The 144,179-nt window shown below is 41.1% G+C and overlaps 1 protein-coding gene across 4 annotated transcripts; it reads left to right on the top strand.

The window, feature by feature from the left end:
- Nucleotides 1-78,413: 78,413 nt before the first annotated feature.
- LOC147609706 (vacuole membrane protein KMS1-like) lies at nucleotides 78,414-119,780 on the top strand. Of its 4 annotated transcripts, none has more exons than XM_086786711.1 (11): nucleotides 78,414-78,594; nucleotides 97,104-97,193; nucleotides 97,283-97,351; nucleotides 97,503-97,580; nucleotides 108,730-108,938; nucleotides 109,053-109,131; nucleotides 109,220-109,528; nucleotides 109,695-109,858; nucleotides 118,504-118,620; nucleotides 118,705-118,872; nucleotides 119,071-119,780. In XM_086786711.1, the coding sequence occupies exons 1-11, from the start codon at nucleotides 78,579-78,581 to the stop codon at nucleotides 119,224-119,226; spliced, it is 1,455 nt and encodes a 484-aa protein (XP_086642837.1). In that variant the 5' UTR covers nucleotides 78,414-78,578; the 3' UTR covers nucleotides 119,227-119,780. The 4 variants fall into 4 exon arrangements, with proteins under 4 accessions (XP_086642837.1, XP_086642836.1, XP_086642834.1 ...); XM_086786710.1 differs by having other exon boundaries at nucleotides 78,543-78,606; XM_086786708.1 differs by lacking the exon at nucleotides 78,414-78,594 and adding an exon at nucleotides 79,122-79,646.
- Nucleotides 119,781-144,179: the final 24,399 nt, after the last annotated feature.

The following is a 144,179-nucleotide window of genomic DNA, read 5'->3' as shown; positions in this document are numbered from 1 at the left end:
TTTTGCTAAAGAATTAGCCATAGGAATGGCTATTATTTTTTTTTAAGAGAGAGATATACATAAGAAAGCATTCTAATTAAGCATAAAGATTAACTTTTTCTTGATTACACATTAAAATTCTTAGGGAAAGCTTGATTTGAATTTAAAACAACCAATTAGAAAACTTCTCAAGCTTGAGAGGAGTTGAGAAGAGAAGTCATTTGAGAATATTAACAAAAAATCATAAAATTCATTCTTATCTCAAGGATTAGCTTGCTTCTTTTTCTAGAAGTGAAGCCCCCAACTAATCAATTGGTTTAGCAAGTAGATAATAGAAAATATGATTATTTTAATGTAATACTGGCATGGTATAGCTCACAGATGAGAATACAAAAGAATGAGGGTCTATTTATAGGTGAGGGAGACCACTAACTGAGTCCAATTGGGTTCTAGAATTTTCCAGCTTTAGTTTGACTGAATTTGGACCAGTTTGGCTCCCCTTTTGATCTAGGAGAGAGGAGAGATAAAAATATCACAATTTTTTTGAATTAAAAACCTTTCCACACATGTGAAGGAGGCGCCTACCTCAAAGGTCCTCCTCTCCTTATTACCAAGGTGTCAAAAATGCATCATTTCTCTAAAATATCTCATTTTTTTAGTAATATCTCTTAATTTAATAAACCTTGTACTTAGTCAACTCTTTATCTTATGTGAGCATTTACTCATTTTTGGGTATTTTCTTTTATTCATTGGATTTATCTCATCCCAACACATGGATTAATCCTATTGGCCCATAGGAATCTTAATTGGACCTTAATCCATAAATTTCTGAAAATCTAGACCCTTAGGCTAAGGTCCCTTATATCATTTTTAATTGATTCCTAATGCACATTGGAGAATTTATTTTGAACTTCTGTTTCAGGGAAATATATTTTAGATATTAGGAGAATTTTTGTATCTAAAAATATCTCAATATTGAATTATCTCTCTCTAGAATTTTTCTTCTCTCTAGGTAAAAACAAGAAAAAATAATATTTTCTTGTATTCAGAAATAGGAAATGATTACAGGGGATTGAGCTAAAAGCTTATTCATTATTCAGGCTGAGGAGAAATCTTATATCCTCTATCTCTCGAAGATGCCCTCGGAGTGGCGGCCTTTGGTAGTAGAATATCCTATCCTTGGGAGATGCCGTTGGGGTGTCAGTGCAATGTCTTCAATGCCGATGTGTGCCCCACTGCTTCTAGATGGTTTCTATGGGTTGGCCAAATGTGGTGGTGTTACAGTGTTATGGTGTGACACTGTTATACTGTTGCGATGCAGGCACCCTTGGTGGCTACAAGTCGCCTACCACTAGAGTGCTCACCGTCCTCAATGAGGAGAGGAAAAAGAAATGGCCTCAAAGAAGAAGCAAGCATACTGGTGGAATAATTTTTATTTTTTTTAAAGTAAAAATAATGGCAGTGATTCTGTCCCCTTTTCTCTTAATTGCAGGGACTCCAACAGCCTTCGAATTAGAAATGCACCACACCTAGATACACGAAAATTAAACTGGGCCCATTTGTGCATAAATTGGGAGGGGGAGCTAGAGTTAGTGGTCCCTAAAAGTGTTTCTTCTCTTCTTCTACAACAATTTCAGGCATCTAAGATTTTTTAGGCTTTTAAACTTCCTCTGATTTCCCTTAAGACAAAATGATATCTGTTGCTTGCTTAATCTCCGACTCGCCAACAACTATAGGAGGTAGACTAAGACATTTCCCCACATTCTGGCATTCTGCCTCTATCAATGGAGAGGGTTCAACCTTTGCTGTCTATGCCACAACAAAACAATAGAGGCTGCGGGTTTCTTATCTTTCTTGGCTACTACGAGCTTCTGCTCCTTTTGTAGACTACTTGTTCATCTTTCCTTTCAACTTCTTCTTCGAGCTGGCAGGGGCTTTGGTTGTACTATCTTGCTAATTTTAATCTATGTGAGGCATTGCCTTTCTCCTCTGCTTTTGGCAATACTATTATTGTGCCTCTCTCCCAAGAGTGCCACCCTTGCCACACCGTCCCAAGGTGCCTAGCTAAGGCTTGCAAGAGGGTATATGGGATAGAAGGAGGACATGAGATATATGGGTGAGATTCTAAGACAGTGGTTTCCCTATCTACCTATAGCTCTCACAACTACCAAATGTGTTTCTCCAAAATCAAAGAGGGAAAGAGATGGAAATACCCTTAACCATGTACTACTTCCTTGCTTTCCTTGGCTCTCCACGAATCGGATCTTTGATACTATAAAGAGAATTCGAGGGAGATGGAGAACTTGAGTTCCTTTTTGCAAGAAAACACACACACACAAGAGAGAGCAAGATGGCTGAATTTTCTTCTATATTTTTCTCTTCTCCATAACCATAAACTGAAGAGATAATAGTACATACTATATGGGAAAGTGCTCTCCTACTATAACCTACAATGGTTGGTCTATAGTGTAAAATTGACTATATGAGCTGGTGCTATAACTATGCTATACTCTTGTAACCCAAATCTGGCTCCAAATATGGCTATTACATAGCCTATCGTCCCTTAACCATAATCTCACCAACTGTGCCAGTGGCATAAATGTAGAAGCTATCACCCAGATGGCTCGCTTTGCTGGTGCACTTAATGAAGCTATGTATTTCCAGTTTCAGTTTACAAGTTAGTGTTACAGTGTGGTGGCACAAAGTCACCAATTGTTCCCTTGTTTTCACGACTATCCACACATTTGTGTAAATTTGTAGCTCCCAAGAGGCCCAAACAACACTCAGACCATTCCTTTGCTTATCTCTATCTTATCTCTTGACGCTTTGATACCATGAGAAAAATATAGGGGAGAAGGTGAGCTTGAGCTCTGTTGATGATGACGACTTGGAAAGCTTAAATTAGTAGAATGACATCAAAAGCGAGAAGTTTGCAAACAGCAACAAGGGAACTATGTATCTTCAAGCAAGAAAGCAGAAGATAGAAGTGAGTAGCTTTTCATGATACGTCATATGCTTAGTTCCATGACTGTAAATGCACAAAATCTAGGAGATGTATGGCATTACAAGGTCAACTAGTCATAAAGGAGCCAAGTCCTTCGTTTCAAGATTTGAAATTATACTAATTAGACCATCAAGGGGCTCTATATAAATCTCTTATATTCCCTCATTGATCCTAAAAATCATTCACTACTCACCTATTTCATGCATTAATAACTATCCCTTGTCACTGTCTATTTTATGCCATTTAGGTTCCTCTCTCAATAACGCATCACTTAAGAAGATCGTCATTTTTTTGGTTATCGCACAAATTCAAGAACAGTTTTATATTTTTTATATTTTATTACGTGAGTTGTGTATCAATCTAAATTTAATTCTCATGATATAAGTTTAAACTAAAATATGGTATATTTTGTGTTTTCTTACATGGTATCAATGCTGCTTAGGCTTTGAATTGCACTGCTCTCTAAGTTATACTTTAATGAATTCGAGGAAACCAATCCAAATTCATTGACTAATTCTCCATCCACTGCTATTATAAAATTGCATATTCCTATTTGGCATAAAAATGGGCTTAGCAAATCAAATTCTAAGCTATGGCAATTTAGCACTAGTCTTGCAAGGAAAAACTCATTTTGTGGCTTTTAAAGGCTTTTATTTTTTAAAAAATCTCTTTGAATTTATTATTTCAAAGAGATTTGTGTTATGGAAATAATCTCAATATAAGGCATTAGTTGAAAGAAAATATCATGTCACAATTGGTACCCTTAGGATTTACCCACATAGCCTTCTTTTTGGCCCGTGATTACAATTGGCATATCAACAAGCTTGTTGATCCACTCTGTTGGAATTAGGGTTAGGGTTGCAACAATGCACACACACATAAGATAGAGAATCTTGAGAGCACCCAAACTCACTAGATTAGAATGAAAAAATGCGTGCCAGATACAAAAGATAAATACACACCCCAAAATAAGTAGATAAGAGGGTGTACATATGCACGGGGGAAAAACCTCCTTGTAGTGAGGGAAAAAGTGACGCAACAGTCCTAAGTGTGTTCACACACATCACCACCATATAATTCTACAAATCCCCCCTGAAGTGATGATGTGAACATGTACAAGGTATAGCTGATCAATCCTGAAAAGGCAGTAAGCCCAAAGCTTTACGAAAATCTTCGATCTTTTCCTGAGGAAGAGCCTAATGAATAAATCTGCCATGTTGTCATGTGTAAGCACATAGACCAAGTTGATCTCTGCTGTGCAGAGATTCTTTCTCTGACATAGTGGTAATGCACCTCATTGTGCTTAGTTCGAGCATGAAACACTGGGTTCCTGGCAAACTATTAATGCGCTGTGGCTGTCAGCAAAAATCGTAGTGCTAGATGACTGTCAAACACCCAAACATTTGAGCCACATACACTCAAGTGTACTTGTAAAAGTTGCCATGTACTTAGCTTCACAGCTGGAAGTGGCCACTGTAGGCTACTTCTTGCTGAACCATGATATACATAAATCACCAAGGCGAAAGCGAAACCCACTAGTGGACACTCGTGTGTCATAACATCCAGCACAATGTGAATTACTGAAAGTATGCAGCTCTGACTCACCCCTTTGGATAAAATAATCCAAAATACTGAGTGCCCTATAAATAGCGAAAAACCTGCTTAACAGCCTACCAATGCTTTGTACCTAGGCTATGCATAAATCTGCTCAACTGTGAGATTGCATACTGTATATCTGGCCTCTGTTGCTGCACACATAAAGAAGGGATCCAATGGTCTGCTGATACAAACTAGCATCAAAAGAGTCTCCTGCATCTTGAAGACTAAGTCTAGTACCTGTCTCCATAGGTGTAACCACAAGTTTATAGTCTTCAAGATTAAACCTCTTCAATAGCTTTTATATATATTTAGACTGCAACATAACAATGTCATCATTGCGCTGCATAAATTGAATCCCCAAATAGTAATGCAAAATCCTGACATCTCAAATGATGACTACAAATTAACCTTAAAGGTTGAAATCTTATCTATATCGGGTCCCATGAGAGCAGCATGTCATCAACGTATAGAACGATGACAAAAAATGTGTCCTTACTTTTCTTCACATAGAGCATACTCTCTATGCAAAATGACTTGCAACCAAGTATGCATGAATCTTCTCATACCATGCTCTAGGAGCCTGCTTAAGGCCATAAAAGGACTTTTTCAACCTGCATACTTTAGACTCTTCTCCTTTCGCAACAAAACCAGGAGGCTACGATACATACACCTGCTCATGTAAATCACCAAAGTAATGAGACACCTAATGGTAGTCATACGAGATGTGGGTGCAAAGGTCTCATCATAATCAATCCCCTTTTGTTGGGCATACCCCTTTGCAACAAGTCTGGCCTTGTAGTGATTAATGCTACCATCTGCTTTGCATTTTAACTTGTAAACCCACTTAGTACCAATGGCCTTTTTGCCATGAAGTAGATCTATCAAATACCAAGTGTCATTCTTGAGTATAGAGTTATACTCATCCTGCAGCATAGCATGCATCCAATGATCATCATCCTGTGCTTCCTCAAAGAAAACAAGTTCCTCCTCATTACATAAAGTAGAAATGAGAACATGATCCACATGAGAATAATCTGCATGATGAGAACCTGCATGAGTTCTGCGTTATTCCTCAATGTCTGTACAAGCTATTTTGACATATGCCTAGATTCTTCAATGGCTTCTCTCTTCTCATCCACTACATCCTCAATAATTGCCTCATCAAAAGGCTAATTTTGCACCTGCAAAGGCTGAATTTCAGCACTTCAATTGCTCTACATATGGCTGCCTTATATTAAACAAAGGTAGAAGTGAATCAAACATGTCATGTGAGCATACATTCTGCTGTGTTTTGCATGAAAGCATGGGTTGAACTAAGTTTTCGACAAAAATAGCATCTCTACTTACCAAAATCCGCTTTGAGACCGGATGGTAGAGTCTATATCCCTTGCTTTCTGAACAATATCCCACAACAAATATGCATTTAACTGCCTTATCATCAAGCTTATTGCATTGTTGCTCAGGCACAAGAGCATAAGCAAGACAACCAAAAACATGCAAATGAGCCACAGAGGACTTCCTGCCATGCCCAGCTTCATAAAGAGTTTTAGACTACAAGGCCTTGGTAGGGCATTTGTTCAACACATAGTTGCCTCTAACTAAAAACCATGAGGTAAATATTGGGCTTTCACCATACATCGTGCCATCTCCATGAGATACATGTTCTTCCTCTCAGCCACACCATTTTATTGAGGTGTGTATGGCACTGTACATTGATGCCTTATGCCTTTTTTAGCCATATATGCATGAAATTCCTTGGATATATACTCCCTCCCTCGATCTGAACAAAGGGTGCTAACTTTACATTCACATGCATTTTCAGCCACCATAGATACAAAGTGCCAAATGCAAATAAAAACCTCCGACTTCTACTTTAATGGATACACCCAGCTATATCTGGAGTAATCATCAATAAAAGTTACAAAGTAGAGATATCTCCCAATATATGATGTCCTCATAGGACCACATACATCACTATGTATAAGCTGTAATTTCTTAATAGCTCTCACAGATCCATCCTTTGGAAATGATGCCCAATGCATTTTACCATGAATACACCCCACATACATGTCTAGCAGGGGTCTCAAGAGTTGGCAACTCAGAAACCATATCATACCTTTGAAGGCGTAACAAATTGCCATAATTCAAATGACCAAATTGTGCATGCCATAATTCTGCATCACTCCATAACACGAGTCATAGAGAGACTAAGCAAGCATCATGCTGCAACTTCTCAAATACATCCATCTTATATAGGCCATGAAACAAGGTACCTAAGGCAATGATAGAATAACCATCATTTCTATCCTAAACTGTACATCTGTCATTCACAAATTTTACTATCAAGCCTGACAAGGCTAAGGCTGAAACTAATAGCAAGTTCTTCTTAATGCCTGGCACATATAAAACGTTAGAAAGAGTAAATGCACCCCCATTTGCAGTAGTGATGAGCACAACTCTACCAACTCCTTTAATAGGATATGAGGAACCATTTGCACATGTGACGGTTCTTGCACTTGGAACAGATTCCAGAGATGAGAATAAATTTTTTTATGAAGTAATTTGCTTACTAGCACCACTGTCAAAGTACCAAGCATCTGATTCTGCCACAAACATGCATACATCATCATGAACAAAAGGGTCATAAACTGCAATGTACAGTCCATGTCCAATCATCTTGAGCAAAACTTGCAGTTTCCTTCTTCTCTACACTTGGTGCATATGCATCAGCCCAACCCGATTCTTTCTTTTTCTTCTTCTCAAACCTTTTCTTGCAATCATTTATGTAGTGACCTAGTTTTTTGCAATAGTGACACTTGCCCTTCCTTTTAGGCTTATCACCTTCTTTCTCTACATCCTTACTTGAGGATTCTAATTTTGGCTTATATCCACCATGCGAAGAAGCTTTACCTTTGCCTTTCTGACTGGCAATAAAAGCTTGGTCACCAACTCGCATAACAGATCTGTTTTGCCTAGACTGCTCTTCTTGCAAGAGTACTAAAACTAGATCATCAAATGTAAGGGCATTTGGATTTCCCTTCATCATGAGTCTAAGGGTAGAGGCAAAACTCTGTGAGATAAGAATCTGGCAATGCATTGAGAACTATGGGCACCAATGTACTATTAGGATATATCTCATCCACACTAGTGAGCTGCTTATTAAAATCTTTAATCTTGGTTAAGAAGCTATCCATTGAGTCTCCCTCATTCATGTGCTCAGAATCCAACTGTTTGTGCAAATATGCAACACGTGCTTCATTACGCACTTGGTATAATGCAGTAAGTGCATCACATGCCTATTTTGAAGTCTTACATGACCAAATATGAGGAATAATGCTTCGTTTCACAGAAAGTGCAAGCAATGCATGTGCCTGTGCATCTCTTCCGTCCCATCTTGTTTGAGCAACAGTGGGAGGTACTAATGTGGAGGAGCCACATCTGTATTAGATTTTATTTCAAATGTACCTACAGCACCTGGTTGCACTGGTAGTTGTGAAACAGGATGAGTTTCACTACAACTGACCACATTCCAAAGACCTTTAGCAACCAGTACATGACTCATCATATAGGACCACAATGGGTAGTTAGTCCCATCAAGTTTGTCCTCCAGACATGTTGAATACATCACTACTGCCAGCCATGACTGTCTATCAAATGAAAAATCTTTTAACACACTCAGTATTCACTAAATGCAACCTTGGATGGCTATTGCCAACTGATTGAATGACTTGCAAAGTGTATGAAAAATAACACAGAGTAGAGAATAGAGTGTTACTGGCAAAAGTATGATGGTCGATGTTGAAGACACTATAGATTTTGTTGCACACCAAATCTTTGCAATTGCACAGCCCAAAAACCCAAAATCGAGTAGAACCAATCCAAAATGACACCTCTCCAGAACATTTACAGAAATCTTGCAGTGCCCACCCAAAACGTGCCCGAATTGCACCGCGGACCCCGAAAATGGTGTATACTTTACTTTGTATACAACACACTACAATATATACCTTCTTCTCCTCCTAAGAGGGTATCTCAATCAGAGACAAAAAACAAGGTCGTGTGAGGAGAGAGGCAGACTACTAGATCAAGTGAAAGATCCCTGCTCCCACTGTGCATCGAATTCGGGGGTGCTAGAGCAGCGGAAGCAACACTTCTTGCACAGGGCAGAGTCTCCCATCAGGGCCTTACCCACCACGCCCGGACAAGAGACTAATCCCTCGGTTCTTCCAAAACCAAACTCGGAAAACTTTCCTCGCCTGGGAGACACAGGCGATTCCTCCAGGAAAATTTATTCTAACGTAGTCCAAGAGCCTTAATTTACCCATTGAAATTTCGACCAACCCATAGGTCACATGGCCGGGTCAAGGGAGGAACTTGCACTTGGATCATTGAGACCAATGCTTTTTTCCTCATCAAAAGGCACAATCGTTGATTCTTTTCTATAGAACAAGGATTATTCGTGATTTACTTCAACTATTGTAACTTAACAGAATTTAGTCTTATTTTAGGGATCCATTAGTCCAGCCTAACCCCATCCAATCCCATGGGTTACCCAACCACCCAACCACTGTATTGATAGGATCTATTTAGAAATTTGGTTATGTTTTGTCCCAAGTACTGAGGAAAAGAGTTCCCAGGCCCCCTAGCCAGTGCTTCATTCAAGCAAAATTAAAATAGTCACACCACTTACACACCCAATATGAAATTTCCTTTTTCACAGATTCAGCTGTCTTTAAAACAATCTTTTAATGAAATCGTAGTATCACTGATCATAATCCTCCAAAATATCTACCTTGAATTCCAATTTCCAATCATTCCTTCATCAATGTACCTATGCCATCATTGGCAACCAGAACACTCACCACCTGCTCACTCAAGGGCTTGTTTAATAGTTCCTGGCTCATAGTACCCGAAAATATGATCGCATAAGAAAAATCCAAATGGACTCTCATTTAAAGATCAGCAAGATCAACCAATAGATCCATATAAAAAGAGCCTTGGACTCATCCGTTGAGGACTAGCAAGGCCAATCAACTAGATCCATGCCCGTGTTCAGAAAACAACTCCAACTCATTGTTCCATTTTCTTCCTCGATGCACGCGTGGTTATCTTTGGTGACCCAGAGCCTGAGCACCATATGGTCAGCACCCTCTATGCTCCTTCACAAGTCACCTAGCGCTTCACTCATAGGCCGCCTCCTTGGTCCCTCATCCACCATACCGGAAGCTCACCATTTAAATCGAACAGAGGCTGGTCAAGACCTCGGCCGACCTTGCCACGAAAAGACATCCTTCATTGACTCTCCATCAGCTGTTGCAACTTTCACTTAGGTCGTTCTCATGACCATAATCGACAAGATAGTCAAAACGCTTCCCACCAGCATTCTTGACATAAAACAGGTTTCATAAATACAATTTCTAACGAACTCTCATCTTTCCACATCATTTCTCGTTATTCCATATTCTTCTACATAAATTCACATTGCTTATTCCACATCCATTCATATCTATTCCCATCCATTCTCATCCATTCACATCATATTACATCTTATCACATCTATCCACATCTATCTACATTACATCATATTCTTCCACATCACATCTCATCACATCCATTTACATCCCATCACATCCATGTGCATTCATTCAGATCCACATCACTTCTCATCACATCCATCTACATCCATTCAGATCCACATCACATCCATCTACATCCATTCAGATCCACATCACATCCATCTACATCCATTCAGATCCACATCACATCTCATCACATCCATCTACATCCATTCAGATCCACGTCACATCCATCTACATCCATTCAGATCCACATCACATCTCATCACATCCATCTACATCCATTCAGATCCACGTCACATCTCGATTCATGGGATTTACCAAATATCAATTCTACCCATATTTCTCAATAAAATGATAATATTTAGAATTCGACTTTTGATAAATACTCATTTTTTTAATTATGCCAAAAATTCCTCTTTTAACATTTAATTGTTTGGATCTCGAATATCATGGGAATTTCTCTTTTTGCATAAATTTTTTTAATAAAAAATTACTCTTTTCTCTTAATTAAACATTTATGCATAAATACTAAAAAAACATTTCCCATGAATATGATGAAAATCATTCTTTTTGCATAAGATGTCTAATCCTAGAATATGGTAGGAATTCCTCTTTTTGTATTATGCATAAAGATAAGATATGTATTATTTTCTAAAAAATTTACCATAGCTTCACTGCTATTACTGATAATTCTCACTTTTTCTAAAAGAATAAAAGCTTGTAATGAAAATATGATAGAAGTTCTTCTTTTAAGTTTAAAATCAAACTATGTATACATATTTAAAATCAAACTATGTATACATATCATAATTTTAACCATAATCATAAGCATAATTATGATTATTCTCCTTGATTAGGCTAATTTAAACATTCCTCCTTCCCCAAATTATTAGGATAATCCTTTTCTCATTTAGAATGATTAAAGAAATTCTTTTCTACTCATAAACAATCTAAAAAGGATTAACCATATTTTTACTAACTCAAAATCATGAAAATATCAATTCTTATTCTCTAGCTCATCAAGCCTAGAGTTTAGATTTGAAATAAGAGACTATCATTGAGAAGCATCCATTTCCAAAAGATTTAGCCATAAAGAAAGATGACTACTCTTTTTAAGAGAGAGATTTACTTAAGGAAAGCATTACAACTAAGCATAAAAATTAACTTATTTTTAATTGGACATTAAGAATCATAGAAAAACCTTGATTTGAATAAAAACCATCATTTTAAAAGCTTCTCAAGCTTGAGAGGGGTTGAAAAGAAGAAATTCATTGAGATAATTAAAAAAACCATAAAATTTTATTTTACCTCCAAGTTTGGCCCATTGGAACCTTAATTGGACCATAATCCAAAAATTTCTGAAAATGCAGACCCTTAGGCTAAGGTCCCTTATACACATTTTCAATTAATTCCTAATGCACATTGGAAAGTTCATTTTAAACTTCTAATTCAGGGGAATCCATTTTAGACATTAGGAGAATTTTTGTATCCAAAGATATCTCAATTTTGAATTACCTCTCTCTAGATATTTTCTCTCTCTAAGCCAAAACAGGGTAAAAACTCGATCTTCCATTTCAGAGAGGGGATAATTACAAGAACAGAAGGGGAGGTTCTTACACTTTTACATCTCAAAAGCTGGAGGGAGGAATCTTACATTCTACCCCACTTAAAAAACGTGAGATGTCCTTATCTCGCAACTGGAGGATAATCTCTTTCTTCTTCTTCTTCTTCAATCACTTCTAGCGTTACTGCCTTGGAAGTGGATGGCCGATCTAGGAACATCTCTCTTTGACTTCCCCTATTCTGTGGTGAAGATCTTGCATTAATTTACATTGAAGCTAAGGGTTGGTTAGAGGGTCTTCCTCTGGGATTTCCTTGATTTTGACGGAAAGGAACCTGATTACTCTGGAAGGAAGGAGCTGGAGTCTGGAATCTTGGTCCCTAACTTCCCTGCCCCGAAAACCTTGATCTAAAAGGAGTTGGGAAATCCATACTGCGATGTTCGAATCCTTGACAGTTATAACATTTAACTTCTTTGTTCAAGGGTGGAATTTTTTAAGTTGAATTCCAAGGGATTGAGTTTCGGGAAAAGGACCTTTCTTCAATTCTGAAACTTCCCATATCCTGAGATTGACCTTGTTGTCTCTTAGGCAGTGGAAAGTTGGAATCACTTTTCCAGAGCTAGAAATCTTTTGAAAGATGATGGTGCTGCCTTCGGCGGGACCTTGACAACAAAGGCCTTGGCGAAATCCTTCGCCACCTTTTTTTTCCAATTTAACCAAGACGCTCAGGTGAAAAGACCACTTTATTTATAATTCAAATCTGACTTTTGATCCAACTGCTTCTGGAGTTCTTTATAGATTGGTCAGCCCCCCACAGAATCCTGGGATAAAGATCCCTTCTACAAGAAGAACATACAGAACTCATTATAGAGAATAATTCATTCATATTCTTAACACAATAATGGTCCACTAGACCGAAAGTTCCATCTAAACATTCCCCACACGAGAATTTTGGTTATGTAGGTTCTCAATTTGTCATTCCTTAATTAGGTCCACAGGGTCAAAGGTCAAACAGCAACAATCTGTCAGTACAATCCACTAATCTCATAGTGATCTGTTTGTTAAAATTACAGCAATGTGATGAGCTATGGTGGATCAACAAATGCTAGAATCAACATCATTAACAAAGAGATTAGATGATAATTAATACATGATTAGTGAGTAATTAATTGATAGCTTAATGTAGGCATGGATAATAAAAAACCAGCAAATTCTCATTAGGCCAATGCCTCAATTTATAGAGTTTACATCCAAGCATCTAATCCCACTGATTTCCCCTTGATTCACTCCACCTCTTTTGCTTGATTCTCTCCACCTCTCCCAGAATATCTCCACACCTCTTAAATCTTCTCATGCTACCCTTTATTCTCTCCCAATAGATTATTCTCACCTTTTCACAGGTTCTCTCACATTTACAGATTCTCTTTTACAGCCTCTAGCCAAGGGGGGCTTGTTCCCGCACACACCCTATTCACTTGTATATTTCAACACCTCCTCTCAAGTGAATACTCCTAGCACACCTGGACCCTGTACCAAGTTTCCCTCTTACTTGATAGTCCGCGACCAGTGCCTCAAGTCCCTAAACTCATAGTCCTTGACACTCTCTCTCTCTATGTGTCCAAGGCTACTACAAGTGCCCGTGACCTTAACTAAAGTGGTCACACATACATCTACCACATGGCCTACATCATCGGTGGCTCAGAGGTGGTTTTACTTTGTTGGGGTAGGTTACATTGGGTTGTGGGGTCTCTCTCTCTCTCTCTCTCTCTCTCTCTCTCTCTCTCTCTCAAAAGATGATCCGGCTCCACTTCCTTAGGAGCCTCCATGAAGTTTGCCAATGTCGTTCCTTCTCCACTGGGTTTGCTATAGCAGTCTCTTGCCATGTGTCCTGGCTTTCCACAGCTGTGGCAAGTGAAGGTCCTTCCTCCTACTCTGCTTCTTCCTCATCCTCGTCCTCCTCGAAAGAATCCTCCTCGGGTGAAGAATGCTTTTTTTTCTCCTGCTGTTGAGTCGAGCCATTTCTTCTCTTTGCCTCTGCTTTCTTGCTCTAGTAGAGCTCCTTCTATCTCGTGTAGCTTCAATTTAGGTACATTCTTTAGTGTTGCTACAATATTTTCATATTCACCTTTGTCCACACTCTTTAGAAGCACTGCTAGTGCCTCATCATCTTCTACCTTTTTGCCAATAGTAGCTGCCAGTTGTTGCTTAATGCTTTTATATCTGTTCAAGTGTGTGATTAAAGGTTCACTTTCCTTCATATCCAATTTGTAGAATTGCATTAAAAGATTTATCTTTGAATTTTTAGCTTGTGTGCCAAATAATTTATTGAGTTCAACCCATGCATTGTATCCCTGTGATGTGATGAATGATTTCATCATTTATCCCTGTGATGTGATGATTCATATTCACCTTTGTCCACACTCTTCAGAAGCACTGCTAGTGCCTCATCATCTTCTACCTTTTTGCCAATAGCTGCCAGTTGTTGCTTAATGCTTTTATATCTGTTCAAGTGTGTGATTAAAGGTTCACTTTCCTTCATATCCAATTTGTAGAATTGCATTAACAGATTTATCTTTGAATTTTTAGCTTATGTGCCAAATAATTTATTGAGTTCATCCCATGCATCTTTTGCCCATTGTATCCCTGTGATGTGATGAATGATTTCATCATTTATCCCTGTGATGTGATGAATGATTTCATCATTTAAACTGAGTGCAATAAGTCCCAATGCTTTTTCATTCTTGCTCTTCCACTCATTTTCCCCTCTCACCTCTGGGCATTCATCTCTTCTCTCAACTAGCCCCTACAGATTTTTCCTCATGAGCAGATACATGGTTTTTGTCTGCCATGTGTAAAACTGCTTCCCATTAAATTTGGCTATTTCTTCTGCGCTGTACTCATGATAATATGAAGGGGGTCTTACCTCTTGATCCAATGTCAAGATTCAAGGGCAGTGTCTACCCTTTTACAACTCAATCTGGTGTTTAGGAGATGATTAAACATAAAATCACCAGAAATTACATTAAATCAAGGGTAACCAATTTGTATGGAATGGTTGGAGTATCAAACCATCTCCGAATTGTAATCTGAAGTTATAGGGATCTGTATCAGATACCTAATGGTTAATGTGAACCCTCAATTGCACCAAAATATAGTGATTAGTATTGATTAATCATTGATTAGCAAATTAATCCTTTGTTTTGTGTGCAAAAAACAGAGTATGCGGGGAGCCCAGATTTGAGGCCTTAGAGTTCAAATGAGCTCAAATGCTTTTAAGGCCATCAATAGCAATTAGTCTAGTAGAGCATTAAGCCAAGAAACACAAGATTTGACCAAACATTGAATGCTTAATCTCTATTTTACCAAAGTCACCTGCAGATTTGAAGTGCTTGGATCTCACTGTAGACTTGATCAAATCAAATTCTAACTTCACCAGCTTGTAGAGCATGCTTGAAAACCCCTAGCTCCAAGAGGAATTAGACCCATTTGATGTGGAGCAGCAGAGATATCAAATTCTCCTCAGAAAAATGGCGCCTCCTAATTCGCCTTGCATTGGGGGTTTGCAGGTTTGTCTTGATGGGCTGAAGCACAACTGAGTTAGCTATGTTGGGCTAGAAGCATTTGGGCTAATTTGATGTATTTAAGGAGATAGAGCTCCTCCACCAGCTGGGGATACAGAGGGTTAGTTGAAAAAGAGGAAAAAATATTAATTATCTACTAATCCTAATTAGCTTGGTGATTAGCAAGATAATGGGCTCATAAATTGATGGATTCTAGGCTAGGCTCTGATACCATGTTAAAATTACAGCAATGTGATGAGCTATGGTGGATCAAATGCTAGAATCAACATCATTAACAAAGAGATTAGATGATAATTAATATGTGATTAGTGAGAAATAATTTGATAGCTTAATGTAGGCATGGATAGTCAAAAACCAGCAAATTCTCATTAGGCCAATGCCTCAATTTATAGAGTTTACATCCAAGCATCTAATCCCACTGATTTCTCCTTGATTCACTCCAACTCTTTTGTTTGATTCTCTCCACCTCTCCCAGAATATCTCCACAACACCTCCTAAATCTTCTCATGCTACCCTTTATTCTCTCCCAGTAGATTCTTCTCACCTTTTCATAGGTTCTCTCACATTTATAGATTCTCTTTTACAGCCTTTAGCCAAGGGCTTGTTTCCACACACACCCTATTCTCCCTCACAGGCATGCATGCTTGATGCTTTGATCGATCTGCCCAACATGGCCAACTGCAGGGTGCTTTCTAACATTGGAGGTCGAAGAGAGAGGAGAGCTGGCATGGCGATGCTACAAAGTGTTCGTCATTCCTTATTTGATTTTTTGTGTCCTAATCATCTCTCTTGCTTACCTCACCAGGTTGCTATTATGGTCCACATTAGCTACTATCAACATGCAGAGGCCCATATAGATGGGATAGCGAGTACCCCAAGGCCTGTGTCATTATTCGAGAGTATCATTTCTATATCAGTGATGATCGTTCACATGATGCACATTTTGTGCAACACTGTTTTCGTCTCCATGATGATTTTTTTACGAGATTGTGGGATCACACGTGGCCAACGATGGGTTTGGTCAGATGGTTGTGGTGCATAGTTCAAGTCGTCACTCACGACAATTATATTGGGTCTACAGGTAGTACTTATGGTTCTTTTATATTCGCAATTAAACTAAATTCACTATAACATCTTTAAGAAAACAATAACTAAGACTTTGTTTTATGGATTTATAGGTGGCATGTGCAGTCTAGCATCTCTAATGATTTGGTCATTCTTTAAGACTGGTCGCGGGAAGGGAGAGCATGATGGTGCGGGCGCGTGTGTGAAACGTGCCCTGAGGCGTCATCAGCTGCGCAGGATGCTGAGCGGTTTAGAGATGCGAGCCATGTAGTCGAGTGGTGCTCCCAACATTTGTGTGGGAGTGTAGCATCATCGTATCCTAAAGTGATGCTCAAATTGTCAGGAGATTTTTTTGGCATGTGGAAGGTGGCATGATTGACCATAGAGCCTCCCATGATTGTGACACAGTACCTGGCACCTTGGGCTTACATTCCATCAGGAGTAGGTGCATGGCGGCCCCCATGATTTACACACGATGGTTTCCATGCTTCTATGGAGCATGTATGGATGGTGATTGGTCACATTATGCTTCAAGGAGAGGATGGGCAGATGCATGGATACAGACATTCCTCTCCCCCGAGCATCCTTCACATCCAGTGTTGTCCGATGAGCGCTCAGGTCTTGCGTTCATGGTGGCCAGCTATGATGACCTGACAGATTTGCTACAGGAGGGTGATGTATTTGTTGTTATTGTCGATGAGGGAAATAGCGAGGGAGTAGACTACTATCTGATGAGTTGCACTAGGCCAAAGTGCATCCTTGACCAGGATACAGTGGATGATCATGGGTTTTCTTTTGATGCCCATAGCATGAGATTGTGGCAGGCCGGTTCTACCAGCAGATTCAACTTCATCGGCGGGGGAGTCTTGAGTTCCAGCAGTGGAAGTGGGAGTTAGAGACATTTCAGTTCTCTCATCTAGTGGTTGCTACCAGGCTCACTCTTAATTGAGTACAGAGCCGAAAACACAATTCTCGCCCTCATTTTCGGCTTCGAGTAGATGACCATGAGAGCATTCTAGAGCAGTTGAGGGCTAGAGCAGTTGAGAGCTAGAGATGACTAGATCTCTATCTTGATAGTCACTAAACTCAGACTAATTGGGTTAGCTCACTTACATTGTACTTAGATTTATTAGGAGTGACTAACCTTAGAATAGCTGGGGTAGCCCATTTTCATCATGCCTTGATCTTTTGAGTTAGTGGTGGCTAAACCCAAAGTGGCTGTGTTAGCTCACATTCTGCTGTACTTAGTTGATGTTTTTATCATTATTATGAGTTTTTTCATTATTGAGAATCATTGCATTTTAGTTGATGTTCATGGTTTTTGATTTTTTAACACTTTGGCTATATTGTTTGTTGAAAATCACCATCACCATATTGTTTTCCATGGCCTCTTAAGCACCAAGAGACTTGCAAAATCCGCACGCCACACGGGTGCTAACTACTAACCCAAACATGCTCCAATCATGACCAAACTTTGCAAAGCATGTATGGGTGGGTCCCCCCACATGCTTGCAAAGTTTGATCCCCATACGAGCATGTTTAGGTATGATGGTATGGGGAAGACCCGGATTTTCCATGGCCTCTTAAGCACCAAGAGACCTGAAAAATCCGCACTGGGTGCTAATTACTAACTCAAACATGCTCCGATCATGACTAAACTTTGCAAGCATGTGGGGGTGGGCCCCCCCCACATGCTTGCAAAGTTTGGTCCCCATGGGTACGATGGTATGGGGAAGACTCGAATTTTCCATGGCCTCTTAAGCACCAAGAGACTTGAAAAATCCGCACCGGGCACTAATTACTAACCCAAACATGCTCCGATCGTGAGACCAAACTTCGCAAGCATCCCCACATTCTTGCAAAGCTTGGTCCCCATCAGAGCATGTTTGGGTACAATGGTATGGGAAAGACTCGGATTTTCCATGGCCTCTTAAGCACCAAGAGACTTGAAAATCCCGCACCGGGCGCTAATTACTAACCTAAACATGCTTTGATCATTCGTGACCAAACTTTGCAAGCATGTGGGGGTGGGCCGTCCCCCCACATGCTTGCAAAGTTTGGTCCCCATCAGAGCATGTTTGGGTACGATGGTATGGGGAAGACCAGATTTTCCATGGCCTCTTAAGCACCAAGCGACTTGAAAAATCCACACCGTGCGCTAATTACTAACCCAAACATGCTTCGATCGTGACCAAACTTTTTGCAAGCATGTGGGGGTGGGCCCCCCCCACATTCTTGCAAAGTTTGGTCCCCATCGGAGCATGTTTGGAGACCCGGATTTTCCATGGCCTCTTAAGCACCAAGAGACTTGAGAAATCCGCAACAACTGGGCACTAATTACTAACCCAAACATGCTGCGATTGTTGTGACCAAACTTTGCAAGCATGTGGGGGGGTGGGCCCCCCCACATGCTTGCAAAGTTTGGTCCCCATCGGAGCATGTTTGGGTACGATGGTATGGGGAAGACTTGGATTTTCCATGTCCTCTTAAGCACCAAGAGACTTGAAAAATCCACACTGGGCACTAAGTACTAACCCAAATATACTCTGATCATGTCCAAACTTTGCAAGCATGTGGGGGTGGGGCCCCCACATGCTTGCAAAGTTTGGTCCCCCCATCAGAGCATGTTTGGGTATGATGGTATGGGGAAGACCCAGATTTTCCATGGCCTCTTAAGCACCAAGAGACTTGAAAAATCCGCAGCGGGCGCTAATTACTAACCCAAACATGCTTCGATTGTGACCAAACTTTGCAAGCATGTGGGGGGGCCCTTTGCAAGCATATGGGGGTGGGCTCCCACATGCTTGCAAAGTTTTATCCCCATCGGAGTATGTTTGGGTACGATGGTATGGGGAAGACCCGGATTTTCCATGACCTCTTAAGCACCAAGAGACTTAAAAAAGCCTAAAAAATTCACACCGAGCGCTAATTACTAACCCAAACATACTTTGATTATGACCAAACTTTGCAAGCATGTGGGAGTGGGTCCCCCCCACATGCTTGCAAAGTTTGGTCCCCATTGGAGCATGTTTGGGTATGATGGTATGGGGAAGACCCAGATTTTCCATGGCCTCTTAAGCACCAAGAGACTTGAAAAATCCTCACTGGGCTCTAAGTACTAACCCAAACATGCTTTGATCATGACCAAACTTTGCAAGCATGTGGGGGTGGACCCCCCCCACATGCTTGCAAAGTTTGGTCCCCATCGGAGCATGTTTGGTTATTACGATCGTATGGGGAAGACCTGAATTTTCCATGGCCTCTTAAGCACCAAGAGACTTGAAAAATCCGCACCGGGTGCTAAGTACTAACCCAAACATGCTCCGATCATGACCAAACTTGGGGGTGGGTCCCCCCACATGCTTGCAAATTTTGGTCACCATCGGAGCATGTGGGGTACGATGGCATGGGGATTAAAAAAACCATGAACATCAACTAAAATGTAATGATACTCAATAATGAAAAAAACTCATAATGATATAAACATCAAATAGTACATCAAAATGTGAGCTAACCTAGGTACTCTGGGTTAGCTCACATCAAAATGTGAGCTAACCCAGGTACTCTGGGTTTAGCCACTAACTCAAAAGATCAAGGTATAATGAAAATGAGCTACCCCAGTTAGTCTTAGGTTAGTCACTGCCCATAAATCTAAGTACAATGTACGTGAGCTAACCCAGCTAATCTGAGTTTAGTCACTGCTGTCAATGGTAACAAAATTGAAATCATCATCTCTAAACTTCTTCTTTGAGCTGGAAGGGGCTTTGGTTGTACTATCTTGCTACTTTTTTCATCTATGTGAGGCCTTGCCTTTCTCCTCTGCTTTTGGCAATACTATTATTATGCCTCCCAAGAAGGCCACCCTTGCCACACTGTCCAGGGTGCCTAGCCACAAGGCTTGCAAGAGGGTAGATGGGAGAGAAGGAGGACATGAGATATATGGGTAAGATTCTAAGACAGTGGCTTCCCTATCTACCTATAGCTCTCACAAATACCAAATGTGTTTCTCCAAAATCAAAGAGGGAAAGAGATGGAAATACCCTTAACCATGTACTGCTTCCTTGCTTGCCTTGGCTCTCACATGAATCAGAGCTTTGATACTATAAAGAGAATACAAGGGAGATGGAGAGATTGAGTTCCTTGCAAGACAACACACACACACACAAGAGAGAGCAAGATGGCTGAATTTTCTTCTATATTTTTCTCTTCTCCATAACCATAAACTAAAGAGATAATAGTACATACTATATGGGAAAGTGCTCTCCTACTATTACCTACAATGGTTGGTCTATAGTGTAAATTTGACTATATGAGCTGGTGCTATAACTATGCTCTACTCTTGTAACCCAAATCTGGCTCCAAATATGGCTATCACATAGCCTATCGTCCCTAAACCATAATCTCACCAACTGTGCCAGTGGCATAAATGCAGAAGCTATCACCCAGGTGGCTCGCTTTGCTGGTGCACTTAATGAAGCTATGTATTTCCAGTTTCATCTTATAAGTTAGTGTTAAGTGTGGTGGCACACACTGTCACCAATTGTTCCCTTGTTTTCACGACGACTATCCACACATTTGTACAAATTTGTAGCTCCCAAGAGGCCCAAACAACACTTAAACCATTCCTTTGCTTATCTCTATCTTACCTCTTGATTCTATGATACCATGAGAATAATATAGGGGAGAGGGTGATGAGCTTGAGCTCTGTTGATGATTATGACTTAGTGTCAGCAACAACTAAATTTACTAGGCCTGGCAAAGACTATGATCAGCTTCGGACATCTTGGGAAAAGTTTTCAAACTTTACGGACCTTATAGACCTTTTTTGATCACTGAGGAGATGAACATTGGGAGTAAGTCATCTTCAAAAAATATGCAGGAGTAGGCCTTTTACATGGACACAAGTAAAGGTAGAGGCATATCTTCATCTAGAGGATGAGATGTAGGATGTTTTAGAAATAGAACTCGTGGTATAAATATGTGGAATAGGCCACTCTAGAGGCAGGGGGATCCAAAGGCCAAACATGTTTGTGTATTACAAGAAGAACTTAATACATAAACATGTGAAACACTCTAGAGGCAGATGGAGCCAAAGAGGCTCAAGTAGATGACAAAGAAATCAAAGTAGAAATAGCATGAACTGGTATTACTGTGGCAAACTAGGTCATATAGCAAAGGACTACTATAAGTAGAATGACATCAAAAGCGAGAAGTTTGCAGAGCAAGGGAACTATGTATCTTCAAGCAAGAAAGCAGAAGATAGAAGTGAGTAGCTTTTTATGATACATCATATGCTTAGTTCCATGACTATAAATGCACAAAATCTAGGAGATGTATGGCATTCCAAGGTCAACTAGTCATAAAGGAGCCAAGTCCTTCATTTCAAGATTTGAAATTATACTAATTAGACCATCAAGGGGATCTATATAAATCTCTTGTATTCCCTCATTGATCCTAAAAATCATTCAGTACTACTCACCTTTTTCATGCATTAATAACTATCCCTTGTCACACTGTCTTTTTTATGCCAGTTAGGTTCCTCTCTCAATAATGCATCACTTAAGAAGACCGTCATTTTTTTTGTTATCGCACAAATTCAAGAACAGCTTTATATTTTTATATTTTTATATTTTATTACGTAAGTTGTGTATCAATCTAAACTTAATTCTCATGATATAAGGTTAAACTAAAATATGTCACATTTTGTGTTGACAAATGCTCCATCCAATGCTATTACAAAATTGCATATTCCTATTTGGCATAAAAATGGGCTTAGCAAATAATTCTAAGCTATGGCAATTTAGCACTAGTCATGCAAGGCCATAAAGAGCCTTTTTCAACCTGCATACTTTAGACTCTTCTCCTTTCATAACAAAACCAGGAGGCTACAGTACATACACCTCCTCATGTAAATCACCAAAGCAATGAGACACCTAATGGTATTCATACGAGATGTGGGTGCAAAGGTCTGATCATAATCAATGCCCTTTTGCTGGGCATACCCCTTTGCAACAAGTCTGGCCTTGCAGCGATCAATGCTACCATCTGCTTTGCATTTTAACTTGTAAACCCACTTACTACCAATGGCCTTTTTTCCATGAGGTAGATCTATCAAATACCAAGTGACATTCTTGAGTATAGAGTTATACTCATCCTGCATAACATGCATCCAATGATCATCATCCTGTGCTTCCTCAAAGGAAACAAGTTCCTCCTCATTACATAAAGTAGAAATGAGAACATGATCCATATGAGAATAATCTACATGATGAGAACTTGCATGCATTCTTCTAAGTAAAGGAGATGCCAACTTGCTGTCCCTCAATGTCTAAACAAGCCATTTTGGCATACGCCTAGATTCTTCTATGGCTTCTCTCTCCTCATCCACTACATCCTCAATAATTACCTCATCAAAAGGCTGATTTTGCACCTGCAAAGGCTGAATTTCAACACTTGGTTGAGCATTCAATTGCTATACATATGGCTGCCCTCAGTTAAACAAAGGTAGAAGCGAATCGAACATGTCACGTAAGCATACATTCCGCTATTTTTTGCATGAAAGCATGGGCTGAACTGAGTTTTTGACAATAGCAACATCTCTACTTACCAAAATCCGTTTGAGGCCAGATGGTAGAGTATATATCTCTTGCTTTCTGAACTATATCCCACAAATATGTATTTAACTTCCTTATCATAAAGCTTACTACATTGTTGCACAGGCACAAGAGCATAAGCAAGATAACCAAAAACATGCAAATGAGCCACAGAGGGCTTCCTACCATACCAAGCTTCATAAGGAGTTTTAGACTACAAGGCCTTGGTAGGGCATTTGTTCAAACACATAGTTGCCTCTAACCAAAAACCATGAGGTAAATCTTGGGCTTTCACCATACATCGTGCCATCTCCACCATGAGAAATGTTCTTCCTCTCAGCCACACTATTTTACTGAGGTGTGTATGGCACTCTACATTGATGCCTTATGCCTTATATGCATGAAATTCCTTGGACATATACTCCCCCCCTTGATTTGAACGAAGGGTGCCAACTTTACATTCACATGCATTTTCAGCCATGGATACAAAGTGCCTAAAGCACATAAAAACCTCTCACTTTTGCTTTAATGGATACACCCAGCCATATATGGAGTAATCATCAATAAAAGTGACAAAGTAGAGATATCCCCCAATAGATGGTGTCCTCATATAGCACCACATACATCACATTGTATAAGTTGTAATTTCTTAACAACTCTTACAGATCCATCCTTTGGAAATGATACCCGATGCATTTTACCATGAATACACCCCTCACATACATGTCTAGCACAGGGGTCTCAAGAGTTGGCAACTCAGACACCATATCATGCCTTTGAAGGCATAACAAACTGCCATAATTCAGATGGCCAAATTGTGCATGCCATAATTTTGCATCACTTCATAGCACGAGTCATAGAGAGACTAAGCAAGCATCATGCTACAACTTCTCAAATACATCCATCTTGTATAGGCCATGAAACAAGGTACCTGAGGCAATGATAGAATAACCATCATTTCTATCCTAAACTGTACATTTGTCATCCATAAATTTTACCATCAAGCCTAACAAGGCTAAGGCTGAAACTAATAACAAGTTCTTCTTAATGCTTGGCACATATAAAACATTAGAAAGAGTAAATGCGCCCCCACCATTTGCAGTAGGTGAGCACAACTCTACCAACTCCTTTAATAGGATATGAGGAACCATTTGCACATGTGACGGTTCCTACACTTGGAACAGATTCCAGAGATGAGAACAAACTTTTTTATAAAGTAATTTGCTTACTAGCACCACTGTCAAAGTACCAAGCATCTGATTCTGTCACTAACATGCATACATCACGAACAAAAGGGTCATAACTGCAATGTACAGTCCATGCCCAATCATCTTGAGTAAATCTTGCAAATTTCTTCTTCTCTACACTTGGTGCAGATGCATCAGCCCCGCCACCACAGCCGTGTGCCTGATTCTATCTTTTTCTCCTTCTCTAACCTTTTCTTGCAATCATTTATGTAGTGCCCTAGTTTCTTGCAATAGTGACACTTGCCCTTCCTTTTAGGCTTATCACCTTCTTTCTCTGCATCCTTACTTGAGGATTCTAATTTTGGCTTATAGCCACCACCATGCAAAGAAGCTTTACCTTTGCCTTTATGACTGGCAAACAAAATCTTGGTCACCAACTCGCATAACAAATCTGTTTTGCCTAGACTGCTCTTCTTGCAAGAATACTGAAACCAGCTCATCAAATGTAAGGGCATTTGGATTTCCCTTAATCATGAGTCTAAGGGTAAAGGCAAAACTCTCATAAGAATCTGGCAATGCATTGAGAACTGTGGGCAGGACCAATGTACTGTCAGGATATATCTCATACACACTAGTGAGCTGCTCCTTAAAATCTTTAATCTTGGGGGTCAAGAAGCTATCTATTGAGTCTCCTTCATTCATGTGCTCAGACTCCAACTATTTGCACAGATATGCAACATGTGCTTCATTGCGCACCTGGTATAATGGCATCCCATCCTTGAAGTATTTGAAGTATTACATGACCGAATATGTGGAATAATGCTTCGCTTCACAGAAAGTGCAAGCAATGCATGTGCCTATGCATCTCTTCCATCCCATCTCATTTGAGCAGCAGTGGGAGGTACTAGTGGTGCAAGTGGAGGAGCCACATCTATATATTAGATTTTACTTCAGATGTACCTGTAGTACCTGGTTGCATTGGCAGTTGTGAAACAGGACGAGTTTCACTACCACTCACCACATTCCAAAGGCCTTTAGCAACAACTAGTACATGACTCATCATATAGGACCACAATGGGTAGTTAGTCCCATCAAGTTTGTCCTCAGCATGTTGAATACATCACTACTACTAGCCATGACTATCTACCAAATGCAAAATCTTTCAACACACTGCAAGTACTCATTATTCACTAAATGCAACCCTGGATGGCTGCCAACTAACTAAATCACATGCAAAGTGTATGAAAAATAACACAGAGTAGAGAATACAGTGTTACTGGGGAAAGTATGATGGTCGGTGTTGTTGAAGACACTATAGATGTTGTTACATACCAAATCTTTGCCGCTGCACAGCCTAAACACCCAAAATCGAGCAAAACCAATCCAAAATGATGCCTCTCCAAAACATTTGCAGAAACCTTGCGGTGCCCAAAATGCGTCCGAATCGTGCCGCAGACCCCGAAAACATAGTATACTTTGTATACAGCAACTACAATATATAACTTCTTCTCCTAAGAGGGTATCTCAATCAGAGACAAAATAACAGGGTCGTGAGGAGAGAGACAGACTACTGGATCAAGTGTCAAGGAAGCTAGCTCTGATACTAATTGTTGGAATTAAAGAAAGGGTTGCAACAATGCACACATACAAGATAGAGAAGCTTGAGAGCACCCAAACTCACTAGATTAGAATGAAAAAATGTGTGCCAGATACAAAGATAAGTACACACCCCAAAATGAGTAGATAAGAGGGTGTACATACACACAGGGAAAAAAACCTCCTAGTGAGGGAAAAAGTGCCACGGTAGTCCTAAGTGTGCTCACACACATCACTACCATATAATGCTACACGCTCATACATGCATTCGTCCTTCATTTAGCTCTGTCATCTTGAGAGGAATCGGCAAGTCGACTAGCTCGGTTAACATCATCCCAACATGCCCTGCCTAGCTCTCATATAGTGTTAAAAATTGGGGGCCGCTTCCCAGGAGCTCACCGATCCCAGTAGTGTTCACACGCTTAACCTCCACCACTCTAATTCCTTCCAAGCCACGAAAATTGGTGTAGGAGGGATGAGAATGGCCCTAGTCTTTTATTACTTATCGATGATCCCATTGCTTAGGACTCTATGCATGTGGGATGTAGGCAGCTAGACCACGACCTTTCAACACATATGTGCCATATGTCAATATCTACAATGACATGAACCCATGCACAAACATGGCTCAAGTAGCACTGATTTTTGAAGTCTTTCATAAAGCACCCTTGAGATTTTAACCTCACTTTGAAGACCCTACTTAATCAATTATACAATAGAAACCAATTTTGTAATATTAGGAACATGAAATACATCTGCCCCACCACGTACTTCATTTTGTCATCTTGCATAGACAATGGCAATGTTACCAACATATTATCATCACCTGTTTTTACATATCCTTGTTTTTTCATTTTTTATATATCTCTCAATCACTCACCATGATTGGTCATGTGGTTAGAGGTGTTACAATCCATATACCAAATATCTCCTAATCGTGACACATGTCCTATAATGGAACTGAACATGTGCTGCATCACGAGACAGGCCATCAATGTGCATAGCACTAGTTAAGCTCGATATCTCAATAAAGGGTTAGCGAAGGTATGTCTTAGGTCTCTAATTACAGTTTTGTGGTTTTCATGATGAACGCTTTTGTATAGCTCCTCATTGGCTTAAGTTATAAGCTTGGTGCTTTTTGAAAGATCCCTGCTCCCTCCGCGCAACGAATTCTAGGGTGCTAGCAACGGAAGTAGCACTTCTTGCATAGGGCAAAGCCTCTCACTCAGGGCCTCACCCATGGATATCCAGACAAGAGACTAATCCCTAGTTTCTTCCAAAACCAAATTCGGAAAAACTTCCCTCGCCCAGCAGACATAGGCGATTCCTCCGGGATATTTTATTCTAACGTAGTCAAGGTCTTCACTAACCAAACTGATTCGATCGAACCCGTAAGTCTCATGGTCTAATCAAGGAAGAGACTTGCACTTGGATAGAGTCCAACGCTTTTTTCCTCATCGAGGCAGAGCCGTTGATTCTTTTCCATAGAACAAGGGTAATCCGGGATTTACTTCAACTATCATAATTCAACAGAATTGAGTCTCATTTTAGGGATCCATCAGTCCATCCAATCCCATGGGTTAGCCAACCGCCCAACCACTGTAGTGATAGGATCCATTTAGAAATTTGGTTATGTTTTGCCCCGGGTACCAGGGAAGAGAGTTCCCAGGCCCCCTAGCCGATGCTTCAAGCAAACTTCAAGATAGTCACACCACTTACACACCCAATATGAAATTGCCTGTTTCACAGATTCAGCTGTCTTTAAAAGAATCTTTTAATGAAACCATAGTATCACTAATCACAATCCTCCAAAATATCTAACTTGAATTCCAATTTATAATCATTCCTTCATCGGTGTACCTATGGCATCATTGGCAACCAGAACGCTCACCACCTATTCACTCACAGGGGCCTTTTCAATAGTTCCTAGCTCATAGTACCCAAAAATATAATCACATAAGAAAATCCAGATGGACTCTCCATTGAAGATCAGCAAGATCAACCAACAGATCCATATAAAAGAGCCATGGACTCATCCATTGAGGAACAGCAAGGCCAATCAACCAGATCCATGCCCGAGTTCAGAAAACAACTCTGACACCTTGTTCCATTTTCTTCCTCGATGCACGTGTGGGTATCTTCGGTGACCCAGAGCCTGAGCACCGTATGGTCAACACCCTCTAGGCTCCTTCGCAGGCCACCTAGCGCTTCACACATAGGCCGCTTCCTTGGTCCCTCATCCACCGAACCCAGAAGCTCACCATTTAAATCGAACCGACGCTGGTCAAGACCTCGGCCGACCTTGCTACGCGAGACGTCCTTCGTTGACTCTCCGTGTCAGCTGTTGCAACTTTATCACTTAGGTCTCCATGACCTCATTCACAAGACGGTCAAAATGCTTCCCTATCATTCTTGACATAAAACAGTCATTTAAAAACAGGTTTCATAAATACAGTTTCTAATGAACTCTCATATTTCCACATTGTTCCACATCATTTCTCATTCTTCCACATTCTTCTACATCAATTCACATTGCTTATTCCACATCCAGTCATATGTATTCCCATCGTCCTTCATCCATTCTCATCTAATTATATCATATTACATCTTATCACATCTATCCTCATCACATCACATCACATCACAACATATCCACATCACATCTCATCACATCTCATCCATTCATATCACATCACATCTCATCCATTCATATCACATCACATCCATCTACATTCATTTAGATCCACTTATCATCACATCACGTTCACATCTATTTACATCACTTCACATCCATTCACATCTACCCAAGTCCACATCACATCACATCTCATATATCCACATCTTATCTCATCCATTCATATCTAACCAAATCCACATCACATCACATCCATTCACATCTCATTACATCACATTCACATCTCACCACATCCACTCACATCCATTCACATCCATCACACCCATTCACATGCATATCTATCACATCACATCTCATTCTCATCCATTTACATCACATCATATCCTCTCACATATCATCACATCTTATTCACATCTCATCACATTCACATCCACATCCATTTACATCACATCGCATCTCATCCACATGTTATCACATCCACATCCACATCCATTTACATCACATCTCATCACATCCACATCTCATCTCATCCACATCCACATCCACATCCATTTACATCACATCCCATCACATCCACATCTCATCTCATCCACATCCACATCCACATCCATTTACATCACATCCCATCTCATCTACATCCACATCCATTTACATCACATCACATCTCATCACATCCACATCCACATCCACATCCATTTACATCACATCACATCTCATCCACATCTCATCCCATCGCATTCACATTTAGTACCGTTTTCTACTTATGATACCGATAGGACTTTTCTAAGTTTCTGCCAATTGTTTGGCCTAGTTAAGGGTACTTTTTCTCGATGGATATTTTCATATTCTTTCTCAAATTTCTCAAGTGAAATATATTCAATATTTTTCTTTTGAGTAAAAGATTCATGGGATTTACAAAAATCAATTCCACCCATATTTTCTAATAAAATTAATAATGCTCAAAATTTCACTTTTGATAAATACTCATAATTTGAATTATGCCAAAAATTCCTCTTTTACCATTTAATTACTTGGATCTCAAATACCATGGGAATTTCTCTTTTTGCATAAAAATAAATTTACCAAGAATTACTCTTTTCTCTTAATTAATTAATTAAGCATAATTATTAAAAAATTTATTTCTCATGAATATGACGAAAACCATTCTTTTTGCATAGGATGTCCAATCCTAGAATATGGTAGGAAGTCCTCTTTTAGCATTATGCATAAAAATAAGATATATATTATTTTTTAAAAATTTTACCATAGCTTCGCTGCTATTACTGTTGATAATTCTCAATTTTTTTCTAAAGAATAAAAGCTTGTAATGAAAATATGATAGTAGTTCCTCTTTTATGCTTAAAATCAAACTATGAATTTAAATCATAATTTTAACCATAATCATAAACTTAATTATGATTATCTCACTAGATTAAGCTAATTCCATTATTTCTCTTTTTCCAAATTGATAGGATAATCTATTTCTCATTTAGAATCAATCAAAGTAGTTTTTAACTACTTATAAATAATCTAAAAGAAATAACCATTATTTTTTTAACACAAAATCATAAAAATATCATTTTCTTAATCTCTAGCTTATCAAGCCTAGAGTTTAGCTTTGTTCCTCCCCAGCCTCTCAAGATGTCCAACATCTTCCCCTGTAATCAAATCCCTCTTCAGAAATATAAAAGATCTTGTTTCTACCTGTTTTGGCCTAGAGAGAGATTATTCAGATTTTGAATATTTTCGGATGAAAAAATATCTCTTCTTATTAAAATAAGTTTCCTTGAAACAAAAGTTCAAAAAGATTTCAGAAGAAGGTGCATTAGAAATCAAGTATACTCTATTCAAGAGGCCTTATCCTAGGGGTCCAGATTTTTTAAAAATTTTAAATTAAGGTTTTGAGGGGCCAATCAGATTCATCCAAATGTGTGGAGAAGATAAATAGAAGAAATAAAGAAAATCCCCCCAAAAATGAGTAAATACTCAAATAAGATGAAGAGTGGACTAAGGACCAAAGGAAATACTAAAAAAATGGATTTTTGACACCTCACAATGGGAATTCCCTCCTCATGAAGGAGGTGCCTATTTCACATGTGTGGTGGAGTTTTAAATTATCAAAAATTGAGATATTTCATCTCTCCTCTCTCCTAATTCAAGTCTAGTTCCAAAAAGTAAGCTAAAGTGACCTAAAAATGGTCAAAAATTGACCAAACTGATCTGGAAAATTCTAGATCAGTTTGCTTGGTTAGGAGCTCACTTTTTCCTATAAATAGAAGCCTCTCCCTTTGTTGAAGCGTAATAGTGTTTTATGCACTGTTACTCTACTCCTCCCAAGAGCCAAGAACTGTGAATTTCTTAATAATTCACTAGTTTTTGACCATTCCCTCTTCTAAAGATTTGGTGGCCACTCTTGTTGCAAACAAGATTAGATCCCTCAAACCATCAAGCCAAAGAAAAGCTCCCAGAATTCATGTAAGTTCAAAATCTTATATTTTTCTTTATTCTTTTAATGGTTTTCTAATTTTTGTTTTGTTTGAAATGATAAATGGATGCTATGCCTTGTTGGAAAGGCTTTCCCCCTCTCTCATTCTTAAAATCAGCCCTTCTTTATCCTAGTTAAGTGATCTAATAGTTGGAATTAAACTTTTCATATTGTTTCTTTTTTAAAAGTGAAATTTGATTAGTTAGAGTGCTTAAAACCATTTGGGGATAATTTTTAAGTAATTTTAAGATAGGAAAAATTGAAAAATGGTCAGCCATACAAAGGAGGTTATGGCAAAATTTTCTAAAATTTTGTGAAATAAGTTTCATCTTTTATTATTCTAAAAGAATAATCCCTATCGTTTGTGTATTCTAAAAGTGTCATTTTTATTCTATCCATAGAAAAATGCATAGTAGAAATATATTTATTCTAAAAGTGTTATTTCCATTAGATTTAAATTCTATGCATAGAAAGATGCATATTGGTTATTTTTTTAATTATAAAAGAGTGATTTTCATTAGACTTAAGTTCTATGCATAGAAAGATGCATATTGGTTTTTTTTTTATTACAAAAGTGTTACTTTCATCAATATGGATTTTATGCATAAATAGATGCATAAAAGAATATTTTTATTATAAAAGTGTTGCTTTCATCAAAATGGATTTTTACGCATAAATAGACGCATAAAAGAACTTTTATTATTATAAAAGTGTTACTTTCATCAAAATGGATTTTTATGCATAAATAGATGCATAAAAGAATATTTTTTATTATAAAAGCGTTACTTTCATCAAAATGGATTTTTATGCATAAATAGATGCATAAAAGAATATTTTTTTAATTATAAAAGTGTTACTTTCATCAAAATGGATTTTTATGCATAAATAGATGCATAAAAGAATATTTTTTTATTATAAAAGTGTTACTTTCATCAAAATGGATTTTTATGCATAAATAGATGCACAAAAGAATTTTTTTTTTTATAAAAGTGTTACTTTCATCAAAATGGATTTTTATGCATAAATAAATGCATAAAAGAATATTTTTTAATTATAAAAGTGTTACTTTTATCAAAATATATTTTTATGCATAAATAGATGCATAATGAATATTTTTATTATAAAATTATTACTTTCATCAAAATGGATTTTTATGCATAAATAGATGCATAAAGGAATATTTTTTTAATTATAAAAGTATTACTTTCATCAAAATGTATTTTTATGCATAAATAGATGCATAATGAATATTTTTATTATAAAATTGTTACTTTCATCGAAATGGATTTTTATGCATAAATAGATGCATAAAAGAATATTTTTATTATAAAAGTGTTACTTTCATCAAAATGGATTTTTATACATAAATAGATGCATAAAAGAATATTTTTTTAATTATAAAAGTGTTACTTTCATCAAAATGGATTTTTATGCACAAATAGATGCATAAAAGAATATTTTTTATTATAAAAGTGTTACTTTCATCAAAATGGATTTTTATGCATAAATGGATGCATAAAAGAATAATTTTTTATTATAAAAGTGTTACTTTCATCAAAATGGATTTTTATGCATAAAAGAAAATTTTTAATGTAAAAGTGTTACTTTCACTAATATTGATTTTTATGCATAAAACTTAAAAGGATTTTTCTTTTATATAAAAGTGTTATTTCTTTAGAAGTTGGATTTTATGCATAAATAGATGCATACAGAATTTTTATATCAAAACAAGAGTTCTCTTTAATCCTTTGTTTAAATCCCATGAATATTGGTAAATGAATAAGTAAATACTCTGTGAAAGAAAATTCTACCGTTTTATATTCTCTAGGATGGTAATGAGAAAATTTAGAAACCTATCGAAGTCGGAATTTTAGTTAAATGATTAATTTATCCCTCATAGGAATTCGTGTGATTAGTTTTGAATTCAGTTAAGCAATTCTAGCTTCTTTTCTCCTCTCCTTCTCTTGTCTTTCTATCAAGATCCCTCTTGCATGCATTTTGGCAAAATCAAATTCCTGCAAGGTCTGCATCCATCTTCTTTGGCTCATGTTGAGGTCCTTCTGAGTAAAGATCCACTTTAAGCTCTGATGATCTCTCATCAAAGTGAATCTTTTTCCCAGTAGGTAATGTCTCCACAACTTTAAGGCATAGACTACTGAAAGTAATTCCAGGTCATGGACAACATAATTCCTCTCATGCGTTTGGAGCTTTCGGGATTCATAGGCTAATGCATGACCTTCCTGCATGAGTGCACCTCCCAGGGCAAAACCACTTGCATCAGTTACTACCTCAAAGGGTAGAGAGAAATCTAGCAGCTTTAGAACGGGATTGGTTACCAAGGCGGTCTTCAGTTTATCCAAAGCACTCTGGCACTTGGCAGACCACTGAAACGGAATATTTTTCTTGAGAAGATTAGTCAGGGGGGAAGCTATGAGAGCATACTTTGGTATAAAAATCCTATACCAACCAGTTAATCCCAGGAATCCTCTGACTTCTTTCACTGTCTTTGGTTCTGACCAATCTATGACTGCTTGGACTTTTGCGGAATCTGGAGAAATTCCATCTTTGGATACCAGAAAGCCCAAGTATTTAATGTGGTTGGCAGAGAAAGTGCATTTGCTCTTTTTGGCAAAGAGTTGATGCTTCCTTAGAATCTCAAGAACTCTTCTGACTTGAGCCTCATGGTTAGCTGCATTCTTTGAGTAAATCAGAATGTCATCAAAGAAAACTAGAACAAAATCATCCAAGTATTCTCTGAGGATGTCTTGCATTAGGCGACTGAATGTAGCTGGGGCATTAGTCAATCCAAACGGCATGACAGTAAATTCATAATGCCCATAGCGAGTATTGATGGCTGTTTTTGGTATATCTTGATCACTGATCCTGATCTGGTAATACTCGGATTTGAGATCTATCTTTGTGAAGATCTGGGCTCCATTTAGCTTGTCCAAAAGCTCATCAATTCTTGGGATAGGATACTTATTCTTAACTGCAGCTGATTTAGACCTCTGTAGTCCACATAGAGTCTAAGCGTTCCATCTTTCTTTTTCTGAAAGAGAACTGGCGCACCCCAAGGTGAAACACTTGGTCTTACAAACCCTTGTTCTAATAGCTGCCTAAGCTGTTCCTTGAGTTCGATGGCTTTAGGAACTGGCATTTTGTACGTGCGAGCGCGCAGGGCTACTGGCTGAGCGGGGGGGTCAATTCAATCACATGATCGCATTTCAGTTAGCTCTGCTGGGAATAGATCATCAAATTCACTTAACCATTTTGGCTCTTTAGCCTTAAGCTTTGAGTCTACTGGGTTCATTTTGACAACATAAATTTGCTGCTTCTTCCTAAGTCCTTTCAGTAACCTGGAAGCTTTTACTAACTGAAGGTCTGGGGATCCGGAAACTCCAGTTCCTTGAACTTTGTTCCCGTGTGAAGGTCATGGAAGGAAATGGTTCCATTGTGACAGTGTATGTCAGCTTGATTTTTGTGGAGCCAATCCATTCCAAGGATCCGTCAAAAAATCCTAGAGGTAAGACTTTGAACTGATAGTCGGTCACTTTACCATCTAGATTGAATTGGATAAGATCTGTCTCATGGTGAGTGAAAAGAGTCTTCCCACTGGCCAATTCAACTTGTATAGGTTTCCCTGATTTCTGTTCTAAGACTAGCTTACGCAAGCATCCAGGGGAAATGAATGAATGAGAACTGCCTGAATCAATCAAAAGCTTAAAAGGCTTACCCTGATACTCTGCTGGAGTATGGATGACGGAGAACTGCTAGTTAGGCCCTTGATTTTAAATGGCAGCATAGATCTGCCCTCTTTCCTCTTCTACTACATCAAAAATTGTGACTGCTCTAGCTGCTGCAGTCTGAGGTGGAACTCTTTCTCTTTGGTTGCCCCAGTTCTGGGAAGGAGTTCTGAGGTTACTCTGGACAGAGGCAGATGGCTGAGCTAGAGTTCTTCTGGGGTTTCCCTGGCTTGGGCGAGACGGACCTTGATTAGACTGGTAGGAAGGGGTTGGTCTCTGAACTCGAGGTCCTTGACTTCCCTGTCCCCTTGACATGGCAGGAGTGAGGCAGTCTTTTAATTGGTGACCAAAACCCTGGCATCCAAAACATCAGTTTTCAGTTCTGAGCTCATCCCTCTGATTTCTTGAAAGAGGTGAGGCTCCTGAGAAAGTATTCTGGGGGAAGGGTCTTCCTTCACTTCGGAATATTCCTGCATCCTGATTTTGATTCGGGCCTTGCTGCCTCTTCGGGGGTGGAAAGTTTGAAGTACTTCCCTGGGCTTGGAATCTTTTAAAGTTGGAGGGTGCAGGCTTTGGCGGAACCTTTACTACAAAAGCTTTGGCAAAATCCTTTGCCATTCTTACTGCTTCAGCCATGGACACTGGTGGCTTGGCATTTTTGACCAATGTGTCCAAGGGTTCGTTCATTCCCCGAATGAACCTCGCCATGAGTTTCTCTTCATCTAGAGGTGGTGAATATTTGAGTAGAAGAGCAAAGGCCTGGTGATATTCTTCGATGGTTTTGCTCTCCTGCTTTAGCTCTAAAAAGTCGTTCATTTTGGTTTCCAAAAATCCAGGAGGACAAAATCTCTTTCTTAGATAGGTTTTTAGATCATTCCAGGACTGAGTATTTCTGTCCAGACGGTTGGTGTCACAGTGGTTCCTCCATGCTACCCTGGCTGTTTCCACTATTTTCAGCCGGGAAAGAGCCATTTTGCTCTGCTCATTGTAGCCTGTGACGTCGAAATACTCTTCCATGGCTTCCACCCATTTCTCCACAACCTCGCCCAGGTTCTCCCCTTCTCCTTTGAAGGGTCCTGGCTAGATAAATAGGGAATTTTCATCTATAAAAACAATTTCTTTGATTAAAAATTCTTCATTAAAGAAGCTTACAAAATGAAAATACATTATGAAAAATGCTTTTTCTGAGTTTTTTTTTTGATAAAAATTTGTTTATCCTTATTAGCTTTCAACTCGCTCTGATACCAATTGTGAGATCCCACTGCCCCCTCCGCGCACCAGACTCCCGACGATGCGGCAGCTGATAGTGGAAGCAGCCCCCTCATGCGCGGGGTAGGGTCTCTCACTCGGGGCCTCGCCCACGAATTCCCGGGCACGAGACTAGGCTGGTGGTCACTTCGAAAACCGAAACCGAGAAAATTTCCCATGCCCGGAAAGCGGGGACGATTCCACCTTTTTGATTTTTCTTAATCGAATTTTTCTAACGAGATCAATTCTAAACTATCCTCCACCTGAATAAACAGATAGAAGGAACTATCACTGATATAATTTGATCATTCTGAGTGATTTCAACGCTTTTTTCCTAATCAAGATCAGGCACAGCCATTGATCCACTCAATTGAGAATTTTATCAGGGAATTAACTACCTACTCGAAACCTAGCGTAATCCTAAGATTTTTCAGTTTGATTATTAAAACTCCATGATTCCAGCCTAACCCCATCCGGCCCATGGGTTAGCCACCACCCTACCACTGGAATCGGTGGAACCAAACAAGTACTCACCCTTCCATAATTGAAATGCCTTTCTTAACTTTAGCTTTAGAAAACAGATACGCACACACTCCTCTTTAGAACTTTAATAAAAACAATCCATTGACGAACAAATTACTGGTTACACATGTCATACTTCAAAATTTCCATTGAGTCTTTGTTTCTCACAAAACAGTATCACTCTGGACTCTCCGTTGTTGAGACCAGCGAGTCAACAACGAGATCCAGTGATAGATTACAATAACATTGGTCTGTCATACAATATCTTCCTCGATATACGTATGGGTGTCCTCGACACCGCGAGCCCGTGCATCGCCTGGTCAGAACCCTCCAGGATCCTCCTTAGGTGTCCTGGCACTTCACTCAGGGACCACTTCGTCGGCCCTCGTCCATCGTACCGAAAGCGCACCATTTTAACCATACCGAGGCTGGTCAAGACCTCGGCAGGCTTTGCCGTGTGAGCTATCCCTGGAACACTCCCCGCCAGCTGTTGCAACCGAACTTCCCTTAGATAAACATATATTCCAAATGCTCCCTCCAGCATTCTGGCGTAAGACAGTCTTTTAAGAAAACAAGGTTTCTATTCAAGTTTTCAGTTTTGATTTTTGTTTGAAAACCATGAATAATCTTAAATCCGTATCTCAATACTTCTAGATCCAGGTCTGAATTCCAAACAGAATTCCTCGAATTCTGTCAACTTGATCCTCAGATCAAAATCAAAAGTCTTAACTTAGTTTCAGATTCGGTGGGTGATTTGAGTACATTTTCCCTGAACTGATCACATCGTCATTGACGAAGGAATTAGGTCTTGGTCAATAGTCTGAATGAGAGTTTGGGTCTGGAAAGGTTCTTCCTAAACTATCTTTCTCGAAAGGTACTATTTCAATTTCTCTTTTTCTAAATTTCGTTCGACGAATATTTGCTTACAGATTTCTAAAACATGGATTTCTTAAGAGGAATAAAATAATCATTTATCTCGATCTCCGACTTCGATAGTTTTATCATTACCATCTTAGTGGAATATGCAGCGGTAGCATTTCTTCTCACAGATTATCTACTTATTCCTTTTTCTAATTTTTACGAAAATTAAATAGGGGATTTAAGGAGAACCCTTATTTAATTATAAAGATTCTATATGCATTATGCATAAAATCTGATTCTGTGATGAAAGTCACCCTTTTATCATCATAAAAAAATCATTTATGGTGAAAATCACTCTTTTAATAAAAATATCTTTTATGCACTCATTTATGCTTAACACTAGTTCTGTAATTGGACACTTAAGTGTCCTGAGACACTAAAGTGTCCTGAAAAGTTCTTGAGACACTAAAGTGTCCTGAGACACTTTAGTGTCCTGAGACACTAAAGTGTCCTGAGACACTAAAGTGTCCTGAAAAGTTCTTGAATTTTTGTGGGCAATCTATTAAGAGTTTTGAAATACTTAACATCCACAGATGTTCCTCAAGACCCAAAAAATCCTTGAGATTTTTTAAATTGCACTTTTCTTAGCTTTTGCAAGGCAATATTTTAATTTTCTTAGACACATACTGATAAAATGCATGATTTTTGTTGTTTTCAAAATAGTAGTAATTTGGACATAACTTTTAGAAGAGACATAGTTTGATCATGAAACTTGGCTTGATGGAAAGCCCATGATGTAAACTAAATCCTGGAATCATCAAACGACAATTATTGGATAAATTTTTGACTCGCTAATATTGAAATGACGTTTTTTATACAGGTGGAGCATGAATTTTTCTCCTTCCATATGCAAGCTAATAATGTAAAACTTGAGGTGCACCCATGTTATGTAGGATAAATACTACTTTGTTTTGAATTTTCCAAAACTTTAGAGCCACTTTTTGGACCTCTTCTCATACATGGCCTTTTGCGCAACTTGTTTTTAATACATAAAATGTCTAATTATGAGCCTAATTTTGATTTTCATCAAAGGAAAAAGCTGTGTAAGTGCATTATTTGTTGTAACTATAGGTGTAGACTACTTGTGCAAGCGTAGTTATGATTAGTTTTTGATAAAAGATGATCAAATTTTATATTTTTATTTTTTATAGTTTTTTTTAAAACTAGGCGATAAGAACCTACTTAAGTGGAGGCTAAGTTAGTGTCATACACATCAAATTATGACTTATTTATCTCATCTCAAGCATGAAAACCAATAATCAACATTCACATTGATAGAGCTACATTATTTTTTAGTGGTGTGATTGAGTTTTGATAATACGAGTTACTTTTGCTGATTTTATGCAACTTTTTTGGAAAAAATTCTAGGAAAGGAAAATGATTTTTTTAGTGAACTTAACTCCTTGGACTGATGTATGCTATCAAAATATCTTGGAAAAAATGCAATTGATATCATTGGATTTTTTTTGAGAGAATGATGCTTGCATATTTGAAAAAATCCTAAAAAATGTTCATTTTCAAGACATATGCTACTTTGTTGCTTATGTACTTCCAAATAAAAAGGCATTTTATATGTTTAGCATTTTTTACATAAGCATAGGGTTATGTTCTACATGCCCAATGAAGCAGTTTGGTTTTTAAAGCCTACATTAAGAGTTTGATTTTTTTCGGCAACCCCCAAAAAAGGACACTTAAGTGTCCTGTTTTGGTACCAAACTAGTGTTAAAAACCATTTATGATAAAAATCACACTTTTAATATACAAAAATATCTTTTATGCACCCATTTATGCACAAAAATTATTTATGATAAAAATCACACTTTTAATATAAAAAAATATCTTTTATGCACCCATTTATGCATAAAAATTATTTATGATGAAAGTAACACTTTCAATATAAAAAAAAATCTTTTATGCACCCATTTATGCATGAAAATTATTTATGATGAAAGTAAAACTTTTATAATTAAAAAAATAATCTTTTATGCATACTTCTATGCATGAAAATTAAATATGATAAAAGTAACACTTTTATAATTAAAAAAATAATCTTTTATTTATACTTCTATGCATGAAAATCAAATATGATAAAAGTAACACTTTTATAATAAAAAAATATCTTTTGTGCATACTTCTATGCATGAAAATCAATTATGATAAAAGTAACACTTTTATAATTAAAAAATATCTTTTATGCATACTTCTATGCATGAAAATCAATTATGATAAAAGTAACACTTTTATAATAAAAAAATAATCTTTTATGCATACTTCTATGCATGAAAATCAAATATGATAAAAGTAACACTTTTATAATAATAAAAAATATCTTTTATGCATACTTCTATGCATGAAAATCAATTATGATAAAAGTAACACTTTTATAATAAAAAAATAATCTTTTATGCATACTTCTATGCATTAAAATCAATTACGATAAAAGTAACACTTTTATAATTAAAAAAAATATCTTTTATGCATACTTCTATGCATGAAAATCAAATATGATAAAAGTAACACTTTTATAATAAAAACTAAATTTCTTTATACAAATAATCAAAATGCATCTTCTATGCATGAAAATGATATTTTAGAATATAGAAATCATAAGGATTACTCTTTTAGAATAATAAAAGATGAAATTTATTTCACTAATTTTCAAAAATTTCGCCATAACCTCCTTTGTATGGCTGACCATTTTTTAATTTTTTAAGTCTCTAAAATTAATTAAAATGCACCAAGAGTATTGAATTTATTCTAAAGTAAACATTTTTCTACTTATTTAAGACAAACATTATAAAAACTTGATTTTAATCATTAATCATTTACCTAGGATAGAGAATGGTTGGATTTACTAGAGAAGAGAGGGGAATGCCTTTTGCAATGAGGCATAACATCATTTGCAGTTTTTGAGAAAACATAAAGCATAAAAAACCATAAAATAAGTGGAAAGAGAAGAATCACCAACTTACTAATGACTTTGGCTTGATGGTTTAAGGGTTCAACTCTTGTTTGAGACAAGAGTTCTAGAAGAAGGAAGGTCAAAAACTAATGAATTATGAATACAATTCACTGTTTTTGGCACTTGGGAGAGACAGGGTAACAGTCCAAAAACACTATTGAGTTTCAACAAAGGGGATGGCTTCTATTTATAGGAAAAAGTAAGCTTCTAACCAAGCCAACTGATTCTAGAATTTTCCACATTAGTTTGGTCAATTTTTGACCATTTTTAGGTCAGTTTTGCTCACTTTTTGGATCTAGTTAAAACAGGAGAGAGGAGAGATAAAAATATCCCATTATTTGGGAGTTTAAAACTCATTCAAGCATGTGAAATAGGCGCCTCCTTCATGAGGGGAATTCCCCCATGCAGAGGTGTCAAAAATGCATCATTTCACCTAAATATCTCTCTTTTTTAACTATTAACCTTGTCCTTAGTCAACTCTTCATCTTATGTGAGTATTTACTTATTTTTGGGAGATTTTTCTTTTATTTCTTCATTTATCTCCTCCCTACATTTGGATGAATCTTATTGGTCCATAGGAACCTTAATTTAAAATTTCGAAAAAATCTTCACTCCCCGGTTAATACCTCTTGAACAGATTATACTTAATTTCTAATGCACCTTCTGAAAATCTTTTTGAACTTCTGTTTCAGGGAAACTTATTTTAATAAGATGAGAATTTTTTTCATCCAAAAATATTTAAAATCTGAATATTCTCTCTCTAAGATAATTTCTCTCTTTAGGCCAAAACTGGTAGAAACAAGATCTTTTATATTTCTGAAGAGGGATTTGATTACACGGGAAGATGCTGGACATCTTGAGAGGCTGGGGAGGAATCTTACAAAACCTAATTAATCAAGATTAATTAGATGATTAAGCTATTTATGCAAACTTAATAAATATTGAACAAAAATCAAAAATTGCATGAATCTCAAGGGAAAAATCAAGCACCTACTTGTGTTTTTCGCATTTGATGAAGACTTAGATACTCCAATGCTCCATTGATCTCCATAGCTCCATAATAAAAAAAATCAACAAACAAGTAAACAAGCTTATATAACATGCAACAACCGGTGGATTTGCACTCCAACAAGCTTGTGTTTTTCGCATTTGATGAAGACTTAGATACTCCAATGCTCCATTGATCTCCATAGCTCCATAATAATAAAAATCAACAAACAAGTAACAAGCTTATATAACATGCAACAACCGGTGGATTTGCACTCCAACTGGGCAAAGTGAAGACTCTAGCAAATGAAATGTGTGGAGGACCATAAGCTAAATGCTTATCCCCGGCAGCGACGCCAAAGATGTTAACTTAAACATACTATCTTGCACAAGAGAGGGAGAGACAAAGAGAAAGAAACCATCAAGTACTGCCCAGGCAAAGAAAATGTGGTAGCCGATGCCCTCAGCAGAAAAGCCTCCTTGCTTGCAATTACTGTAGTATCAAATCCTTTGATTATTGAAGCAAGAGAGAAGATCATGCAGGATAGATTCTTTGGCCCTATTGCTACCCTACTTATGCAGGAAAGCAAAACTCCTCAAGAGTTGAACAGAGTTCAAAGGTACAGCCTGGATGATGGCATTATGTATTATAATCGCAGGTTATGCATTCCCAATGCTGAGGGGACAAAGGACCAAATTCTGAATAGCAAGACATCCAGGTTTCATCAAAACCTACATGTCTGTAAAGAAAAGCTTCTTTTGGCCTGGTCTGAAAAAGGATGTACTGAATCATGTACGTCAATGTCTGACATGCCAGAAAGTCAAAGCTGAGAGAGTAAAAATGCCTGGGAAGTTACATCCATTGGACATCCCCCAGATGAAGTGGGAATGTATCAGTATGGACTTTATTACTGGATTACCTTCAGTGCAATCAGGTTACAACTCCATTTTCGTGGTAGTTGATAGACTAACCAAAGTTGCACATCTGATCCCAGTAAAAGAAACCTACACTGTAGTGGATGTGGCCAGAGTGTTCCTCAAAGAAATCTTCAGATTGCATGGCCTACCCAGGAGAATAGTAAGTGATCAAGATCCCAAGTTTACTTCAAGGTTCTGGACTGCATTTTTCGAAGCAGTGGGAACTTTCTTGGATCTCAGCACAGCTTATCACCCTGAGACCGATGGTCAAACTGAAAGGGTAAACCAAGTAATCAAAGATATACTTTGGTCATGCTGTGGCAGGGAACCCAAGAAATGGCTAAGCTATCTGCACCTAGTCAAGTTCGCCTACAATGCTTCTTATCACCGAAGTATCGGGATGAGCCCTTTTAAAGCTCTGTATGGACAAGATTGCTTAACTCCATTAACTTGGTCTGACCCATTGATTAGAGTTGAGATGTCCATACAGATGCTTGACGACATGGAGCAGCAAATGCAGGCAATTCGTAACAATATAAAAGCTGCCCAGGATAGTTAGACAGAAGCAATATGCAGATAAGAAGAGGAGAGACAGAGAATTCAAAGAAGCAAATATGGTCTTCATTTGAGTACGGCCCAAAAGAAGTTCTCTATCTCTTGGGAAGTACAAGAAGTTATCCCCCAGATATTGTGGGCCATATCTAATTACAAAGAAAGTAGGTGACTTAGCCTACGAGCTTCTTCTGCCTCCTCATCTCAAAGTTCATAATGTATTTCATGTAAGCCTTCTAAAGAAATATGTGCCAAGCCCAAATCATGTGCTTGATGATGAAATCCTAACCTCTTCAACCCAAGGGCAAATGGAACTCCAACCTGAAGAAATTCTTGAAAGTTTTAAAGAGGAGTGTGTGCGTATCTGTTTTCTAAAGCTAAAGTTAAGAAAGGCATTTCAATTATGGGTGGGTGAGTACTTGTTTGGTTCCACCGATTCCAGTGGTAGGGTGGTGGCTAACCCATGGGCCAGATGGGGTTAGGCTGGAATCATGGAGTTTTAATAATCAAACTGAAAAATCTTAGGATTACGCTAGGTTTCGAGTAGGTAGTTAATTTCCTAATAAAATTCTCAATTGAGTGGATCAACGGCTGTGCTTGATCTTGATTAGAAAAAAAGCATTGAAATCACTCAGAATGATCAAATTATATCAGTGATAGTTCCTTCTATCTGTTTATTCAGGTGGAGGATAGTTTAGAATTGATCTCGTTAGAAAAATTCGATTAAGAAAAATTAAAAAGGTGGAATCGTCCCCGCTTTTCGGGCATGGAAAATTTTCCCGGTTTCGGTTTTCGAAGTGACCACCAGCCTAGTCTCGTGTGCCTAGACATTCGTGGGTGAGGCCCCGAGTGAGAGACCCTGCCCCGCACATGAGGGGGCTGCTTCCGCCTGTCAGCTCTGCTGCCGGGAGTCCGGTGCACGGAGGGGGCAGTGGGATCTCACACGTTTCCTTATGCATTTTAGGTATAATTAGGTAGCTAAGGACTAGCTCTAGCCTCTCATAAAAATAAAAACTCCAAAAAACATTTTGGAAACACCTGAATCAGGCAAAACTCAAAGGAGAGTAGGCAAAATTTGCACTCTGGAAGAGTTTCTGAGAAGAATAAATTGCATTGATTGAGCATAAAGTGCATTAAACAGGGGATACAGCCGCACTGTAGGGAATATTTGTAGGTGGCTGTGTCAGAACCTGCACCATTAAAAATCTTTGCAAACTGGAAGTGTATGCCCATACCATTTAGATTGTACGCAAGCGCACGGCCGTTCCTTCTCTAGAGCGTACGCCTGTGGTAACTTGGCCATGCCTGTTCCCTCTATTTTGCCATGCCCATTCCTTCTTCCTTTGACACAAAAACTGTACGCCCATTTCAACTTTACCATGCTCGTACCATCAGCTCTGCCATGTCCGTGGCAACTTCACCACCCCCGTACCTTCTAGAGCATAGGTACGTTCCTTCATCTTTCACAAGCGCACATCTGTTCCTTCCTGTAGCCACATCCGTGTCTTCTAGGAAGCGTATGCCCGTGTCCTCAACAAAGCGTATGCTCATACCATCTTGAAAGTGTACGATCGTACCATTTTTTAAAAAAACAAAACACCAAAAAACAGACTATTTACATAGGGGGCCTAGCACTGCAATTCCACACATTTATACACCTACTGTGAGACCCTTCTACCCCCTCCGTGCACCGGATTCCCGGTTGCTAGTAGCGCAAGTAGCTTCCTCTTGATCTACTCATTGATCTACTCATTTGAGAAATTCTTCAGGTTTTTATTTAACTACTCGAATTCTAAGTGTATTCCTATTATTTTAATTTAATTATTAAAACTCCATTGATTCCAGCCTAGGCCCATGGGTTAGCCACCACCACCCAACCACTGGAATCGGTAGAACCAGACAATTACTCACCCATCCATAATTGAATGCCTTTCTTAACTTTTGCTTTCGAATATAGATACGCACACACTCCTCTTTAAAACTTTAACATATAAAATAATCCATTGACAACTAGTTATTGGTTACAGATGTCATAACTCAAAAATTCCATCCAGTCTCTTGTTTCTCAAAAATTCCATCGAGTCCCTTGTTTCTCAAAAAACAGTATCACTCTGGACTCTCCGTTGAGACCAACCAAACGAGATCCAACAGATTACAATAATAATTTCATCCATCATACATATCTTCCATAACATACGCATGGGTATCCTAGGCACTGCGAGCCTGTGCATCGCCTGGTCAGAATCCTCCACGATCCTCCTTAGGTGTCCAGGGACTGCTTCGTCGGCCCTCGCCCATCGTACCAGAAGCGCACCATTTTTCAACCATACCGAGGCTGGTCAAGGCTTTGCCGCATGAGCCATCCTTTGAACACTCCCCGCTAGCTGTTGCAACGGAACTTCCCTTAGAAAAATATATACCAAATGCTCCCTCTAGCATTCTAGCGTAAGACAGTCCTTTAACAAAACAAGGTTTCTATGCAAGTTTTCAGTTTGATTTTCTTTTGAATACAAGGAGTATTTCTTGAATCAGTATCCCCAAAACTTCTTGATCGGCATTCTAAATTTCATACCAAAATTCCTTGAATTCTATAATCTTGATCCACATATCAATTCGAAGAGTCTCAAACTTAGTTTCACATTTGGCGAGAGTTTTGAGTGTAATTTTCTAAACTGGTCACACCTTCTTTCGTCGAAACTGACGACGAAAGAGTTTGGTCTTGGTCATAGTCTGATTCAAGGTTCGAGTTGGCCCACAAGGGTTCCATAAATGCAATGGATCCAAAAAGACTTATTGCAAGCACAAGGATACTACCAAGACAATATAGCAATATGGGTACCCAAATGAAAAGATGCAGGGGAGAAGAGAGCTTGAGCTCTTGCAAGCACACACACACTCACAAAACCCTAAAACAGAACACGCAAGGTGAGAGGGTGAAAATCTTCTTCTTCTTCACACAAAACTCAACACACCATATACAAAGATAAGAGTACACACAATATGAAAAGGTACTCAACCAAATACATACTAGGGTTCTCTATAGTGTGAACCCAACTAAATGAGCTGGCACTATAACTATGCCAGTCTCTAGAATGGCTGTCACACAGCCTGTCATCCCACTAGCCGTATATCACCCATGATCTCACCAACCATGCCAGTGGTGTAAGTGTGGGGCCTATCCCCCAGGTGGGTCATTAGTGTCCACCGCCTCACTAGATGAGCTTGATATCTCAACACTCCCCCTCGAGCTCAACTCCATCTCATGTACACCAAGCAAAGCCCTGAATCTGCGGAGCTTCTGTGTACCCAATTCTTTGGTGAAGATGTCAGTGCCCTGATCCTGTGTGCTGACATAAACAAGGTCAACGTCTCCTGCCAAAACCTTCTCTCTGACAAAATGGTAGTAGACCTCTATATGCTTTGTGTGCGAGCATGAAAAACTGGGTTCCTGGCCAACTGTATACTGCTAATGTTGTCACATAAAAAATGACAACTTGTCTATCCACTGATAGACCCAAATTTGCAAGTAGCTTTCTCAACCAAGCTACCTCACATGCTGCCATAGCAGCACCTCTGTACTAGATAGAGCAACCATAGGCTGCTTCTTGTTGCTGCTCCAAGTCACTGCAGTACTCCCCAAAGAAAACATGAAGCCACTAGTAGATCTTATATCTGAGATACTACTAGCCCAATCAGCATCTGTGTACCCATGTACACATATCTCTGTCTCGATTTCATAAAATAGTCCACAATGCAAAGTAGACCTCACATACCTCAGTATGCATCTCAATGCATCCAAATGCGGCTTTCGAGAAACCTGCATAAACTGACTCACCAACCCAACAGCATAGCTCAAATCTGGCCTGGTGATCATCATGTAGATCAAGCTTCCTAGTATGTGCCTATACATAGTAGGATCCTCCAAAATCTCTCCTCAATCTGCACTCAACTTGCCATTCTGATCCAATGGCACTGAGATAGGCTTACAGCCTGTCATACCATACTTGGACAATATGTCCAAGCCATACTGTCTCTGCAGTAATCCAATGGTACCATGTGGTGACCTAATCACCTCAATGCCCAAGAAATGTCTGAGCTCCCCCAGATCCTTCATCTCAAACTTCTGTCTAAACAAGATCTTTACATCAAAGATCTCTACATCATGGTCCCCCATAATGATTAGTTCATCTACATAGATGACAACAAGCACAACCCCTCTATCACTGTGTCTCACATACAGCCATAAATCTGCATTGGCTACATGAAAGCCAATAGTGACAAGATATTTAGAAATCTTGTCAGACCATGCTCTTGGTGCTTGTTTTAAGCCATACAAGGCTTTCTTCAACCTGCAAATATGCTCGGGGTGACTCACATCCTCATAACCAGGTGGCTGCAACATATACACCTCTTTCCTGCAAATCCCCATGCAAGAATGCATTCTTTACATCCATCTGATGTAAAGACCATTGATTTGACGCAGCCACTACTATCATAACTCTCACTGTTGCCATCTTGGCAACAGTGAACTGGGCTGAAAGTTTCCTCATAATCAATGCCATATGTCTGCGCATATCCTTTGGCTACCAATCTAGCCTTGTATCTGCTTGAAGGAGAGGAGAGAGGACCTCTCCTCCTCTCTACCTCAAGAAGCGCAACGAGGGGGGGGGGGCACAAGGGCTTCGATGCAGGCCGTTGGGCGGAAAACGTCACCCCCCTAAAACGTTTTTTTTAGAAGGCTAAAAGCCAAAGCTTTTAAATATATATATATATATATATAATTTGATTTTTTTTTTAAACTAGTTTTTTTAAATTTTTAAAAAAACTTTTCAAAAAAACTTTTTTTTAGATAATATAAAATTTGAGAAAAAAAATCCTCTAAAATTTTTTGAATTTATTTTCTTGAAGCCTCTTGGCTTTTTGCATTCCCAGGAAACCTATTGGCTTTCCAAATTCCGGGAAATCTTTTGACCTTTCGAATTCCGGAAACTTTTGACCTTTCACGTTCCGATTTTTTTTGTCTTTTCATTTCCCGAAACTGTTGGCTTTCGGTATTCTGAGAAAACCATTGGGATTCTGAAATTTTTGACCATTCGTATTCTTATGCGTTCGGGGTAAATTTAAAAAAAATAAAATTCCTAGAAATTAGTGAAAAATTAGACAAAGGTTATTTTAAATTTCTGAAAAATGTGCGGTTGGTGATTGGCATGTGGTGTGTCCATTCGGGTGCCCGTTACCATTTAAATTCCTTTTAAAATCTATTTTTTGACTCAAAAAATTAAAAAATCCATTAAGATTGTAAATTTTCATTGGATTTAATAATTATCGGGCAGAATTGGAAATTTCGTGAACGATGGGATTCTCACGAGAAAATAAGGAATATTCTAGAAATTATTTTTAGAAATCCTAGAAATTGATATTTTTTAAAATATCAATGGAATTTTGGCAAATCTAATTGCTATTTTTTTTTGGAAAATATAGGTTGGAATGTCATAAGATAGGTTTGATGGAATTTAAAATTATTGTATTTTGAGGCCCTAGAAAATTAGAAAAAAATAGAAAAAATCATGATAATTCTTTTTTCTCGAGAATTTAATATTTTGGAGGGTTATATAGTGTTGAAGTAAGTTTTCACGTGCTGAGATTAGATAAATGCAGGTTATTCGCATATTATTAATGCGATTGTACATCATATTAGTAGTTATTTCTGTTTAGATTAATTCTAAACGATGTTTTCATGATTTTTTACCATTGTTTATCCTTCTTTTTGGACATGTTCCTTACTTTCGTCAATGATGGCTAGAATCTGCGTTCAAAGTGTGTCTCACCTTTGACCCTTGTCCATGATAATTTATTTTGCACTTATTTAAGTGTGGTCTATGCTTAATTACTTATACCTAAGACAAATTCTATCATGGGTTAGTTGATCTGTTTATTTTGGTGGATTTTATTAGATGTTTTCCAAGTTTTATTTGGACTCATCAGGTTCTGCCTAGATCACTTGTGTCTAGGGGTTTTTAATGAGTGAGCATACACACATGTGTTTCACTTTCTTACTTTGGTGTTTTGTTTGAACAACACCACGTTCATATACTCCGGATTGATAAGTTGGCCACCAATTTTAATGCTTCTTTTGGCCTGATTAATGACAATTAGATGGCATGCATTGATTTTTATGATCAACTATGGTTTTCATAGATTCGAGGAGATTTTATGCTTCTATCCATGGTTTGATAAGGATCTTTAGATCTTTTGGATAATTTCATGTGCTTTGAAGGTAGCATTCGCCTTCTTTTTTTGCACGTAATTTTGGAGTATATTCCTTGTACTCTTGTACATATTCCAATTTAGATACCTAGTTACTTATGTATCTAGGTGAATTGTTATTTTTCTACCCCAACTTTATTGTGTTTATTGGGTAGTTATCATTAGAAAGGCGCCAATAATTCAAATTCTTTTCTAATGATGTACTCGAAAAGAGTTATTCCTTGATGTAGTCTCAAGTATATAGAGACAGGTTTTAGTATGTGAAAGTCTCGGATAAGGCCATCTTATTCCTTTTATACAGGATTTTATTCATATTTCCTAGACAACATACTAGGGAGTTCCAAATTGGTAAGGTATGTATGGGTAGTATCATGGTGGTATGGGACGCTAGTGATCCCTCACATATATTATCTTATGGGATAATTTGGGCTCAAGATTGTTGCTTCGCTAACATCACTTGGCATGTTAACCTCAACATTCAAAGACAACCTCGTTTTTTTTACTTCACTTAAAGTTATAGTGTAGGCGTTCTCTAGATAAACTTCTTTTATCTATAGCCTGAAAGTTTTGGTGAGTGTAATCTCATCAGCATATTCACTTGTTGAAATCTCTTTCTTTAGAGTTCACTTGTTGAAATCTCTTTCTTTAGAGTTCAATAGTTCATCTTGTTGTGTTCAGATTAAGGAATTTTGGATTCTTCCTTTGTTGGCATTACTTCCGTCCTTTAGGTGATTTATACAGTCCACCTGATGGTTCACAGATATACATATGTGACTCATTGAGACATTGATGACTCTCTATGATGTTGATATGGGTAACTCGGGATGCCGATAATTCCATGTGCAGATGTGGGTACATCGGGCTGCCGATGGATCCCTGGTCCCTGCTGTTATTATAATGCCATGTCTTCCTACTTTATTCTAAATGGTTTACAACGAGGAAACTACTGTGAGTATGAGTTCCTCTGATCATCCGCAGTCTGATGGGTGAACAGAGCGTGTGAATTAGATTGTAGGAGGATATGGTTCGTGCATATGTCTCTGGAAAATCGTCATATTGGGAAAAATATCTTCCGATGATGGAATTTCCATATAACAATTTTAAACATACAGCTATTGGTTTTAGTCCATTCATGCTTATGTATAGGTATCAACCCAGGGCACCTATTTGAAAAGATGCAGGGGAGAAGAGAGCTTGAGCTCTTGCAGGCACACACACACTCACAAAACCCGTTCATGCTTATGTATAGGTATCAACCCAGGGCACCTATTTGAAAAGATGCAGGGGTGAAGAGAGCTTGAGCTCTTGCAGGCACACACACACTCACAAAACCCTGAAAGAGAGCACACAAGGTGAGAGTCTGAAAATCTTCTTCTTCTTCTTCACAACCCTCAACACACCATATACAAAGATAAGAGTACACACCATATGAAAAGGTACTCAACCAAATACATACTAGGGTTCTCTATAGTGTGAACCCAACTAAATGAGCTGGCGCTATAACTATGCCAGTCTCTAGAATGGTTGTCACATAGCCTGTCATCCCACTGGCCACATATCACACCCATGATCTCACCAACCATGCCAGTGGTGTAAGTGTGGGGCCTATCCCCCAGGCGGGTCATCAGTGTCCACCGTCTCACTAGATGAGCTCAATATCTCAACACTCCCCCTCGAGCTCAACTCCATCTCATGTACACCAAGCAAAGCCCTGAATATGTAGAGCTTCTCTGTAGTACCCAATGCTTTGGTGAAGATGTCAGCGACTTGATCCTGTGTGCTGACATAAACAAGGTCAATGTCTCCTGCCAAAAACTTCTCTCTGACAAAATGGTAGTGGACCTCTATATGCTTCATGCGAGCATGAAAAACTCGGTTCCTGGCCAACTGTATACTGCTAATGTTGTCACAGAAAATGACTTGTCTATCCACTGATAGACCCAAATCTGCAAGTAGCTTTCTCAACCAAGCTACCTCACATGCTGCCATAGCAGCACCTCTGTACTCGGCCTCTGTACTGGATAGAGCAACCGTAGGATGCTTCTTGCTGCTCCAAGTCACAGCAGCACTCCCCAAAGAAAACATGAAGCCACTAGTAAATCTTCTATCTGAGATACTACGAGCCCAATCAGCATCTGTGTACCCATGTACACATATCTCTGTCCTAGTTTCATAAAATAGTCCCCAATGCAAAGTAGATCTCACATACCTCAGTATGCGTCTCAATGCAACCAAATGCGGCTTCCGTGGAACCTGCATAAACTGACTCACCAACCCAATAACATAGCTCAAATCTGGCCTGGTGATCATCATGTAGATTAAGCTTCCTACTATGCGCTTCCTACATAGTAGAATCCTCCAAAATCTCTCCTGATCAACTTGCCATTTTGATCCAATGGCATTGAGATAGGCTTATAGCCTGTCATACCATACTTGGACAACATGTCCAAGCCATACTGTCTTTGCAGTAATCCAATACCATGTGGTGACCTAATCACCTCAATGCCCAAGAAATATCTGAGCTCCCCCCCAGATCCTTCATCTCAAAATTCTGTCTAACCAAGATCTTTACATCAAAGATCTCTGCATCATGGTCCCCCATAATGATCAGGTCATCTACATAGATGACAACAAGCATAACCCCTCTATCACTGTGTCTCACATACAGCAAGAAATTTGCATTGGCTACATGAAAGCGAATAGTAACAAGATATTTAGAAATCTCATCAGACCATGCTCTTGGTGCTTGTTTTAAGCCATACAAGGCTTTCTTTAACCTGCACACATGCTCAGGGTGACTCACATCCTCATAACCAGGTGGCTGCAACATATATAGCTCTTCCTGCAAATCCCCATGCAAGAATGCATTCTTTATATCCATCTGATGTAAAGACCATTGCTTTGACGCAGCCATTGCTATCACAACTCTCACTATTGCCATCTTGGCAACAACTGGGCTGAAAGTTTCCTCATAATCAATGCCATATGTCTGCGCATATCCTTTGGCTACCAATCTAGCCTTGTATCTGCTTATGCTTCCATCACTGTTATGTTTTACTTTGTACACCCACTTGCTTTCTTGCCTTCAAGCAATTGCACTAAATCCCAAGTCTCATTTCCATATAGTGCATCCATCTCCTCATCCATAGCTTTCTCCCAACACAGCCTCATCAATGCATGTGGGCTCTACAACCTGTACAACTTTTGCCATGTATGCATAGTGATGTGCCACATAACCATCATAGGTAAACCTCTGCACAGGATTCTTCACTCTCCCAGATCTTCGCAGCTTTGCATTCATGGCTTCCATAGCCTTCTTTACACCAGGTGTTCTCATAGCTGGTATCCCAAGCTCCTCATCAAGACTCATCTCTGAGCCACTAGACTCTCCATCAACATGAGAATGCCCTGCAGAAATGTCAGGCATACTAAGGGGCTCAACCACTTTCTCTTTGCCTTTATGTGATGTACTAATCACCATTTGCAGGACTAGTATTATGATGCAGCCTGCCACTCCATGGTCTATCAACTAAACCACTAGATGAGGACTCTCCTGGTCCACTCAAAGATTGTGATTGCTGACTTGTATTTTGTGCAACCACACTTCCACTCACATTAGCCCCAATAGCTTCTTTTTCAGTAGCATACCAGCTGCTCATCTCATCAAAAATAACATCCCAGCTTACTCTCAATTCACGTGTAGCAGGGTTATAACACCTGTATCCTTTTTGCTCAAGGGAATACCCAATAAACACACATTTTTCAGCTTTTGGATCTAGCTTAGTTCTCAACTCATTTGGCACATGCACATATGCAATGCATCCAAAGACTTTCAGATGAGACAAATCAGGTAAACCTCTCCTTTGGAGTTACATCATGTATGGCTGTAGTTGGAGTCCTGTTCATGATGTAAACTGCTGTAGAAACAGCCTCAGCCCAATAGCTATGCGGCATATTCTTCTCTTCCATCAATGCTCGTGCAATCTCAGCAACGTGCCTATTTTTTTGCTCAGCGATTCCATTTTGCTGCGGAGTGTATCTGCATGTAAATTGTCTCCGAATACTATTCTTATTCAAAAATTCAAAGAACTCATTGGAGAAGTACTCTCCCCCTCCATCTGACCTTAGGCACTTTACATATTTCCCTGTTTGCTTTTCAACCCTAACTCTGAAATTTTGAAAGTAAGTGAACACCTCACCCTTCTCCTTCATGAAGTATACCCACACTTTCCTTGTGTGGTCATCAATAAATGTCACATAATACCTACAACCTCCCACCATAGACATGGTCTTCATAGGACCCCATACATATGAATGCACAACATCTAGTGCATTTCTGCTCACATTTCTGTCACGTGGAAATACATGCTTTGTTTTCTTTCCAAATTGGCATGCTTCACATATTTTTTGCATACCTTCAACTTTAAACTTTGGGCAGCCCTGTCACAATTCCTTTAGTCTACATAGACTTCATTCTCTGCACATTCATATGTCCAATTCTATTATGCCAAATGTCTATGTCTGCAACAATTCTTGAACCATTTGCAAACATCGCAGCACTCACTTCAGGCATGTTTACATTCAACATAAACATTCTGCCCACTCTGTTACCTTTTGCAAAACAACCAATCTACACTTGTCTTTAAAGTCTTCAACATAACAACCATCAGGGTTAAATCGAACCTACAAACCCTACTCAATCATCTGGCCAACTGAAATCAGATTCTTTGTTATGTTCGGAACATGAAGTACATCTGCAAGGTACTTCACTTTGTCATCCTGCATAGACAATGGCACATCTCCAACATGGGCAATTAGATGAGCAGTGTCATCCCCTGTTTCCACAAAACTTGGTCTTTCAAGGTTTTTCATCTCCTTGAACCACTCCCCATGACTTGTCATGTGGTTCAAAGCACCTGAATCAACGTACCATACATCATCTTTATGTGCTGTTTCAACATTTTCAGACATGGCATTAACAACATGCTGTGCATAACAAACAACCTTTCATTATCCTCATTGATTCTGCTCGAGGATGCATAGTTGTTTTGCTGCAATTTCCCATTTTGCATGTCAGCCTGCTTCTTATACCAATCTGCCTGCACATGTCCAGGCTTACCATAATAAAAGCATCCACGTGTATCATTATACTACCTTTGCCAATTTTCACAACCTCTTTGACTCCCCCTGCCTCTGAATTGGCCTCTTCTACCTGCGCTCTGAATTGGCCTCTTCCACCTGCGTGTTGTTATTGTTATGAATTCTGGGACTGTTGTTGTTGTTGCTGCTGGCCATAATTCTGATTACATGTTCGGCCACCTCCTTGGCCACGTCCACGGCCTCCTCTACCTCGTCCTCTTCCTGAACTTGTGTAGAAGGCCGATAGGGAAATAGAGGATTCGACTTGGGAGTCGGTTGAGAATGTTCAGCGCAAATTTTGTTTCTTTTCATTGCAAGAGTGCAATGTTTTGAGAGAGGGGAAGTATGTTATGTGCACATATATGTGCATATACTAGGAAGCTAACCCACATTAGGCTTGTGAGCATGGGAGCATGGGAACAAGGTCTAGTGGAGCATGAGTTAGGACTAACCTTAAGGGTTAAGGTTAGGGTCAGGCATCCAAGGGTCATACATGGGAAATGGAGTCAAGTCACTTAAGGGCCCTCCTATATAATAGGGACATGGGACACACTCAAGGGATGTTATCTTGAGGCTAGGTTATGTTATGTCCTCTTGTGTAGAGGATTATATCTACTCACCTACCATTTCACACTACAACTACATGCTGCTGGATTGGAGTCATACCTCTTGGTGGTATGGAACATCAAGGTAAAGGCTAGGTTATGTTATGTCCTCTTGTGTAGAGGATTATATCTACTCACCTACCATTTCACACTACAGCTACATGCTGCTGGATTGGAGTCATACCTCTTGGTGGTATGGAACATCAAGGTAAAGGCTAGGTTATGTTATGTCCTCTTGTGTAGAGGATTATATCTACTCACCTACCATTTCACACTACAGCTACATGCTGCTGGATTGGAGTCATACCTCTTGGTGGTATGGAACATCAAGGTAAAGGTATGAGGTACTTCATTATAATTCATGTGTGCATCCCTTAGGGGTGGTTGGGTGGATGAGTTTATGCATGATTATGCATAACAATGATCTAGAGAGATCTTAGGGTTTTAACACTCTTCATCATCTAAGAGGTGAAAACCATGAAATTACATTACATTTCAATCATAGAATCTCAAAGATATGACGAATTCGATGATGCTACCATGAATGTCGATGATGACTTTCATGCTAATGGAGTCTTGGTGGATGATGACTTTCATGCTAATGGAGTCTTGGTGGATGATGACTTTCATGCTAATGTGAACATGCCGCATGGACAATAGAGCATGAGACTCTGCGCCCAACTCCCACCTCTCTCTTGCAGCTCTGCGGTGACGTGTCGCACTTTAAGCATCAAAGCGGTGAAGGTGCTCCTTCAAGCGGTGCTGGTCATGCAAGATGCGCTGTTGGAACTCTCTCTCTCTCTCTCAGAGTTTCATCACACTGATTGGAGATTGAGACTGGCAGAGCAGCACGGATCCCCCGAGAGGAGAGGGTATGCAGATTGTGCAGAGAGGAGGTGGAGAGTGAGGAGCATTATGTATGCAGATGCAGAGCATATACAGCCATCAGAGAGAGATATCCCATTTTATTCAGAGAGCCACATTCCCTATGCCAGATCTTTGAGACAGCAGACCAGCGCATACTAGGGAGATACATTCTAGACATACAGCGCCACACAGAGACATTATTACAGGCTCAGACAGCTCCAGAGGGGGGGCGACACACAGATTACTACATTTTTTCAGAGATCCATACCCCTCCCAGCCCCTACACGGTAGGGAATTACTCTCCAGAGAGCAGAGACACTTAGAGCCCGCAGGAGACAGAGGACACCTGGCTTTCGGACACCACGCCTATACCAGAGAGAGATGACAGAGATCAGAGCTCAGTTTCACAGAGAGGGTGCGGAGCGACTGGCTCGCTTCAGAGCACACCCAGGCATGTTCTTCAGGGAGCTGTGGACACCCCCTTCACTGATGTATACCATTTTATACCCCCAGTATGGTACAGGATGGAGCTAGCTAGGTTGCATATCATGATTGTATACTCCATGCATATAGCTTTGCATTCTCCTAGTAATAGAGCTCCATCCCCTGCACACCCAGATTCAGCTTTTTTATTCAGTACTTTTTCATTTTGTTGGGATGACAGAGGATACCCCATACAGGTACTCCGATTTGTCTCATAGGTCGAGTTCGGTCTTTTGGAAGACGTTAATAAAATCTTTCTTTCTCTCTCTCTCTCTCTCTCTCTCTCTCTCTCTCTCTCTCTCTCTCTCTCTCTCTCTCTCTCTCTCTCTCTCTCTCTCTCTCTCTCTCTCTCTCTCTCTCTCTCTCTCTCTCTCTCTCTTGTGTGGCATGTTTATTGCAGAGACGACTTAGATCGTAAGCGCTACTTGTACTTATGAGTAAGTTGAAGCTTGCTACTATAGGTTTATTGCTTGTCGCCTTGCTTGGTTCTCTTCTTGGCGATGGACAAAGTGCTTGCAGTCCTCTTTACTTTGGGTAAATGACTTTCTACTACTCACCGCTCAATGCTCGGGCTGTCTACTACACTCGAATGATTTAAGAAATGATTGAAATGAAAAGCCCAACTAGCTCTGATACCACTGTTGGTTTTAGTAGCTAGCCTTGCACTGAGATGAGATTCACAAAAGTAGCAATGGAAAGCTTACAAAAGATAGAAAGCGATTAATGCTAAGCTTAAATAAGATAAACCTACACTAATGAAAGCAAGTAGCAATTATGGACTACATCTTAACAAGCTTGAATACACGTAAAAGGACAAGATGCAATGATTCCATTAATTTGATGCCTCTTAAATAGGCTCTAAATATATGAGGTTAACAAGTGATGAGGCAAGTGATTAGGTACTAATCTTTCTCCATAATCCCCTCCTCTATTGACTCCTTGATTTTCTCCACCTCTTTCCTCCAAGAATCTCTCCAAGGATGGTGGATGAAGGCATGTTGATTTCATGAGTAAAAGGAGCCAATGCTAATACCTTGATAACCTTTGAGTTTGAACTTGACCAAGAGGATCTTCATGTGTGCATGTGATGGAGCATATCCAATAGAGAAGGGATGTCCAATGAAGGTGAGGGATGAAGGATGTCGTTCAATAAGATGGGTGAGGGAAGAAGGATGTCCTTCAAGAAGATGAGTGAGAAATGAAGGATGGATGTCGAATGACCTTTAGGATGAGTCAAGGGACCATATATGCCTGAGGTTGAGTCAGTGGCATCCTCTATCTCTGGAAGATGCCCTTGGAGTGGCGGTCTTTGGTAGAATATCCTATCCTGGGAGATGTCGTTGGGGTGTCAGTGCAATGCCTTCAATGCCAATGTGTGCACCACTACTTCTGGATGGTTTCTATGGGTTGACCAACTATGGTGGTGTTACAATGTTACAGTGTGACAATGTTGCAGTGTTGTGATGTGGGCACCCTTGGTGTGGCTACAGGTCGCCCACCACTAGAGTGCTCACTGTCCTCCATGAGGAGAGAAAAAAGAAATGGCCTCAAAGAAGCGAGCATGCTAGTGGAATAACTTGTATTGTTTTTTTAAAAGTAAAAATAATGGCAGTCATTCTACCCCCTTTGCTCTTAATTGCACGACTCCAACAGCCTTCAAATTAGGAATGCACCACACATGGATGCACGAAAATTAAAGTGGTCCCATTTGTGCATAAATTGGGAGGGGGGCTAGAGTTAGAGTCCAAATGTCTCCCTAATGATTCCCCCACTTCTTGGTTGTTTCAATAGCATCAACACTATGGCATACCAATAGGCACTCAAAAGTCCCAGCATTACACTTGTCAACATACTGCTTATGAAGATCCTGGCTTTAAGGAGCTTAGGGAAGAACTAAAATCTTGTCTTATCGAGTTCCTTCTCTTTTTCTACTACAATTTCAAGGATCTAAGATTTTTTAAGCTTTTCAACTTCGTCTGATTTCCCTTCAGACTTTGTGATATCTGCTGCTTGCTTAGTCTCCGCCTCGCCAACTGTAGTAGGAGGTAGACCAAGACATTCCCTCACATTTTGGCATTCTACCTCTGTCAATGGAGAGGGTCCAGCCTTTGCTATCTATGCCACAACAAAATAGTACAGGCTACGGGTTTCTTATCTTTCTTGGCTACGAGCTTCTGCTCCTTTTATAGACTACTTGTTCATCTTTCCTTTCAACTTCTTCTTCGAGCTAGCAGGGGCTTTGGTTGTACTATCTTACTACTTTTCATTTATGTGAAGCATTGCCTTTCTCTTCTGCTTGGCAATACTAGTATTGTGCCTCCCAAGATTGCCACAATGTCCAGGGTGCCTAGCCAAGGCTTGCAAGAGGGTAAATGGGAGAGGAGGAGGACATGAGATATGTGGGTGAGATTCTAAGATCGTGGCTTCCTTGTCTACCTATAGCTCTCACAACTACCAAATGTGTTGCTCCAAAATGAAAGAGGGAAAGAGATGGAAGTACCCTTACCCATGTACGGCTTCCTTGCTTGCCTTGGCTCTCACACAAACCAGAGCTCTGATACTATAAAGAGAATACGAAGGAGAGGGAAAGCTTGAGTTCCTTGCAAAAGCAAACACACACACACACACAAGAGAGAGCAAGATGGCTGAATTTTCTTCTATCTTTTTCTCTTCTCTATAGCCATAAACTAAAGAGATAATAGTACATACTATATGGAAAAGTACTCTCCTACTATAACCTACAATGGTTGGTCTATAGTGTAAAATTGACTATATGAGCGGTGCTATAACTATGTTGTACTCTTGTAACCCAAATCTGGCTCCAAATATGGCTATCACATAGCCTATCGTCCCTAAACCATAATCTCACCAACTGTGCCAGTGGCATAAGTGCAGAAGCTATCACCCAGGTGGCTCACTTTTGCTCTGGTGTACTTAGTGAAGCTATGTATTTCCAGTTTTAGTTTACAAGTTAGTGTTGCAGTGTGGTGGCACACACAGTCACTAATTGTTCCCTTGTTTTCATGAACTGTCCACACGTTTATGCAAATCTGTAGCTCCCAACTGGCCCAAACAACACTTAGACCATTCCTTTGCTTATCTTTATCTTACCTCTTGATGCTCTGATACCATGAGAATAATATAGGGGAGAGGGTGATCTTGAGCTCTGTTGATGATGACAACTTAATGTTATCCAAATTTAATAGGCTTGGCAAAGACTATGAATCAGTTTCAGACATATTGGGAAAAGTTTCCAAACTTTAAGGACCTTATAGCCCTTTTCTAATCATTGAGGAGATGAACATTGGGAGTAAGTAATCTTCAAAAAATATGCAGGAGTACGCTTTTACATGGACATAGGTAAAGGTAGAGGCATATCTTCATCTAGAGGACATAGGTAAAGGTAGAGGCATATCTTCATCTAGAGGATGAGATGTAGGATGTTTTAGAAATAGAACTCATGGTATAAATATGTGGAATAGGCCACTCTAGAGGCAGGGGGATCCAAAGGCCAAACATGTTTGTGTATTACAATAAGAATTTAATGCACAAACATGTGGAAGAGGCCACTCTACACACAAAGGGAGCCAAAGAGGCTCAAGTAGATGACAAAGAAATCATAGTAGAAATAGCATGAACTGGTATTACTGTGGCAAACTAGGTCATATAACAAAGGACTACTATAAGTAGAATGACATCAAAAGCGAGAAGTTTGCAGCAAGGGGATTGTGTATCTTCAAGCAAGTAAGCAAAAGATAGAAGTGAGTAGCTTTTTATGATGCATAATATGCTTAGTTCCATGACTATAAATGCACAAATCTGGCATTCCAAGGTCAACTAGTCATAAAGGAGCCAAGTCCTTCGTTTCAAGATTTGAAATTATACTAATTAGACCATCAAGGGCTTTATATAAAGCGCTTGTATTCCCTCATTGATCCTAAAAATCATTCATGCATCAATAACTATCCCTTGTCATCACTATCTTTTTTATGCCATTTAGGTTTCTCTCTCAATAATGCATCACTTAAGAAGATCGTCATTTTTTGTGATTGCACAAATTCAAGAACAGCTTTATATTTTTTCCTTTTATTATGTAAGTTGTGTATCAATCTAAACTTAATTCTCATGATATAAGTTTAAACTACAATATGTCACATACTGTGTTTTCTTACATGGTATCATGCTTAGGCTTTGAATTGCACTACTCTCTAAGTTATACTTTAATGAATTTGAGGAAACCAATCCAAATTCATTGACAAATTCTCCATCCAATGCTATTATACCAAATTTCATATTCCTATTTGGCATAAAAATGGGCTTAGCAAATCAAATTCTAAGCTATGGCAGTCGCACTAGTCTTGTATAAAGAAAAACTTATTTTGTGGCTTTTAAAGACTTTTATTAAAAAAAAATATTTTTCTTTGCATTTATTATTCCAAAGAGATTCCTATTATGGAAATAATCTCAATATAAGGCATTAGTTGAAAGAAAATATCAAATCTTAAAAAAGTTTAAAAACATAGCCTTTCATTTTTCATCATCTACGCATCTAACTTATTGCCTTAAACAAATTTTTTTAACAATATTATATATATCTAGGCCATTGGCATGTTTCTTCTATCCAGCTATAAAGGCACTTATTTATATAAGGCTATAGCATTTTTATGGCTTTATTACCCTAAAGTATATTGAGCTCCAACTCTTTGAAGCATATCATCTTTCCCACTTCCTGTTAACCACTCTGGTTAACATGACCTTTCGCGCGGCTACCTCACTTCCTTTGTAATCCATCTTTTTGTAACCACGCTAAGCGCCAATTATAAATGAGATAAGGAATGACTGAGCTTACGGCTTGTGTAATGCTGGTCTCATAAGGAATTGATGTACATAGAGCTAGTTAAACTAGGAAGACTAGTTTTGGGCCCCCAATTGTAATTGGGTGACCAGCCATTGTAAAATGTAAGCTCATGTATATAAAAAAATTTATGGAATATGAAAAGGGACAATCCCATTTGTCTCAATTGATTCTTCCCTTCTCTCCCTCTCTCTCTCTTGAATTTATGGTAGTTTACTTGCTTGTGATGCACCATATCTACATTCAGAGAGAAAAGATCTTACCTTCAAGATCAATCTACGCACATGGAAAGTGCACCCCATGAGTGGCAGACCATTTGCACAGGACTCTATCACAACTACACGAACTACTGAAGTCCATTTATGCCAGACATGCCATAAAACACTAGAAGATGAAAAGGAAATTAAGGATTGTGCACCACTCCAAGAGCCGAAAGACTCTAAGAATTGGATGCATATCCTCACTACACTAGACATCTTGCTTAGAAAAACTGGTACAAGATTTGCCACCACAGCAGATGGGCAAGAGCTTACATCATTTTATATGCTTAGTTCAGCATATCTGCCCAATATAGCAATGCAAGAGCTGGATCAGATTGTTCAAGCTAAGCCATCAAGGAGTGCATGCTCCCATAAAACTCACAAGCCTTATGGATTCCCTGGGCCAAAGCGGTACATCTTCCCAGACAACTCTGAAACCCATTGGTTGAAGTACGTGGGAGTCATGAAAGCCCATGAGCATTTCAATGAATTATGGCAAAGAGAGTTTACAAACAACTCTCTTTTGGTCCACAGTAGTGTCCCAAAGCCAGTTGAACCCATTCAACCAGAAACCCGCCCCTGAAAAGCTTTGTTTCTCTACACGCAAAGCACGTAACAAAAAGCTAGCACTCGCAGGAAAAAGAAGCCAAAAGGCTAATTGACGAGAAAAGTGCTAAAGACGAAGAAACACGGTAGGTGCCCAAGAACTTTAAGACCTTTCAAATGGCTGACCGCTTTGTTCATTATGATTCGGCTCAAAGGTCTAATAGTGGGCAACTTGGGACCTCATATGACGATATAGCCAAGGTTAAGGGAGTAAACTTGGTAGGCCCGAGTGAAGACCTAAGGCCCGTATTCATTGCAGAAGACCTTTCAAAGGAAGAAGAAGCAGAGCTCATTACTCTCTTAACTTCACTTGGAAGTACACGGATATGAAGGGTGTACCTCCAAAAGTGGTACAGCACACCATTCCCATGGTTGATGGAGCTAGGCCAGTCAAGAAACGAGCTTACCCAATGAACCCCAAATATTCCAAGATGGTCTGTGAAGAGATTGAAAGACTTATCGACGCTGGATTCATCTACGAAATTGAACATACGGAGTGGGTATCACCGATCATGATAGCGCCTAAGAAAAATGGAAAAGTCTGGGTGTGCGTCGACCTCAAAAATGTCAATGCTGCCACCATAAGGGACCACTATCCGTTACCATTCACTGAACACGTGTTAGAAAGAGTAGTAGGAAAGGAAGCCTACAGCTTCCTAGATGGTAGGATACAACCAGGTGTGCTGATCGACCCTAAAGACCAGCACAAAACTGCTTTTGCCTACTGAATGGGGTGCTTACACATATAAAGTCATGCCCTTTAGGTTGACCAATGCCCCCGAAACCTTCTAACGCTTAATGTGTACAGCTTATAAGGAATATCTTCAAAAATTCCTAGAAGTCTTCATGGATAACCTATGTGTCAATTCTTCTTGGAAGGAGCACCTCGCATGTTTACGCAAGGTGTTAGAGATGCAGACTATACCGCATCTCACTGAACCCTCTTAAATGCTAATTCTGGGTTTACGGAGTGATCCTAGGACACATCATCTCCAGGAAAGGAATATCGACTGACGATAGCAAAGTGTGGCTCATTCTCGAGCTACCGCCACCTACCAACTTCAAGGGCATCTAGCGCTTCATGGGACATGTCGGCTATTATCGACGATTCATTTTTATGTACGCTGATATTACTAGACCCCTTTATAGACTCCTTATAGTTTTCGAGTGGACAAAAGAATGCCACAGAGCTTACACTACACTTAAAAAAGCCTTGGCAAGCACTCCAATCCTTAGATCCCCCAACTGGGATCTCTTCTTCCATGTCCATATTGACGCCTACTATAGGATGCATGCTGGCCCAACCCGGCGAACACAAGATGGACTTCCCCATCAATTTTGCCAGTCGCCAACTCAACGAAGCTGAGAGGAATTACACCACAACTGAGAGAAAAGGATTAGCTATGGTTTACATGGTTAAGAAGTTTCTCCATTATCTTTTAGGCGACCAAGTTTATCTTCTTCGTAGACCATTAAGCCCTCTTGTACCTAGTTAATAAGCCATGTATGACATGTAGAATCACCAGGTGGCTGCTTATCTTACTAGAGTTCAACTTCACTGTTATGGTGAGAAAAAGCTCTCAACATGTTTTAGCAGACCACATGTCAAGGATCCCCAATTGGCAAATAGCCAGAGGGAGTAGACAATGATTTACCAGATGCCGCCCTATTCCAACTTTGCTTAATTCCTGAATGGGGTGAAGAAGTGGCTCACTTTTTACCCACTGGCTTAATAGTTTATCCTCTCCTCAACAAGGATCGCGCCCATCACTTAATCAAAAAAGTAGCTCCATTACCAATTGATCCAGGTCAACTTTACAAGTAGGGCAAGAACAAAATCCTAAGACGTTGTGTTCAGGAAAAGAAGAATGTCTTCCTCCTTGAACAGGCTCACTCTGCCTGTGCTAGGGCAGGCACTTTGCTGCGTAGACATCACTGCTCGTAAAGTTCTCATGGTGGCAAGGTTATGGTGGCCCACCTTAATGGCTGACATTGCTGAGTATGTCAAACAATGTGATGAATACCAGCGCGTAGCAATCCCTTTCAAGGATCACATGCCCTTGAACCCCAACGTGTCCTTACAACCATTTAAAAAATGGGGCATAGACTTCATAGGACCCATCAGTCCAGAACCCAAATACACTCAAACTAGATATATAATTACTACCACGGACTACTGCACCAAGTGGATAAAAGCTCGCGCAACCCGCAAAGTTGATGCTCGATCGACGGCCAAATTTATCTATGAGTCTGTAATCACACGCTTTGGGGGTGTCCTCTTAGTCACCCACCACAGGAAGTCCTCCCCTTACTATCCTCAAGTGAATGGCGAAGCCAATAGTACAAACAAAATCCTATGCGCCATTCTAACCAAAACAGTGGAGGCCAGCTACAACGATTGGGAACAAAAATTGACAGCTGCACTTTGGGCTTATAGAACTTCATATAAGGGAGCAACTAACACTACCCCCTTCAATTTAACGTATGGCACTGAAGCAGTCATGCCCGTGGAGTTCTTAGTCCCAAGCCTACATGTCGTAGTGCACAAAAAACTCATTGAAAATGATTGAAGCTGCCATACCACATCATACTAACCAAACTAACACTGCTAACCATACTAACAAATCTTCACAGGGTTTGATATCTCACCACTGGGTGCCCAAACAACTTCTTGCAGGACAAGGCTACTATGAGGGAGCATCTCCATTGTGGATCCCCAAAAGGTCCCACCATCCCCCTTGCCAATGGGCATCTAGAGTTTCTTGTCCCTAGTGTAGGCCCCCCATTTGCCAACCTCAACAAGCCTACAAGGTACAGGATCAACACAAACCTATGTGCCCTCCTAGGTGTTCTGACCCTCGGCCGAACCCTAAACCCACGCACTCAACCCTTCGGTGGATCCCAAAATCTCTTCTCCTCACTCAACATTACTATGAAGGCAATCATACCCTATGGATCCCCAAACCTCTCTCCAACCCAATCTCCTACCTCATGTCACACCTCAGTCACCTACCCTTCAAGGGGAACCCAAGGTAAAATCTACAGTCAAGATTGCTCAAGACAAAGGGCAGCAAAAAGTCCTATGTGACACAGTCACCCCCCAGCTACTGCTAACAAAAACTTCATTACACATATACCTTCAATGTGAGAAATTCCTCCGCCTATCATTTAGAGGCTCGACATGACCACAAAACTCCCTTCAACTCCCTCAGCCCCCCAGCTACTTCTTTCCACCCACATTGGAATCTCTTCACAAGAAGTGCTACCCCCTACTTTGTCATTACCTAATTGGCATAAACTCCTTTCTTTGGCAAACTTGGCATGCGGTCAGTACAAAACCCACAATGACACTTATAGTCGCACACCCATTCCCTAAACTTGCCACGGCCATGTCTTCTACATATAGCTATAAATATGGGCCCCTCCTTCCATTTTCTCACTTTTCACTCTCAACCTAGCCAAAGTCTTGCAAATTTTTCCCACAAACCCTTACCCTCATAGCCAGCCTTCATGATGTCAGAAGCTTCCGACTCCTCCCTGGAGGTTCTCCACCATACTTCTCTTTCTGAGGAGAAAGAAACCTACCAGCAGACACTTCGGGGAGTACTTGAAGCACCCCACCCAGCTCTCCCACCTGGGCGAAGCACTAATGAAGTAGGTCAATGGACACAGTGTCCATTCCTTGATGATGTAAAGTTGAGCACAAGCTCCTTTACTACACAGGGCCATGCTATAGAGCTGTTGTAGCTGACCCAATAGTGGTGCAGAAGTTGAAGCTGCTCGGATTAGGCCAACTACCCACATTGGAGCCTTGGGGTCCGGACTTGTATAATGCAATACATTTCACAGACCCCCACCCCCACCACTGCCCTCAAGCACCTCCACTCTTCCACTTTTTGGTGCCCCAACTTCTTCTCCCCTCCTTCACTTTCCCACTCCATCCCCATCACCCACACCCCCCTTGCCACCTTCACTATCCCTTAACTTAGGAATGCACACAGCATTCAGGGATATCTCCTCCACCTCCGCTAGACCCCCGCCTATTCTTGACACGAGCCTCACCACCCGACCTTCATCAACACCCCCTCCACCCTCGTCACCAGCTCCACCACCCACAAATCCACCACTCGAAGAAGGGGAGATCTCACCACCCACCACCACCATCTGAGCATGAGGAAGTCGACCCTTCACCAAACCCTTTGAATTGGCGCGATCCCTTGGACCACACGGAGTTTGAGAAAGCCATCGCCACACATCCTGCTCAGTCCAATGCTCCAACATCACCCCATCACCGACCACCTTGATCTCCATGTCCTCCGCCCATACCTTGATGCTAAGCATACGACATGGCGGCGTGATCACCCACCCCAAACCCCCGCCCGCAAGCGGCTACCACCAACCACCCGCCTGCTGTTCGTCCCATCACCTTCGATCTCATGGGCGAGCAGTCGGCCTACCGATGGCCCTTCCTTGGCAAACCCTTTATCTGGGAAGTCTATTGCAACGCGATCCACGCATCGAGGATCAACCCGGATTACCTCCCTATTCACAGATGGTGGGCCTAGAAGACGTTCCTCGAACGAACAACAAAAGAACCCAAAGTTGCAATTCAACTTCTCTTGGTTCGTACCCCCATCACAGTAGAATCCATGGTCCGGCACTTCAACGATTTCATATGCCCATCGACCAGGTCCACTCCAAGCATGAGGTGCTTGCTTCAAACCATATAATGCTTTCTTTAACCTGCATACATGAGTGGGGTACCTCGGGTGTACATATCCTTCTGGCTGTGCCATATAAACTTCCTCTTGTAAATCACCATTTCGAAATGCATTTTTCATAACCATTTAATGCATTTCACAACCATTTGCTGCAGCCATAGCAATGATTGCTCTCACTGTTCCCATCTTTGCAACTGGACTAAATGTTTTATCATAGTCCAAGCCTTGGGTTTGTGCATAACCCTTAGCTACCAGCCGCGCTTTATGGCGCTCAATGGAACCATCTGATTTGCATTTTACCTTATAAACCCATTTGCAACCAATGACATTTTACCTTATAAACCCATTTACAACCAATGACATTTTTGCCTTGTGTGGTAAGGCAACCAAATCCCAAGTTTCATTATGGACCAATGCGTCCATCTCAACATCCATTGCCTTCTCCCATACATGCTTCCTAATAGCTTTTGTATAGCATGTAGGTTCCACATACTTCACCAAAGAGGTCATATATGCGTAATGCATAGCAAAGTCACGATATGTCAACTTGTCAACTGGATACCTGACCCTTTGGGATCTCCGCAATGCATGCGGATCACTCTGAACACCTATCACTCTAGCATGTGGAGGCACATATCTATCATGCCTTGCACCTGGTGTGTGTAAAACTGGTATGCCAAGTTCCTCATCCAAACTTTCTGAACTTGACGACTCATAACCTATAATGCCAATTCCTTCAACCTTCTTTTTCCCTTTATCCACAGCACTACTCCCAATGCTCACACTCTCATGTCTCAAAAGCGTCCTGACCATGGACGTATAGTACTACTCTCACACTGTGTTGGCCCAAACATAGAAACTTGTTTGTGGCAAGTTCACATGCACATCAGCATTAATGGAATCAATGACACCCTCATCCTTTGCCTTGTACCAACTAGCAAGTTCATCAAACACCACGTCTCGTGAGATAACCAATTGCCTAGTATGTGGATTGTAACATTTATATGCCTTGTGATCCTATGTATACCCAACAAAAATGCACTTTTCTGCCTTAGGATCTAGCTTCTTCCTTCTCTCATCTGGCACATGCATATAAGCTATGCTGCCAAACACTTTGAGGTGTCAAATGTCTGGCCTAAAACCTGTAAGACACATCTCTGGCGTACTTCCATGTATGGCAGCTATGGGTGTCTTATTAAGTACATACACTGCTGTGGCACATGCTTCTACCCAGTAATAGTCTGGCATGCTCTTTTCATTGAGCATTGCCCTAGCCACATCACCAATGACTCTATTTTTCCTCTCAGCAACACCATTTTGCTAAGGTGTGTACCTGCGAGTTAGCTGCCTTCTTATGCCATTCTTTCTCAAGAAGTTCTCAAAAGCATGTGAGGTTTATTCATCACATCTATCTGTCCTCAAACATTTTATCCAAGAGCCATATTGCTTCTCTGCAGAAGCAAAAGCCTTGAAGTACATAAACTTTCCCAACACTTCAATCTTCTCTTTGAGAAAGTAAATCCGAGTCATTCTGCTGAAATCATCAATGAATGTCACATAATACAAGTTGCCTTAAATGGATGGGTTTTGTGCAGGTCCCCATACATCACTATGAACAATCTCAAGTGGCCTGATACTCATGTTGCCTTCTTTAGGAAATGGCAACCTTGCTTGCTTCCCAAACTGTGGCAAGCATCATAGACATGCATATTCCCATCATACTTGAATCTAGGCAGCCCACCAACAATGCCTCTTGTCTGCATGTTCTTTAACCTTTGTATGTTCACATGTCCAATCCTTTTATGCCACATTTCAATGTCTTGTACCACATTTCGACTTTTAGAGAACATGGCCGATTTCAACTAAGGAATCCCAGCATCCAATTTAAATAACCTGCCTTCTTTCTTGCCTTTGGCAATGACTCTACATCCATTTTTGAAATCCTCAACGAAGCAACCGTGCTCGTTGAAACGAACCTATAAACCTTGTTCAACCATTTGACAAACTCTTTGTATAATAGAAGGCACATACGAGACATCTGACATAGACTTCGTTTCACCATTGTGCATCACCAATGGTACACTCCCCCCAACATGAGTGATAGCATGCTGGGAATCATCACCTGTCTCCACATAGCCTTTCACATCCATTGGCTTCATATGTTCAAACCATTCGCCATGACGGTTTGATGCTTTAGAGTCCATATACCAAGTGTCATCATCACTGTCACCATGTGTCATCATAGATCCCATGACATGTTTCATAGCAAACAAGTGATTTGCACTGCCATCATGACTGCTTGATGGAATATTTCCACTATGTTGTGCTCTACCCCCTCGCATATGACCAAGCTTTCCACAGTAATGGCCTTCCACATTTTGCATAGATGCTTGTTGGCCTTGCCAACGTCCTCTTCCACGAGGATTACCTCTTCCTCTCTGAGGTGTATATCCACGACCACCTCTAGCACCATATGAAGGCTGAAAATTCTGTTGTGGTGACCTATCCTGCCATCCACAACCATTACATGACCTCGTGATGCAAATCTCCCCCTGCCTCTAAATTCCCATTTGTGAATAGAAAGCCTGATTCCTGCCATTATCATCATGGCTAGTAGATGCATCATGAAAGGAGTCACTGAGTTTGATTTCCTCAACAAGCAAGAGTGAAACCAACTCATCAAAATCTGGTAAACCTGTACTCCGAACATGGATAGATGTATCAAAAGACTTGTACTCCTTGCCAAGACCACACAAGGCAATGTCTACCAAATCATCATCAGCATGCATGGGGGCATTGATAGTTGCCAATGCATCTGCATACTTCTTTATCTCTTGTACATAATCATGAATACTCCTTCCTTTCCGCTTCACATTATGAATCTATTGTCTCAAACTGAGACTTATGAGCACTAGTATCTGTATCAAACAGCTTTACCAAAGTATCCCATGCATCCTTGGGATTCTCAGCATCATGTATATGTATGAGTATAGCATCCGAGATACATATAAACAAGTAATGCAAAACTTTGTATGCTCTCTCTAACCATTGTTTATGAGCTACAACTTGTTGTTGTGTAGGTTGTCGGGGTAGATCCGGCTTTGGCTTCACACCTATAACAAGATTCCAAAATCCTTTTCCTTTCAGAAAACTTTTAATCCTGTACTTCCATGCCTGGAAGTTCTTTCTATCCAACTTCTCACCCACAATCTGTACTGGGTTGTCTGACATATTTGCTCAATGTAAATGCACCTTCCGCACACGTCCAACTCTGTAAATGAGCCTTCCTTAGCTCAACCACACTCTAATAAAAGTACTCAACCAACTTCACTGTTGATGTAGAAAATGATGCATAGTTGTCTTGTTACAGCACCTTTGATATCATTATATTTTTTTATAGAAATCCTATGTAATGTGCCATGGTTTGCCCACAATAATAGCACTCCATGCTATTTTAATTTCTTTGCTAACCACCTCGACCTCTCGCTCAATCCTCCTTACCTCTAGAGTGGCCTCTTTTGCTTGTATGAGATTGATTTTCTTCTTCTTGTTGCTACCTTTAGTTTTAACTTTCCAAATCGAATACAACCACTATGTCCTTTAGATAACGATTTGCCTCTACCTCTACCTATATTTGAGTAGAAGACCCGCTCATGTGAATTTTTAGAGGATGAACCTCCCCCAAGATTCATCTCCTCACGAATTTTCAGAGGATGAACCTCCCCCAAGATTCATCTCCTCACGAATTTCTAAAAATTAGGAAAGTTCTCTCAAACTCCAATAGAGGTTTGAAACTTATTGTATTCCTTGCTAAGATCATTTAAGGTCACTGATACTATATCATCATTAGCTATTGGTGATCCAATAGAAGTAAGAACATTTGCAATCCCTTTAACCTTCACCGAGTAATCATTTATACTCAACCTTCCTTCCCAAGCCTCCTTAGGTATTTTTACATCATGTCTAGTATAACACCGTTCTGGCTCTTTCATGTCATGCTTTAGATGCATGCACCTATTGTGGGGTGGGATTTTCTTCAATAATATTTGGCTCCAGTTAATCGCCTGTGATGAAATCCCAATATCCTTTTTCCATAAAGAAATTGGTCTTCTTGAATTTACAAGAATAGAAATTATTCTTGTCAGCTTCTCGCTCACAATTTATGACAAGTTGTCATACATCTTTACTTTTTGCAGAGACAACACCTTACCAAATAGTGCTTGAAAAAGTAAATGTACTTACATCAGACTTATAATCTTCAGACCCACAATCTCTTCATTATAGCGGTATTGTAAACCTATTATATTATAACTGTATATGGAATAATCACACAAACATACATCCTCGAGACAACTTGTAAATCTTAGATTTTTACACAACAAATTGTCCTTGCAACCAAATTTCTACCACAACTTTGCGCCGAACTAGAAATCAAGTATACACAGTCAAAATCAACACTTTCATAGAGTGCCTACTCTACTAAAAACTTGTAGAGTAAAAAAAAGGCCCGAAATGACCTTCGATCCAAATTTTAGAATCACGAGGCGACGGATTTCTCCCACATTGTATAATACCTCTTTGCGTTACAATGGGTACTTCACAATGTGGAAGTGCACCTTACTACTATGCTTGCTTCTGTGTAGAGATTTGTTTTCATATCAAAGGGAAAGAGACGAAGTTATCCTTACCTATATACCACTTTCTTTACTTACTTCTTGCTTGCCTCTTAAGCTCTTCGCATGAACCAGCGCTTTAATACCATGAGAATAATGTGGGGGAGAGGGAGAGCTTGATCTCCTTGCAAGCATAAGCCAAAGCTCTATTGGTTGGCTTCATTTCTAAGTCTTCTTTCTCCAAGCCTAAGACTTGGGCCATATTGGCAGAGATGTGTTGGTTGTGTGCATATTTTTTTCCCTTGCTTTGGCTTCACTTTGAGCTTCTTGTTTCATCTCAACTTCCTTTTTCTTATCTTCCTTTTTCTCATGAATGGCCCTTAAAGTACTTTCAGTTAGAGGCCCTTAAAGTACTTTCAGTTAGGGGCCCATAGTAGCATCTCAACTTGCTACCACTAAAGAATCTTTTCGTCTCCACACCATGAAGTATTTTAATGAAAGCAGTGGGGTGAGCACACAAGTGTTTCAAGTTTTTAAATGCAAGCAGTGGAGTGAGCACACAAGTGTTTCAAGTAGTGGAGTGAGCACAAAAATGAGAAATGATCTCATTCCCTTATACTTGAGCTTTCACTTTTGGTTCTTGGTGATGTACATAAGGACCATATATCCAACCTCCATTTCTTTATTCTTGAGCTTATCATTGTAACCAACTCCTTGCATTATAGTTTTGCATCTTAGTTTCTCAACGATCATTCCCTTAATATGTGCACAATCTTTTGGCTGCTTCTAGTCATTCACAAGCTTAAAGTGATAGTTGCATCAAATGCTACTTTTGAACCTTTCCTTGATGGTAATTCACAAGCTTAAAGTGATAGTTGCATCAAATGTTACTTGTGAACCTTTCCTTGATGGTAATTCTTAAGAAATCCACTGGAATTACTATGCCTTTGTCCTATATGTCAAGGGAAAGGTATGGTGTTCTGTCCTAGAAGCCTCTATAAGCCCATTTAATGCTGTTGGGGCAACTTTTGTTTCTAGTCATTACTATCTTGGTGGTCAAATTTCACAAAAGATTTTATTAGTGCTCCTTGCTTAGCCATTTTCTTGAGGATAGTATGGTGAGAGGACTTGCAGCAACACAACCACGAATTCCTTCAGCCTACCACACATGATTAATGACTAGCCTCCCCTATTAGTAAAGGAAGCCTACCACATGTATTCCTTTAGTACTATGAAGCCTACCCCATGATTGATGAGTGGTTGTACCACTTACTACCTTGAATAGGCACATGAATCTAGAGATTATATTCTCATAAAGGAATTTGTGGCCATGGGATCTTGCATCAGCCTTCCTAAAATTGCATAGGCCTCAACCTATTTATAGTGAAACAATCTATGGCTGCTATAATGTAGCATGCTTATGTGGTTCATGTTGCTTGACTAATTGGCCCAACAAAATTAATGCTTAACTTCTCAAAGGGTTTCAGAGAATTAATAGGGTACAAGTTGTGTTTCATCAATGAATCATTGACATTTATCACCACCTCGTCTAAAATCAATTATGTCACCAAATAATGTAGGCCACTACAAGCCTGATAATAGGACTTCTTCATGGTGGTGTTCACATAAAATGTCCTCTTTCCACCTCGAAAGTAAGCTTGCCGTAGCTTGACATCTCAAACTCATATGGATAATGATTCATTCTCTTGTCTTATCCTAATTCATACAATTATCGAGAAATTACCTAGCTATCAATCATTAATAGGGGGTTACCTTCTTGATTATGCATCTTGCGTGATCTTGGTTTAGGGGTATTTCCATAGGCAACCCATCAATTAGATATTGAAATAGATCTTCATCCCACTTAGGCATGATGAAAAGAGCATGTCATCCACTCCTTTTGGTTGTTCTCCATTTGGATGCGTGATTAGCAGTTAACATGCACATAACAAAGCCCTCTTCCAAGCACACTCTCCCTCTCTCATAAGCAAGTTTGTCAATAGCTTCTTTTCATTTTCACAACAAGTGAAAAGTCACTTGTACACTTGGAAATGTGTTCAAACTTGGCCGGCTATCCATCAGAAAAAGACATAACAAAGATTGAGGCTTTATAATCATAGCCTTTACAAATGGACTCCATAATCATCAGTCACTCTTGGTAAAATCCTTTACATATTACTAGGATGAGAATTATAGAGTTGGGCTCCAAATTATGTTTAATTGCATTCTAGACTCTTGGCAAAAGCCTCTTACAAGATAATGAGCTAACATGTAACGAATTTGTTTTGGAAGTAGCCAAGGATTCTTGCTTCACTTGGCCCTGTATTGGGATTAGAATTTAGATTCAAGAGGTCATCTTGCTTATAGTTTTTCGTAGTTGATTTTTGAGAAGCACCATGAAATTATATCCCTATGTTCTTCCCTTTCTCAATCATGTACTCCATTTGGCCTTGATCTATGAGGCAATTATATTCCTATGTACTCCATTTGGTCTTGATCTATGAAGTGGTGTCAAACTTTGCTGGCTCAAAGAAAGGTGGACCTTTCTTTCTGAGTGATTTTTCCATATTCTTTTGATTGGGAGAAGTATGTAGGATAAGTCCTTAAGTACCAAGGCACACACACATAATGGTTGTATTAATCATTTAGCTTGAGGTAAATGGTTGTCTAATCTAGTTGCTCACACCAAAAAATTTAATAGGCAACAATTCTCATCATCATAAAAACATTTCTATTTTTGTGATGAGGCTACAAAAAACACTTCTATTTTTTGTAGCCTCCTCTGGTTTCCTCTGGGTGGCCCTTATGCCATAATGTGAAAGCTGCACCAAACCAATAGGGAACCAATATCCTCCTTTGGTTTTCTCCGAGTGGTCCTTGTTTATATGTAAAAGCTACACCAAACCAATAGTGTAACTATCTGGATTTCCAATAGATTAAAGAGTGTTACATCATTGAGGAAAAATGTATGTTACTCCCATGAGTCCTTTGGATCTTTAGGGTGCACAAACTCCTCCTAGGCTAGCATGGGTCCTCTTGTCTCCTTTCCTTGAGAATTTTGACTGCTTTACATATGCCGATTGTGGTGAAGGGTTGGTGTATATGATTGGCACGAGACTTCTTCTTTAGGACTATGAGCACTGCTTTTGATTCTTGAAAATTTTAAATTATAACTCTTCTTCCTCATGCATCCTTGATGGCTTTTCTTCCTCTTGCACCTTGGATGGCCTTTGTTCTTGTTTCTCCAAATCCTCAAACACAGGTAAGATATCTTTACCCAAGCTCACATTTTGATAAACATCACAACACTCCAAGGACTTAAGAGGGTTAACGGGGGCTTTCATGATATTAGCAAAAGAAGATGGTCGTTGTAATGTTCTAGTTGGGTATGTTAGCTATGGCTTGTGTAGAATTTATATGTGCATTGGTGGTAGATGGTGGTTGTGCTTTGGGTGACCGTCCGCTAATGTAGAGGCTTCTTTTGTGGCATGACTCCTTCTCTATGCTTTATCTATATGATCTTTGGGGTTTAGGCTATCAAAGAATTGAAATGCATACAACAGTATCCTCATCTTCCTTAAGGTATGCTACATGCATGGTGTCAAAAAGCTATGACATTGTTTATATGAAGTTGGATGAAAACTCTTTTGAATATAAATAAACCCCCCCTTAGAATGTAGTTGATACTACCGGCGACGACTTGTGAAATGCAAGTATGCTACTTTGTCGTTCTTTCAATCATCTCATGCTAGAGCATCTTTAAGGATATCTTCTTCAATTGGCTTCTTCAATTAGTGAAATGGAGTTAGTTCTTCTAGGCACACCATTAGGCAAAGTTTACACCAAAAAACAGTCGTCTATAAGCTTTCTCTCTCTTCCACGTAGATAAGAGAGAGGTAAAATATAATATTAAAATATTGACTCTCTCTCTCTCTCTCTCTCTCTCTCTCTCTCTCTCTCTCTCTCTCTCTCTCTCTCTCTTTTGTACACTCTGTGGGACCACATTTTACTAATATTATAATGAATCTATTGAATATTTTAATGTTATTATATACCCTGACCATATCTGGAGTCAAATTAAATTTCTAATGCTATCGACATTCTAACTATCTTAAATGTGATGGATTTAAATAATTTATATAATCTAGCTTAGTATTTTAAATTTTTAATATTTTGAGCAATTCTATGAGTATTCTTTGATTGTAAGGTTTATTTTCAATAATCTTTTTTTTATTTTTTTATCTTGCAATACTATTAACTTCATAGCATGCATTTCTAGTTTCCCTCCTTTCTTTGTGGGGGTAGCTCTCTCTCTCTTTTCCCTTCATTCTCACATTAATGGGTGATGATAGATGTTCCCATTTGTGGTAGAGATTAGGGTGGGAAAAAAGGATTAAAGATAAAGAGTGCGTTGGTTTTCTGGTGTTACAAAGTTGGAACCAAAAAACCATCTTTCTCTTCATTGATCTTTCATGTCACACCACAAGTTCAGAGAAGAACAAAGCTATGGAGGTCAGTATTTGATATTTTTAAAAATCTTATAGATTTGAATGTTATGTTTTGTTGAAGGATTTAACAAAATATTTTGTTTAATGATATGTAATATTAATGCTTTTATCAATGTTTTAAGATTAAACTTTATTTTTCAAGAGTTCAATGGTTTTGATTATTGTAGCTAAATTTGAGCCAATGTTGTTATGAACTACTTTTATATATCGATGATTTTAATGGAGCCATAGTAAGAAAAGAGATATTTACCTTCAACTTGATAGTGAGTATGCACCTACATATATAAGAGGACAGAGGTTGTCTTAATGAAACAATCAATAACATAAGAGAATAGAGATTCATGGAAAAACATGTGGATTTATGGTAGATGGATTGTATTACTTTGGTAATACAATATTCTTCTCTATCTCTGTTATTGTGCAATTTGAGTTTTAAAGTTTTGTGATGTAAATTAAATTCACATGCATGGAAAAGCATGTAGATTTATGGTAGATTGATTGTATTACTTTGGTAATACAATATTAAAGTTTTGTGATGTAAATTAAATTCACATGCATGGAAAAGCATGTAGTTTTAAAGTTTTGTGATGTAAATTAAATTCACATGCATGGAAAAGCATGTAGATTTATGGTAGATTGATTGTATTACTTTGGTAATACAATATTCTTCTCTATCTCTGTTACTGTGCAATTTGAGTTTTAAAGTTTTGTGATGTAAAATATCCTACTTCTTGTGAGTGTTCTCTCCACTTCTCTTAAGAGCTCTGACTTGGTACAAAACATCTTTTCTAATTATTGTCTATTCCATCACCATCAAATCATGCGGTTTTTTTTGGAAGTTTCAAAATGGCACTTTTAGTTTTTATAGCTCTTTTTTGAATGCGCTACAAAAAGAATTTAGAAATAAGTTATATGAAAGAGTTATAGTATTTTTTGAGTACTATAACTTTTCTCCCTTGTCTCGATCAAAATTATTGCATGTGATAGCTCAAACTACAGTCCAAAAATGGCCTACAAGCTTATTTTTGATGATCTGATAGAGTCTACCCGTCATGTTCTCTTTGGGTATTCGCTCAACTCTAACAATCTCTATCCTCAGTCTATGGGATGATACCCTAAGCTAGCCAATGTCTATCCTCATAGCATGGACATGAAAGCATTGAGATAACTTGATCTCTGCAACATGAAACCATTTGCTGCTGTGAATCTCAAGAAACAATCTCTGTAGTTTTGTATCTTGGTAGGCATTGGGCCTACTAGTCTAATCCATGTGTTACATATGTATAGCCCTAGTGCCATAGTAGATCGTATCAGATCACTTAGTTCCTGTCCTCATGGTAAGTCTAACATATGGGAAATATGGATCATATTGAAATGGAGGGAGCCGGTCCATCTATAATCCATGTGCCTGAAACTAAGTGAGTAATGTGCCATACCAGGATGAATACTCTCCTCTGATTGCTATCTGCTGCGCTGACTACAAGTTGGGGGAGTTGAAGTGGATTCATCTCTCTCACCCTGTGTATATAGGTGACTGTTTGTTGGAACATGGCCTCCATTAACATAGGAGTTGTAGAAAACTCTGCCTAGATGAGGAGATACCCATGTCTAATGTATGTAAAGTTACAGTAGGTCCAACCGGATGGTTTGGTTGATCTTCTGCCATGAGAGGCCCAAGAATGGAGAGTCCAAACTATATTAAACCAGTCGACTACCTTCGAGTACCATGAGAGAGAGAGAGAGAGAGAGAGAGAGAGAGAGAGAGAGAGAGAGAGAGAGAGAGAGAGAGAGAGAGAGAGAGGAAAGAAAGATATGTTAATGTCTATGGAAGGCCATATTGGCCTATGAGACAAATCTATATACAACAAGTCCATGTCTTGAGCATCATGGAAAGAAAAACTGAAATGAAAAGCTAATCCTAGTCATATGTAGCTCACTATGCAGTGATTGAGAAAGAGAGATGGAATAGTGAAAAATACATAGATCATCACTAGTTCTAATAAGTTCAAATAGGGTTTCTTTGCTCAAGGCAAGGTATCTTTTATTTATAGCATGACTTAATGGAACCATGTTTGGGATGCCCTTTTATTTATAGCATGAATTAATGGAACCATGTTTGGGATGCCCTTTTCATCTATAAGTCAAAGCTTTGAGTGATTTGTAATTGTCTTTACAAAGCTTGAGTGATTTGTAATTGACATTACAAACCAATGATCGGGGTGTGTGCAAAAAATAATTAAGTATCTAATTGCTCCCATGATCAATGTATTGTCTATGGCATGAATTGATGAGTTGAGACCAACATTAAGATGAGCGTTAATTGATGGCACATAGTAATGACATACTTAGGGCCATGCACACATGACTCGCCACTTCTAGGTTGATAAATTCCTACCTACTATTGGTAGAAGTTGTAGTTTTAAATGATGGTTCTCATTAGCTTCTTATAAATTGCATCAACTATGAGACAATTTCAAAGCATATGAGCATTTTTTATGGATCTCCTTAATTATGAGATGATTTCAAAGCATATGCATTTTCTATGGATCTCCTGAATTATGAGATGATTTCAAAGCATATGCATTTTCCATGGATCTCCTGAATTATTTAAGCACTGAGATAATTTCAAAGCATATGCATTTTCTATGGATCTCCTGAATTATTTAAGCACTAAGATAATTTCAAAGCTTTTGCCACATGTTGCGTAAAGAAGAAGTTGAAAAAGTCAAGGATCAATTGAAAGATGTATTGGTTAGCATTTCAATAGGTCATAAACATTATAAACATTAAGTGGAGTAGGACCCATTTATGATTAAATATGGGCCATGCTCGTACCTAAGCTAACTTTAAAGTACGCGTTTCTTCTATAAATTTTAAATGATTTAACTTAAATTGCTTCTTTCAGCGTCTCTCTTGCAGCTCCCTCAGCTACAATCATGGCGGAAGATCCAGGTTTGAGACCGGGTTTAGCAAAATTTTTGGACTAAAATTTACGTTAATTTGTCTTTCTTGCACGCCGCCAAATTGCATTTAAGACCAGATTAGTGCTCTAATCAGCCGTTCTTGGGGTCTAATCAAGATCGGAGTGCTCTGAGAAGAAAGCAATAAGACTTGTTTTCTTGTGTTGAGCAGCGGCATCTCCGTGTATGGTGGCCTAAAAGGTTATGTTAATCGTGGTTAAATTTCAGTGTTAGTTTTTGAGCAGCACATGGGATGGTGGCCTAGTAGGCTATGTTGATCATGGCTAAGGTTAGTGTTAGTTTTTGGCATGTAGGGTTGTGTAGAGATGTTGCAAGCATAGAGAGTAGGATTTGGAAAAATCTCATACAGCACCCTCACTAGGTCTCAATGACCTGCCACTAGAGCAGAGAAGATTCAGGACCTTGCCAACCAGGCCTGATTAATGGCCTGGCTATTGTGTGGGATCAGAGGCTTTTAATTAGGTAGTTTTTTGTATGCTCTCAAGCAAAGCCTTGCTGTCGAGCTGTTTTCTTGCATGAATCAGTTTGAATCTTACTTTAAGGTGTTCCAGACAAAAGAGAAAGCTAGGGTATTTCAGATTTTCATTCTTTTGCGTGGAGACACGCTGTGGAGTTTTTGAAATGGATGACACAGACGTATGTGACCTACATGTTGTAGTGTTTTGCAGTTGAACTCCAGCAGCACTCTCTTCATCCTCAGAGTGTGAAGCAGGCTCAAATGAATTGAATAGAAGGAGCGAGACAGTTGTGTTGGTGCTCGATTAGAGAAGTTAGATGAGAACTCTTGCACAAAGGTATGAGCCAGTTGTTGGGAGCACTGTAAAGAAGTGACAAGCGTCTTCATCCAAGCCAGCCCAACAGCCTGAGCAGAAGCCCAACAGTAGAAAGAAGAAGATAAGATGAATTCAGGCAAGGAGAATGGGAGGAGGAGATGGAAAACCACTTCAAAAACAGATGCTTCAATTGTCTTGAAGTGGGCCATTCCTAATTGTTTCAAAGCTTCAAGACTAGGTCACATAGCAGGTAGAGAGCATATCAGGCACTGATGGAAGTCAGCACAGTTGTGTCTCCATGAGTTTCAGTTAAGCAGGAGGGATTTTCCACAGCAAGATGATTCCACGTGAAGGAGACCTTCAAATGTTTGGACAATTTGTCCACATCTTTGAGTGCCTCATGGACATGCTTTCTGGTTGCAGCCAATATCTTGGCAAGGTTAGAGGTAGGCTATGGCCTGTATGGGTTGTTTGGGCAGCCTAAATGGTGCTTGGACGCGCCCAGGACATGTGCCCATGGATGGGACACCTTTGGGGCATGGTTTGGACACAAAATATGACCTTTTGGACATTGTTTTGTGGGTTGAAAAGGGAAACCGACTTTCCCCACTTGTAGCCTATAAAAGGAGGCATTAGGCACTTCAGTATAGATCCATTTGCTAAAGTTTGCAAGACCAGAAGCAAGGCAGCAAGGGCATGTTTGTGGATCAACAGGGCTACTTCTCTTGTGTGTTAGCAAGTGAAGGATGACAAGAGTCTTTGGTATGCATAATAGGATAGCATGTATGAATTGGATCTAAGTCTAGATCCAAGAAACATTGTACATATTCATGTTTTGGAATATACAACAGATTAGGGGTACATCTCTTGTCTTTTGTGTGTTTGCTAAACATAGGATTAGTGTTAATTTAATTTAAAATTTTTACGTAAGTTTTTTGCTCAATTTCAGCATAGTATAGTAGTTTAGATTTCAGCCTAGCGTGGTCCTAGGGAGTCTAGGAAACATTTATAGGGTTAGGATTTGTAGGCTGATTGGTGTAGAAAAACAACACAAGCAACTCTCCATGGCAGATATAGAGCTTGTTCTTCAGCTTAAGTCCGAGTTAAAGATTTGGGAGCAGACCATTAAGAATATGTTCTTCATAACAAGAGGAGATGAGCTCATGGAGTGGAATGATGAGCGATAGGAGTGTTAGGAGAACTAGTTGGCAATTTGTCACAGAGATCGAAGCTCGAGAAGCATAATCGGCAAAAGTTGACGAAGTACCACAAAAGAGTGGCAGATTCACCCGAGGTTGAAACTCCCCTTACATCACCGGAGGTTGAAACTCCCCTTACAGGAGGGGAAGTCACAATGGTGCCCGAGAGCTTCCAATACAAGAGGTGGCACAAGATGCAGTCTCCCGAGTCCCAAGAAAGAAGTGGACTGGTGGAAGGCTCGGAGGAAGAGCCCGAGTTAGAACCGATACCCAAGGAGACTATGCTCAAGATGGATCATAAAGGTGAGGAGTCAAAAGCTTGTCACAAAGACACGCCTGAGGATGAGTTGCCGAGCCTACAGATTGGCCACACAAGGAATTCGTGAGTAGAGAGGACTCTAGATAAGAAGAGTATGAAGCATGGAAGCCGAGATCATCAAGGAAGGTAGATAGCATGACAATAGAGGTCATGGCAGGAAGGATAATTGCTATGACAGAATCACCTAGGGTTGAGGAGCAACCCAAGACCGAGAGCGTTGGCCCGAATGAGGGAGAGCTTCCAAGACAAGAGGAGCTCCTAGGAGACGCGATCACAGAAGAAGGTGTTTCTGAGAAGGAATCATTAGATCTCGAGAGCTAGCATATTCCGAGTAGGTGGATCTTTTCGAATCCCGTGTGGTGAACGATAAGATCAGCCCAATAGACCTCGTGGATCTCTTTGAATCTTGTATGGAGGCCGATGAGGTCAGCTCGACAGTTTTCGAGGAGTTTCAGAAGAGTCTCTGAATCCAATGAGGAGAAGGATGAAGTTTAGCAGTCATGTGAATCACATCTGAGTGCCACATGGACATATGCTTCCTTGTTTGCAACCAATATCTTGGCAACATAAGAGGCAAGATATGACATGTTTGAGGCTGTTTTGGTAGCCTAAATGGTGCCTGGATGTGCCTAGGACATGCGTCCATGGATGGGACACGTTTGGGGAATAGTTTGAACACAAAATATGACTTTTTGGACGTTGTTTTATGCGACACACCTACGAGTATGCAGGGCACAACGGGACATCATATAGTAACCAACATGCAAAGTTGAACAACGTGGGTGACATGTGGCAGTGCCACATGGCCATAATGACGTGGTAGCCGGGTATAGGTGGTCGACAACAATACTACTGGGCTGACTAGGAGCATTGGTGCATTTATATACGTGGGTAGCCAAATCGTCATAAGCAGTTTATTCTTGTAGATTACTAGTGTGAATTGAAGAAATAGAGGGAGCGTTTTATGCAGAAACATGGCGAATCAATAACCGACTATCTTGCTCGTTTCTGGAAGCTTTTGCTCATGCTCCCAGCGGTTAGAGCAGGAAAGATTGCCTTGCTTCTTGAAGGAAGCAAGGCAATGGCATCTGCAGCATAACAGGGGAACCATGACTTTAGAAGAAGCGGAGGAGCAATCCGAGGAGAAGGCTTCTTCAGAACCGGAGGATGAGTGTGAAGGAGATGCACGTGTACGCGTCTTGGTTTTTTTTTTTTTTCCATTTCTCGGGTCGAGCACACACTGAGGGTGCTTCATTGCATTAGGCCATATGTACAAGCAGAGGAAAATTTTAGCCAGGTCTTTGAGGGAGAGTCTTCAATAGTTGCCGTTTGCGCTAAGTGGAGAATCTTTGGCTTTAGTGGCGGTCGCTTTAGTTTCTGGGGTCATTTAGGAGGACTCTTCTCACCTACCGTTTGCACTGGGTGGAGTATCTTCAATGTTTGATGTCATGGAGGCACCACAGGAGGACATGTCTTTAGATTTATCTTCGTCCTGGGAGGATAGACCGGTTGGTATCTTCACAGAACACAAATTTCTTGGAGACTGTATTGACAACAACTGGTGTTTTGACTTTGGTGTATTAGCGAATGTAGAACTTGGAGTACGTTCCACATGTTACATGCACTGAAGTTGACCGTGGTAACACTCAATACAGCCTTCTTTAAACCTTTATTTTGGTGAGATTTTTAGCATCCATTCATTGAGTAGAGAGAGAGAGAGAGAGAGAAGAGAAAGTAGACGACACAGTATTGGGTCCCAAATTCCCACTGAACCCCCCCCCCCCCCCCCCCCGCCCCCCCCCGCGCCCCACCACTCCCCTGGGTAAGTAGGAGTAGCTTATATTACTTTTTGGGAGAATTGCTGTACAATGCTCGAGAACAAGAGCCATGATTGCCCAACGCAAGGACGAGGAGGACCGTACGTCGGCTGAGAATCCACCAATCCAAGGGCATTGTAGAAGACTCTTCTAGGCCACTAATGCAAGTCCAGGATAGTTGTAGGACTGCAACTTAATACTGCTGCCCATGCTGTTGTGGCCGACTGCCATCTGTCCACGACTTGCTGCTCCATGGTTTCCTTTGCTGGTCGACGAGAGCATGAATGTTCCCTCATGCTGTTGGCTGGCTCTTTTTGTGGTTCAGGGCTGTAAACAGCCTCAACTAGGCTGCCAACTGAAGCATATAGCCATGGGATGGCCTTTGGTTGGCCCATAGGCATGCCTTACTAGCCTCTACGTAAGCTAATGCTTCTGATGCAAAACCTAAGCTATGGTTGACTGCGACATGCACTTATCTGATTGGGGTTCCCCAAGTGGGTTAAGAGGACTGATTCTAGACTGACTTCTATGTGACCTACGTAGCTCGTGCCTATTTGTCCTTGGGGTGAGGGCTCACAATGGGGTCACAAATGTTCCTAAAAAGGTACTATTTTTGTACAAATGTTTGCACTAATGATGATGCCAGTGTGTCACTGTGAACCCCAGTGCACGGTGCACATGACATTCCCTCTTGCTCAGCTTGGCGGTAGGTTCATGGCTTCCAAGTAGTCCGCCAATAACTGGGCCTGAAAGCTTCATGGGTTCCTTGGTCCTTGAACTTCGTTTAAAACTGGCTAATTCTTTAACTGGAACCATGCTTCTGTCTGTGGAGAAGAAGTCGTTCTGGCTCTACGACTTTTGTCTTGTCGATCATATGTGGTTGTTGCTCTTCTGATACATCTTGCAATGTTGGACCTACATATGGCTTCAACCAAGAAACATGAAAGACATTGTACATAGTCCAACTTTCTGGCAACTTTAACTTCGAAGAGATGTCACTTAACTTCTGAATGGCTGGAAAAGGGCCGAAACTACGAAATGAAGGCTAGAACTGGCGACCAAATGCTACTTCATATGGCGTTTGGCCAATGTTAGATGAGTATCATTCAGGATTGCCTGTATCAGCGGAAGATATTGTTCCCATTTGGATTGTCGATCATGGTAGTACGATTTGAGAACGTCAAAGGCCAATTAATTATATATCTCTGTTTGGCCATTTGTCTGTGGATGGAATGCACTGAGTCCCAAAGTTATCAAACAATGCTCTCCAAAAATGGAACGTGAACTTCGGATCTCTATTTAATGTGATTGTTCGAGGCAAACCACCAATGGGGTATCAAAACCGAATGAACAAGCGAGCTATGTGAAGGAGATAGCATAGGCGGAAGCATAAACAGTAAACATATGAGAGAGTGCAAAGGAGATTGAGGGAGTTGGACAAGATCACCTTTTATAATAACAGTAAAGCTTTACAATGGCAATGGCCAGCAACTGAGTGTTGAACTATGTGCAAGGGAAGTGGATAAATGAGTGAATAATGGGGACCTCCTTATATAATGTAGAGAAAACACAGCCACAACTCCACCTGTTGCCTCTATAGAAGAAAACGCAGCCACCAAAACTGGCCGGCAGCAAACAACAGGTTGGTTGGACCTGAAAATGTAGCACAGTTGGGAAACGCAGCCACTTGTTGTCACGGATCTGCAGCCAGGAGAGATATGGAGAAAAACGCACAGCAAAGGAGGGAAAGGTGGGCAGATTTGCAGAGTTTGGAGCAGCCTGGACCTAAGCGTATGATACCATGAAGGAGATAGCACAGGTGGAAGCATAAACAGTAAACATCTGAGAGAGTGCAAAGGAGATTGAGAGAGTTGGACAAGATCACCTTTTATAACAGCAGTAAAGCTTTACAAAGTGTGCATCGGGATAAGTACTTAATTTTTTTTTTTTTTATAAACCATTCATAACTTAGCAACACTGGTACACAAAGCTACGCAAAAAACAATTGAAATTCAAACATCTATGCTCTATAAATGTCAAATGACCTGCGGGCATACAACAAGAAGTCTTGCTCAATCTGAAATCCTAGTACAAACGCCAATAGCCATATGGCCTGCACAAAAGAATATGATATCATACATGTCTGATCATAAATCATGAAAGTACAAGGCTAGCCACTACTAGTTACAAGCTGAATATGTGACTAGTCAGTGGTCACTACTGAAATAAATACTGATATGTTAAATGATTTCCGTTAATGTTCAGTAGTCTTGTTGGCCTCTAGGGATGGTGACACCTGTCTCGTCAAAAGATACGTGGGACAACACTTGCTCACTTGCTTCAGACGTTCCTTCATGATTCGGAGATATACCCCTGAAGATGAGGATGATGAGTAGTTTCCATCTGTGAGGAGATTCCCATCAAAATCATATAGTTGCTCCATGCATCTGGTGCTTTGGATTGCCTTTACCGGTCGCTTTGGCGACTCTTCCTCTCGAATGTGCACCATGAGTATACACCATGGTGCCTTTAGAGGTGGAAGGACGACTTTACTGAGTTGAAGACGTGAGGAAAGTGGTCGTGAGAGCTCAAGACTGAGCTCGAGTGACTCGTCTAGCAATGCCCTTGAGCTTTTTGTGAAGCTGTTTGTATATCTCCTTTTGCTCATCACGGACTATGTTGCTCTCCTCGGTATGCTGTTGTTTGCGATGCTCAAGCTCCTCAACATCAACCTACATGCCATGTATTCACTAGTAGTTATTAGTGACTAGTCGCTTTAAACTTTTTTTTAAAAGTATGGGTACGGAAAGCATGGTACTGGTCCAATACGTATTGAAAGTACCGAATGAATGAGTATGAGTACGGAATGCAACTATGCTATGATCTCTGACAAGAGAATCATGGGCATCATGGAGAAGGTATTGGCACTTTTCTTTTAGTACATATAGACGGTTCTTGAAAAACGGCTAGCCATCCTGTGTACTATAGTGGCCTGGTTTTGAACTGAGGGCCAACTGATACTGAGTCCCGAATTCTTCTGAATTCGAATACTGTGCCTTCATGCTTTCCAAGTCTTTTCCTTGAATTTTGAGTAGAGTGGACTTCTGTAATGTTTGAATTGCGCCTTTACGATTGGGAGCATCGACAACAGGGTTATTCTTACTAGGGACATATAAAATCATTCCCCCAAACTATTGGAACAAATGACTCCATCTGGATTGCCTGTCACTCCATTGGACACTGGGCATGGTTTGCAACCATTTAAGTGCTTGGCGATCTGTCTTAACTATGAAATCTCTCCCATAAAGGAAATGTTTCCAATGCTTAAGCGATGTCATTACTCCCAATAGCTCTTTGTCGTATACTGAATAATTCTTTTCGGTTGTATTCAACTTGCAGCTGTAATAAGCCAAGCTCCAATGGCTAGGTTAGTGGCTGTCATGTGCATGATCAATGCCATGTACCTTCTCAGGGCTAATCCAGAAGGGGGCAGCCAGTAAAAGATCAGTAGAACTAGGATTTAGGAGCATCTGGTGCAGCAGAGGCGAGTGTGGACTTGTAGAAGGGGCATGGAAGGAAAAGGTGGAGCTGTCGGCTGCTTGCAGAGGTGGGTGACTGGACAAGTTCAAGGCGGCTGGACCAGATCAGAGGCGGCTGGTCCAGATCAGTATAACGCAAGATTTGTATGGCTTTTTCTCCACGACTGCTGGCCGACGAGCAGTCGGCCAGATCTACGATTGTCCCAAGGCCTATAAATAGGCGCATATGCTCATTGTAGTCACCATTCAATCCTCTAGGGATTGGGTCTTAGGGGTCCAAGTAGGGACCAGATCTAGGGTGTTTACCACCTTTTTATGGAGGCAGCCTAGGGCTGTATCAAAGTACCCTTTTTGTACTATATGAAATATACTGAAATTCTAGCACATCTCTCTCTCTCTACTCTCTCTCTATATCTGCGTTTTGCATGAGATGGTTTTCAGGAGTGTTTAGGACTGAAAGAAGACTCCCAGAGCTTCCGCGTGTTACAGTGGCATCAGTAATCACCTCGAAAGGATCATCTCATGATGCCAACTTTAAAACTGCTGACTCAAAGGCAGCGTTCTTCAATGCCTAGAGTGCCTCTAAAGCTTTGCCTGTAGGCTGTAACGGACACTTTCTGGCGACGAGTCTTCACGCCCTTGAGCAAGTCCATGAAAGGTGCAACAAGGTTAGAAAACTTGTCCATATGTGTACTGTAGGCTTGACAAATACCCACAAATGAGTGGATTTCCTGGGTTGTCTTTGGAATATCCCAACTGAGTATAGCCTGTACCTTTTTGGGGTTGAGGTTAATACCTAATGAGCCAATGATGTATCCCAGGTAATGTATTTCTCGTACTCTAAACTCACTTTTCTTGGCATTGATAAACAAAGTGGCTTTGGTGGCTTTTGGGTAGGCCCCATATGGCTGCCCATGAGCAAGGGTCTCAAAGTGTGTCGTGAACGTAGACTGGTGCCCTTGCTTCTGTTTGGAACCCTAATGAATGCCCGGTACACCTCTACATCATTCCAGAGGGTTACAAAGATGTGCGGGATATGCATTGACTTTATGTGTGGGACATGCACACCTGACCATGACCATGTATGGGATTTGTACACCTGATCATGACGCTTTGCAGTGGATTGCTGGCTGACTCGTCTCGACAAGGGCTCACAAACGCTGTGTAGATATGTCCACGTGGCATCCAAGTGGTGTATGGGATTTGTACACCTGACCATGACGCTCTACAGTGGATTCCTGGTTGACTCGTCTCGACAAGGGCTCACAAATGCTCTGTAGATATGTCCACATGGCATCCAAGTGTGGGATGCATGTGACATCCCCTTCAGTTGAGCTTGATCGAAGCTGCATAGCATCCAAATTGTCTGTTAATAATGCTGGATAGTCTTCAGAGAAGTTCTTGTCAAGACAAACCGCTTTATGCGTCCCTCGGTCATGAAACTTCGTGAGGAACTGCCGCTCTCTTCGGCCAGAGCCATCCTTGAAAGATGGTGCAAAATGATTTGTTCTCTGGAACCATCACTTTGGCTTGGTTGACAATATCTAGTTTTGGTTCATCTTGGACATTTGAGAGAGGAGGTCCGGCATAGTGCTTCAGCCAAGAGACATGAAACACATCATGCATGGTCCAAGTGGAAGGTAAATTTAAATTTTTGGACACCTCATTGATCTTCTTTAGAATGGGAAAAGTTTCGAAAATCCAAAACAACTTCTTTGGGCATTGCTTGCTCACCTCTTTCAACCTTTGTTTCATAATCTTGAGATACATCCAGATTCCAGTCTCCTTCCGAGACTTTCACATCACTTTTGTCCTTGTTGGCCTGTCGAGTATAGGGCTCTTGTGCTCTGGCCAATCTATCCTTCACAGACTCTAAGATCTCCTGGTAAGACTCCGTCAAGTGGTTTGCTTCAGGCATTGAAGACGACGTCCTGGTCAACAAATGACTGGAACGGCCTTCCAAACATCGCCTCATATAGAGTCTTGTCAATAGCTGAGGAAAGAGAGTCATTAAGAACAGCGTGAAATAAAGGCAAATACTGCTCCTACTTACCTTGTTGATTATGGACATAATACTTTAGCACGTTGAAGGTTAGTTGATTGTAAATCTCTGTCTGGCCATCCATTTCTCGGTGGAATGCACTAGAAAAATTCAACTTAGGACCAAAATTATCAAACAATGCCCTTCAAAAATAAATGGTGAACTTGGCATTATGATCTGCCCTAGGTATGTCACCAATTGAGTACCAATGGCGGATAAGTAGTTTTGCAACATCTTTGGCAGTAATGTTAGCCTTGCAAGGGAAAAGCATAACAAATTTGCTAAAACGATCAACAAACGTCAAATAGTGCGTGTTATGCTTACCCGGAGTGGGACGCAATTCGTCAAAATCCATAGATATATCTTGGAAAGGTCCTTTGGGAATTGGCAATGGTTGTAACAAACCTGCTTTCTTCCCATGTGACACTTTTACCTTTTGACAAACCGGACAATGTTGCACATAAGTGAACACGTCCACCAATAGAATTGTCTCTCTATCTTCTCCAACGTTCAATTTATGTCTCTATGACCGCCAATGATGATGGTGTCTTGGGGTCATGGAGAAGAGTTGCTTGAAATTGCTTCATCCAACAAAATGAAGACACTTTTCAAGCAAATCTCTAAAAACACGCATCATCATGTGGTTAAATGTCGCCGGGGCATCTGTCAATCCGAAGGGCATGACCACAAACTCGTAGTGGGCCCGTTTAGTGTAGAATGCTGTCTTGGGGATGTCCCCATGGACAATCTGTATGTGATGGTATCCACTTTTCAGGTCAAGCTTCGAAAACAACTTGGCTCCATTTAGTGCAGAATGCTGTCTTGGGGATGTCCCCATGGACAATTTGCACGTGATGGTATCCACTTTTTAGGTCAAGGTTCGAAAACAACTTGGCTCCATTCAACCTCTTTAAGATATAATCAATCTGAGGCATCGGGGACTTCTCTTGACTGTCAGCTTATTAACAGTACGGTAATCCACACAAAGTTTGGAAGATCCATCCTTTTCCTTAACGAGAAGGATTGGTGCTGTCACGAGTGTGGCTATCTCTCTAACTGTCTAGATTAGCCTTTAAACATTGAGAGGACACTAGTGAAGGGTCAGACCCTGTCACATGGGTCATCACTAAAAGACACATCTCTTGATTAGCCTTCAAACATTGAAAGGACACTAGTGAAGGGTCACACCCTGTCACATGGGTCATCACTAAAAGACACATCTCTTCAAAGAGACACATCCATTGATCAAAGGACACATCTCTACGTCTCAAGGATAGAACTATTCATTCAGAGTCACACAATTTCCTCAGGGATGTGCCTCTTCATTTGTAACTTTTCAGGCCCTATTTAAGAAGGCCTTGTGTCTCAATGCAACATAACACAGCTTTCCGCTCTTTGCCTCATGTTTACTCAAGTATTTAATTACTAAGATGTGTAATAATGTTTAATTAAGCTAAAAGATTAATAGTGGTATCAGAGCAAACAAACTCCAATCTATACTTCAAGAGTAAATGATGTTTGAGACGGGAGCAAGTTGTTTTGCACCAATCCCATGCAACTGAGGATAGTTGTGATGCAAGTAGGGAAGAATGCGATACACGTATGAGTATTTAGGGCACAACTCCCAAGCATGGACCAGTCGGACATGAGATAGAAAGCCTTGGGAGCAGTTGAACAGTGCATGTGCCACGTAGCAGTGATGATGACATGGCGACGATCACACATGGCAGTGAAACAAACTGACCAATAGCATTGGTGCATATGTGGGTAGCCCAGTCATTATAATCATTTGCATTTGCTCAACACTAGTCTCCAGTAGAGTGTTTCTCTCACACATGCTAGGTAGGAGGTGTTCATCAGGTCGTTTGGGCTGTGTGTTGAAGTTTTCACTCTGAGCCTCTCTCTTGTATACAGAATTCAGTTGTAATCATCCTTTTCTTGTACATAATACAAACATTAGTTATAGGATGCTTGTGTGTGCTATATGATTTTGCTTCCCTCTTCTTTATTTCTCTTGCACATAGACACATGTATTCTACAATTGGTGTCAAATCGTAGTGAACCTTCAATTTTTTTTCTTTCTTTTTTGGCACCCCTATGCGTCGATTGCTTGGATAGGGTAGAGTCTCTAGGCTCTAGGAGTGGCACAAGTCTAGGTTTGGAAAAAGTGATTATTAGGGTTCTTATTGGCATTTGTGGTGTGGTGCCGACTCTATCCGATGGATACAATTAGACATCGTCTCCATGCTTGCTTTGAGATCCTGAAGTAAATCTCAAGCTCTGCGGGATCCATACCAAGGCGCCCAAAACTAGGGATAAAGAATGATGGAGAAGGATGAAGGCGTGGGTCGGATAAGGGGGTCAACCCTCCATGCGCCCATTGTTCCGGATTTGGTGTCTATCAAGACTCGTGCTTCTAATGAAGGGATTGACGATTCCAATGATGAAGTGATGAAACTTCTCAAAGAAGGGTTTTTTATTCCTTTGGATGTAGGTAAGGATGTACTGGATGAGCTTTGCTCCCGGTTTGGGCCATCGTCATTCTACACTTGTGCATAGTCGGTATGAGAGACGTCGTATGTGCCACCGACGATCTCCTTCACAGAGTCCCTCCACCGGATTCACCGGTTTGGCTTTATTGGACCCATGAGATGGCGCCATGTTGGCGGTAACAGGTGGTTCCGATACCACAATTGTCAAGTTGCAACAACAACGTCCTTGGCAATCTCTTGAAAAATGTCCTTGAATTTGATGGCATTAAACTTGTAAGATTCCTCCCCAGCCTCTCAAGATGTCCAGCATCTTCCCCCTGTAATCAATCCCCTCTTCGGAAATATAAAACATCTTGTCTCTGCCTGTTTTGACATAGAGAGAGAAAATATTCTAGAGAGAGAATATTCAGATTTTGAATATTTTTAAATAGAAAAATTTTTCATATTATTAAAATAAGTTTCCCTAAAATAAAAGTTCAAAAAGATTTTCAAAAGGTGCATTAGAAATGAAGTATAATCGGTTCAAGAGGCATTATCCTAGGAGTGAAGATTTTTTCAAAATTTTAAATTAAGGTTCCTATGGGCCAACAAGATCAATCCATGTGTGGGAAGGAGATAAATCCAATTTGTAAAAGAAATTACCCAAAAATGAGTAAATGCTCACATAAGATGAAGAGTTGACTAAGGACAAGGGGAGATAGTTAAAAAGGGGAGATATTTAGAAGTAATGATGTATTTTTGACACCTCTGCATGGGGATTTTCCCCTCATGAAGCAAGAATGCACACAACACACAGTGTATAGATTGTGTCAATGTACAAAAGATAAGTTAGCCCTATAATGATGGGCATATATACAAGCCGGGAAAAAAAACCTCCTAAAGAGGGAAAAAGTGCCCCGACAGTCCTAAGTGTGTTCACACACGTCACTGCCTATATATATGGCAACATGAAAATGGTTTGTTTCCTCAACTTCTCAGTAGTAGTAGAGAAGCGACTAAACAATGCATCAATATCTTCATGAGTATGACCAACCATAAGAAAACCAAGCTACACCATGTTAAACACTCCTCGTGCAACCAACAAGGATAGATAGGCAATTACATAACGATTCTTATTTTCAGAACCCATTAATTAATTAATTCAATGCATGTTTGTATGACACGTGTAATTGCCGCCTTCAAAACATTGGGGTGCTTATTTAAATGCCTTTTTCACCGTCAACCGGTTCTTCCTTTCGATAGTCTTACTGGTTGTTGGTCTCGACGACGGCTGCACATTTGGTTGTTTGTTTGTTCTTCAGCTCCTTCTCCAAGGTTTGATTGCTGGCCAGGAGAGCACCGTCTTCGATAATTTGCTGGTTCTTCGTTTGGACAGTTGCAGGTCTGCTTGCTAGTTGTTGTTGACATCCTTCTCCAAAGTTCGATTGCTAGTCACCATTGCTCTGCTCGCAAATGTTCTCGTGCATGCACTTGCATGTCGTGTCGCATTGCTTTGGATGACACCATGATTTTTTGGTGCATATGGTTTTGACAGGTGCCGTCTCTTGTGGTGGGAAGACCACCTTCGGCACCACTTCGTGACTTGTTAGGATGACTGTTGCAAGGTGGACTTGAATTATAGAGATTACCAACATAAGTTGAAGAAAGAGTGGGAGCGTTTTATGCAGAAACGTGGCGAATTCATAATCGATTGTCTTGCACGTTTCTGGAAGCTTTTGCTCATGCTCCCGAGGATCGTCAAATGGTTGGAGCAGGTTGAGCGATTTGTGGATGAAACCATCCTTGCGGAGAGACGTTTGTGCACATCGGTCCCATGATCTTCCAGGTGTAGTTCATCTTGCTACGACCCTGGAGACATGAGAGAGTTCCAAGTATGGGACTCAAGTAAGGGCATCAGAACGCAAAGACAAGGGTAGCCAGCTGCCAATCCAAGGCCAAGGATGGTAAGGACAAAGCAAGTGGGGGAGCCTCTGTGAGTCACCCACCATTGAAGAGCATTGCGCTAGGATGGCTGGCGGTGAACATTGCTTTTATTATGACTATTGAGCACATTGGAATGGAGTGTCCGAAGAACACGAAGAAGTAGAATGGTAAGGGCAAGGAGAAGTACAAGAAGAAGGCGAGGTCGTTTGCCGCAATAGCTATATGATGCCAGCACCATCTACCCCCCCTTCCGCTCCCACCAGTATCACAATTGCTCTTCACTTGACCCGATCTCAGTGGATCTTAGCGGTCCTCGGCCGGCATGATATGGTTATGTGGTGAGGAATGATTCATGAACATCCGGTGTCCATACTCTTTGATGGAGGAGTCTCACAGGATATCATTAGATACATGGTTGAGCGGTTAAAGTTGCTTAGATTAGAGATGGTGGTGGACACCAGTGGTGTAGTCTTAGCCATCGCCATGAGGGGCAAGCAGAAGAAATTGAACTATTTGTGGGTTGCGTAGACCTTGGAGGATGCCCTGTTGGCTTTTGGGGAGTTTTTTGGATGTTGGATGTTCAAGGTGGCACCGTGTTGGATTCTGGAATGGTCATCTCCAACCCCGTTTGATCCCTTTTATGCTCCCTTTTTATTCAGCATATTTATTTGATATTTTTGGGTATTTTTCCCATCTTTTATTAGGCATTTTTCCTAGTCGTGGACTTTGTCCTCAGTTATGGGTTTATGTTAGGGCCGACCAGCAGGCTCTAGCTCCTTCATGATGTATATAAGGACATGCCTCTATGCCATATAATTTATTTCAAGTGTTGGATCATTGTTGGTAGCTCCAAGTCTATCCCTTGCTTCCGCTTGTTGCCTTCAACCATTCTCTCATGGTATTAGAGCGTCGAGGTTCTCAGGCTTTTGCTTCTACACTCTTGCCTTCGAGAATCAGCTTGCCAATGTGAAGATCTCCGATACTGCCAACATCACGGATTCCATCACGGAGTTTTTTACCATCCAGAATCAATTGGTCTTTTTGGGAGAGCAAAGCTACTGATCAAGACTTTGTTCATTGGCTCCTGGCCAAATTGCTTGAAACTTTCTCATCTTTCTGTGATACTATTTCACTTCTTCCCTCCTCTCCCGATCTGCATATTATTGTTGGCATGCTTCAGGATAGAGCTATGAGGAAGAAAACAAGCCAGGGTGCTTTTGAGACCGTTCTTTAGGTCAAGGGCAAAGGCAAATGGCAATCTCAGGGTTCCACGAGCAACAAAATTGACTCTGAACCTGCTAACAATCCTGCTCATGAGGATCTTACTTGCCATTATTTTGGTTACAAAGGTCACATTTAGCCTGATTGTCACAAGAAGTAGAGAGGCGGTTTTGTAAAGAAGCTCACCAATCAAACCTCTCCGTCTACCAACCAATCCCAGAGTTCCTCTTTCACCATGGAAACTGTCTTCATCGGCATTGAGGAGCTTCCTGCAGACTCACCTGTTCTTGCCACCTCACGTCTTACGAATTGGGTGGTTGATAGTGGGTGCACTACTCACATGACTCATGACCAGGTCCATTTTGCATGATTTTCGGCCTAGCTCTTGGAAGGTGTCCAATGCTGATGCTTGCAACTTTGAGGCTTCTTGTGTGGATAATGTGCTTCTCTTGGCCAACCTTATACTCTCCGGGATGTGCTTTATGTTCCCAAGCTCTCTAGCAATCTGCTCTCAATGTTTCGGATTGCATAGAAAGGCTACTGTGTCTACTTTGATAGTCGAGTTCATGAGATCATTGACACTAGCACCTTGCAGATTGTTGCCAAAGGTGTACATGAAGGTGGCCTTTATAGGTTGAAGGACTTTGGTGGCTCTTTGAATGAGTCACAATCTCATTTGCTACAACTTCTTCATAGCTATCATGCCTTGGTAGCTTAAGAGGATATAGTGTTGTGGTCATAGTCACAGGGGACGGGAGGATGGGACGTGGGGACACCATTTCGGGACGCATCAAGAACGGGGACGGATGGGGACGGTTGGACGTCCCCGCTAAGGCGACCCTCACAAGAGACGGGGGGACGGGGATGATGCTGGGCAGGGATGGTGTGGGGGACGATGATGATCTGACGGTGATGATCTGTTGCGCAGTCTAACCGTCATTTTTATGACCGTTTTATGGCCGTTGGGGATGCCATCTTGGGGGCCTTTTTGGGCCATTTTGGCCCATAGTCACAAGGGCCATGGTGGCCCTCTTGCCTTGCCTCTTCGAGTCTTCAAGACTCTTGCCTCTCCCTCTTGCCTATCTATATAAGAACAAGCACGCACAAACAGACACACCTCCTCACACACACACCTTCAAGGCTCAAGCCTTCAAGCCTCAAGTCTCATTGCTCATTGCTCAAGAGTGAAGCTTCAAGCGGCAAGCCACAGACACAAAAACTCTAGTCTCTCTCCCTCAAGAGTCAAGCCTCTCACACAAGCACTCTAGTCTCTAGTCTCTCTCCCTCTCTCAAGCTATCAACTTTCAAGTGACAAGCCATCTTCAACCATGGCATCCTCTTCACGTGCCGGGGCTTCCCGTAGAAGAATGACGGGATGGACATGGTGGGAGGAGGTTCACTACACCCCATCCGCTCATGGAGGTGGATCTCAGCCATGGGCATGCAATGTCATGTGCACACACATGTACATGCTAATCTCAGGGCTAATCCTGGAGACATGATAAAGACTCACTAGAACCAGATATTTTGGAGCATGGAGTACAAGTTTAGGCAAGGGATGGATTGGAGTGGACTTAGGGACCTGACAGGTCGGGATCTGCATTAGTTATGTTTGTGTATAGGCGGCTGGCCGACCAACAATCAGCCAAATCTCTAGCTGTCCAAGGCCTATGAAAGGGCATGTTTGCTCATTGTTTTGTTCATTCAACTCCTTTTTGAGTTGGGTCTAGACATAGGACTAGAGTTAGGGCTTTCTACCTTTTCTAGAAGGCAGCCCATGGCTGCAAGGATTCATGTACTTTTTTGTACCATATGAAATACTGAATTTCCAGCTCTCTCTCTCTCTCTCTCTCTCTCTCTCTCTCTCTCTCTCTCCCTTCGGTCTGCGTTTTTGCATCAGCATGTTCTAGATGGTGTTTAGGGCTGAAAGAAGCATATCAGAGCTTCCGCATGTAACATTCAAGCTTTGCCCGTACTGGCGAATGGGTGGCACCGACAAAGTGCGAGCCCACCTCTTGCATGAGAGTGGGCATGAGGTGCAGTTTTGCATGAATGTCACGCCCGAAAAGAGACGGGAACTTCTCGACAAGCTTGCCGTCTACGAGGCAGTCGAAGCGGCGAGAAGGACACCACGAGTGGTCGTGGATCCCGCGAAGTTGCCCAGCTGTAAGGCTTGTGCAAGGGAGAGAAAACTGCCTGGCCTGCTGTACCACTGTATGGCCAGCGCAAGGGGGAGAGAAAGCTGCCCGGCTTGCTGTCCACCTGTATGCTCCTTGTCCAAATCCCCATATGTCCACTCACTTATAAATAAGTGTGAACAAGAATCCTTATAAACCATATAAGTGAGTAAAATCCTGTAAACTCATGTCCTGTAAGCTGCCTTCAGATAAAGACATGCCAGATAATCCTTCACACAAGTTTTGCGACATGTCTTGGCGTTACATAGGCGTCTTCCATCCTTTGACTTCCTTGCTTTTGTGGAAAATCCCTGTTCACACCTTGGCTCCGACCGGTGTATGAAACACTGGTCAAGACTGAAAGGGACCAAATGGTGACACTTTCAAGCTAGACCGCTGCTTCTAGCAATGTGCTCAATAGAGTCACATGTGAAGCATTGCCTTGTCAGCCTATTGGCTTGGTGTTCCTCTTTGGAGAGTCATGGATGTGATGCTTCCCCCTGAAAGCTTCCCTTATCACCCTCAGTCCCTGGTTTTGGTTCCCTTGCTTAGAAACCTCTGTGATCTCTATGCATATTATATCTGCAAAACACATTGGCCAATGCGTAAGGACATCCACAAGCATGATTGCCTTACATACAGGTGAATGTAGACTTTATGTGGTAGGGCTAGATATCCTATAGGGGGCAATAAACAGGCCATAATGTGACATATATGAGGTGCTAGACTAGTTGTACACCAAAAGTATGTTGGACTAAGTTCTGTAATTAAACATTTATGGGATGACTTTTTCTCCCATTTGTAGAAACGTAAGTATGTTGGACTAAGTTCTGTAACTAAAAATTTATGGGATGACTTTTTCTCCCATTTGTAGAAACGTTATCATAGCTTTCAATCTGCTGTTTAAAATCTCGTACTTGGTAAAGGTTGTACAGTTTTATTTTAGAAGTAATCTTGCAAGGCTGTCATTTATCTGCAGTGGCAAACCATGATATGCTTTATGCTGATCCTGTGCACTCAAATGGCATGATTATGGAAGATGAAGACATTGCAGACAGCAATATTGAGGGTTAGTGCGAATTGTCCCGATTATGTTGGACTTAACATTAGCTTTGTTAATGTGATGCAAATTTATTTGACGACATTTTGAATCTGCAGAAGCTGCTGACTCGCAAACTAATATTCCAGGATTAACACAGGACTCTGTTCCGGGTACTGAGATTGAAGGTGGTATATCTCAAGCCATTCCAGCATCATGCATCTAGTCTGCGCGCGCGTGCACACTGCCACACACACACACACACACACACACACACACACACACACGTGTGCACGATTCTTATTATTAGTTTTATCTCACTTCACCTTGAATTTACAGTGGCCAGTGATAGTGTGGAACCTCCTGATTCACAAACCAAACATGGGGAAAACAATGTTTCAAGCACAGAAATTGAAGGTGTATTTAATGAACAATTTTAAACTCTTTATATGAAAATTGCTATTATTGGTGAATATTTGAAATATTTTTTGTTTTCGAGAAACTATCCTAAGTTTTTAAAAAATAAAATCCATAAAAGTCAACCCTTAAAAGGCACCATATGTTGGAATATCATAGGAATAGGCTTTGCATAGTTTTAAAATGGTGTTTTATGCAGCTTACTTTAAATGCAACAAACACCCAAAAAAAAAAAACAATGTGGAAGCATCTTCAAGTGATTACTATCAAATGGCTTGTGAATAAAGCATGTTTGCATAGAGTGCTTGTACTCACGTAACGATACAATAGGAACAGATTCCCCTTTAAGCTTTACATCCAAAATATGCTCTTTCCCTCTATGAGTCAAAGTAATCTTCCTGTTATATGTATTCACCACCGCATGTACTCTATGACACCATGGCATACCCAACAAAACATCACACCCATCAAGTGGCATGATAAAGAACTCCTCACTGTCCACATAACCATGCACATGAAGCCTCAGCTTCCCAATAATAGGGGTAACGGGTTCTGCATACCCAAGACAAGCCATATTAGCCTCATACAAAGGCCCCATCTCCTCTGCGTGGATCCCCAATCTGCCAGCCAAATCTGGTGAGATAAAGTTGGCTCTAGCACCTGTGTCAAAGAAAATCAAGGCATTCTGATCTCTAACTTTGCCCCATGCCCTGCACAACTCAGTCTCTTCACCACCTGGCTATTCCCCAACAAGATCAGGAACTAACCTTGCAGAAGGCTTTGCTTTCTTAGACTTGGACTCCCCTTTAGTGTCAGAGTCCTTTTGGGACTTACGCTTGGGACAATTGAAAGACATATGTCCCTCCTCAGTATAGAAAAAGAACTTCTTAGCATTCATCAAAGCCTGTCTCTCCTCAGGAGTTCTCTTGGGCATTGGTAACTTCTTATACCGCTTCTCTGCTAACACTGTTGCATCACGCGAAGCATGCCTTGACTTTTCAGTTTTCTTACTTGTGCTTTTGTTGCCCCTAAATCCAAATGAGACTCTAGTGAGTAACGCATTTGCTGTCATGGCATTCTCTATCATTTGCGACATATTTGTTACTCAAGTCTTTATGCAATAATCACGCACTTCCTTGGGCGACCCACGACAATACTTCTCAACCTGCTTAGACAATGGCACTGCACGATAAGAAGTAACTGGGAGTAAAGCTTCCCAAAACTTCTTATTATAATCCTCAAGATTCTCACACTTCGATGCATCCAACTTGTGCCTGCATCCACCTCAAATGTAGATGTGAGCCACACGGAAGAGAAAACTTGTTTAAACTGTACCCCCAAGTAGATGGTGCTATGCCCTGCAAAAGAAGAGTGGACCACCACTGCAATGCATTGCCCTTGAGAAAAGTCGCGGCTTTTCTCACTTTCGAGGATTCCGTGTAATTTCCACTAGAAAAAGCAGCATCAAACTGCTATAAAAAGGTAAGTGCCTTGAGCTTGTCTTTGGTCCCACTGAATGTGTCAAATTTCACTGCAGCTCCCCCTTCCTTATAATCCTTCGTCTTACCCATAGGCGTTAGATTATCGCAAGGAAGTGGCTTCACAAGACTGCTACCCCTGCATTCATGCCCATCATAGGGTCAACGTTGCCAGTTCCCACACCTGGCATACCATGCATTCCTGCTGATTCCCCCCATGTTTCCAAACATACCACTATGCATACCGGGTTGCATGCCCCCATACATGTTTCCTTGCATTTCGGGCTGCATGCCCCCATACATATTCCATTGCATTCCAGACTACATACCACCATACATATTACTTTGCATACCAGGCTGAAAATTAGCTCCAATATTCCCTTGCATTCCCATGCCTCCCTGAGGGTAACCCCCAGTCATAGATTGGAACACGGAACCACCGCCAGAATAGCCTGGATTCATAGACTGCTGGGGCTGTCCGAAAAAGGAACTCTGTGGGTTTGCACCATAAGTGTTCTGCATGTTAGGAAACGGTCCAAAAGCAGGATCCTGTGGGAAGGCACCACTATTGCCCTGAGGTGGGTTCCTAGAACGTTCTTTCTTCTTCTTCTTCTTAGGCTCAGAAGGAGCTCTCATAAATTCAGCAAACTTCTCATTTTGTGTGAGGTGCATAAACACATCCAGTGCCCCTGCCAAACGAGCTTTAAACTGGGCATCATCTTCCTCTTGACTTGGCATGTCTTCTGGCTGCATTACATCCTCATAACGTGCATCTTCTGCAGCGTGTTCTCTTGCAAGTACATCCTCAGATTTAGTCCTCTCAGGAGTGGTCTCCTGCTCTTCCTCATCATCATAAAAACAGTCATCTTCTGTGTCTGACATCTTGCTGAAATTTTCAGCAATGGCTTTCCTCGAGACAACCACGAGCTCACCCCCTTAAGAAAGTTGCTGATGGTCCAGGCAACGGAACCTTGAACCCGGCCTCTGGTAGAAACCAAAGTGCGGTAGACTAGCAGTCACCCAATCCAATTGTAGTCCAGCTAATAAACAAATAAACAGGAGCTAGAGTGCTCCAAAACAAGAAAGAGAATGACACCTGTTGGCCCCAAAGCTTGGCGCCCCTTTTTGTATTTCTTTATTCAATTTCAATGGAAAAGATTTAGATGATTACAACATGACCATTCATGGCTCGTATGTCTGCAAGTCCAATCTGCTAAACCTTAGGACCTCTTAGCATAGAGGTTACACAGCCTTGTGGCCGCAAGAACACCACACTGATATCTCCTCTAATTTGCTAAGTTTGTACATCCATGAGGCCTTAGAAATGCATCTGACTGAACCATGCACATAGCCATACTTTACCCTTCCTCTCACAAAGGGCCAGAGAGAACCACTCTAGAACAGTCTTGAGAGCCAGTGAAAAGAAAGACTCCATAAGACATCACCTGCAGTCCCACTTGCTCACAAAGAGAGAGAAACTTACAGCCTTTATTTCGCTTTCCACGAGAGAAAAGACGCGAGGAAGAGCCCTGTACTGTCCTGTCCTCTTGTCTTGCAGCCGAGAGAGAGAAAAATCAGTGAGAGAACCTGCTGTCCAGCCTTGTGTTCTCCTCTTATAGTCCACACTTCTCAGCTAACAAACAGTTCTTACCCAAAAGCATTGGAGGGAGAAAAAGGAGAACCTGTAGGTGCCTATTTGCTCTGCAGCCACCAGCCAACCAGCTCTTCAAGAGCTAAAGAGAGAGAGAGAGAGAGAGAGAGAGAGAGAGAAAAGAGACCTGCATCTCTGTTCTGTAGGACAGCCAGCAACCAATCTGTATAATCTCCCTCATGAAACCAGCCCAGTCTGCGCCTGAACCCTCTGTACAGTAACCAGCCAGAGGTATGCAGCTCGCCCACGGCCTTCTTCCAAAAACAGGAGTGTAGCTTAGTGCGCAGACGCTTGTAACTGTTCTCCCAGCCCTGAAATCTGTGCTGCCCGCCTACAGTCCCTCCAAAAGCCAGCATAAGAGAGGCGCAACCCTGCAGCCTGCTGTGTATGTGATTCTTTTTCCACTTGCGCTGCCCGCCAGCCCCACTTTTTCCAAAAAAATTGGAGATAGAAAGAGAGAGAGAGGGAGGCGTGTACTCCAAAAGTGGAGTAGCCCTCTCCCATAAATATCCTAAGGCCCATAAAGTTATTAAAACCTTTCTAGGGGCCACTTATGGATTTTAAAACCTACCTAGGGGCCACCCAAGGTTATGAACCTTAAAAACTTTAATCCCTTAGTCCCCCTTCACACTTGGGGTTGTCCACACACATGTTACCTTTTTGTCCGGCCACCCAAGTATGAATCTTAAAATTTTTATCTTGCTCACCGACCACCATGCTCACACTTATGCTGCACCCATTTTTATCTTCCAACGAGCAAGATGCCCTCGTCCCGTTGGACCCCGGCAACACCCCCTGCTCATCAGCCCTAGATTCAAGAGAGCTTGGCCCGCCACTGAGTGGCCTCATCCTCACAGCAGACTATTGACATCTCTAGCCTTCTTGTATCACTCATGATGGACATCTTGGATGGGCCCTTGCGTGGCATACATGGTTGATATTGACTGTTTTTATTTAGCTCTCCGATATCCCATCACTCATGGTACCCTATACCCAGCATAGTAGGATCGAGATTTTTCATCTTGTATAATCTCAGAGTCTAAGATCTCAGCTTTTAGTTTTCAGTTTTAGTTAAATGTTGCTTTTTTCGTTTTTCATCCTTGACGAGATTTCATGGACACTATGTATACGTCATTTTGGTATTATATACCCCATGCTTGATATCCTTGATGGCCCCCTCCTCATAGGGGGGGGGGGGGGTGGTTAGATTTATAGGGTGTATGATGATGATGGTCCCATTTTGTATCATATGGCTTGGATTTGACATTCCCAGCTCATAGCTCTCGTCTTTGTTTTCTTTTGTACCATGATGAGATTACATGGACAATATTGTATCACTTTTGGTCTCATAGACCCATTGGTCTTTTGAAGACGTTTAATATAACTCTCTCTCTCTCTCTCTCTCTCTCTCTCTCTCTCTCTCTCTCTCTCAGCTTTTTTATTCAGTACTTTTTCATTTTGTTGGGATGACAGAGGATACCCCATACATGTACTCCGATTTGTCTCATAGGCCGAGTTCGGTCTTTTGAAAGACGTTAATAAAATCTTTCTTTCTTTCTTTCTTTCTCTCTCACTCTGCCAGATCATGGAGTCCGCAGACCAGCGCATGGCCAGTTCTTGCTAGAGACACAGCGCCACAGAGAGACTGCTATGGACTCATACCACAGGGAGAGGTGGGCGACAGCTCCAGCTCACTGATTTCTTCCAGAGATCTATCCCAGTACCTATTCTGACACAGGAGGGGTTACACTTCAGCGCGTTGCGGACCTCCGAGCCAGACGGAGACCGAGAGCACCAGGCTACCAGACTCCCAGACTACATCAGCGGGAGATCACAGAGATACGGGCTCGACATCAGCACCATATCCAGGAGCGGCTAGCTCACTTACACTCAAACCCGGAGATCATGCTCCTAGGTATTTTTGCCTCGCCATCGCCTATGTATCACATATTACACCCCCATTATGGTACTAGTTGGAGCTAGACAGATCTGCATTGCATTGTTGTATACCCGGCGCATATAGGTTGCATATTGAGTCTCTAGCAGTAGTGCTCCATCCATCACACCCCCCCACTAGCTCAGTACTTTCATAGTTTATTTCATGTTCATTTTGTTCTTTTTTTTTTTTGGACATCTAGAAGACATTGTAAGTTGTACATTGATTTGTCTCATAGGTCGAGTTCGGCCTCTAGTAGACGTTAATACAGCTTTCTTTCTTTGTTTCTTTCTCTCGGACCAGCACAGAGAGCTCTCACCGACTTCTTCCATACCAGCACTCCGAGGGCCGATCCACCCATCATACCCAGACCACAGGCTAGTGCAGGAGCTTGGCCAAGAGGTGTGACACTCGACAGAGCCACTGAGTTATGCAGAGCTCAACGCCCTAGACCCCATGGCCCTCGCCCACGGCCACGCCACCACAGGAGGATCCGGGCCGTCATCTCCCATCATCGCAGGACCTTCTCGCACCAGCTCAGTTTTACCACCTTGAGCACCATGTCACAGCGGCCCATGAGGGATGTATTAGGGTGATATGAGAGCTCTCTGCTCATGTACCTAGATCAAATTTTAAAGTTCTAGATTTTTGTTATCTTTCTTTATTACTATTTTGTACTCAAGATGATGTACCCTCATGGATATGATGTAACCTTTTGGTCTCATAGGTCATTTTGGCCTTTTGAAGATGTTAATGCAACTTTCTTTCTCTCTCTCTTTCTTTCTCTCTCTCTCTCTCTCTCTCTCACACACACACACACACTTTCACACTTTTTTTAGTGAAACCACTGTCTCATTAGAAGAGTCAATGTACATTCATAGTTGTCCTAGAGTTGGGCAGCTACTACTTAGTTCAGAAATAGTGGGAGAACACTTCTAGTTGCTGAAAGTAAAGGTCTCCGAGTTCATGAGAATCTCATGTGGGATTTTTCTTGTGTGTCTCTATTAAGCTTTTTTTTTCCTTGTGTGTTTCTATTACTATTATTATTATTATTTTTTCTCGTTCATGAGAATCTTAGAGGGATTGTAAAAGGGCTTTCTGGAAGTAAGCAAAGAGCCAAAATGAATCTCCATAGAAGAGTAGCTGATTTTGAGCATGGTAGATAGTCAAGGAAGGTTGTATAAGCTGGTAGTGGAGGAGAAAGACAACCAAAAAGCCAAAACCATCGCCCAAAATGCCTCCTAGGAAAACGAGCCTGGAGGTGTCCGAACAAGTCATCAAGAAAACCCCAAGAGTGCAGACAATACCAAAGAAGGTGCGGCACTGTCTCTCTAGGATGGGAGCACCGCCTACAAAAGTAGTTGCAATATGCCTCCTAATCATGAAACTGCATAACTCTGCTGAGTGGACCAAATCCCTCCCTGAAGAGACAGTGGTATCTCCCCCAAATCTCATAGTATACTGGGCAATGGCAAACATAATGCTCCTCTGTCTCCACCTCTAGGTGGCACAATCTGCATATACGTCTCCCTCGGGGCTCATGTAGCTCTCCCTGCCTCTATCTCTAGAGTGTGTGAAGATACCCGAAGCTGCCCAATAGTAGGACGGTAGTGCTGCCTCTTCACAGGAAGAGGCTGTGGAGGATCAATCCATGTATGATGTGTGTATAGCTGTATCAAATCCTGACGTATCAGTGGGTTCCTCTCCACACGGGAGAGTCTCATGGTCGGATGGTCCTCATCATACTGAAACGGAGGGAGCCTCTCCATACTCATCCCATGTAGTGAAAACCATTGTAAAACCTCTGCATACCATGACTGTCGCCCTGATGTTGCTACTCGCTCTGATGACTCTAGGACCTGTCTCCGTAATCTATCTGGGGGCATGTGCCTAACCCAATGAATAAATGTCACTGTCTGAAAGAGTGCCTCCACTAGCATGGGCGAAGACTCAAACTCTGCCAAAACTATCTCATGTGGCGCCGAGGTTTTACTATGAATCATCCGTGAGAACATAAGTATCTGTGGGCGCTCTAAACCTCGCCACCCGCTCACTGATAGTCTTGGAGCCCAGATGGGGGATGCATACATCAAGGCTGGTGTGACCATGGTATCAAAAAGCCATCCCTTTGTACGGGGTTCCTGAAAATGCGCCTGGTGACATTGCCTCTCAAGTAAAGCTAAAGCTGCATACCCTCTGGCTACCCTGTCCTGAACTGCTTGTCTCATGGAGAACCTCCCCGCCAGGCTAGTAAAGGTGACACCCAAATATACATATGAAGTCACTACATCCACACATTTGTCCTGGTATATGATATGAGTGGTCTCTTGCCCGTGCTTCGTGGTATTGAAAATCATAACCTTGGTTTACCAAGATTGACCGTCAGGCCCCTCTGATTACAAAACTCTCCCAAGGCATCCATGTGCTGCTGTAACCCCTGCTGTGTATCCGAGACAAGTACTACATCGTCTGCATAAAGCATCAAGGCTACATATAGATCTGCCAAAGATGATCCATTGCCCCCCCCTCTGTTCACAAAATCTGCTAGCTCATCAATGTATAATCCAAACAGGGTGGGAGATAATGGACATCCTTGCTTAACACCAATAGTGCTAGCAAGCTCCTCTGATAATCTGCCCGGGCATCGCACACGACCCACAACTCTCTCATACAAAGCAATAATCCCCCATATCATCTCTGATGGTACCCCAAGTGTCTACAATCTCTGCATAAGTCTGTCGTGAGGCACCGTGTCAAATGCCTTGCGGAAATCCACAAAGTAGCAATATAATCTACGTCTCTGTGCCTTCGGAATCTACGTCTCTGTGCCTTCGGCTCCTCTATGAGGCTCCTGAGTGTGAAGATATGATCAAGAGTGGAGTGGTTTCGGCGGAAACCAGCCTGCCCAGTAGCTCTGAATCCAGAGATCTCTACCAATTTACTGAGCTCATGCTCAATGACCGACCCATAAAGTTTGGCCAATGTGTGGCCTACCATCACAGTCCTGTAGTTACCTGGATCCATAGGGTCGCCAACCTTATGGATGGGGGCAATAGTGTGTAAAGTCCATGCGGGCGGGAACCCCTCTACGATAGCCGTGTTAAAGAGGTGCTATAAATGGCGCCACCATGTCAGCTGCATATTAAAAATGCTCACCTCTAAGGCGTGGTGTGGTCCTCCGCGTGTCTGTGCTAGAGCCGGCATATAGCACTCTCCACCATATCTGCTCTATAAAGAAAGTAGAGTGAGTGGCCCGAGGCTTTGAAGGATAGGGTATAGGCGGCGGATCTGGCACATCATATAGTGACTGAGCATATGTATGCCAGCTCTCGAGGTCAGAGATAGGGGTGTGTGAATGGTGTTCCCGTAGCCTCCGCCAAGCCTTAGCTGAATCGTTGCTCAAAAATAAGTGGTACATGTCCCAGTGTTTGGTTTCCTCGAACATGCGTTTCTTACGGCGAGTTAAAGATTGGTTAAGTCTCTGTGCCTTTCGGCCCGAGATTTCACCTTTCTCTACTTCCCGTTTGAGACGTGAATGAGTAGCTCGACACTCGTCATCGTACGAACTATTTTGGGGCATCTTTCCAGTGTTACTCTTGGCGGTACTCCTATAGGAATGTGGGAAGCTCAATAGGGCGGATGTATGTAATAAATCTGTAAGCTGTGTAGTAAGAGTGTCAAGAGGTGAATGTGGGTCTAGATGAAGAAGGCCTCGGTAGATAGAAGTACTATATAGATGATCACAATCATGTGTGAAATATATAGTAGGGCGAAGTGATGTACGTAGTAGGTAAAGTGGTAGAACTAGAAGGATGTGCTCGTAAAGATAGTAGTAGGTATGTATGATCCGCCCTTTATAGGACAAGTAGGGATGGAAAAAGAATCCACGAGACTCATGGTCTCCATGGGACCAAGAATGTAGTCAACAGTGCTCCTCCCTCCTCCATATGGAAAACAAGTGTAGGCTCTTGAGCCTGGTCACCTCTCGAGCCCATTATAAATAATGAGCCGATGATGCACACCAAACACCAATAGCTGTCTCCCATGTTTTTTGATCTCTCCTCGATCCTCCGAAGATCACTGTATCCCAAGGTCGTCCTCATCCAGCCCCCTCGAATGTGGATCCTCCATCATCCATGTCATACACCTCACACTGTCTACTCTGGGTCCTGGCATTAAAGTCTCCCACTAGCAAAATATCCCCCCTCCTCCTATACTCCGTGATCCCCTCTGACAATGCTGTGAATATCTCCCCCTCCTCTGCTATGGCATCGTCATGCTCCTCTGCATCCTCCATCTGATCTCTATGATGCTTCCCCTGAGCAAAAAGTGAGCCATCTGGTGAAAAATAGCACACAGCAATATATACCGCCCTCGTATCCGTGAGCTGCACTCTGACCCACATGAACCTAGCCTCCTCATCTCGGCTTATCACTGTAACACGTGGCCGGAGCTCCTCCCTAAAAAGTACAGCCACTCCCCCTAATCCTCGAACTCCTCCTGCCCATCTAGTCTCTCCTCTAAAGGCAGAATCCCATGTAAATCTCTTGTTTGCGATGTGCCACTTGTACCTTGGTAAGGTCATCATCCAAGTAAATTCTGTCCCCAGGTAAACTTCTCGCTACTACCCTTTTTTTCAAGAATGTAACCCTGCCTGTGTCATCCTCAAACTGTAATATGAGAGGACGTGGACTAAAAGTGTCTCTGTTTGCTCTCCAAGCTTTCTTGAAGGGTGTCTCACCTTCGTCGTATCGCAATTTCTTGCATAGCATTTTCCCATCCTCTTCCGGAGTAGAGGGGAGCACAATCTGCAGGTCAATATAGTTGGCTTTTCCGAACAGGTGATAGTGTGTGTTTGTGTTGGGGGGGGGGGGGTGCTCTTGGGCTGCCTCTGTGTCGTCAACAGATGGAAATAGAAACTCTGTTTGTTACCTGCTGGATTGCAGATATGCCAGCCGTGAGCTTCTCTAGTAGATATTGCTACTGTGGGGGCTTCACGCTGCTGCTGTAGTTATTGGATCCAGCCCAAGGTAATGGTTGCACAAGGCTTGGCGTTTCTTCCTCTAAATAAACAAAGCTTGTGTGTGTTTAAATTTCACCACCCCTCGTGAAGCATAGACAATCACAAGCCCAAATCAGGTTACTAAGCTCTGATACCAACTGTGAAGACCCTCAACTCTCAAGCTAGCTCATGCAGTTCATGCAAAACATGCCAGCAACCATTGCCCTTACGCAAGCATAAATTGAGTTCTTCATGCATGACCTTCTCCAAGAAAGCAAAACTCCTATAGCAAAACATACAATGGCATGATTTAGAATAACCACCATATATCAATTAACCTCGTGGGTGAACAGATGAGCCCACATACTAATCTCTTGCCCGTTAATTCGTCCCTCGTGCATATCGCAATAATACGCCCTCTCCAGCCAGCTTGGCTTGACCTGTGAGTGCGTCCTTCCTTCAGTTGCTTGCCTCATATCAGCACTAGGCTTGTAGCTTTGCAAATGCCAATGCACACACTCATGCTACCATCGCATCGACTCTCCTTTGGACAGCTTAAGCCGGCACCTCTCAGCGGTTGTGACACCCCCTACCCATCCAGCCCCAAGTTGCGTACTGGCCTGTTGGCCAGCTTCTGCTAGGGATGCCCATAATGTAGGAAGTTCCCCCTTTTACTGCTTTCAACATGGCCAGCCATGCTCACTGGCTGAGAGCTTTTGTCAGAGAGGTAGAAATTGACCATGATGGATGCATATTTTCAAAGAAGAAGTGCATGCAATTTTGTGGATACAACACTTGGTTATGCTAAATCATTTTCAAGAATCAAAACCGAAGGCAACTTGCAAATGTTGGAATAAACAAAGATATGTTGAACCTTAAGAACAGATAGAAGTGCATCTTGTTAATGTGCTTATGAAGTTTGGACATGCATGTTATGTTTGGTTGAAATTTTCACAGAGATGAACCTTACTGCAGTATATTTTACAAAATCATACACATTTTTTTTTAAAATTTATAGAAACTATTATAGTGCATGGAAACCTACGACTGATCAAATTTGTGCGGATTTATTGACACTTCAGAACTCAGGAGGCATCATGAGAGAGTGCGAGAGGGGCTGGTGTTGACTAAGCGTCCATTTGCAACTATGCTCTATTTTTCAATGGCTATGTTGCAATACTTAGGCCAAATGATTTTGTATATTGTCTCCCACAAATTTCTTCTTCTGGCTGCCTGTCTGATCTTTTTTGGTTGGAGAAAGCTCAACATGGTTGAAGGCCCACATGAGCAGGTAGTGTGCTGCTAATTGGCTTTGGCAAACTTTTTTCCTTGCTCTCAACCTTAGTTATGTTTGGTATCTTGATGTCACTTGCTAAAATTTATCTTTTTTAATCCGGCATAGCAGTTCATGAAAGAAGTGTCAGCATGCTTGCAGTACGCTTTCTGGTGGCTTGGACTTGGCATTGCATCATCTATTGGCCTGGGTGAGTGTCTCTTACATCTTCTGGGCATCTTTGAACTGTTCGAAATATTATCATGTGGAACCATGCAATTCACTCAATGCCTTTGCAGGGTCTGGTCTGCACACATTTGTGTTATATCTTGGTCCTCACATTGCCATGTTCACACGGAAGGCCACTCTTTGCGGAAGGGTGGACCTAAAAAGTGCTGCTTATGATACGGCTATATTTAGAAAAGGACCGACATGGGAGCTCAAAGATTGTGCAGATTTCGGGAAGCCTTTGTACCTGAAGGCGGTTAGTTCCGAGCGCTTTAGCGTGCCCTTGATGGAAATCCTACAAGAGGTGCATTGGGAGGCTATGCTATGGGGAGTTGGGACCGCACTAGGCGAGCTGCCTCCATACTTTGTTTCAAGAGCTGGTTCGACTGCTTTACTTTTGGTTGCTTTTTTTTTTTTTGGTCTCAAGTATCCAGAGGCGTCTATCACATGATTGTGTGTAGTTATAGAGCTTGTCTCTCACATGGATGAGCTAGAAGGACGCTATGTTTGTTGCTTTTATACGTTCTCTCCTTTCTTTGGTTGCAGCGCGGTTGTCTGGAGAGAGGCTGAGAAAGCTTGAGGATTTAGGGCCTGATAGCTCCTCAGATAGTCCTGGTGGTGCCATTTCGGGCTTCCTGAACAAGCTTAAGTTCTGGATGATAGTGCATTTTCGGCAGTTTAATTTTTGGACAATTCTTATTTTTGCGTCGGTAAGTGTACTGGTCTATTATCACGTGTTTTCTCTTGTTAACTGCTCTCTTGGTCTTTGTTTCAACACAAGAAGTGTAATTGAGATCAAAAGACAGGCCCACGAGTTTCTGAAAAATGCAATGGTACCATCTACCTCTTATCTCAAATAGACTTGGCATCTAAAAGGTGTTGCTCCTGGCACACAATCTCCCTTTTCCTAACAAATGCTACGGTCTGCCATCGAGCATGTATCACCATAAAGCCCAGTTTCTCAATTTTCAAGATGGAATGAGCAGACTCCAATTAGACCAATGACAGTCTTTATCAAGTGCATGTGCCTCTAGAGATAAACAGGCTGTGTATGAAATGGTCTCAAGAAATATGCATCAGATCGTGTCGAGAAATTATCTCTGTACAAGTCCATCTTTGTGGGAAGAAGCTATACTGAAAGGGTTGTTATATGCGAGAAAGAGGAAATTTTTACATTGTAAAACTGTCCCCTCCCAAAGCCTGCAAGATGCATGGAAGAAGTGCATGCTGTTCAAGGGAGGTGGTCAGCCAGAGACAAGTGACAGTTTGAAAGGGAGCATTTGTCTCAAATGGCAAAGTCTGAACTCAGCGAGCATGATATCATGTGATACAGATGGTTTACTATGAGCCTGGATAACATCATAACCTGTGTCTCTCTATCTTACTGAAACTTTCTTAGGCAGGCTCAGGTCCCCAAAAGGGGCTCCATTAATAGCTGCTGGTTGGACCAAGGAGATGAATATTTTTTTTGTTCGTGGGGTCCTGAAAGTGTTCTTTAATGCATGGCCTCTCTAGTTCTAGCCAAAGAACTATACCCTTTGCAGAGACAATCCTCCGCAGCTCTCCGCATGATGAACCGTGGCCCAGACAAAATTGCTCTCTAAAATAAGTGTAAGAGTCAACCACTTCGACAGGCTTCCCTTTATAATTGAAGTTATGTCTAAAAGTCTCAAAGGTCCCTAAATGCTTTTGTAGCCCTACCGGAAGATGAAGTCAACATGACCTTTCATGGAGACTCATCCGAGTTGGTTGGGAGTCTTTTTGAGGATAGGCATACCCTTGCAGGTCATTGCTCTCCCAGACCAGGAGGCTACTAATGCATCATCCATTCTATCATGTGTGGAGGGAGATTGAGGAGATGTAGCATGGAGGGGATTATCCCAAATACTAGGCTTAGTCCAGTGAAGATTGTTGGTCGTTCAGGGAAGCATTGTTTCATTGATCCTTCTCCTTAGATAGTGATCGAGGGCTCTTGGTGTTTGTGGCTATATGGTGGCAGTCCTTCAGATATCTTCAATGGGATCAGAGAGTGGGAGTGGATTGATGCCTTCGATCCATTGAAAAGCCTTCCCTTTTTCAGTTTCATGTCTGGAATGCCAAGCTTCTCCTCACTCGACAGATGCATAGGATCCCTACTCTCAGGCCTCGCTAGGATATCTCTCCAGTGTTACAGCGTAGATATTGGCATAGGCTTTGTCATTCATACAGAAGGAGCCCGATCTCTCATTTCTTTTGGTTATATTTACATGGTGGTCTCCCCACCAATCAGTGGAGATTGGTTTTCGGTGTAGCACCTACCTGCCCGAGATGTGCGGCAGATTCTGAGACTGTACTAGCCGCTCAAGTAATGTCTGGAGAGGGTTGGGAATTTAGGACATGTCTTGTGACCAGTTTATACAAGGCCATAGCAGCCCAAATCGTCTCAGGTGAGAAACCAAGTTCTTGGAGCCTAAAGACAAGCTCTTTTTTTGGTGGGACATTGGCCAACGGCCTTCCAAAAATCTACAAAGCAATGGTAGACTTTTTCAAGCTTGGCTTGTGCTTCCTCTATGATCCCTATATAGGAGTCCATGTGGCCAGAAGAGTGAATCATATCTGCCCATATAAGACAAATGCACTGGGTGTTATGTATCTGAATGCCCTCTATAGCCTCTGTGCATTTGGCCCTCCAAATCTGCCAAGCTGTAGCCTGTGATACTGGCAATGATCTTCCAAGTGGTATCAATCCTTTGCAGAGGTGGTCTATACTCTGTATGAGGAATATCGAGTAGCATGCAATGTTGGCCCACACCTCTCCATATCATTATGGAGGTGTCCAAATGCCTGCCCTCAAACAATATGCCCTCAAGAAAAATGTGGACCAAACTGAGTGAGCCAAGCAATAGCACCCCAAGTATCATAGATGGAGCTGTCTCTTTGAGATGCATATCCACATGCCCGAGTTTAGACTTCTCAGAGAAATCTTCATTGCAAAAAGCAATTTCAAACTGTCTCACAAAAGCAAGTGCCTTCGTAGTATCCATCTTGCCATAGAAGCTCTCAAACTTCACATCTTTGTCTCCTGACTTGAACTCTCGTCTTTTCTTTTTAGAACGAGACCTGTCTCTAGCCCCATGTCTAGGCTTAGGAGACTCACGCCTGGGTCTCTTCCCACGTACTCGAGACACGCTTTTGGAGTGGTGAGAATCTTCACTTGAAGAACGCTCTCGGCGTGAAGATGCATAACGGTGACGAGGATCTACATCTCCTGATGTACTGGAATCTGCATGTGCTTCCACGCGGGGAGTCCTTTTTGTACCTGCATCACCCAATACATCCTTTTTGCCTTTCAAATAAGATATGGCCAGCTCTCTAGGATCTTCATATCCCATCTCTACTGCTATGGCCTCAAAGGCTGTATCGTCACCTGAACCCTTCTTTTTCTTTTCATTCAAAACCCTTCTCACATCAGGGTCATTCTTGAGAGACCACAATTCAGCTCTCCTCATGATAGCGTCTAACTTGACGCTTGAGAGCCTCTAGCTCTGAAAGTACATCGACCTGGTCAGAATATGCGGATTTAGCAGACCGCTGTGGATCTGAATGCTCACCAGACCTTGCCTGCATGCTAATGTTTCACAATCTGTATGCTCAGCAAAAAGCTTTCCGTATGCCCAAAAAATCGTCTTTCTCAAGCAAAGAAAGAAACCAATGCTCTGATACCACTGTCACACACGGGCACGTGTATACGGAACCAATTCACTACCAAAACAACATGCATACATCAACCATTCCTGGCATATACATGATTACCATCATTGTGAAACATTACATGAGCATATACATCCTGCAAACATAAACCAACTTGCACATGACACAGCACTAGGGGCTGAAGTTGCCCCCCCCCCCCCCCCCCCCCCCCCCCCGACCCCCGAGGTATCTTTATTACCAACAGAAGTATTAATGCGTATCCATGGGTTGTCCTTGTGTCCCCGGTGCCCGTGGACATTCACAGGCAAAATACCAAGCAATGTCCAGGCATCAAAAACAAGTCATCCATGCATGTGCAACTCACATACATATGCTGGTGCACAAACATAGTGGATGAAATCTCCCAACTTACATCTTGTACATCCAACTAGCCCGTTCACAGGCGCCGTCCACACAGGACCAAAAAGTACTCACCAGGGTAACCACCCTTCCATGAGTCGAGAGTCACTCACCAAGGTTACCACCCTTCCATGAGTTCATAAATCATGCCAGGAACTCACACGAGGATACCAATCCTTCCATGGAGCCCTTCCACATGTATTCAATCATGACATGATTTCAGACGTCTGCCAGAGAAGTGGTGACATCACGGAGCGGTGTGAGCCACTCCGGTTGGATGGAAGAAGTGATATCGAGGGTGAGCTAGTCTCTGCCTCGGATCCTAGCTAGGCTCTGCTCTTGGGTCTCTGGTGGGAATCTCTTGAAGGTGAGCCACTGTCCAAGAGAATGGGCCAGGGTCCCTTGCTCAATGAACCATGAGATATGGTCCCAGGCTCGGAAGAGGCTGGCTGCAAAGCGATCCTTGAAGGTTGGGCTCAAGCCATGGGTCCTCATGTTTGTGAAGACCAATCCCAGGCTCGTCACACAGGTTAGGACCGCCAAGAATTGGAGTGCGGGCGGAGATATGGGCCATGAGAAAGTCATTCCAAGGCTCACCACGTGGGAGGAGGCCTTTGATGTTCAGCTTGCCTAGAAGGACTCTGCTTTGCATAGAAGGATCAATAATGCCCAGGATGCCTCTGTGGTGAAGCTGAATGATGACTCTCCAAGCCACCTTAGCCCGTGATGGCCCTCCATCGTTGCGTATTGCTGCAAAGGAAATTGCAGATTAACCACCACTGTACCTGACTGGAAAGCCTAGCAACAGGTGATGTACCACATGTAGCGAGAAGGACCTAGTTTGTTACCAATACTCGATCAGCAAGTAAAAGCCTAGTCGTGCTCTAGTATAGAAGCTTCTTACGAATGTTGAGGAGGAGGGGGGCAAGCTGCTGTTCTGAGGGAATGTCGATCCTGACCTGGCAGCCAAAGCAACGCAGTGGGGTACCCCATGGAATCCACTAGAAGGACTCGGCTTGGCGCCAAGCCAGGGTAGGGGGATGAGCTCACGTGAAATCCACACGACTTGTGCCAATTCATTTGAGCTCCTAAGGCTCGGGAAAAAATCTCAAACTGCATCCCAAACCTCGAGAGATTCTCCACATCTCCGAAGAGTTAGGCCATTGTGTCATCTGCAAACTTTGAATCAAGGAGCTCCTGCTGAGATTTGATAGGTAGCCTGAGGGCTTGTAGTCCAGCCTTTTGGGAGGCTAAAAACTGCTCATCGCCTCCGCCACAAAAAGGAAGAGTAAGGGCACAAAGGGATGATCTATTCTACTTTTATCATTCCGGATCCCCACCCTCTTGGTGACAGTGGTATCAGAAGGCTTTCTCGGAAGCAAGAGGCTTCCTTCCAACAATGAGACAGAGAAAAGATCAAAAGTGGGGACTACAGTGACCAACAGTTTTGGCTATTGAGCTTGTGGAAGTAGTCATGAGCATGAGCAGTAGACAGTTTGGTCTATGGATTTATGGATTCACTGATTTTATCCTCGGAATATGGAGTTGGTTTTATGTGCCCGAGTTCAACACTTTTTTTCCATATGGATATTGTGGATTCTATAATCAAGCTTACAGACAAGTTATATGGAGCTATATCTCAAGATATCTTATGAGGAGTTAATTCTTTGGTTTCATGACGAACCTGGCAAAGAAAAGCTAAGTATGCTTTGAGTTTTGCAAAGTTGTTGTTTTTTGAAACTTGTTGTAAGTGTTTTTGGAAACTTAACCCTTGTATGCTTGTACAAGGAGAAATGTGCGTTGTTTGTTTGCCTTGGATTGTTTCAAGTAAACATTATGGTTGAAAAGCATGGTTTATATGGTTTTTCTCACGGATATGTTCAATGTTTTTGGCTCCCTTTATTTGGGATGCAGTAGATTTTTGGAATTTAAGGATATCTTATGGATCGAGGATTTTTCTATGGATTTCTTTGATCGGTCGAAATGCCTGCACAGACATGTTTATGGAGAACCAAGATATTTATGCCTGTGACTTATTCTCATCTTATCTTCTAAACTTGAGCCCACCTCTCCTTCCAAGTCTGTGATCAGGATACCACCACACGGAGTGCACATGGTAGAGTGCACTTTAGCCCACCTCTCCTCCTAGATGTGTGGTTGGAGTACCAACACGGAGTGCATGTGGTAGAGTGAACTTGAGCCCATCTCTCCTCCAAAGTGTATGTTCTGGGTACCGACATGGAGTGCATGTGGTAGAGTGGACATGACGTCTTGTTGGCTGGGGACTTACGTCTACGCCAAGGGTCATGTGATACGGATTCACTCATGGAAGGGTGGTGGCCCTGGTGAGTGATGACAGGAACTCATGGAAGGGCAGTTGCCCTGGTGAGTGAAGCCTCGTGGAAGGGGAAACCTTGGCGAGCATGTTCAGTCATGGAAGGGTGGTAACCCTGGTGAGTGAATTCTTTCTGTGAACTCATGGAAGGGCAGTAGCCCTGGTGAGTAAAGCCTCGTGGAAGGGGAAACCTTGGCGAGCATGTATGGTTTCATGGAAGGGTGTTGTCCTGGTGGACCATATGGCTTGGGCATGCGTATGGATCAACACTTCAAATACCAGATACAGAGCATCACAACACAAGGGAAGAACCATAAATAACACAATAACACCGCACTGAGCCGGAACGGCCGGCCCCCTGTAGGAACTTCTTTATTCACACAGAAGCTTTTACAAGATACCAAGGTGCGGGTGCATACAACACCGGATTTTCCACAAAGCAAGAGCACATCTCTTGCCCAGATCTCAGTCTAGAGCCAAGATACAAACATAGCTCCGAAAGCCATCCGATAAACTGTCTCAAAACAGTCCCATAATCAGCTCATAATCAGCCCATAGACTGTCCATAAAACAGCCCGGTACGGAGCCCAAAACAGCCCTGAGTTTCGTGCCGGTTCAGCCCATAAATCAGTTCCATAAGAGCTCTCCAATCAGCCCCAAAATCTGCTCCATAAACAGGCCCAAATCTGCCCATGACAAGGCCAGAAGAGAGAGAAAGAACTGTTTGTTGTACGGCCAGCACAAGAAAACAGCACCAGAAGCTGATGTACGGCCAGCGCAAGAGAGAAGAGAGAGAAGATCTGCAGTCGGCCAGCCCTGTAGCATCTTTGGAGCAAGTCAGCCAGCAGAAAATAGTCCAAAATCTGCTGTACAGCCAGCACAAGAGAGAGGAGAGAAAAAATCTGCAATCGGCCAGCACAGGAGAGGTAGATAAGGCTCTAGAGGGATGCGCCCCACTCAAATCAGGCCCAACTTCCAAGCCCTGCTTTAATAGAGTCGAGTTGCTATATTTGCAGCACTTTTCCCTTTTTACCCAAAATAACTGAGCTTGCCCAAAAATATCAACTTCTTAGCTTTTCTTGGCTTGTACTCCAAGTTTTAGCCCAAAAATATCAACTTTATGCTTTCCTTGGCTTGTACTCCCAAGTTTTAGCCCAAAAAATAACTGAACTTGTCCAAATATATCAGCTTTTATGCTTTTCCTGGCTTGATGCCCAAGTTTCATCTAGGCACCTCCTTGAACCCAAAACAGCCCCGAGTTCCGTGCCAATTCAGCCCCAAAACAGAGCTATAAATCAGTTCCATAAGAGCTCTCGAATCAGCCCGAAAATCTGCTCCATAAACAGGCCCAAATCTGCCCATGACAAGGCCAGAAGAGAGAGAAAGAACTGTCTGCTGTACGGCCAGCACAAGAAAACAGCACCAGAAGCTGATGTATGGCCAGCGCAAGAGAGAAGATTTGCAGTCGGCCAACCCTGTAGCATCTTTGGAGCAAGTTGGCCAGCTGAAAACAGTCCAAAATTTGTTGTACGGCCAACACAAGAGAGAGGAGAGAGAAAATCTGCAATCGGTCAGCACAGGAGAGGTAGATAAGGCTCCAGAGGGATGCGCCCCACTCAAATCAGGCCCAAGCCCTGCTTTAATAGAGTCAAGTTGCTATATTTGCAGCACTTTTCCCTTTTTGCCCAAAATAACTGAGCTTGCCCAAAAATATCAACTTCTTAGCTTTTCTTGGCTTGTACTCCAAGTTTTAGTCCAAAAAATAACTGAACTTGTCCAAATATATAAGCTTTTATGCTTTTCTTGGCTTGATGCCCAAGTTTCATCTAGGTGCCTCCTTTTGTCCACCTGTCCAAGCCCAAAAACAATAATATGTCCAGCCCATTATTAATGATATGTGAACACACTGACTTATAAATATTATAAGTCACTTTATTGGATAAAATCCCATGCTGCACAAGCTGTATGTCCACCTTTCGGGCCAAACCATGCCAATAAAATGCTGTAGCTTTCTTCTGTGGAAAATTTCCGTTCACACCTTGGTTCTGCCCAGTGTGTGAAACACCGGTCAAGATTGGTGAAGGGACCAAATGATGACAATTTGCAAGCACAACTCTATTTGCTCATGGAAAGATGACTTCCTCTCTCCCACCTTTGAGTTTCCAAAACTCTCAACTCTACTCATTTATTACATAACTAGACTGTAACCAGCTGTCTTGATAGGCTTTTCGAGAACACCTTGCTAGATTATGAATGTCACATGCGGAACAACTACATGAATTAGCCAATGAGGTGATAGCTCAAGTGGTAGAGATGTTTGTCTAGGACCAGGAGGTCTTGGATTCAAAACCCCACATGGTGCTTCCTCTTCTCTGATACCAATGTCACATGCGGAAGGACTACCTAATTAAGAACTGTGCAAAATGCAAAGATGAACAGAGAAGAGAGAGACGTTGCTGTAATAGTTGACACGGGCATCAGTGGTGTTTACAGTCCCTTACGAGTGGCATGACACTCATCAGGGGATGAATGGGGTTGCTTCACATTCACTTGTGTTAGCAACCATTCCCCCGATAGATGGAGTGGCAAGAGGGAGGTCGCGGCTGGGGTTGGGGTGGAGCCTTGGGTCATCTTGGTCGTTCTAGGACAGGCGCATGTCAGATGTCCCGCAACCATTCCCCCGATAGATGGAGTGGCAAAAGGGAGGTCGTGGCTGGGGCATGTCAGATGTCCCCTTTGGTTGGTAAACGAGACACTATCGTGGAAGACATGCATCTTTCGTGCTTTGGCAGTAATGATTGGCACCATCTAATCTGAAGCAAAACATTCTACAGCTGCTTTACACAGGGTATCCAGTCATGTAGATCTTTATAATGCTTTATTGCTTGTAATTACAGTGTAATACGTAAATGGTTTCTGTTTGATGTGTAGGTGCCTAATCCATTGTTTGATCTTGCGGGTATGATGTGTGGTCAACTTTTGGTGCCATTTTGGAGATTTTTCATTCCCACATTGATAGGGAAAGCTATAGTAAAGACTCATATTCAGGTGACAGGCTATGCTACATACATCAGCATTTGTAGCTTTTGCATCTATGATGTTTGACAATTTTTTGCATGTGTAAATTGGCAGACGGTTTTTGTCATCATACTTTGCAACAATCAACTCATGGAACAGCTTGAGACCAGCTTAAGTCAGCTGTTCCAGAACAACCCATCAATATCCCGTGTTTTGAATCGTGTTTTGCTTCAACTAGAGAAAGCCAAGCAAAACTACGACAGTGGACTGGACACAAACAAGGTACTATTCACTACAAGTGTGCTTCCATTAATCAGTACCCAAATCTAGGGTTAAAATCTTAGCATAAAGAATTGTAAGATTCAATGCAACACCCCAATTCTAGGCCTTCTAAGTGGTAATTTTGTTCAACTCACATTGTTTTCTTGCTTTTGTATCAAAGAGATGTGTATTAATAAGCGGGAATCCTTTCTTGTACAGGTTACCGCTTGGAAGTTTTCGCCTGCCTTGCTTTGGAACACCATTGTATGGATAATGCTGATAAGCTTTTTTAGCAGCATTGTAAACGCAACTGCCCAAAGCTTTCTTTTTGAACTTCAAAAGAAAGAGATTGAAGAGCTTAAAAAAGCCAAGTAACAGTGTATTAGTACATGGTCAATATTTTTCATGAGGTCCATGTGCCTCCCACATAGGTTTGCGAAGTGCCCTTCACAATGCACATGGGTATGCCTCATGCCCACATTACACGATGATTTGAATGAAGATTGTGTCATGAATAGACTTGGACATCAACACACTTGGTTGGAAAGTTAACATTCATTCGCATGCGCCATGTCTTGAAGGACTATTTGTCCTCGGCAGTTTTGCAGACAGAGTTCACTGTCTACATTTGCATCAGGGCTAGATAAAGCCTTTTGTTGCCTCAAAAAGAGCAGGAAACATTGGGACCCTAGACAAGTAACAATCTTGTCCTTAGACTTGAAAGTGTAGCAAAATTCAAGGTGGCTCTTTGTTGCCATCTATATTCAAGCCTTCGTCACTTGGCATTGGAATCCTTGTTTTCCAACAAATATGGTGGCTAAACTTGTTGATCCTGTGTGCCGCGAGTATTGTAACTTAGGAAGGCTGCTGACACTTAACGTAGCACATAAACAAATGCTATATAAATGTCCATGTTGTGCAGGCAAAAAGTCTATATGAAAGCAGTCACCATAGCATGCATATTGAAACTTATGAATGGTATCATAGTAATAGCTACTTGTTTGAATAATTGGCATCTCTAGCTCCCAAGTGCCAACTTTTGAGAAGGCTTTTATAATGCTATCTAATAACACTTGCCTTTCTTCAGAAATAGGGCACAATATTGCACAAACTTCGGAGGACCTATTCCACCCTGGATCATACTTTTACATTGAGAGCCATCATTGAGGAGGCCGGGTCAAAGGGGCGGAAGGTCTATTGTTGGTTTGTCGACATCTACAAGGACTTTGATATTGTACCCTGAGTGTGTCTTCTTTAACGCCTTCAGGAGCTGGCCTTTCCAGAGTGGAGATGATATGGGGAGTCATGGCACTGTATGAGTTGGTGACGGAGAGAGTTCGAGCACTAGGAGGTATGTAAGATGTGATCACTAGCACCATAGGGGTTTACCAAGGATGCACTCTCTCCGAAACTCTTTGGCCGAGACCTCTGACTTCATTGCCAGACTTGGTGGGCCGGGCTCCACACACACTGATACGTTGGTACCCATTTTGCTTTATGCAGACAATGTGGTGTTGAAGATCATAGCCTTGGTCTTTCCAGGTTAGCTATGGGGCCCGGTTGCTCACAAAAGGCTTGCAAAGCCATCAAGTGTCATTGTAGCCCCTCTGCTTGAATATGAGATCAGCACTCCCAACGGCTTCCAGATTGAGCTGAGCTTCATTGTTGTAGTGTATTAGGTGGACATTGTCTCATCTTATGTATGCTTGGAAGTCACATTTTCTGGACCCTACTTCACTATGCGTCCAATGGCCTAGGCTTCTCCATTGACGAGAGGGTATGTGGCTTTGGCTCGGTTGGAGTGCATCGGCTAGTCATACATCTTTATTCACACATGGGATTGACACTTCACACGTCACTGAGCACATCATAGACCATGAGGAGCATAGACCCGAGGTTCTAGTATTAGACGTGTTGGGCTACCCCTCTAGATTTGTTACATGTGAGAGATTTCGGATACGACCACTAGGCTCACTTTTAGGAGCCTAGCACTAAGGGGTGACTTTTTGACACTTGTGACACCTGCTGTGACGTATGGGGCCTCCTTTTGGGGAGTAGACGGTGGAGGATAGAGAGATTGCAGGCCATGATATTTTCATGAATGATTTGGAGTAAGCCCCCAGTATCCCACTCCATTGTTCTTCAAAGAGGTGAGCAACCTCCTTGTAGTTGATTCCCTCTTTCAGACAGTGACCTTCATATACCCCATCTACAGCTTGGAGAGACATGCTCCCTTGGTTGGCACTAGAGTATTCTAGGCGACTAGCCGAGATGGTCATGTTAGGGTTTTCTATGCCAGGGTTACACAATGGTTCCTCTCACATGGACTTCATATGGATTGTTTGTCCCCATTTCACGACAGTTTGGATGCACCGCTATTCTCTCTTACCCGCCAGTACATTAACTGGCTTATCCGAGCCAACCTCTTCAGAGTGGAGACCCATGTCACATGGTTGGATCCACTGTAGCATCCTATGAAGATGCAGTTTCACTACTTTATGAGGCTCATAGAGGATGGCTTCATTTGTGACCTTCATAGATACATGTCGCATGCCATAAGGATTGCGATTGGCTACATCATAGTATAGAGCAGGGAGCATTACTAGGGAGAACAAGATATGCCGATTCTGTTCATTAGAGGTCCAAACGAAGGAGCACTGTATCCATGTGCGCATGCAGACACTGAACAGGGGGGGGAGCAGAGGGCATTACTAGGAAGAACAAGATATGCCGATTCTGTTCATTAGAGGTCGAGATAGAGGAACACTACATCCACCTGCACATGCAGACACTGAACATATATAATACTAAATGCTGAGCAATTTGCAGTGCCCACTGCATTGGGTAATGAAGTGATGGACTGTATTGTGCAGTGGATTAACGGAAAAGGCCTTGCGCTTATGCGAGCCACATACAAGGCTATGTAGATTGGTCTGTTGGTTGTCGCATATAACCTAGTAGTCCCCTCTACCGTCGGATTTTGTGGCTCATATCAAATCGCAAAAGGCAGCCAACACCTTCTTCTTCAGCACCACTAACGTTGCATATCCCTCCTTTGTTAGGATAAAGGCTTAGACGTCATCGAAGAACTAGACCGAAAAGAAGTGTGGAAACGAAGAATCAACGGAAGTGGCATTTTCGTTACCTCAAGAATGCGAACTATTGGGCCACATATTGCGCTCCACTAGTCAAAACCAAGGTGAATCTTATGTATATACCACTACATAGGTGCATGCATTGGAAGGAGTACAAAGCCAAGAAGAAGCATATTTGATGAGACAATTCATTATTTGTCACACATTACGAAATGGAGAACGTCTTGAAAAGGACTACATGATAATCTATTTGACGTTCCACTATTCAAATTCAACATTGTTCTCAAGGTTGACGAGATAGTTCATTATTTAGCTAATGGGCCATCCCAAGAAAGGATCATGAATAGATACCAAGCAAGAAGCCTCATTAAACAGCTAATCTCCTACCAATTGATAGTTGGGCAATCAAAAAACCTATAGGCTAGGCCATGATGGGATAATGAGGCGATGTCTTTAGTATCCCATCTAGACACAATACATATCCCACAAAATTTTGGAACAAGCCCACTCCACTATAGAAGTTCTAGAGCATGCATATTTACTTTGGTGAAGCTGGAGGGTGTAGTTGGAGGACACTTTTTGGGGGATATCACCGTGAAAAAGCTCTTACTAGCATGCTTGTGGTGGACAAATGCAATGAAATTTGTGAGGGGATGTGGCAAATGCCAACGGTTTGCTATCATCCATGCCAAGGATAGAATGTCTCTCTGCACTATAGTAGCATTGTAATCTTTTTGAAAAATAGGGCATTGATTTTGTTGGTTCCATTAGCCTATTGACATGCACACTGTATCATCACAACCATTGACTATTGCACAAAGTGGGTGGAAGCACGTGGAACCAAGAAAGATGATGTGTGAGATCCATAACCAAGTTCCTATATAAGAATATAATCTCCTAGTTTGGGTGTCCATTCAAATTGGTGAGTAATCGACGAAGTGATAGGGCTCATACCATAGAAATTTATGATAGAGGAACACTTCATTGTTGAAGTGATAGGGTAAAAATTCAATGTAAATATTTACCCTTCTACCCACAAGCAAATGGCCATGCCAAGAGCACCAACAAGATTACATGTGCTAGCCTCACCAGGACAATAGAGGGATTGAAACAATGAATGGGAGGAGAAATTGCTTGCAGTCCTTTGGACTCATCACATCACCTACAAGGTGTAGCGACAAGATAGCAATTAACACCACTCTGTTCAATTTGACCTATGGAAAGAAAGCAATTATGCCAATGGAATTGATTGTCTTTTTGAGCTTTAGAGATTATGACATGATTGTTGCGAGAAACTATGATGTAAGTAATTGGTTTGATGATAAGCTCAAAGAGATATACATTGAGGGTCCTTATGTATATAGCTCCTTATGTACACAACATGAATGTAGCCATTTATACGTTGGTGATGTGTGGACAGGCTAATAATGGACCAAGATACTTTTTTTCCTCTTTAGGAGGTTTTTTTTCCCCGAGCATATGTATGCACTCTTATGAGTGTGCGTAAGTGAGTGTTATGCTTCCATCTATCTCTTCTTACTTACTGCATCTATGCATGTATTGCTACCTTGATCTCCACTCCAAGAATTAGTATTGCAACAGGTTCCCTTGGCTCTCGTCTCCTTATCAGCTTCTCCTTGAGCTGATCTTTTAATTGTCTTAGATTGAGCTATCCTCTTAGGTGAAAAAGGTATATCTTATAGTGTCTTGTTAACTACGTTAATTGAAATTTTTCATGTTTTAGAGCTTTTTGGGTGTGTTTGGGGGCTTGTTCGCATGTTTTAAGGTTTTCGCAGACATCTTGGGAGAGTGTTAGTTCGAATTGCTTTTGTTTAATTTTGGGTTTTTTGCACTACAGCTAGAACAATTGGTGTGGAGATAGAGTCTTCATCATCTTTGACATTTCATCTTCGACATTATCTTCAATGGCTAGGGTTATTATTAAGGTAACACTGTACTATAGCTCCGTACTAAGACCTCAACATGGTTCCTATACCAACATGGTCTCTATACCACCCTCAATCCACATGAACCCCACGAGCCCGACCCACACCAAACAAACAAGTGGTGGGTACCCAAACCATTTCTCAAGGCACAAGGAAATTTTGAAGGTAATAACCACATCTAGGTTCCCAAATCTAATGCATCAAAGTATCTACCCTATGTACCTCTCCAAAAGTTAACCACCATACACAACATTGGATACCAAAAGTCCCCTTGGAACCAAATTCAAATCAGGGTGCCCAAATCTAATGCATCAAACTCTCCACCCTTTGTACCTCTCCAAACGTCAACCACCATACATAACAGTGGATATCAAAATCCCCCTTGGAAACACAATCACACATAACCACCATGAACAAAGTGAAAGAAAAAATGGTGGAGATTCAACCAACAATGGGGAGTGCAACCAGGCTTTGAGAGGGTGGACCCACATTTAGGAGAAGGATTTCAATATTCTTCTTGTCTCTAACCTACTTCTTCCTAGTGCTGTGTCCACAACATCTCACATAACCATGGAAAAACGCATAGCCTTATAGCCGTCGTAATAAGAGAATAACAAGGCCATAAATATGCGTACTCCAACAAAGCTTAAACAAGAATCAAGCTACATTTTGTAGCCATACAATAAGCAAGGGGTGCCAAAGCAAGGAATGTCAAAGTAAGTAGTTATGCTAGAGAAGTTAAAGAATGTTGATAAAAGTAAGGAATGTCAAAGTAAGGAGTTATGCTGGGAGAAGTTAAAGAATGCACGCCCATTAGGAGAAATTTGGACTTTAAAAAGGGCCCTCTAAGAAAGTATTAAAAAAAGAATGAGCCAGCCAATGAGAGAGCTGGGATTCTAGATCCATGGAGCATAGATCTTTTGGAATCTCCTGCCACTAAATCTTACAAGATCAAGCTAGTGGAATATAATATTGGGACCAAATTTAAAAAACTTGAAGAATGTTTGATGTACCTTTAATTCCTCACAATAAAATATTCTCATTTCAAAAAGGTCAATGTCCGTTGTGAATTACAAATTTCTTTCCCTCTTTCACTTTTCATGCTTTGAAATTTTTCCCTTTTTTTCCCTTTTTTTCATTTTTCTTTACGGAATTCGATTTCACCATATATCATGCTTTCTTGCTTAGTTTTTGAAGAAAATTTACATTTAGCTTCCTCTCTAGTATGTCCACCTTCCTCTCTAGTATGTCCACCTTCTCCTAAAATTTCATTGCAATTGAAGAAAAGCCCAGTGAAATATTAGCAATTTCTCACGGTGCCCATGAAGTTAGTTCTTCTTCTTTGTTTTTTTTGGAAATTTTTTTACAGTTAGCTTTCTCTCCAGTCTGCTCATATTCTAGTAGAAATTTAATTTATTTAGACAAAAGCTTAGCGAGATAATACTAATTTCTCATGCCACCTTGTAGTTACCCTTTCTTATGTATTTTTTTTGGGTGTAAGTAGAGTACTATAGCACTCTCTTACCATTTTGGGCTATGAAGCTTTCAATTTTTTAATGTTTGTTTGTATAAATAAGTTTAATGCTACATTAATGTTAGATTCTTCTTTTTTCTACAAGTTTTTTGCAAGTTATAACAGTTAAGGTTTGAAGATTTTTACTTCACCACTATCTAGAACTAAGAGGCACTTTTTATTATGTTATTCTTTTAAAGTTTTGGTTGTTTTTTGGATTTTAATTTCTATATTTTTTAAATTTTTGAATCTTTGGTGTTTCTCTATTGCACGTTTTGAAGCTTTGTGTGTTGTTAGTTTTGAGACCAGTTTGAGAAAGCAAACGGTAATAAGCACTTTTAATTCTCATGTTATTCAAAGTTTATAAATCTTTAGTTCTTAATTTTATTTTTTAATTCTATTATTAATTTTATGGTTTAGATTAATTTTTAAGATAGCTAATACTAACTATTTGTTTCTTTGCTTTGTGCAGACTTTGAATCTTTAGGTTTTTAGGTTTTGAGACTATTTGTGATTTTGGGAAAGCAAAAAGGTAATAAGAACGTTCATTCACTTGTTAATTTTGTTTATGCTTGCAAAATTATTAATCTTGATGTGATCATTATGTTCTTTTAATGTTGATTAATCTTGTAGCTTATATTGAGGTATCATTTGTTTAATTTCTATTTTATTTTTGTTATTTGTTTTTTTACTGTAGATGTTGCAAAGAAGAAAGTCTAAGAGTAGTATCTACACCGTGGAGGTTCTAAGAGAGACTACAAGGGGTAGTGGATTCTAGAACAATACATCAAGTTATCATGTGTATTGATACAATTGAGCATGCGAGGCTCTTTTAGAGTAAAGCTAAAAGACACGCGTGATTTGTGTAAACATTGGAAAGGTAGAATATTAGAGTTTAGATGACAAACTATTGGTGCAACCACGACAATGGAAATTTTTATTCAACATGCGCAAAGAAATCCGATTGCAATCTATAACCAAATTCAAAGGCACAAGACAAATGGCAAGTTTATGGTATTTTACAAAATTAGGAATTGGTTTTGAAATGTAGTTTGTTTTCTAGCTCTATATCCTTGAAGAATGGTAGTCTATGGAGTGTCTAAGTGGAAAAATCAATGTTTTCCATATTTAGATTGGTGCATTGTCATATAACAATATGAATGCAAGTAGCTTGAATTTCCAAAAAATCTTCTTTTATGATTCGTCATATGTTTTGCCTATGAGAAAAACTAAATATAGTACCTTGCATTATATTCCACTTCCATGTTTGTCTAGTCTAGAATGGCCACTACCCATCTTCGAGGTCATTGCAGCTTGCGATATTAATCTTACAATTGATGTACAAGCCACAATGAAGCCATCCACAGGATCCAAAGATGTTTATTTGAGTTAGTTTTTTCCATTTGGTTGTTTTTTATATTTCTTTGCGACATGTAAAGGGGTGAAGAAAACCAATTTTACCTATGCCAGAAAAAGTCCGAATGAGAATTAGATGCCTCATTTCTTGGGTGAACAATGGGATACAAAGAGAACCAATCATGATGATACAATTTGTTATGGCTCACCACCCAAACCCCCCTTGATATACATCCAACAAGAGATTACCAAGTGAACCGTAACTGTCGTGAGGATCTTTCCAATGGCCGAGCTCGTAACCCTTGAGGTCTCCAAGCTCTACAACTCCTTGAGAAGAAATTCCATCGCGCCTCCTGCGAGCGTTGTCATACCGCCACGTTGCACTACATGTACTCGTCCCTCCTCTCACCTCACTTCACTCACACACACTCACTAGTATGCATTAGAGAGAGATTAGCAAGAGCAAGACTCTATTGCACAATGGGAGAGTCCTTTGTATTATGAGATATTTTCACTTATATACATGGCCATAAGTGTTCACACTCACTTCGACTGTGGCCGACCGGACACTTTAGGCTCATAAGAGGCCTAATGCTATTACAATGACTACTCTCATAATATATCCATGAAGTACATCACTTGGGGACTTTATCCTAAGTTGCTACCACATGTTCTTGAAGTGGAATTCGCCCCATAAGTATTCCGTCGGACCATTACGGGGGCTCGTCCAAGTTGTAGATTTGGACACCATTGCTTCATATCTTAAATGTATGAACTTTTGGTGTATCTACTTTGAGTTCTTGATATAAGATAATGGTTGTAACTCTTGTTAACCTAGGAATGGGTTAATATTCCCCTCTTCCTGATGTTGATTGCGCCCTCGTGATTCTGTTGAAGACCTTTGTGTGGGGAGAATTAACAAGCTTTGTTGATGGCTTTTGATGAGTGTCGTCAATGGTCCTTGTTCCTCCGGAAGAAATAAGAAGGGCTAGTTAGTTAATGAAAAGGCTATAAATTAGGGAGAATTCCTAATGGGGTGGGGGTGGTGGGGTTTTACGAGTGATTGCATTTTTATATTTTTGTGAGCATGTGTTTGTGTGGGTTATATTTTTTGCTCACTTTGTTTTTGGCAACCAAAGTTACATGTGATTTGTGTTAGTTGGGAAACTAAGAGACGTTAATAATGGGAGAGAAGAGAAGGAAGGATCTAAAGGAACGTGGACAAAATCATTAGAATGAGATTGTGATTCTCAGTTTCTCATTTGATTCATTGAAGCGACATTCATCACTTGAAGAAATTGGCCTTTGATGATGTCTCTTTTTGTGGCAAGATTCTTATCAAATATTGTTGAGTAGGACTTGTTGTTGCATGCTTCTTCCCATGTGCTTTGTATGATTTTATGTATATTTAAGTGCTCTATGAAGCAGATATACATGAAGTACATGAACTAAGTCAAACCGACTCTTATTGAGCTACTGAGGAGCCACTAGTTAGTGAGGCATGAAAGAATTACATCGACTTCCTTGCGAGGCTATTTTAGAATTTTTCACTAAAGATTAGAGATCCATTTGTTGTGAACAGTGTTTGGTTGGAGAGCTTTGCAATTTGAAGGAAAATTCTAGGTGATGGGTTGTACCATTGACCAGGCTTTCCCTCCCATCCAAAAATGTACCTGAAAAGTTGTCAATGGTGAGGCTTTGGTTCAAATGTTCTCCAGTGCTGCATGAGTATGGATATGTACTTGACTGCTACATTAACTTAGCCAAAAGAATAGTAAGCTATAAGCTTAACAAAAATATATTGGCTAGTGAAGAGAGTTTCTTGTGATATTCTACCATTTTGTAGGTAGGCCATACTGTGACTCCCTTTTGTTTTTGTCTCCTCTTTTTTTTCTTTTCTTTTCTTTTCTTTCTTTTATTTTGTTCTCTCTCTCTCTCTCTCTCTCTCTCTCTCTCTCTCTCTCTCTCTCTCTCTTTGCCTACCACCTTGTGAGCAACAGGTTCTTGTGTCTACCCCCTATTTGAAAGAATAGGTTCGTATGTCTACCATCAGGTAGCTTCTGCACTTATGCTTCTCATCATCTAGAGGGGTGAAAAGAGCATTGTGAGTTTGTCTTTGATGCACTCATAAGTCTCCATTACAGACGTGGGTATTGATTCCTAAATTTGTCACTTAATTGTTGTCAAGGTGGTAGGTAAGGCTTCAGGTTGGTTTCCATTGGGTTTGACTGAACATGCAAGCTCTTGTGTATGTGTTATAGGCACGAGAGGGGTTGAGTGGCTTGCTTGGTGTTGCTTGGGTATCCATTCTTGTTGAACTTTAGGTGAAGCTATTAGGGTTGAAGGTGTTGGTGAAGCGTTCTTCCCTTTGTTCGATCTTAGCTCAACCATATGATGGGATTTCTATCATAGTATCCTTGTTGTTGAAGCACGTTCATAGGCACCCATCTTTGATGAATATTAGGAGTTAATGGTTTATGCCTTTGGTGCTTAGGTTTATTTCTTTGTGCAGGCTCGGGTGACTTCTTGATGCGCTTGGAATCCAAGTGTTGGTATTACCTTGGTAGTACCCTTGTGCTTGCAGTAATCTTTTTGGTACCCACACTTCTTGAATTGCTGATTTTGTGGACGATGTTGTGGTTTACTTTTATTCTTTCTTGGCATTTGAGTGTTATGTTGAGGAAGAGGCTTTGATTGTCGAGGCACCTAATTTGGATTGGCACCTTCCTAGTTGTCTCAAGCTACAAGTAGCTGCTTCTCCACCCACATTTTGATACCATTAAGATACCTTGATTTTTCCTGTCATAGTGGAGTTTTCTTTTTTTTTAAAGAAATGGAAGGTTTTGGGCCCTCCTTCACGCTTGAGCTCATGGGCATTGTTGTCGTCGATGAGGCGGCTTGAGCTTGAGTCTCGTGCGCGGAGTGGCTTCCGATGTTGAGGATTTTGAGCATGCAACATTCTCCTATGGTGAGGGTGGTGGATGAAGAGGGGTGTGGGCTCCAGGGCCTTTCCCTGAATTCCTTTTTAGAGATAGATGGTTGCACTTGGGGAGCTTCTTCAAGAATAGCTGTTGATTTTGCGAGGTTTTAGCATTGGACTTTGTTTTGGTGAGGATGAAGTTGAAGGGGTAGATGCTTTATAAGAGTCCGTCTTGATGTAGATGGTAGGTCATGCAGAGGGGCTTCCGAGAAAGAGGCTTGTAGCTTTTTGCGTTCAGCATCATAGAAATCCATTAGGGTTGGATCCTCTTCCGTGCAGTATGGTATTGTCAACTTTGTGTCATTGACCATCATGCATTATGGTCAGCCATACAAAGGAGGTTATGGCAAAATTTTCTTAAATTTGGTGAAATAAGTTTTATCTTTTTATTATTCAAAAAGAGTAATCCCCACCTCTAGTGTATTCTAAAAGTGTTATTTTTATTCTATGCATAGAAAAAAATGCATATTAGAAATATTTTTATTATAAAAGTGTTATTTTCATTAGAATTAATTTCTATGCATAGAAAGATGCATATTGGGAATATTATGATTATAAAAGTGTTACTTTCATCAAAATTGATTTTTTTATGTATAATTAGATGCATAAAATAAATTTTTTTATTATAAAGTGTTACTTTCATTAAAATTGAACTCATGCATAAATAGATGCATAAAAGAATTTTTTTAAATTATAAAAGCAAAAAAATTATAAAATAAAAATTTTTGATTTTATGCATAGAAAAATGCATAAAGAAATTTATTCTTATTTTAAAAAATTTATTCTCATTTATTTTGATTTTATGCATAGAAAGATGCATAAAGGAATTTATTTTTATTTCAAAAAAGTTATTCTCATTGATTTTGATTTTAGGCATAGAAAGATGCATAAAGGAGTTTATTTTTATTTCAAAAGAGTATTCTCATTGATAGAAAGATGCATAAAGAATTTATTTTTATTCCAAAAGTGTTATTCTCATCAATTTTGATTTTATGCATAGAAAGATGCATAAAGAAATTTATTTTATTTTAAAAGAGTTATTCTCATTGATTTTGATTTTATGCATAGAAAGATGCATAAAGGAATTTAATTTTATCTCAAAAGAGTTATTCTCATTGATTTTGATTTTATGCATATAGGAAGATGCATAAAGGAATTTTTTTTTAATTTCAAAAGAGTTATTCTGATTGATTTTGATTTTATGCATAGGAAGATGCATAAAGGAATTTATTTTTATTTCAAAAGAGTTATTCTCATTGATTTTGATTTTATGCATAGGAAGATGCATAAAGGAATTTTATTTTATTTCAAAAGAGTTATTCTCATTGATTTTGATTTTATGTATAAAAAGATGCATAAAGGAATTTATTTTCAAAAGAGTTATTCTCATTAAATTTTATTTTATGCATAGAAAGATACATAAAGGAATTTTTTTTGAAAGTGTTATTTCCTTAAGATTAAATTTATGCATAAATAGATGTACAAAAGGATATTCATAAAAGTGCTATTCCCACAGAAGTTGATTTTTATAAAAGAATGAATGGATGGATAGGTGTGATGTGAATCAAATAAATGTGAATGAATGGATGGATAGATGTGATGTGAATCAGATAAATTTGAATGAATGGATGGATGGATGTGATGTGAATAGATGTGATGAGATGTAATGTGAATCAGGATGTAAATGAATCATATGGGATGGATGTGGATGTATGTGAAGAATGGAAGTGCATGTATGTGGTGAAAGAATGGATGTGGATGTATGTATGTGAAAGGATGGATGTGGATGTATGTGAAGGATGGATGTGGATGTATGTATGCAAGGATGGATGTGGATGTATGTGAAGGATGGAAGTGGATGTATGTGAAGAATGGATGTGGATATATGTGAAGAATGGAAGTGGATGTATGTGAAGAATGGATGTGGATATATGTGAAGAATGGAAGTGGATGTATGTGAAAGAATGGAAGTGGATGTATGTATGTGAAAGGATGGATGTGGATGTATGTGAAAGGATAGATGTGGATGTGTATGTGATAAGTATGGATGTGGATGTATGTGAAAGGATATATGTGGAGTATGGATGTGGATGTATGTGGAAGAATATACGTGGATGTGAATGTGATGGATATGAACGAGAATAGAGGCGATGCGATGTGATGTAAATTGGATAGATATGAATGATAAAGGATGTGAATGAATGATATGGGATGTGAATGAATGTGTTAGCATGTGAATCGGGATGTGAGTGAATGATATAGGATGTGAATGAATGTGATAGCATGTGAATCGGGATGTGAATGAATGATAAGGGATGTGAATGGATGTGATGTGATGTGAATCGAGATGTGAATGAATGATAAGGGACGTGAATGAATGTGTTAGCATGTGAATCGGGATGTGAATGAATGAGATGTGATGGAAAATGGATGTGATAAGATGCGATGTAAACTGGATAGATGATGTTAATGTATGTGAAGTGATGAGATGTATGTGTAGATGCAAGTGGATGACGATAAATGAGGAAATAAGTGATGAGATAGAAAAAGATGTAATTAGATGAGAATGGGAATACTTATGAAATGAATAAGGATTGATGTGGATGGATGAGTGGATAATGTGGATTGATGTGGATGATGTGGATGGATGTATGGATGATGTGGATAATGTGGATTGACGTGAATGGATGATTGGATGATGTGGGTTGATGTGTGGATAATGTGGATTGGCGTAAATGGATGTCATTAGGAAGTGAATGGGGTCTTCTTGGGCCCTTTAATTTGCCCAAGCCTAATCAAGGTGATTAAGGAATAGCCAAATGGGGGGTTGCCATGTGGACTGAAATGTTGGGTTTGTAAGAGAGGTGTAAGAGTGGTCAAAGGGTGCACTTTTTTCCCCAAAAAGGGGGGGGGGAGGCAATTTTACAATTTTCGGACCTCCATAACTTCTACATATAAGCTCCGATTTGAGCAGAGATTATAGATCCGTGATCTACGCATCAAGAGCTTTCCATAGATATGTTACATGATATGGTTTTGTCCGCTAGATTTTAAATTCCATTTTCCCTCCAAAATTCAAATTCGAATAAAGTAGCCGTTTTGAAGCTTCTAATTAGAAAACGTTTCTTCTTAAGAGAAAAGGTTTGACTCCTTAAACTGCCAAATAAAAGGACCCAAGAAGCCTTCCATTGAGGTCCTAATGATGGATGATGTGGATTGATGTGTGGATTGGTGTGGATAGATGTATGGAAGATGTGGATAGATGGGTGGATAATGTGGATTGATGTGGATGGATGTATGGATGATGTGGGATGGATCTATGGATGATGTGGACTGAGGTGTGGATGATGCGATTAGATGTGATTTGATGAGGGAATGATGTGATGTGATAGGGATCGATGAAGAAAAAAAATTGTGGGAGGATGAGAAAAGATGGGGACTAGTGTGAAAGGATGTGGAGTGATGAGAAAAGATGGAAATATTGTTGGAACTGTATTTGTATGTGAAATCTATTTTTAAATGACTGTTTTATGTCAAGAATGCTGGGGGAAGCATTTTGACCGTCTTGTGAATGAGGTTGTGGGGGAGACCTATCTGTTTAAGTTGCAACTGCTGTGGTGAGGGACAGAGAGTCAACAGAGGACGTCTCGCGTAGGAAGGTCGGCCTCGGTTTGATTTAAATGGTGAGCTTCCGGTACAGTGGATGAGGGACCAAGGAAGCGGCCTATGAGTGAAGCGCTAGGTGACCTTCGAAGGATCCTAGAGGGTGCTGACCAAACAGTGCTCGGGCTCTGGGTCGCCGATGATACCAACATGTGCGTCGTGGAAGATATTGGAACAAGGAGTAAGAGTTGTTTTTTGAATTCGGGAATGGATCTGGTTGATTGACCTTGCTGGTCCTCAACGCATGAGTCCATGGCTCTTTTATATGGATCCGTTTTGGTTGATCTTGCTGATCTTCAACGGAGATTCCATTTTGATATGTGAATATATTGCCGGTTACTATGAGCTAGGAACTATTGAAAAGGCCCCTGAGTGGACATGTGGTGAGCGTTCTGGTTGCCAATGATGCCATAGGTACACCGATGAAGGAATTATTGAAAATAAGGATCCAATCGGAGATTTTGACGATTATGATGAGTGACATAATGGTTTCATTAAAAGATTATTTTTTAGAAGATGTTGATTCTGTGAAAAAGGCAATTTCATATTGGGTGTGTAAGTGGTGTGACTAGTTTTAAGTTTGCATGAATTTCTAGCTAGGGGGTCTTTTCCTTGGTACACCCGAGACAAATCCTAACCAAATTCCTAATTGGATCCTATCACTACAGTGGTTGGGCAGTTGGCTAACCCTCTTGGTGCTTGTTTTAAGCCATACAAGGCTTTCTTCAACCTACAAACATGCTCCGGGTGACTCACATCCTCATAACCAGGTGGCTGCAACATATACACCTCTTCCTGCAAATCCCCATGCAAGAATGCATTCTTTACATCCATTCGATGTAAAGACCATTGCTTTGACGTAGCCACTGCTATCATAACTCTCACTGTTGCCATCTTGGCAACTGGGCTGAAAGTTTCTTCATAATCAATGCCATATGTCTGCGCATATCCTTTGGCTACCAATCTAGCCTTGTATCTGCTTATGCTTCCATCACACTGCTATGTTTTACTTTGTACACCCACTTACATCCAATGGCTTTCTTGCCTTCAGGAAATTGCACTTAATCCCAATCCTCATTTACATATAGTGCATCCATCTCCTCATTCATAGCTTTCTCCCAACACACATTTCCAACATCCTCATCAATGCATGTGGGATCTACAACCTGTATAACTTTTGCCATGTATGCATAGTGATGTGCCACATAACCATCATAGGTAAACCTCTGTACAGGATTCTTCACTCTCCCAGATCTTCGTAGCTTTGCATTCATGGCTTCCATAGCCTTCTTTACACCAGGTGTTCTCATAGCTGGTATCCCAACATCCTCTTCAAGGCTCATCTCTTTGAGCCACTAGACTCTCCATCAACATGAGAATAGCCACCACTCAACCACTGGAATTGGTAGAAGCAGACAATTACTCACCCACCCATAATTGAATGCCTTTCTTAACTTTTGCTTTCGAATATAGATACGCACACACTGCTCTTTAAAACTTTAACATATAAAATAATCCATTGACAAACAGTTATTGGTTACAGATGTCATAACTCAAAAATTTCATCCAGACCCTTGTTTCTCAAAAAACAGTATCACTCTGGACTCTCCGTTGAGACCAACTGGTCAGCAATGAGATCCAGTAAAATAGATTACAATAATCATTTCATCCATCATACATATCTTCCACGACATACGCAAGGGTATCCTAGGCATCGCGAGCCCGTGCATCGCCTAGTCAGAACCCTCCAGGATCATCCTTAGGTTTCCTGGCACTTCACTTAGGGACCACTTTGTCGGCCCTCACCCATCGTACTGGAAGCGCACCATTTTTCAACCATACCGAGGCTAGTCAGGCTTTACTGCGTGAGCCATCCTTTGAACACTCCCCGCCAGCTGTTGCAACCAAACTTTCCTTAGAAAAACATATACCAAATGCTCCCTCTAGCATTCTGGCGTAAGACAGTCCTTTAACAAAATAGGGTTTCTATGTAAGTTTTCAGTTTGATTTTCTTTTGAATACAAGGAGTATTTCTTGAATCAGTATCCCCAAAACTTTTTGATCAGCATTCTGAATTTCATACCAGAATTCCTTGAATTCTATAATCTTGATCCATAGATCAATTCAAAGAGTCTCAAACTTAGTTTCAGATTTGGCGAGAGTTTTGAGTGTATTTTTCTAAACTAGTCACACCTTCTTTCCTCAAAACTGACAAAAGAGTTTGGTCTTGGTCATAGTCTGATTCAAGGTTCGAGTCGGCCCACAAGGGTTCCATAAAAGCAATGGATCCGAAAAGACTTATTGCAAGCACAAGGATACTACCAAGACAATACAACAATATGGGTACCCAAATGAAAAGATGCAGGGGAGAAGAGAGCTTGAGCTCTTGTTGCAACAAGCACACACACACTCACAAAACCCTAAAACAGAACACACAAGGTGAGAGGCTGAAAATCTTCTTCTTCTTCACACAATACTCAACACACCATATACAAAGATAAGAGTACACACAATATGAAAAGGTACTCAACCAAATACATACTAGGGTTCTCTATAGTGTGAACCCAACTAAATGAGCTGGCACTATGACTATGCTAGTCTCTAGAATGGTTGTCACATAGCCTGTCATCCCACTGGCCGCATATCACCCATGATCTCACCAACCATGCCAGTGGTGTAAGTGTGGGGCCTATCCCCCAGGCGGGTCATCAGTGTCCACCGCCTCACTAGATGAGCTCGATATCTCAACACTCCTCCTTGTGCTCAACTTCATCTCATGTACACCAAGCAAAACCCTGAATCTGTGGAGCTTCTCTATACCCAATGATTTGGTTAAGATGTCAGCGCCCTGATCCTATGTGCTAACATAAACAAGGGCAACATCTCCTACCAAAACCTTCTCTTTGAAATGGTAGTGGATCTCTATATGCTTCTTGCGAGCATGAAAAATTGGGTTCCTAGCCAGCTGTATTCTGCTAATGTTGTCACAAAAAATGACAACTTGTCTATCCACTGATAGACCCAAATAGCTTTCTCAACCCAAGCTACCTCACATGCTCCCATAGCAGCACCGTTGACTCGGCCTCTATACTGGATAGAGCAACCGTAGGCTGCTTCTTGCTGCTCCAAGTCACAGCAGCACTCCCCAAAGAAAACATGAAGCCACTAGTAGATCTTCTATCTGAGATACTACCAGCCCAATCAGCATCTGTGTACCCATGTACACATATCTCTGTCATCCCAGTTTCATAAAATAGTCCACAATGCAAAGTAGACCTCACAGATCTCTGTATGCATCTCAATGCATCCAAATGGGGCTTCTGAGGAATCTGCATAAACTGACTCACCAACCCAACAACATAGCTCAAAACTGGCTTAGTGATCGTCATGTAGATCAAGCTTCCTACTATGTGCCTATACATAGTAGGATCCTCCAAAATCTCTCTTCAATCTGCACTCAACTTGCCATTCTGATCCAATGGCACTGAGATAGGCCTACAGCCTATCATACCATACTTGGAGAACATGTCCAAGCCATACTATCTCTGCAGTAGTAGTAATCCAATACCATGTGCTGACCTAATCACCTCAATGCCCAAGAAATATCTGAGCTCCCCTAGATCCTTCATCTCAAACTTCTGTCTAAGCAAGGTCTTTACATCAAAGATCTCTGCATCATGGTCCCCCATTAATGATCAGGTCATCTACATAGATGACAACAAGCACAACCCCTCTATCACTGTATCTCACATACACCGAGAAATCTGCATTGGCTACATGAAAGCCAATAGTGACAAAATATTCAAAAATCTTGTCAGACCATGCTCTTGGTGCTTGTTTTAAGCCATACAAGGCTTTCTTCACTATTGGCTACATGAAAACCAATAGTGACAAGATATTCAAAAATCTTGTCAGACCATGCTCTTGGTGCTTGTTTTAAGCCATACAAGGCTTTCTTCAACCTGCAAACATGCTCGGGGTGACTCACATCCTCATAACTAGGTGGCTACAACATATACACCTCTTCCTGCAAATCCCCATGCAAGAATGCATTCTTTACATCCATTTGATGTAAAGACCATTGCTTTGACGCAGCCACTGCTATCACAACTCTCATTGTATCCATCTTGGCAACTCGGCTGAAAGTTTCCTCATAATCAATGCCATATGTTTGCACATATCCTTTGGCTACCAATCTAGCCTTGTACCTGCTTATGCTTCCATCACTGTTATGTTTTACTTTGTACACCCACTTGCATCCAATGGCTTTCTTGCCTTCAGGCAATTGCACTAAATCCCAAGTCTCATTTCCATATAGTGCATCCATCTCCTCATCCATAGCTTTCTCCCAACACACATTTCCAATAGCCTCATCAATGCATGTGGGCTCTACAATATGTACAACTTTTGCCATGTATGTATAGTGATGTGCCACATAACCATCATAGGTAAACCTCTGCACAGGATTCTTCACTCTCCCAGATCTTCGCAGCTTTGCATTCATGGCTTCCATAGCCTTCTTTAGACCAGGTGTTCTCATAGCTGGTATCCCAAGATCCTCATCAAGGCTCATCTCTGAGCCACTAGACTCAATGCCTGTTTTTCCGCTCAGCAACTCCATTTTGCTGCAGAGTGTATCTGCATGTAAACTGTCTCTGAATACCATTATTCTTCAAAAATTCACAGAACTCATTAGAGAAGTACTCTCCCCCTCCATCTGACCTTAGGCACTTTACATGTTTCCCTGTTTGCTTTTCAACCATAACTCTGAAATTCTGAAAATGAGTGAACACCTCACCCTTCTCCTTCATGAAGTATACCCACACTTTCCTTGTGTGTCATCAATAAATGTCACATAATACCTGCAGCCTCCCATAGACATGGTCTTCGTAGGACCCCATACATCTGAATGCACAACATCTAGTGCATTTCTGCTCACATTTCTGTCACGTGGAAATACATGCTTTGTTTGCTTTTCCAAATTGGCATGCTTCACATATTTTCTGCATACCTTCAACTTTAAACTTTGGCAGCCCTGTCACAATTCCTTTAGTCTGCATAGACTTCATTCTTTGCACATTCACATGTCCAATTCTTTTATGCCAAATGTCTGTGTCTGCAACAATTCCTGAACCATTTGCAAACATCGCAGCACTCACTTCTCAGGCATGTTTACATTCAATGTAACCATTCTGCCCACTCTGTTACCTTTTGCACAACCAACATGCACTTGTCTTTAAAGTCTTCAACATAACAACCATCAGGGTTAAACCGAACCTGCAAACCCTACTCAATCATTTGGCCAACTAAAACCAGATTCTTTGTTTCGGAACGTGAAGTACATCTGCAAGAAGGTACTTCACTTTGCCATCCTGCATAGACAATGGCACATCTCCAACATGGGAAATTGGATGAGCAATGTCAACCTCATCTTTTCCACAAAACCTAGTCTTTCAAGGTTTTTCATCTCCTTGAACCACTCCCCATGTCTTGTCATGTGGCTTGAAGCACCACGTACCATACATCATCTTTATGTGCTACTTCAACATTTTCAGACATGGCATTAATGACATGGCATTAATGACATTTTCAGACATGGCATTAATGACATGCTGCATAACAAACAACCTTTCATTATCCTCATTGTTTCTGCTCGAGGATGCATAGTTGTTTTGCTGCGATTTTCCATTTTGCATGTTAACCTGCTTCTTATAACAATCTGCATGCACATGTCCAAGCTTACCACAATAAAAGCATCCACGTGTATCATTATACTACCTTTGCCAATTTCCACAACCTCTTTGACTCCCCCTGCCTCTGAATTGGCCTCTTCCACTTGTGTGTTGTTGTTGTTGTGAATTTTGGGACTGTTGTTGCTGCAGCTCTGCTGGCCATAATTCTGATTACTTGTTTGGCCACCTCCTTGGCTGCGTCCATGGCCTCCTCCACCTCGTCCTTTTCGTGAACTTGTATAGAAGGCCTGTTGCTCTGAACTGTTTTTGTTTTGCGAAGACTGTTGGTCTTCACCCAAGCTCTTCTCTTCTATAATCAACATAGACACCAAATCTGTGAAATTGGGAATGTTTTCTCGAGTCTGAGAATAGACGTCTTAAACGCCTTGTATTGTGGCCCGAGACCACATAGACAGACTTCCACCTTATCATCATCACCTACTGAAATGCCAATAGATGCAAGGGATTCCACAATACCCTTGATCTTCAATGCATAGTCATTCACAGACATACTCTTTTTCTCCACAGTATGAAGTTCATTCTTTAACTATATCTTTCATGCCTTGGTATTCGTTTCATAGAGTTTTACCAAGGTGTCCTATGCCTCCTTGGGAGACTTGGCATCCTGTATGTGCCCAATCATGGTGTCCTGTATACTAATAGAGAGCCAATACATAACTTTTCTAGCTCCTTGGTTCCAATCCTTGAACTCTTTCACATCTGCAACAGTTGCATTGATCTCCGGTATCTTTGGTGCCTCTTCATGCTCACCTTCTATGTAGTCTCCGTAACCCTTTCCCATTAGGAAATTTGTCAACGTGAACCTCCAAGCATGGAAGTTGTTCTTGTCAAACTTCTCAGCAACAATTTGGTTTATGCCATCATTTGACATCTTGCTAGACACACAAATTTACCAGAAACAGCACTCTGGTTTATCCTACACAAACTACTGTATTTTCTGCACAGCAGTACTGTACTACACTCAAATGTCACACCCAGTGGCCTCAATGTGCATACATACACCCAATGGCAACTATTTGACCTCCTTGCAGCACACACAATGTCTACACAACCAATTTGTCTTCATGCAGTTCTTAAAACAAAGTTTTGCATAGAATCGATGACTTACCTACACTGCTCGAAATCGCCTGCTTTTCGAAAAACGGAGGTCCTAACACGCCCGAAACGCGTTTTTGGCCCGAAAATTTTTGGTCCGATAGGAAACTATAGTTGCCCTATTGCTTTACTCCCACGAAGAAAGCTCCTCAATCAGAGATCGTTTGCCGGTGCCTCCTGTAGAGCTCCCGACAAGGGTGTAGTCATCGCCAACACAAATAGGGAAGAGTAGATGAAACTCTTACCCTCGTACCGCTTCCTGTGCTTCTCTTGCTTGCAACTCAGCCCTTAGCATGAACCAGGCTCTGATACCATGAAAATATGTAGGGGAGAAAAGAGCTTGAGCTCTTACAAGCGCACACACACTCACAAAACTCTAAAAGAGAACACACAAGGTAAGAGGCTGAAAATCTTCTTCTTCTTCACACAACACTCAACACACCATATACAAAGATAAGAGCACACAATATGAAAAGGCACTCAACCAAATACCTACTAGGGTTCTCTATAGTGTGAACCCTGAAAAGATGCAGGGGGGAAGAGAGCTTGAGCTCTTGCAAGCACACACACACAATCACAAAACCCTAATAGAGAACACACAAGGTGAGAGGCTGAAATCTTCTTCTTCTCTACTCAACACTCAACACACCATATACAAGATAAGAGTACACATAATATGAAGGGTACTCAACCAATACATACACGGGTTCTCTATAGTGTGAACCCGACTAAATGAGCTGGCGCTATAACTATGCCAGTCTCTAGAGTGGTTGTCACACAGCCTGTCATCCCACTGGCCGCATATCACCCAAGATCTCACCAACCATGCCAGTGGTGTAAGTGTGGAGCCTATCCCCCAGGCGGGTCATCAGTGTCCACCGCCTCACTAGACAAGCTCGATATCTCAACACTCCCCCTCGAGCTCAACTCCATCTCATGTACACCAAGGGAAGCCCTGAATCTACGGAGCTTCTCTGTACCCAATGCTTTGGTGAAGATGTCAGCTACCTGATCCTCTGTGCTGACATAAACAAGGTCAAGGTCTCTTGCTAAGACCTTCTCTCTGACGAAGTGGTAGTGGACCTCTATGTGCTTCATACGAGCATGAAAGACTGGGTTCCTGGCCGACTGTATATTGCTAATGTTGTCACAGAAAATGACAACTTGTCTATCCACTGATAGACCCAAATCTGCAAGTAGCTTTCTCAACCAAGCTACCTCACATGCTGCCATAGCAGCTCCTCTGTACTCGGCCTCTGTACTTGATAGAGCAACCGTAGGCTGCTTCTTGCTGCTCCAAGTCACAGCAGCACTCCCCAAAGAAAACATGAATCCACTGGTAGATCTTCTATCTGAGATACTACCAGCCCAATCAGCATCTCTGTACCCATGTACACATATCTCTATCCCAGTCTCATAGAATAGTCCACAATGCAAAGTAGACTTCACATACCTCAGTATGCGTCTCACTGCATCCAAATGCGGTTTCCGTGGAACCTGCATAAACTGACTCACCAACCCAACAGCATAGCTCAAATCTGGTCTGGTGATCATCATGTAGATCAAGCTTCCTACTATGCTCATGTACATAGTAGGATCCTCCAAGATCTCTCCTGAATCTGCACTCAACTTGCCATTCTGATCCAATGGCACAGAAATAGGCTTACAGCCTGTCATACCATACTTGGACAACATGTCCAAGCCATACTGTCTCTGCAATAATCCAATACCATGTGGTGACCTAATCACCTCAATGCCCAAGAAATATCTGAGCTCCCCCAGATCCTTCATCTCAAACTTCTGTCTAAGCAAGATCTTTACATCAAAGATCTCTACATCATGGTCCCCCGTAATGATCAAGTCATCTACATAGATGACAACAAGCACAACTCCTCTATCACCATGTCTCACATACAGCGAGAAATCTGCATTGGCTACATGAAAGCCAATAGTGACAAGATATTCAGAAATCTTGTCAGACCATGCTCTTGGTGCTTGCTTTAAGCCATACAAGGCTTTCTTCAACCTGCAAACATACTCGGGGTGACCCACATCCTCATAACCAGGTGGCTGCAACATATACACCTCTTCTTGCAAATCCCCATGCAAGAATGCTTCTTTACATCCATCTGAAGTAAAGACCATTGCTTTGACGCAGCCACTACTATCACAACTCTCACCATTGCCATCTTGGCAACTGGGCTGAAAGTTTCCTCATAATCAATCCCATATGTCTGCGCATATTCTTTGGCTACCAATCTAGCCTTGTACCTGTTTATGCTTCCATCACTGTTATGTTTAACTTTGTACACCCACTTGCATCCAATGGCTTTCTTGCCTTCAGGCAATTGCACTAAATCCCAAGTCTCATTTCCATATAGTGCATCCATCGGGCCTCGTCCATAGCTTTCTCCCAACACATATTTCCAACAGCCTCATCAATGCATGTGGGCTCAACAACCTGCATAACCTTTGCCATATATGCATAGTGATGTGCCACATAACCATCATAGGTAAATCTCTGCACAGGATTTCTCACTCTCCCAGATCTTCGCAGCTTTTCATTCATGGCTTCCATAGCCTTCTTTACACCAGGTGTTCTCATAGCTGGGATCCCAAGCTCCTCATCAAGGCTCATATCTGAGCCACTAGACTCTCCATCAACATGAGAATGCCCTGCAGAAATGTCAGGCATACCAAGGGGCTCAACTACTTTCTCTTTTCCTTTACGTGATGTACTAATCACATTTGCAGGGCTGGTATTATGACGCAGCCTGCCACTCCATGGTCTATCAATAGACCCACTAGATGAGGACTCTCCTGGTCCACTCAAAGACTGTGATTGCTGACCTGCATTCTGTGCAACCACACTTCCACTCACATCAGCCCCAACAGCTTCTTTTTCAGCAGCATACCAGCTGCTCATCTCATCAAAGACAACATCCCTGCTTACCCTCAACTCACGTGTAGTAGGGTTATAACACCTGTATCCCTTTTGCTCAAGGGAGTATCCAATAAACACACATTTTTCAGCTTTTGGATCCAACTTAGTTCTCAGCTCATCTGGCACATGCACATATGCAATGCATCCAAAGACTTTCAGATGAGATAAATCTGGTTTTCTGCCAGTAAACCTCTCCTCTGGAGTTACATCATGTATGGCTGCAGTTGGAGTCCTGTTCATGATGTATACTGCTGTAGAAACAGCCTCAGCCCAATAGCAATGCGGCATATTCTTCTCTTCCATCAATGCTCGCGCAATCTCAGCAATGTGTTTGTTTTTCTGCTCAGCAACTCCATTTTGCTGCGGAGTGTATCTGCATGTATACTATCTCCGAATACCATTCTTCTTCAAATATTCAGAGAACTCATTGGAGAAGCACTCTCCCCCTCCATCTGACCTTAGGCACTTTACATATTTCCCTGTTTGCTTTTCAACCAAAACTCTGAAATTCTGAAAGTGAGTGAATACCTCACTCTTCTCCTTCATGAAATATACCCACACTTTCCTTGTGTGGTCATCAATGAAAGTCACATAATACCTGCAGCCTCCCATAGATATGGTCTTCGTAGGACCCCATACATCTGAATGCACAACATCTAGTGCATTTTTGCTCACATATCTATTACGTGGAAACACATGCTTTGTTTGCTTCCCAAATTGGCATGCTTCACAGATTTTATGCATACCTTCCACTTTAAATTTTGGTAGCCCTGTCACAATTCCTTTTGTCTGCATAGACTTCAATCTCTGCACATTCACATGTCCAATTCTTTTATGCCATATGTCTGTGTCTGCAACAATTCCTGAACCATTTGCAAACATCGCAGCACTCATTTCAGGCATATCTACATTCAACGTAAACATTCTGCCCACTCTGTTGCCTTTTGCAACCAACTTGCACTTGTCTTTAAAATCTTCAACAT

The sequence above is a fragment of the Cibotium barometz genome, chromosome 50, assembly GCF_041138505.1.
Source record: "Cibotium barometz isolate CiBa-2024 chromosome 50, ASM4113850v1, whole genome shotgun sequence".
Classification (NCBI taxonomy): Eukaryota; Viridiplantae; Streptophyta; class Polypodiopsida; order Cyatheales; family Cibotiaceae; genus Cibotium; species Cibotium barometz.
Note: the sequence above shows the minus strand (reverse complement) of the source record. Positions and strands in the feature narration are given on the sequence as shown.

What these genes read in the sequence shown, in the direction of transcription:
- LOC147609706 (XM_086786708.1), top strand. Translation starts at nt 79,523, where the DNA reads ATGAATTCAGGCAAGGAGAATGGGAGGAGGAGATGGAAAACCACTTCA. An exon ending in TGCATCATCTATTGGCCTGG is followed by an intron (nt 109,132 to 109,219) that starts GTGAGTGTCTCT and finishes ATGCCTTTGCAG; the next exon opens with GGTCTGGTCTGCACACATTT. An exon ending in GTGGACTGGACACAAACAAG is followed by an intron (nt 118,873 to 119,070) that starts GTACTATTCACT and finishes TTTCTTGTACAG; the next exon opens with GTTACCGCTTGGAAGTTTTC.